We start from the raw sequence: 131,080 nt of genomic DNA, 5'->3' as shown, positions 1-131,080 counted from the left end.
TCAGCCAAGGGAAAGCAGACAGCTGGTAAGGTCAAATAAACATGGACCTTCCCAGCCTATTAATATCCCCCAGCTCCCAGCTGTAAACTTTAGCTTTGCTGGTTATTAAAAATGGGAGGACCCAAAAAGAAATGACGTGCGGTTGCAATCGGGGTAATAGTTCTTGTGGTTGATGTTAGCTATGTAATATGAGCTGGCATCAAGCCCAGGGGTTAATAATGGACAGTTGTCTATCAGACACCACCATTACTAACGCCATATTTAAAAATAACAAGACACACACACACACACACACACACACAGGAAAAAAAATATTTGAATAAAGATTCCCCCATACATTCCCTGGATTACCCATTTATTGTTAAAAAACAATCCCAGCAGCTCCGTCGTAATCCCCCCCACATCATATTTTTTTTGCTCATTTTTAATAACCAGCAAAGGCATAGCAGACAACTGAGGGCTGATATTAATAGGCTGGGAAGGTCCATGGATATTGGGCCCTTCCCAGCATAAAAAGACCAGCTCACAGCTGTGTGCTTTTCTTTGGCTGGTTATTAAACATAGGGGGGACTGCACGTCATTTTTTTTGTTCGTTTATTTATTAACAAGAACAGTAAACTACACACGCAAGGCACTGCTCCACTCCTCCACTTGGACCTCCACCTCCTGGTTCAAGATTATTATATTTCATATTTTTTTATTATATGTTATTTTAAGTAATTTCCCTATCCACATTTGTTTGCAGGGCAATCCTGCTCTTACCCCCATTTTTCTTCCTTTTTCAGCCCCCAAGCCCCCTTACTACAACCATTTTATAGCACCAAAGTTCAGGTCCCCATTGACTTATATAGGGTTTGGATTCGGGGTCAAGTTCTTGTACCAGAACTGAACTTTGGACTAAAGTTGAGACGAACCCGAACATCCACAGGTCCACTCATCCCTATTTACAACAGGACATATTTGCATGGGGTGGATGAGGTGATGCCTCTTAAAGATCGGCTAAGGAAATCAAATTAAAGGTTTTGTTCAATGGGATATTCTAGTGGTAGAGAGCTCATGCCATAGTAGCTGGACAAGCTCCAAACACTCATTTCTTACAGGTAATGTTAGACATTGACAACCCTAACAGGTTCCCCTGCTCAGGTGCCGTCTGCTACCAGTAACGTTCCACAGATAAGCTCCTGAACGGCACCTCCCCTGATCAAAATGTTTAACCTTGTGGACCTACAGTCACTACTGCTAGACCTGTAGGATGGATTGTGGCACCACTATCTGGCCGGATGGTTGAAGGATCTAGAAGAGGGAAGGGTACATTCCTGCAACACAAATGTGTTCAAAGTGCTGCCCATTGTGTTGGATTGTCAATGCAACCCTCTTCTTCCACTCTTGACACACTGATAGCAACACCGCAGAAGAAATGCTAGCACAGGCTTCCAGTATCCGTTGTTTCAGATGCTGCACATCTCGTATCTTGATGGTATGGTGTGGTATATGGGGTACAAAGATAGTGGGGCCATTCTTCATCAATGGAAACCTCAATGCCACTGGATATCTGAATTTGCTACATGATGATGTGTTGCCCTCTTTATGCACTGAAGATGGCACGTTCCCTGAGTTTTTCCAACAAGATGGTGCACCACCGCATTATGGGTGTCAGGTCCGAGCATTCCTACATGAACAGTTTCCTGGAAAGTGGATTGGTCGTCGTGGGCCAGTTGAATGGCCACCAAGGTCTCCCGATCTGACCCCCTTAGATTTTTATCTTTGGGGTCATCTGAAGGCAATTGTCTATGCTGTGAAGATACGAGATGTGCAGCATCTGAAACAACGGATACTGGAAGCCTGTGCTAGCATTTCTTCAGCGGTGTTGCTATCAGTGTGTCAAGAGTGGGGGAAGAGGGTTGCATTGACAATCCAACACAATAGGCAGCACTTTGAACACATTTTATAAGTGGTTATAAACTTGTAAAAAACTCATGAAAGATTAAAGTTATGTTAAAAGCAAGTACACCATTGTTTTTCTTATGAAATTCTCAATAAGTTTGATGTGTCACATGACCCTCTTCCCATTGAAAAAAATAAAGATGGATCTAAAATGGCCGACTTCAAAATGTCCGCCATGGTCACCACCCATCTGGAAAAGTTTCCCCCCTCCCATATACTAATGTGCCACAAACAGGAAGTTGATATCACCAACCATTCCCATTTAATTTAGGTGTATCCATATAAATGGCCCACCCTGTACTATTCCTCTGATTGTTCCACTCCTGATTTTGGCTTACAAATACTGATGTAAAATACTGAACAAATACTGAATGTGTGAATGTGGCCTAAAGGAAAATGCCGATGTCCTTGCCCAGGGTGTGCAGGTTCCACATGGAGACAGTGATCCTCCTCTCGTCTCGCTGGATAGGACAATGGAACTGGGAGCCTGTCTAGATTGGCTACTTCCCGAAAGAAGAGAGCCAGGGGTTTGCAGATGGCAGGGAAACCTGATGGCCCCGCACTCCCCCTCTAGGCTATACAGAAAGGGACCCATAAGGGAATGACAGGATACAATGTGAAATGAACAAATTAAGTAGTTAAAGTTTCTCAGTGTAAAACTGCCTGGGAATTGAAAAAATTCCCCATCCTAGCCAGAAGGTCCAAAAAAGGGTGTGCGCAAAAGAATGAAAGTAGAAGTGCGTGCAAATGTGCCAAAACACAAATGGATTTTTCCACACCCAGTGAGTTTAAGGCACTTCTGGGACACTTCTTCACCTAGAGCTCTCAAACTACTCAGGCCCGCGACTTCGGTTCTGGGAGGCCTGTGCCTCCAACCGGATTACCATATAAGCCTAACAACATATTCCCAGCGCACCACCACGTGTGCATGATGTATCATTCACCAGGGCAGCTGTGTTCAAAATTGCCTTTTCGAACAATAATACACTTGATATTACCAAAAAGCTGAGAAGCGGATGCTGTTCCTTTTGCACTCTGGAGATAAATCAGAAATGTCTGGCAGCGACTCTCCCATAGAGAACACAGGAGCGTTCAGGAAAGCAAGTGCTGCTGTGTGTGGCAGAGACTTATCTAAAGTGTATGGCGTCTATAGTGCCCCATCACATGATACACACAGCACTTTGTTGTCAGTGACAGGCTGCCAATCAATATATACTTTCCTCTGAGTTTACCAGTCAGCAGAGGTGTGGATTGCAGAAAATAAGGGCTCATTCACATGCCCCTGCAAATCGGTCTGAACTCCAACTGCATTGCATGTACTGCCAACGGCCCTCCCGATCAGAGCGTGACAGCCTCATAGAAATACATGGAGACGTCACGCTCAGGTCGGAAGACACGCTGCCAGTCTGAGCATTGTGGTCCAAGATCAGACCGATTCGCAAGGACGTCTGAATGAGCCCTTATGTGGTTGGATCTGTCCCCAGTCAGTATGATTGCTAGAGAGAGATTGCTGCTTCAGTGTGCAGCATGGGGGAAGGAAAGTGTAGAAGGTCATTACGGAGCATAAACCGCATAGACTTTTATTGTGTGTACTAAAAAGTGTTACTTCCGTAGACATTGTAGTCTATGGGCCCGATTTATCATTGCATTTTTGCTATATTTTTGATGTGAATACCTCTCAATTAGTGACTTTGTGATTTGTGACAAATCCATCAATTTGAGACTTTGTTTAAAGCTGTCTTTTGTTGTTTAGTTTTCTGATTTTTATGACAATCAGGTCTTCCAGATGTTGTCTTCCAGATGTTTTAGACAGATTAATCAAATGCAACTTTTTTTAAAGTCAGACCATTTGGCACATATGCACTCCAGCCCCCCCTCCTAGAGTGGTTTTATGTATACTAGTTATTTTAGAACAATGTTTGCACCATATTGCGAAATGCGCTATTTTTTTTGCGCTAAAATGTTGCAAAACATATGAAAGACAGAAAAAAAATAGCATTTGTATTTTCTGCATTGCTGCTTCCAATAGGTGGCGCTGTAGAGTTCAAGTCCTCTTTTTCTCTGCAAAATTCATAAAGCGAAAAATGCCATTTTGAAGGATTTGGAAAAAAAATAGCAACAAGAACCACAAGACAAAAAAAGAAAAGCCACTTGAAAAAAATGATGCGAATGATGAATTGGGGCTTGCATTTAAGCGGCCTTATACACGAGGAATAATTGCTCAAATGAGGGTTTGTTCCTATTCATTGCCTGGTGTAAAGTTGTCCGGGGATCCCAAGATGATCAATAAATCACTGATCCCATCTTTTAGGGGGACATGAAAATCTTTCTTGGTCGTTCTCTCATGTCGAAACAGCAAATGTTATGCAGCAAATAATGGAAATTGGAATTGTTTATTCCACACCCCTCCAATAATTACACCATCTACATAGCCATAATATTTGAATGATCCCTCTAGTGTATCATGCATGCCTCTGAGCTCAGATTTTATGCAGATGTGGAAAAAAACTCTGAAATTCTCTTTTGACTACTGTGTAGGAGGAGCTACAGGCTCAGCGTTTCCCATTGGCTGGTTAAAGTGACATATGCAGATTAGGACCAGAGACATCTGCGAGCTGGAGGATTATCGATCCATTTTACAAGTATAGAAGCTTCTATAGACCCATATATAATATATATATATATATATATATATATATATATATATATATATATATAATGAGTTAATGACCCATTATATGTCAGGTGTGAATGTCTCCCTAATGTTACACACAGGGTCCTATCACTCGGAGGACATTACGGCCAGGAAGAGGTTAAGACTATACTTTCAGGGATCATTTCTATAGTGTGTAAGGCTATGTACCTTCCAGTTCTTGGTCAGAAACCGGTGACTCCCCGCAGCGCACAGTGTCTGCATTGGGGGGGAATTCATAAGTCTGCAGTTACACAGAGTAACTGCAGACTTATTGATTTGGACCGGACAACCCCTTTAAGTACTTCTTTAAGATGAGGTATTTTGGTTCACTTTTTTATTGTTACTTTAAAACAGGGTTCCCCAACTCCAGTCCTCAAGGCCCACCAACAGGTCATGTTTTCAGGATTTCCTTAGTATTACACAGGTGATAATTCCATCACCTGCACAGGCAATAATTCCATCACCTGTGCAATACTAAGGAAATCCTGAAAACATGACCTGTTGGTGGGCCTTGAGGACTGGAGTTGGGGAACCCTGCTTTAAAAGATCTGTAAGATTTTTATTGTTCTTTGATGTTTCTGTATGAGAGCTTGTTTTTCTTCTAGATAAGTTCTATTTATTGGTCGTACTCTTTTTGGGTGTAAATATATCATTTGTTAGTTAAATTTTATCAACTCTTTATGGGAAGGCATAGAAAAACCAGCGATTCTACCATCGTTTGTTACATCTTAAATGTTATTCCGTTCCCCGTGCTGCACAGATGCGGTGTTATCTCCATTCTGTAGGTCATCTCAATTATGTCGAGACCAAATTTACTTCCATACTTTTCTGTGGAATATATGACTTTTTAAAGAAAACCTATCTGTGAAAAAACACAATTGACCTGCAGATATGGGGTTCATCTGCAGGTTAATAGTGTTATGAACCTACTCGGCGCCTGCAGCGAAAGTATCGCTGCCGGGAGGAAATTAAATTTATTCCTCCTGGCAGCATTTGGATTTCAGTCACCGCTCTGTGTATAGAGAGCGGTGGCCCTAAATTCGCCCCACCCCCCCACTGATTGACAGCTCACTCAGCATTAGGGCCGGCTGTCAGTCAGTGCTGGGGGCGAGGTTAAAGCCACCGCTCTCTATACACAGAGTAGTGTCTTAACCCGTGCCGCTGCAAACCCCTGTGACTGGATACCAAACACTGCCAGGAGGAATAAAGTTAATTTCTTCCCAGCAAGTGCCTGTGCCGGGCTAGTTCGGAACTCTATTAATCTGTAGATTACTGTAACCCCCATGTCTGCAGGTTAATAGCGTTTCTTCACTTGACAGGTTCCCTTTAAGAATTTTTTCTTACCCTTTTCGGGAGGTGGAATGAACATAAAACATCTATTCTGAATTATATACCTACATTTTTTAAGACACTGTGCACCCTCATGGATAATAGACATCAAGTCGATTCAATTACAAGTTAATTTAGTTTTTTATTTTACCTTTTTTGCAAAGAAAAAAACCCACTTTTTTAAGAAACATTTTATTGGTTAGTTTTTGATTATGGTGACACCCAATTTATATATCTTTATATATTTTTATGTTTTACAACTTTTGTAGCAGAAAAATCTCTTTTTACAAAAAAATCTTATTTTTCTGGATGAGGGAGGGGGATGTCATCATATTCTGAGAATTATACATTTTAATTTCTTTGTTTACAGAGCTGTATGACGGCTTGTTTTTTTGTGTGTAAAAAACTACATTTTATTGGTTCCATTTTGGGGTATATGTGACTTCTGGATCACATGTATTTTATTTTTTGATAGGCGGGGATACACATGATATGCAAGTCCGTCACTTGTTTTTCAACTCTTATTCTATTGTTTTTTTGCAGCATTCACCGTCCCGGAAAAATATTATAACTCTTCTTTATAGCAGGCATCGTTACAGATGTGGTGATACCAAATATGTTTTTTTTCTTTTTTAAATTTTTATTGTTATATTGGAATTTGGGCTTTTTTTAACTTATTTCCTTTCACTGGGATTTTTCTAAATCTTTTTCTTTACAATCCTTTGATTGCATTGATAATATACTGTAGAACTTATGTAGTACAGTGCATTATCTAAAATGTCCGTGATATGTGCCTCTGGCAGGATCTGATAGGCTGAGGGATATATCATACACAGAAGCCATTTTTAAGCCTCCGGCTGGCATGACCACCTGTCAGCACACCGTGATCGTGCTTGCAGAGGTGCTGATGGGCTGAGTGTACGCTCACACTAGCATACAGCATCTGATGATTCTCTCATGCAAGTGAATCAGATGCAATATGCGAATTACCCTCGGCTCAAACTCTGCTGTGAGCGTTAGCCGAGTGTCATCTTACTGTGATCTGATTCGCTCGCATGCGAGAATCGACTCACAGGTGTGGAGAAGATGGAGAAATTAATTTCTCCATCTCCATTGTGCGAGTTGGCATATTTTGTACGCACTCGGATGATATCTGAGTGCAATCGGATGTTTTGCACGCACCCATAGACTTGTATCGGCGCGCATGATTTAAACTGCAATTCGCAGCATGTAGCGATTTTTTTCTCATGCTGACTCTGCATGAGAAAATAAGTGCTAGTCGGCACTGCTCCATAGTATAACATTGGAGCGAGTGCTGTCTGAAGAAACATCAAATAGTACTCGTCTGAGTTATACACTTGCTACTTGCCAATGTGAGCGAACCCTAACAGGGATAAATCTTACATGCACAGGCAGTAGCAACCACGGTATGTAAAGAGTTAAATGGCTGGGATCGCACATAGCTGTGATTGTGACTCTTGTGGGATCGCACATAGCTGTGATTGTGACTCTTGTGGGATTGCACATAGCTGCGATTGTGACTCTTGTGGGATCGCACATAGCTGTGATTGTGACTCTTGTGGGATCGCACATAGCTGTGATTGTGACTCTTGTGGGATCACACATAGCTGTGATTATGGCAGTGGGAGCCCAGCTGTATGTAACAGCCAGCACCCACTGAGGATGGCACTGACACATCTCCTTCGTTTGCACCATCCTGTGCATGTACTCCATTGTGCAGTAAATAACATGACCATAAAAGAGATGTGTGAGAACAAGTATTCACCCATCTACAGAATATTTGATAACTTGTTGATCAGTTGGCGTCCAACCACTGGGACCAGTATAAATGCCCAGAACTTCTATCCCCATTAAAATGACACGGCAAAGTGTTGCTCTATTTATCCCCTATGGGGCTGCCAAGCGCTGCACTCGGCCTTTTCCTGCTGCCATATAGCAATTGATTGGAATAACATTCAGATATCTGACCTGCCGCCCCATTTTATAACGGAGAGAAAAGAGCCCTGTAGGGGATTCAATTTCTCGTTCTCCTGATTGGAGAAAGCCAGAGTAAGTGGACTTCAAGTGCGCTGCAGACTCAAGAGCGGATCATAAAACAAATTAGTTGAAGGTGGTTTATTTGTCAATGCGTTTCAGAGTCAAATCCGACTCCTTCCTCAGGACAACCACATGTGAAAGTGGCAATATAACATCCATGCATTTGATGGATATTATGTTGCCACCATAAATAATCCATTGGTAGATCCAAATCAAAACATGGAAGTGCTTTTCAATTACTATACCCGTATGATGCGGTGTCAGGAGGTGAGCCAGCATCGTAAAATGTCTTGGTTTTTTTTGTTTTTGTTTTTAAGAAAAATAAATCTAATTATACATATTTGTTATTGTCACAACTGTAACAACTTGTACTATTAAACTAGCATTCTACTTAAACTGCCTGGTGAAATGACAGAAATGTAAAACAAGTGCAAAATGACTGGCTTTTTTTGCCTTTTCACTGATGTGGCTGTATGAGGATTTGTATTATTTTCAGCACTTCTGGCCAGGGCAGGAGGCAAAAGAGAGTATACAGACAGGACAGCATAGGATTACAGCTGATCTTTTCTGTGAGGTAAAACATTGTTTTTAAACAAGCAGGGAAATGTTTTACTTCACAGAAAGAATCAGCTGTGATCCCATGCTGTAATGTCTGTATACTCTTTTGCCTCCTCCCCTGCCCAGGAGCTGTGGTATGATCAGACCATGTTCCTGCACGGTCAGACACAACCATTACACAGGGGAACATTTATAAGATTATCTCAGCACAGGGACATTTTTTTCAACACATCCAATTGTGGAACTTATTTTTATTCAAAGATCTATTGATTAAAATGTACTTTGTTAGCGGGGAACCCCCCCCCCCTTTTCTTTAACATGTGGAGTCTCCAAGATGGAATAGTCTCTGAGCAGGTTGTGGATCAGCCTGATGTAGTCTTCCATGGACATTCTCTCTCTTCACATAATGAGCTAGTGTCTGACAAGCCAAACAGTGTCCATAAACCAGTTTATAAGCCCCCAGGCCTCCCATGTGTCCTTAATAGAGTGGTCCTCAGGAGATAGAACTAGTGTTGAGCGAGTATGTTCTGTTCCGAGTACGCTCGGGCCGAGCTCCGAGTATTTATAGCTACTCGGTGATATGGTTGAATCACTCCCGTGTGCATGATTTGCAACTGTTTGACAGCTTTATTACATGTGAGGAATGTGTAAGAAATAGACATTCCTCCCATGTAATAAAGCTGTCAAACAGTTGCAAATCATGCACACAGGAGCGATTCAACCATATCACCGAGCAGCTATAAATACTCGGAGCTCGGCCCGAGCATACTCGGCGAAAGGGTTAATAGAACATACTCACTCAACACTAGACAGAATGTAAAGCACCAAGTGTTTAAGTTAATGATCCGGCGCCACCATTGAGGAAGGAGGAAGAAACAGACATGGAACTACCAAATGTTTCTCTGCTTACACAGTCCAACAAAACACAATGGAGCTCCACAGTAGGGTGGGAATATCTGAAACACCCATCCCACTTTTGTCCGACTCCTTGCACATCACAGTCCACTAGGATGTCCATATGATCTTCTGATATGTAGATTTGTAGGAGGAGCTACAGGCTTAGTGTTTCCCATTGGCTAGTTGAAGTGACATATGCAGATTAGGACCAGAGACATCTGTGATCTGGAGGATTATGGAGCCATTATACAAGTATAGACGCTTCTATAGGGTCATCATGTGTCAGGTGTGAATGTCTCCCTAATGTTACACACAGGGTCCTATCACCCAGGGGTCATCACGGGCAGAAAGAGGTTAAGACTATACTTTCAGGGATCATTTCTATAGTGTGTAACTTGAGAAAGGTGCTCTAAAATGTCCAAACTCCCCAACCACAAGGAGGAGCTGTAGTGATCTCTCCTGAGCGTGAAGTGAGCTCTCAGTTCTGCTTCATTGCAGGGGCTGATTGCTGGTGATGATCGTTCTCCTTCTCTGTTACAGAGAGGGCGGAGGGGGAGATCACAGGCTGAGTGGTTGGTTTAGTTCAGTGTTAATAATAAGTTTATGGCTACTTTTTTTTTTAATCTCTGCTGGAAGTTTATGATTAACTCTTAATCATACTCATCAGCACTATGTGCTGCAGGGATTTGCTTGTTTCTGAGCTGGGGCCAGTGGGTATGTATTAGTTCTACATACTCATATGTATATGGGATTCATAAGTCTGCAATCACAGAGTGACTGCCGACTTATGGGTTTGGACTGGGCAATCCTTTCATTTAGTTTTTCAGTGTTGAATTAAAAGAGCTGTAACATTATTCTTTTTCTGTAATGTCTAAAGGCTTGTTGTTTTGTCCTGGATGAGTTTTATTTATTGGTGGTACTTGTGAAGATCTGAGGCCGAGGGTTATAATAATCTCCTAGGCAGGTTAATGATGCAACTATTTTTTATTCCTCACGGTTTTACAACAACTCCAGGAAGATGACCCAACTACATTGCCCCCTAGTCCACAAGATCCCTTCCCCGGGCCAGGTAGTTCCACTGTCCCTGTACCAGACGATGCCCGCCATTATAGTCTGTAGTCACAGTCCATGCTCCTCCAGACGACAGATAACACACCCGAAGCCCATGTATCCAGCAGCAACAGTCCTTAAGAAAGTTCCTAAAATCCAAACAACAGATCCCTCAACCGTAGCACGGGGAACCAGCCCAGCCGGCAGCCGATCTCCAAAACTCTGTAGGCCATCCATCCATGGGCTCCAGGGCCTCAGCAATAGATCCTAGCCCCTCGCCGTCGCTCCACTAACTCTCTCACTAAACATGTGGCTTATTTTCCTTCTCCCTGAGATCAGCCCCCTGAATGGGCAGAAGTGTTCACACTCTCCCCCTAAAAGCTAACTGTCCATTGGGGAAGGTATTTTTGTCAGGTGGTGCCCATCACCTGGGACTGCAAGTGAGACCCCCTGTGGTGACGGCTCTGCTAGGTCTACTTTCCCCATCCACACAATGGGACTAGTGACTGGGAGAACAATGGCTTAAGGCCCCTGAGACACTAATGAAATTAATGGAATGATTGCTTTCTTTGATTCCCAATCTTGGGTCTGGCCTTATGTATGCATTAGATACAAGCTGCATGTCTTCCTCTGCTTACTGTCACTGAATGGGAATATTGATTCCTGAGGCTGAACTGATGAGCAAGCAAATCTTTAATAAAACACAACAATAAAATTGATGTAACCGGTGCTCCATGATGAAAAAAGTCTGCATCCCTTAAAGCTGCGGATTCCGCTCCACATTCATCGGTTCCATAGTCTTTAGAACAAGGCCAGCTCCTCACAATACTATTTTGGGGGTAAATATTTGTTAACCAAATTGTTTTGACGCTTTATGGGAAGGCGTAGAAGAAACAGTAATTCTGCTATTGTTTTTTATGCCCTAAATGTTATGCCATTCACAGCGCTACACAAATAAGGTGTTATCTCCATTCTGTAGGTCAGTACAATTATGGTTTGTTGTTTTGCTTTGCTTTGCTTATATATTATGGTGACACCAAATTTATATAGTTTTTTTTATTTTTATACATTAACTAGAAAAAAATCATTTGTTTCTGTGTCACCTTGTGTTTAACACCATTCTTTACAGAATAATGGCCCCACATAGTCCTCCATACAGTATAATGGGCCCCACATAGTCCTCCATACGGAATAATGGCCCCACATAGTCCTCCATACAGTATAATTGGCCCCACATAGTCCTCCATACAGAATAATGGCACCACATAGTGCTCTATACAGAATAATGGCTCCACATAGTGCTCCATACAGTATAATGCCCCCACGTAGTCCTTCATACAGTATAATGGCCCCACATAGTGCTCCATATAGTATAATGACCCCACGTAGTCCTCCATTCAGAATAATGGCCCTACATAATGCTCCATGCAGTATAATGGCCCCACATAGTCCTCCATACAGAATAATGGCCCCACATAGTCCTCCATACAGTATATAGGTCCCCACATAGTCTTCCATACAGAATAATGGCCCTACATAGTCCTCCATACAGAATAATGGGCCCCACATAGTCCTCCATACAGAATAATGGGCCTCACATAGTCCTCCATACAGTATAATGGGCCTCACATAGTCATCCGTACAGTATAATTGCTCCACATAGGGGTGGTGGTTCTGGTGTCGTGGGCCAAATAAAACCACCTTGCTGGCCAGATTTGACCCACAGGCCAGAGTTTGACATGTATGAGCCAAACTGTCCGTGATATGTGCCTCTGGCAGGATCTCATGGGCTGAGAGATATATCAGACACAGAAGCCAACTGTGATCGTGTTGTGGGGTGCAGATGGGCTAACAGAAAGCAATTTCTCTGTCTAACGCCTTACATGCACAGGCAGTAGCAACCATGGTATGTTAAGAATTAAATGACTGGGGTCACACACACCTGTGATTCTGGCTTTTGCAGTGAGAGCCCAGCTGTATGTAGAAGCCAGCTCTCGCTGCAGATGGCACTGGCCCATATCTTTAGCCTACTCCATCTTTGCCTGTGCATGTATAGCGTTGTGCACTAAATAACACGACCAATACGTACATGTACAGCAGGGTCAACAAAAGAGATGTGTGAGATCATGTGTTCCCCTATTCACATGATAGTTGACGACTTGTTGTTCAGTCGGGGTCCGAACCCTGGGACCCGCACAGATGGCCAGAACTTCTATCTCCGTTGGAATGGATCAGCAGTGTGGTGTTGTTATGCAGACGAAAGGAACTCCAGAAGGCCACACAGAGATGCTGGATGGTAGGTTTAAACAGCCATACTTTTATTCTCCTCCTTCCGTTCCCTTCTCCTGCCTTGTCCCCTCCTCCCCATTACATCATCGTTACTAGGCAGAAACTGAAACAAGGATAACAGCCAACCAATCACAGATGTAGTAACAACATCACATCTCTCCTCTTCTCACAAAACAAAACAACAATAGAACTGGATAACGGTTCAAAAATTCACATTAGTACACAGGGTTTTTTTTTTTTTTCTTTTTACTGCAGAACATAGTCCAAGAGGTGGGCTGGCGGTCTTCGATTTGCCCTCGCTGGATAGCGGTGAGACATCTCAGTCCCAGATGAACTTTCCGAGTCCTCTGAGGTATCCTCCCTTGGAACTGCTGAGCTCTGGGGACCCGGCAGGACGTCATCGCCATCTGCCTCGTCTGTTTCTGGGATATAGTCACAAAGTTTTTTAAAATGTGACACGTTCCTTGTGACCTGGCGACCGTGATCTTGAGCAGTGACCATGGTGCCTTTGACTTGTGTGACCTGAAAGGGTTCAGGATAGTATCGTGATGCAAACTTGTCACTAGGTCTTAGTCTTTTTACAAGGACCCAATCTCCCACCAAAACTTCCGGCGGCTTGCAACGATGACTGCTCTTATCTGCATACCTCTTCATCTTCTGTTTGGATATGGCATCCTTAGTAGCAATTGGTGTTTGAACAGGACTCAGCGGAACGCTCGGGAGTTTGACACGCATAGGCCTGTTGAACAGCGCAGTGGCGGGTGGTACCCCGGTAGTAGAATGGGGTGTAGCTCTGTACTGTCTAAGAAATCTGTGTAGCTCTTGCTGTAAATCCTTGTGCTCCATGGTAGCGATCCTCAAAGTTTTGTTGATTGACTGCATGAACCGTTCCACTTCACCATTGGCCTGAGGCCAGTAAGGAGTTATTTTCCTGTGAGTGAAACCCAGATAGGTTGCGAATGATCGAAAGGATTTTGGGGGTATGTCAAAAGTAAAAGAAAAGTCAAAGATGCTATAGGATTTTTACAGGATGAAAATGGAGAAATGGTAAGAGAGGATGTTGAGAAGGCCGAACTTTTTAATTCCTATTTTGCATCTGTTTTCTCTCAGAAAGAAAATGTAACATCAACTGATCTTCACTGTCCTTTTAAAGGAATAGAGGAATCCAAGTTATCTGTAAACAGAAAGATTGTGAGGGAATATTTAGCTAACATAAATGAGTTCAAGTCTCCAGGTCCAGATGAATTACACCCCAGAGTACTGAAGGAGATCGTAGAAGAAATTTTAGAACCACTCTCCATAATCTTTGAAAATTCTTGGAGAACAGGAGAAGTCCCAGAAGACTGGAGAAGAGCAAATGTTGTTCCTATCTTCAAAAAGGGGAAGAAGGTGGACCCAGGGAACTATAGGCCGGTGAGTCTGACTTCTATACCAGGAAAGATCTTTGAACAAATTATTAAACAACATGTATGTAAGTACATGGATAAGAATGAAGTGATTAACCAGAGTCAGCATGGGTTTGTAACTAACAAGTCATGTCAGACTAACTTAATTTCCTTCTATGACAGAATCACTGACTGGGTGGATCAGGGAAATGCTGTAGATATAGTATATCTTGACTTCAGCAAAGCATTTGACAAAGTATCTCACACCATCCTTATTGAAAAAATGACCAAGTATGCAATGGACCAGGCAACTGTTAGGTGGATTCATAACTGGCTTAGTGATCGGACTCAAAGGGTGGTTGTAAATGGCTTCACATCCAGCTGGATGAATGTCTCAAGTGGGGTACCACAGGGCTCCGTCCTGGGACCTGTATTGTTCAACATCTTTATCAATGATTTAGATGAAGGAATTGAGGGTAAACTGATTAAATTTGCTGATGACACAAAGCTAGGAGGGATAGCTAATACTAGAGAAGAGAGAGAGAGGATTCAAAAAGACCTAAATAAACTGGAGCAGTGGGCAGCAACCAACAGAATGGTTTTTAACAGGGAAAAATGCAAAGTACTACATCTGGGCAATAAAAATGAAAAAAGCATATACAGAATGGGAGGAATAGAGCTAAGCAACAGTACATGTGAAAAAGACTTAGGTATACTAATAGATCATAGACTGAACATGAGTCAACAGTGTGATGCAGCAGCAAAAAAGGCAAATACAATTCTGGGATGTATTAACAGAAGCATACAGTCTAGATCACGTGAAGTCATTATCGGTCTTTACTCCTCTTTGGTCAGACCTCATCTGGAATACTGTGTACAGTTTTGGGCACCACATTTTAAAAAAGACATAGACAAACTGGAGCAAGTTCAGAGAAGAGCGACCAGAATGGTGACTGGTCTGCAAAGCATGTCCTATGAGGAACGGTTGCAGGATTTGGGAATGTTTAGCTTGCAAAAAAGAAGACTGAGAGGAGACTTAATAGCTGTCTACAAATATGTCAAGGGCTGTCACATTGTAGAAGGATCATCTTTATTCTCATTTGCACAAGGAAAGACTAGAAGCAATGGGATGAAACTAAATGGGAGGAGACACAGATTAGATATTAGAAAAAACTTTTTGACAGTTAGGGTGATTAATGAGTGGAACAGGCTGCCACGAGAGGTGGTGAGTTCCCCTTCAATGGACGTCTTCAAACAGAGGCTGGACAGACATCTGTCTGAGATGATCTAGTGAATCCTGCTTTGAGCAGGGGGTTGGACCAGATGACCCAGGAGGTCCCTTCCAACTCTACCATTCTATGATTCTATTAAAAGGTGGTCCATTGTCGGATTTCACTGTTTCCGGTATGCCATATGCCGAGAAGATCTTGTCTAATTTTGGTATAACAGCCCTGGCAGAGGCTGTCGAAACATGTTCAATGACTGGGAACCTCGAATAGTCATCCATGACAACCAGCAGATAGGAGTGATCCGGTAAAACACAGAAGTCAACACTAACAGCAGTCCACGGGCCCTCTGGCAGGGGTGTCATTTGTAAGGGTGCGCGTCTATGGTCAATTGTAGTTGCTTGGCAAGGTATGCAAGTTTCAATAAGTGCCTCTACTTTTTTGTCTAGTCCTGGAAACCAGACTTTCTCTCTCAGTAATTGCTTTGTTTCCACCACCCCTTGATGAGCCTCGTGGGCCAGATCCAGTACTCTGCTTTGAAGCTTCTGGGGTATCACCAGCCGATTGTTACGCAACAGTAGATTTGAATCAGACACGGAGAGAGCATGTCGTGCATTAAAGAAAGCTGTCAAGTAGGTTGTTTGATCTGGTGTTTGGAGGCGGGCTTCAGCAAGAAAATTGCTCCAATTTTTAGATCGAACAGTCTCTATAACTAACTGAAGTTGGTGATCGGAATCCACCGTTTGTTGTATTTCCTCCATAGTCATGGCTTTTGGCACAGAATGTGCAACAATAAAATTGATATGTTCCTCTGCAAGGATAGTTGTTGGGATGTCGTCCTTGGTAGTTTGTGGTGTTGGGTGTCTCGAGAAGTAGTCTGCCAGATTACCAGCTCCTGCCTCGTATCTCAACCGAAACTGGTAGTTCTGTAGGCGGAGCAACCAGCGTTCAAGTCGTGGGGGAGGCTTTGAAGAATGTTTGTTGAAAAGCGGAATGAGCGGTTTGTAGTCACTTATCACTGTGAATTTATGTCCCATAAGGTACAGATGAAAATGAAGGCATCCCCATACAACCGCAAGAGCTTCCCTTTCAGTTTGTGAATAGCGTTGTTCTGTCTCTGTTAAGGCTTTGCCTGCATAGGAAATGGTAGAGACGCCTGCTTTGGACACTTGTGTGAGAATTGCACCCAGGCCCACCGGACTTGCGTCCACGATCAGCTCGGTGGACTTTAGAGGGTCAAAATAGGCCATGACGGTGTCGCCAGTTAGACTGGACTTCATGGAGTCGAATGCTGCTTGGTGTTCAGTAGTCCATGTCCAAGGAGTGTCTTTTTTTGTGAGTAGTCGCAGGGGTTCGGAGACCGTGGCCAGATCAGGTATAAATCGTCCACAGTACGTGACTAGTCCTAGAAAACTGCGAACCTCTGACACATTTTGAGGTTGGCTAGCTGACTTTATGGCAGAAATTTTCTGAGGATCTACTGAAACTCCTTGCTCAGAAAAGAGATATCCAAAGAAGCTTAATGACTTTTGGTTAAACTCACATTTTGACGGATTGACAGTTAGATTGCAGGCTTGCAGTCTCTGAAACTCTTGCTCTAAGTGACTGTCATGCTCCTCTTGGGTTGTACCATATATAAGAATGTCATCACTGACGTTTAGGACTCCTGCTATTCCAGATAGAACCTGACTGATAACGTTCTGAAATATTTCTGCCGCAGATGAGATACCAAAGTTCAACCTCTTGAATCGTCGTAAACCCACGTGGGTACTAAAAGTTGTAATGTATCTGGAATCTGGATGCAACTCAAGTTGATGATAACCTGATTTTAAATCAATTTTAGAGAATACTTTTACACCATTCAGGTCTGCGAGAATGTCATCAATAGTGGGCGTGATGTGCCTTTCTCTTTGAATAGCCAGATTGGCATGCCGCATATCCACACATAGCCGGATTTTACCAGGCTGCTTTGGTTTTGGTGCAACAACAATGGGCGATACCCAAGGGGTCGGGCCTTCAACTCGTTCAACAACATCAGACGCTTCCAGATCTTGCAGTTCTTGCTCCACAAGTTTGCGGACATGAAATGGGATGCGCCTGTGAGGTTGAACAGACGGCTGTATTGACTGGTCAATATGCAATTTTATCTGAACGTCTTTTAGCTTACCGAGACCTTTAAAGAGATTGGGGTACCTCTGCATGATGTGTTGGGCCGAAGGACACGTGACGCTATTGACCAGGTTGACCAGACCCAGAGATATAGCAGTACTGCAGCTGAGAAGCGTGTCTGCGGAGCACTCTACTACATATACAGTGTCGGTGATGGACTTCCCGTCAGCTGCAAGTTCTGACTGAAATTTGCCGCACAGGGGTAGTGCCGATGCTGAACCATAAGGAAAAATCTTTAGGCTAGTGCTTTGTAGAGCAGGTCTGTTTGGGAGTCGGCTATAGACTGCACGGCTGATGACGTTTACTGACGCCCCCGTGTCTACTAGGGCTTCCACCGGACTGCCATTTATCAGGATAAGTCGCCTTGGACTGGTAAGTGTGTGCAGTGTTTGAGATCCCTCTGCAGTTACTGAGAATAGATAAGTACTGTGAGGCTCGTCAGTAAGCTGCAGCGTTTGGACTTTTTGTGACCTGGGTTGTACTGTGGGATGAGGGGATTGTGGTTTGGATCTACACAGTTTTGCAAAATGGTTTTGTTTTCCACAATTATGGCAGGTCCCCCCTTTTGCTGGGCAGACATTCTGGTGAGGATACGACCCTCCGCAGTTGTAGCAAGTTGCCCCCTGCGTACGAGGCACAGGCGGTCTCTGTGTTAGCTTTGCTATACAAGATGGTGCTTCCGCCTCGCACTCAATGTTCTCTATGAGTTTAGCTTGTTTTTCGGCGGTATCATTTACACGTGCTGTTTCAAGCAATTTTGCTAAAGTCATGGTGGGATCTCTGAGTGCTTGTCTCCGTAATTTAGAGGAGATGCAGCCTTGTAAAATCTGCATTTGGATCTCTTTGTCGACATCTGCAAATTCACAGTAAGCTGCAAGGTGCCGTAGTCGGACATGATATTCATCAATATTTTCTGTTGCTGACTGCTTTAATTGTCTAAACTTGAAGATTTCAAATGCCGCATTTCTGTGTGGGGAGAAGTATTTTCTTAATGCTGCCTTGCTGAGCTCATAGTCTTTGTCTTCTCCAGTATTAGGCAGAGTAGTGAAGATATCATAGACTTGTTCCCCTGCATAATGTAATAGCATGGCTTTCTTCCTGGTATCATCTGATATGTTCATGGCTTGTAGGAATATATCAAAACGCTTCAGCCATTTCTCCCAACATGCTGCTAGGTTAGCTGGGGACTGATGTACATCAAAAGCAGGGAAGGCAGGTAAACAGGCCATTGTTGTAGAGCTGAAATACCTTTAGTTGATGATGAACGCTTCCTCGTTGCCAGTTGTGGTGTTGTTATGCAGACGAAAGGAACTCCAGAAGGCCACACAGAGATGCTGGATGGTAGGTTTAAACAGCCATACGTTTATTCTCCTGCTTCTGTTCCCTTCTCCTGCCTTGTCCCCTCCTCCCCATTACATCATCGTTACTAGGCAGAAACTGAAACAAGGATAACAGCCAACCAATCACAGATGTAGTAACAACATCACAAGCAGTGCCTATATTCAACTGCTGCTCCATTCATCCCCTATGGAGCTGCCAAGCACTGCGCTCGGCTTATTCCAGCAGCCTACTAATCCGGCAGAATGCTGGATCTATATTCCTGTTATAATGGAGAGACATGTTCAATCATTCCCTTATGTGGCTGCCAAGTGCTGCACTTGTTTTTTTTTTCTGGCAGCCCCAAAGAGCACGACTGGAGTGGTGGTCAGACATGCCATTCTATTTTGAAATGGGAATAAAAATGTTCTGTCGATATAAAAGTTCCTAGTGTGAATCCCAGTGGTTGGACCTAATCCTATCAATAAGTTATCATCTATGAATAGATCACTTGCTTTCACTGATGAACTCCTTTAATGTAGACCACTGGAATTGTACATCACAGTTATGGTGTACGCACAGTAGGTGTGCAGGAGCCGCCTGTACTTTACAGTTGACACTCCACCTCTAATGGTGATAATACGTGACAGTTATTTGCATATAGATGTAGCGTGGGTCCCTGGAGTCAATTATACTGGTGGCCCCCAACACCCCAGGCTGACCCTCTTCAGGGTGTTACCCATTGGCTAGTTGAAGTGACATATGCAGATTAGGGCTAGAGACATCTGTGATCTGGAGGATTATGGAGCCGTTATACAAGTATAGAAGCTTCTATAGGGTCATCATGTGTCAGGTGTGAATGTCTCCCTAATGTTACACGCAGGGTCCTATCACCTGGAGCAGCATCACGGCTAGGAAGAGGTTAAGACTATACTTTCAGGGATCATTTCTATAGTATGTAACTTGAGAAATGTGCTCTAAAGTGTCCAAACTCCCCAACCACAAGGAGGAGCTGTAGTGATCTCTCCTGAGCGTGAAGTGAGCTCTCAGTTCTGCTTCATTGCAGGGGCTGATTGCTGGTGATGATCGTTCTCCTTCTCTGTTACAGAGAGGGCGGAGGGGGAGATCACAGGCTGAGTGGTGGGATTAAGGATTTTAATAATAGTAAGTATGTGTTTGATGGTAGTTTTATCACTGTTTCTACAGTGTAGCAGTATCATTTGGCTTTGTATTCATTGTGTTTACTATGAAGTGTAATCTTAGTATATTTCTGGGTCAGTACAAATATGGGAATGGCACTTGTTAAGCCATATTATTATGTTAATGGTCTAAATAAATTGTGAATGTCATAAAAAAATAAGCTTTGGTCAGTGTCTCCATTTTCTTGAGAAAACCAGGTGGTTTCTGCTGATCACGTTTCTCCAACTCATATAATGAAAGCGTCACTGATTTTGTAGGAGTTTGGATGCTCTGTGATGCGGTGGAACCGGTCACATGTTGGTGAATTCTGCACTTTATTTCTCACATGTAGAAATAATTATAATACATCATATATTTGAAAGACTTCATTTTCCATTTTAACACTATAACACAACATAATAATTTAGATTGTGAGCCCCAATGGGGACAGAGATGATGATGTTTGTAAAGCGCTGTGGAATTAATGGCGCTATATAAGAGAGTAACATAAATAACAATAGCAACAATTGTAATCATAATAATGATGTAATAAGTATCAGCAATGACAAAGTTCTTTGAAGTCACTTCAATAAGAAGATGGAAGGTCATTAAAACTCTTCAAGACCTGCGTATATTAATGTCAATACCATACTTCTGACTTGAGATCAATATTGTGAGTAGCATAGAAAAGATTTAATGACAAAGAATTTTAGACCCATACACCTAATACATACAGCCTCAGGTAAATCAGAGGTCCCCTAGAGCTCCTCCAGTTTTGAAAAGCCCAGGGACACCGCTGCGACTCCAAACTGTGCACGCACGGCATGATGGAGTTTTATGTATAGGAACTTAGCGATATCAGGAACCCCATATCTAGCATGGAAATTCTCAAAGGTAAGCAATCAGAAGTATCTGAGAAAATATGAAAGGTGAATTTAACACCTTATCTCACCCAGAGGACCACCTCAGGCAAAGAATATAAATGTGGAAGGGGAGGATTAAACCAAAGCTGCATCCAAGGAGAAACTAGTGACTTATCCGAACCCCTTCATTTATTCTGTGATCATGTATATTTTAATCAATAGATCTTGGAATAATAAGAAGTTCCACAATTGGATGTGTTCAAAAATGTTCCTGTTCTTATATAATCTTATAAATGTGCCCCTGCTGTGTACTGTGTAATGGCTGTGTCTTACCGTACAGGGACACGGTCTGATCATACCACATCTCCTGGGCAGGGGAGGACGCAAAAGAGTATACAGACATTACCGCAGGGCATCACAGATGATTATTTCTGAAGAGATAACACATTTCCATTCCTGTTTAAAAACAATGTTTTACCTCACAGAATGAATCTGCTGCTGTCCCGTGCTGTCCTGTCCGCATACTCTTTTGCCTCCTCCCATAGCCAGGAGATGTGGTATGATCAGACCATGTTCCTGCATGGTCAGACACAGCCATTACTCAGTACACAGCAGGGGCACATTTATAAGATTATCTTTAGCACAGGAACATTTTTTAACACATCCAATTCTGGAAGTTATTATTATTCCAAGATCTATTGATTAAAATGTACACTGCTCAAAAAAATAAAGGGAACACTCAAATAACACATCCTAGATCTGAATGAATGAAATATTCTCATTGAATACTTTGTTTTGTACAAAGTTGAATGTGCTGACAACAAAATCACACAAAAATCATCAATGGAAATCAAATTTATTAACCAATGGAGGCCTGGATTTGGAGTCACCCCCAAAATTAAAGTGGAAAAACACACTACAGGCTGATCCAACTTTGATGTAATGTCCTTAAAACAAGTCAAAATGAGGCTCAGTATTGTGTGTGGCCTCCACGTGCCTGTATGACCTCCCTACAACGCCTGGGCATGCTCCTGATGAGGTTGCAGATGGTCTCATGTGGGATCTCCTCCCAGACCTGGACTAAACCATCCTCCCACTCCTGGACAGTCTGTTCTCCAACGTGACGTTGGTGGATGGAGCGAGACATGATGTTCCAGATGTGCTCAATCGGATTCAGGTCTGGGGAACGGGCGGGCCAGTCCATAGCTTCAATGCCTTCATCTTGCAGGAACTGCTGACACACTCCAGCCAAATGAGGTCTGGCATTGTCCTGCATTAGGAGGAACCCAGGGCCAACCGTACCAGCACATGGTCTCACAAGGGGTCTGAGGATCTCATCTCGGTACCTAATGGCAGTCAGGCTACCTCTGTCGAGCACATGGAGGGCTGTGCGGCCCTCCAAAGAAATGCCACCCCACACCATTACTGACCCACTGCCAAACCGGTCATGCTGAAGGATGTTGCAGGCAGCAGACCGCTCTCCACGGCGTCTCCAGACTCTGTCACGTCTGTCACATGTGCTCAGTGTGAACCTGCTTTCATCTGTGAAGAGCACAGGGCGCCAGTGGCGACTTTGCCAATCCTGGTGTTCTGTGGCAAATGTCAAGCGTCCTGCACGGTGTTGGGCTGTGAGCACAACCCCCATCTGTGGACATCGGCCCCTCATACCACCCTCATAGAGTCGGTTTCTAACCGTTTGTGCAGACACATGCACATTTGTGGCCTTCTGGAGGTCATTTTGCAGGGCTCTGGTAGTGCTCCTCCTGTTCCTCCTTGCACAAAGGCGGATGTAGTGGTCCTGCTGCTGGGTTGTTGCCCTCCTATGGCCCCCTCCTCGTCTCCTGGTGTACTGGCCTGTCTCCTGGTAGCGCCTCCAGCCTCTGGACACTACGCTGACTGACACAGCAAACCTTCTTGCCACAGCTCGCATTGATGTGCCATCCTGGATGAGCTGCACTACCTGAGCAACTTCTGTGGGTTGTAGAGTCCGTCTCATGCTACCACGAGTGGGAAAGCACAACCCACATTCAAAGTGACCAAAACATCAGCCAGAAAGCATTGGTACTGAGATGTGGTCTGTGGTCCCCACCTGCAGAACCACTCCTTTATTGAGGCTGTCTTTATAATTGCCAATAATTTCCGTCTATTGTCTATTCCACTTGCACAACAGCATGTGAAATTGATTGTCAATCAGTGTTGCTTCCTAAGTGGACAGTTTGATTTCACAGAAGTTTGATTTACTTGGAGTTATATTCTGTTGTTTAAGTGTTCCCTTTATTTTTTTGAGCAGTGTACTTTGTTAGTGGGAAAACCCCTATAATTTATTTTAGATTTTCATAGATTGTATTTTCATGGATGCTGCAGAACTGATGCTTATTTTTTTCCTTTACTTTTAACTTGGGAGAAGGGAGATGATTCAATTTTTTTTTCTTTTTAAATATTAAAACTTTGCAATTTTTTTTTTCATTTTTGAAAGTTTATCTATCTGGAAGTTGTGGATCATAATATATGTTCATTCACCCATGGCATGTGACTAGATGTGATCTTTTGATGTGTAGATTTTGTAGGAGGAGCTACAGGCTCAGGGTGTTTCCCATTGGCTGATTAAAGTGACATATGCAAATTAGGACCAGAAACATCTGTGAGCTGGAGGATTATGGAGACGTTATACAAAAATAGAAGCATCTAGTTACACTGCAGTCACGTCTCTAATCATTCCCACTATATCAGGGTTTACAGCGCAGTATTGGTATGTGTGACGTTGTGTGATGTCTCCCTAATGTTACACACAGGGTCCTATCACCCGGAGCGTCATTGCTGCGAGTGAGAAGTTAAGACTATACTTTCAGGGATCATTTCTATAGTATGTAACTTGAGAAATGTGCTCTAAAGTGTCCAAACTCCCCAACCACAAGGAGGAGCTGTAGTGATCTCTCCTGAGCGTGAAGTGAGCTCTCAGTTCTGCTTCATTGCAGGGGCTGATTGCTGGTGATGATCGTTCTTCTTCTCTGTTACAGAGAGGGTGGAGGGGGAGATCACAGGCTGAGTGGTGGGATTAAGGATTTTAATAATAGTAAGTATGTGTTTGATGGTAGTTTTATCACTGTTTCTACAGTGTAGCAGTATCATTTGGCTTTGTATTCATTGTGTTTACTATGAAGTGTAATCTTAGTATATTTCTGGGTCAGTACAAATATGGGAATGGCACTTGTTAAGCCATATTATTATGTTAATGGTCTAAATAAATTGTGAACATCATAAAAAAATAAGCTTTGGTCAGTGTCTCCATTTTCTTGAGAAAACCAGGTGGTTTCTGCTGATCACGTTTCTCCAACTCATATAATGAAAGCGTCACTGATTTTGTAGGAGTTTGGATGCTCTGTGATGCGGTGGAACCGGTCACATGTTGGTGAATTCTGCACTTTATTTCTCACATGTAGAAATAATTATAATACATCATATATTTGAAAGACTTCATTTTCCATTTTAACACTATAACACAACATAATAATTTAGATTGTGAGCCCCAATGGGGACAGAGATGATGATGTTTGTAAAGCGCTGTGGAATTAATGGCGCTATATAAGAGAGTAACATAAATAACAATAGCAACAATTGTAATCATAATAATGATGTAATAAGTATCAGCAATGACAAAGTTCTTTGAAGTCACTTCAATAAGAAGATGGAAGGTCATTAAAACTCTTCAAGACCTGCGTATATTAATGTCAATACCATACTTCTGACTTGAGATCAATATTGTGAGTAGCATAGAAAAGATTTAATGACAAAGAATTTTAGACCCATACACCTAATACATACAGCCTCAGGTAAATCAGAGGTCCCCTAGAGCTCCTCCAGTTTTGAAAAGCCCAGGGACACCGCTGCGACTCCAAACTGTGCACGCACGGCATGATGGAGTTTTATGTATAGGAACTTAGCGATATCAGGAACCCCATATCTAGCATGGAAATTCTCAAAGGTAAGCAATCAGAAGTATCTGAGAAAATATGAAAGGTGAATTTAACACCTTATCTCACCCAGAGGACCACCTCAGGCAAAGAATATAAATGTGGAAGGGGAGGATTAAACCAAAGCTGCATCCAAGGAGAAACTAGTGACTTATCCGAACCCCTTCATTTATTCTGTGATCATGTATATTTTAATCAATAGATCTTGGAATAATAAGAAGTTCCACAATTGGATGTGTTCAAAAATGTTCCTGTTCTTATATAATCTTATAAATGTGCCCCAGCTGTGTACTGTGTAATGGCTGTGTCTTACCGTACAGGGACACGGTCTGATCATACCACATCTCCTGGGCAGGGGAGGAAGCAAAAGAGTATACAGACATTACCGCAGGGGATCACAGATGATTATTTCTGAAGAGATAACACATTTCCATTCCTGTTTAAAAACAATGTTTTACCTCACAGAATGAATCTGCTGCTGTCCCGTGCTGTCCTGTCCGCATACTCTTTTGCCTCCTCCCATAGCCAGGAGATGTGGTATGATCAGACCATGTTCCTGCATGGTCAGACACAGCCATTACACAGTACACAGCAGGGGCACATTTATAAGATTATCTTTAGCACAGGAACATTTTTTAACACATCCAATTCTGGAAGTTATTATTATTCCAAGATCTATTGATTAAAATGTACACTGCTCAAAAAAATAAAGGGAACACTCAAATAACACATCCTAGATCTGAATGAATGAAATATTCTCATTGAATACTTTGTTTTGTACAAAGTTGAATGTGCTGACAACAAAATCACACAAAAATCATCAATGGAAATCAAATTTATTAACCAATGGAGGCCTGGATTTGGAGTCACCCCCAAAATTAAAGTGGAAAAACACACTACAGGCTGATCCAACTTTGATGTAATGTCCTTAAAACAAGTCAAAATGAGGCTCAGTATTGTGTGTGGCCTCCACGTGCCTGTATGACCTCCCTACAACGCCTGGGCATGCTCCTGATGAGGTTGCAGATGGTCTCATGTGGGATCTCCTCCCAGACCTGGACTAAACCATCCTCCCACTCCTGGACAGTCTGTTCTCCAACGTGACGTTGGTGGATGGAGCGAGACATGATGTTCCAGATGTGCTCAATCGGATTCAGGTCTGGGGAACGGGCGGGCCAGTCCATAGCTTCAATGCCTTCATCTTGCAGGAACTGCTGACACACTCCAGCCAAATGAGGTCTGGCATTGTCCTGCATTAGGAGGAACCCAGGGCCAACCGTACCAGCACATGGTCTCACAAGGGGTCTGAGGATCTCATCTCGGTACCTAATGGCAGTCAGGCTACCTCTGTCGAGCACATGGAGGGCTGTGCGGCCCTCCAAAGAAATGCCACCCCACACCATTACTGACCCACTGCCAAACCGGTCATGCTGAAGGATGTTGCAGGCAGCAGACCGCTCTCCACGGCGTCTCCAGACTCTGTCACGTCTGTCACATGTGCTCAGTGTGAACCTGCTTTCATCTGTGAAGAGCACAGGGCGCCAGTGGCGACTTTGCCAATCCTGGTGTTCTGTGGCAAATGTCAAGCGTCCTGCACGGTGTTGGGCTGTGAGCACAACCCCCATCTGTGGACATCGACCCCTCATACCACCCTCATAGAGTCGGTTTCTAACCGTTTGTGCAGACACATGCACATTTGTGGCCTTCTGGAGGTCATTTTGCAGGGCTCTGGTAGTGCTCCTCCTGTTCCTCCTTGCACAAAGGCGGATGTAGTGGTCCTGCTGCTGGGTTGTTGCCCTCCTATGGCCCCCTCCTCGTCTCCTGGTGTACTGGCCTGTCTCCTGGTAGCGCCTCCAGCCTCTGGACACTACGCTGACTGACACAGCAAACCTTCTTGCCACAGCTCGCATTGATGTGCCATCCTGGATGAGCTGCACTACCTGAGCAACTTCTGTGGGTTGTAGAGTCCGTCTCATGCTACCACGAGTGGGAAAGCACAACCCACATTCAAAAGTGACCAAAACATCAGCCAGAAAGCATTGGTACTGAGATGTGGTCTGTGGTCCCCACTTGCAGAACCACTCCTTTATTGAGGCTGTCTTTATAATTGCCAATAATTTCCGTCTATTGTCTATTCCACTTGCACAACAGCATGTGAAATTGATTGTCAATCAGTGTTGCTTCCTAAGTGGACAGTTTGATTTCACAGAAGTTTGATTTACTTGGAGTTATATTCTGTTGTTTAAGTGTTCCCTTTATTTTTTTGAGCAGTGTACTTTGTTAGTGGGAAAACCCCTATAATTTATTTTAGATTTTCATAGATTGTATTTTCATGGATGCTGCAGAACTGATGCTTATTTTTTTTCCTTTACTTTTAACTTGGGAGAAGGGAGATGATTCAATTTTTTTTTCTTTTTAAATATTAAAACTTTGCAATTTTTTTTTTTCATTTTTGAAAGTTTATCTATCTGGAAGTTGTGGATCATAATATATGTTCATTCACCCATGCCATGTGACTAGATGTGATCTTTTGATGTGTAGATTTTGTAGGAGGAGCTACAGGCTCAGGGTGTTTCCCATTGGCTGATTAAAGTGACATATGCAAATTAGGACCAGAAACATCTGTGAGCTGGAGGATTATGGAGACGTTATACAAAAATAGAAGCGTCTAGTTACACTGCAGTCACGTCTCTAATCATTCCCACTATATCAGGGTTTACAGCGCAGTATTGGTATGTGTCACGTTGTGTGATGTCTCCCTAATGTTACACACAGGGTCCTATCACCCGGAGCGTCATTGCTGCGAGTGAGAAGTTAAGACTATACTTTCAGGGATCATTTCTATAGTATGTAACTTGAGAAATGTGCTCTAAAGAGTCCAAACTCCCCAACCACAAGGAGGAGCTGTAGTGATCTCTCCTGAGCGTGAAGTGAGCTCTCAGTTCTGCTTCATTGCAGGAGCTGATTGCTGGTGATGATCGTACTCCTTCTCTGTTACAGAGAGGGTGGAGGTGGAGATCACAGGCTGAGTGGTGGGATTAAGGATTTTAATAATAGTAAGTATGTGTTTGATGGTAGTTTTATCACTGTTTCTACAGTGTAGCAGTATCATTTGGCTTTGTATTCATTGTGTTTACTATGAAGTGTAATCATAGTATATTTCTGGGTCAGTACAAATATGGGAATGGCACTTGTTAAGCCATATTATTATGTTAATGGTCTAAATAAATTGTGAACGTCATAAAAAAATAAGCTTTGGTCAGTGTCTCCATTTTCTTGAGAAAACCAGGTGGTTTCTGCTGATCACGTTTCTCCAACTCATATAATGAAAGCGTCACTGATTTTGTAGGAGTTTGGATGCTCTGTGATGCGGTGGAACCGGTCACATGTTGGTGAATTCTGCACTTTATTTCTCACATGTAGAAATAATTATAATACATCATATATTTGAAAGACTTCATTTTCCATTTTAACACTATAACACAACATAATAATTTAGATTGTGAGCCCCAATGGGGACAGAGATGATGATGTTTGTAAAGCGCTGTGGAATTAATGGCGCTATATAAGAGAGTAACATAAATAACAATAGCAACAATTGTAATCATAATAATGATGTAATAAGTATCAGCAATGACAAAGTTCTTTGAAGTCACTTCAATAAGAAGATGGAAGGTCATTAAAACTCTTCAAGACCTGCGTATATTAATGTCAATACCATACTTCTGACTTGAGATCAATATTGTGAGTAGCATAGAAAAGATTTAATGACAAAGAATTTTAGACCCATACACCTAATACATACAGCCTCAGGTAAATCAGAGGTCCCCTAGAGCTCCTCCAGTTTTGAAAAGCCCAGGGACACCGCTGCGACTCCAAACTGTGCACGCACGGCATGATGGAGTTTTATGTATAGGAACTTAGCGATATCAGGAACCCCATATCTAGCATGGAAATTCTCAAAGGTAAGCAATCAGAAGTATCTGAGAAAATATGAAAGGTGAATTTAACACCTTATCTCACCCAGAGGACCACCTCAGGCAAAGAATATAAATGTGGAAGGGGAGGATTAAACCAAAGCTGCATCCAAGGAGAAACTAGTGACTTATCCGAACCCCTTCATTTATTCTGTGATCATGTATATTTTAATCAATAGATCTTGGAATAATAAGAAGTTCCACAATTGGATGTGTTCAAAAATGTTCCTGTTCTTATATAATCTTATAAATGTGCCCCTGCTGTGTACTGTGTAATGGCTGTGTCTTACCGTACAGGGACACGGTCTGATCATACCACATCTCCTGGGCAGGGGAGGACGCAAAAGAGTATACAGACATTACCGCAGGGCATCACAGATGATTATTTCTGAAGAGATAACACATTTCCATTCCTGTTTAAAAACAATGTTTTACCTCACAGAATGAATCTGCTGCTGTCCCGTGCTGTCCTGTCCGCATACTCTTTTGCCTCCTCCCATAGCCAGGAGATGTGGTATGATCAGACCATGTTCCTGCATGGTCAGACACAGCCATTACTCAGTACACAGCAGGGGCACATTTATAAGATTATCTTTAGCACAGGAACATTTTTTAACACATCCAATTCTGGAAGTTATTATTATTCCAAGATCTATTGATTAAAATGTACACTGCTCAAAAAAATAAAGGGAACACTCAAATAACACATCCTAGATCTGAATGAATGAAATATTCTCATTGAATACTTTGTTTTGTACAAAGTTGAATGTGCTGACAACAAAATCACACAAAAATCATCAATGGAAATCAAATTTATTAACCAATGGAGGCCTGGATTTGGAGTCACCCCCAAAATTAAAGTGGAAAAACACACTACAGGCTGATCCAACTTTGATGTAATGTCCTTAAAACAAGTCAAAATGAGGCTCAGTATTGTGTGTGGCCTCCACGTGCCTGTATGACCTCCCTACAACGCCTGGGCATGCTCCTGATGAGGTTGCAGATGGTCTCATGTGGGATCTCCTCCCAGACCTGGACTAAACCATCCTCCCACTCCTGGACAGTCTGTTCTCCAACGTGACGTTGGTGGATGGAGCGAGACATGATGTTCCAGATGTGCTCAATCGGATTCAGGTCTGGGGAACGGGCGGGCCAGTCCATAGCTTCAATGCCTTCATCTTGCAGGAACTGCTGACACACTCCAGCCAAATGAGGTCTGGCATTGTCCTGCATTAGGAGGAACCCAGGGCCAACCGTACCAGCACATGGTCTCACAAGGGGTCTGAGGATCTCATCTCGGTACCTAATGGCAGTCAGGCTACCTCTGTCGAGCACATGGAGGGCTGTGCGGCCCTCCAAAGAAATGCCACCCCACACCATTACTGACCCACTGCCAAACCGGTCATGCTGAAGGATGTTGCAGGCAGCAGACCGCTCTCCACGGCGTCTCCAGACTCTGTCACGTCTGTCACATGTGCTCAGTGTGAACCTGCTTTCATCTGTGAAGAGCACAGGGCCCCAGTGGCGACTTTGCCAATCCTGGTGTTCTGTGGCAAATGTCAAGCGTCCTGCACGGTGTTGGGCTGTGAGCACAACCCCCATCTGTGGACATCGGCCCCTCATACCACCCTCATAGAGTCGGTTTCTAACCGTTTGTGCAGACACATGCACATTTGTGGCCTTCTGGAGGTCATTTTGCAGGGCTCTGGTAGTGCTCCTCCTGTTCCTCCTTGCACAAAGGCGGATGTAGTGGTCCTGCTGCTGGGTTGTTGCCCTCCTATGGCCCCCTCCTCGTCTCCTGGTGTACTGGCCTGTCTCCTGGTAGCGCCTCCAGCCTCTGGACACTACGCTGACTGACACAGCAAACCTTCTTGCCACAGCTCGCATTGATGTGCCATCCTGGATGAGCTGAACTACCTGAGCAACTTCTGTGGGTTGTAGAGTCCGTCTCATGCTACCACGAGTGGGAAAGCACAACCCACATTCAAAAGTGACCAAAACATCAGCCAGAAAGCATTGGTGCTGAGATGTGGTCTGTGGTCCCCACCTGCAGAACCACTCCTTTATTGAGGCTGTCTTTATAATTGCCAATAATTTCCGTCTATTGTCTATTCCACTTGCACAACAGCATGTGAAATTGATTGTCAATCAGTGTTGCTTCCTAAGTGGACAGTTTGATTTCACAGAAGTTTGATTTACTTGGAGTTATATTCTGTTGTTTAAGTGTTCCCTTTATTTTTTTGAGCAGTGTACTTTGTTAGTGGGAAAACCCCTATAATTTATTTTAGATTTTCATAGATTGTATTTTCATGGATGCTGCAGAACTGATGCTTATTTTTTTTCCTTTACTTTTAACTTGGGAGAAGGGAGATGATTCAATTTTTTTTTCTTTTTAAATATTAAAACTTTGCAATTTTTTTTTTTCATTTTTGAAAGTTTATCTATCTGGAAGTTGTGGATCATAATATATGTTCATTCACCCATGCCATGTGACTAGATGTGATCTTTTGATGTGTAGATTTTGTAGGAGGAGCTACAGGCTCAGGGTGTTTCCCATTGGCTGATTAAAGTGACATATGCAAATTAGGACCAGAAACATCTGTGAGCTGGAGGATTATGGAGACGTTATACAAAAATAGAAGCGTCTAGTTACACTGCAGTCACGTCTCTAATCATTCCCACTATATCAGGGTTTACAGCGCAGTATTGGTATGTGTCACGTTGTGTGATGTCTCCCTAATGTTACACACAGGGTCCTATCACCCGGAGCGTCATTGCTGCGAGTGAGAAGTTAAGACTATACTTTCAGGGATCATTTCTATAGTATGTAACTTGAGAAATGTGCTCTAAAGAGTCCAAACTCCCCAACCACAAGGAGGAGCTGTAGTGATCTCTCCTGAGCGTGAAGTGAGCTCTCAGTTCTGCTTCATTGCAGGAGCTGATTGCTGGTGATGATCGTTCTCCTTCTCTGTTACAGAGAGGGTGGAGGGGGAGATCACAGGCTGAGTGGTGGGATTAAGGATTTTAATAATAGTAAGTATGTGTTTGATGGTAGTTTTATCACTGTTTCTACAGTGTAGCAGTATCATTTGGCTTTGTATTCATTGTGTTTACTATGAAGTGTAATCTTAGTATATTTCTGGGTCAGTACAAATATGGGAATGGCACTTGTTAAGCCATAATATTATGTTAATGGTCTAAATGAATTGTGAACATCATAAAAAAATAAGCTTTGGTCAGTGTCTCCATTTTCTTGAGAAAACCAGGTGGTTTCTGCTGATCACGTTTCTCCAACTCATATAATGAAAGCGTCACTGATTTTGTAGGAGTTTGGATGCTCTGTGATGCGGTGGAACCGGTCACATGTTGGTGAATTCTGCACTTTATTTCTCACATGTAGAAATAATTATAATACATCATATATTTGAAAGACTTCATTTTCCATTTTAACACTATAACACAACATAATAATTTAGATTGTGAGCCCCAATGGGGACAGAGATGATGATGTTTGTAAAGCGCTGTGGAATTAATGGCGCTATATAAGAGAGTAACATAAATAACAATAGCAACAATTGTAATCATAATAATGATGTAATAAGTATCAGCAATGACAAAGTTCTTTGAAGTCACTTCAATAAGAAGATGGAAGGTCATTAAAACTCTTCAAGACCTGCGTATATTAATGTCAATACCATACTTCTGACTTGAGATCAATATTGTGAGTAGCATAGAAAAGATTTAATGACAAAGAATTTTAGACCCATACACCTAATACATACAGCCTCAGGTAAATCAGAGGTCCCCTAGAGCTCCTCCAGTTTTGAAAAGCCCAGGGACACCGCTGCGACTCCAAACTGTGCACGCACGGCATGATGGAGTTTTATGTATAGGAACTTAGCGATATCAGGAACCCCATATCTAGCATGGAAATTCTCAAAGGTAAGCAATCAGAAGTATCTGAGAAAATATGAAAGGTGAATTTAACACCTTATCTCACCCAGAGGACCACCTCAGGCAAAGAATATAAATGTGGAAGGGGAGGATTAAACCAAAGCTGCATCCAAGGAGAAACTAGTGACTTATCCGAACCCCTTCATTTATTCTGTGATCATGTATATTTTAATCAATAGATCTTGGAATAATAAGAAGTTCCACAATTGGATGTGTTCAAAAATGTTCCTGTTCTTATATAATCTTATAAATGTGCCCCAGCTGTGTACTGTGTAATGGCTGTGTCTTACCGTACAGGGACACGGTCTGATCATACCACATCTCCTGGGCAGGGGAGGAAGCAAAAGAGTATACAGACATTACCGCAGGGGATCACAGATGATTATTTCTGAAGAGATAACACATTTCCATTCCTGTTTAAAAACAATGTTTTACCTCACAGAATGAATCTGCTGCTGTCCCGTGCTGTCCTGTCCGCATACTCTTTTGCCTCCTCCCATAGCCAGGAGATGTGGTATGATCAGACCATGTTCCTGCATGGTCAGACACAGCCATTACACAGTACACAGCAGGGGCACATTTATAAGATTATCTTTAGCACAGGAACATTTTTTAACACATCCAATTCTGGAAGTTATTATTATTCCAAGATCTATTGATTAAAATGTACACTGCTCAAAAAAATAAAGGGAACACTCAAATAACACATCCTAGATCTGAATGAATGAAATATTCTCATTGAATACTTTGTTTTGTACAAAGTTGAATGTGCTGACAACAAAATCACACAAAAATCATCAATGGAAATCAAATTTATTAACCAATGGAGGCCTGGATTTGGAGTCACCCCCAAAATTAAAGTGGAAAAACACACTACAGGCTGATCCAACTTTGATGTAATGTCCTTAAAACAAGTCAAAATGAGGCTCAGTATTGTGTGTGGCCTCCACGTGCCTGTATGACCTCCCTACAACGCCTGGGCATGCTCCTGATGAGGTTGCAGATGGTCTCATGTGGGATCTCCTCCCAGACCTGGACTAAACCATCCTCCCACTCCTGGACAGTCTGTTCTCCAACGTGACGTTGGTGGATGGAGCGAGACATGATGTTCCAGATGTGCTCAATCGGAGTCAGGTCTGGGGAACGGGCGGGCCAGTCCATAGCTTCAATGCCTTCATCTTGCAGGAACTGCTGACACACTCCAGCCAAATGAGGTCTGGCATTGTCCTGCATTAGGAGGAACCCAGGGCCAACCGTACCAGCACATGGTCTCACAAGGGGTCTGAGGATCTCATCTCGGTACCTAATGGCAGTCAGGCTACCTCTGTCGAGCACATGGAGGGCTGTGCGGCCCTCCAAAGAAATGCCACCCCACACCATTACTGACCCACTGCCAAACCGGTCATGCTGAAGGATGTTGCAGGCAGCAGACCGCTCTCCACGGCGTCTCCAGACTCTGTCACGTCTGTCACATGTGCTCAGTGTGAACCTGCTTTCATCTGTGAAGAGCACAGGGCGCCAGTGGCGACTTTGCCAATCCTGGTGTTCTGTGGCAAATGTCAAGCGTCCTGCACGGTGTTGGGCTGTGAGCACAACCCCCATCTGTGGACATCGACCCCTCATACCACCCTCATAGAGTCGGTTTCTAACCGTTTGTGCAGACACATGCACATTTGTGGCCTTCTGGAGGTCATTTTGCAGGGCTCTGGTAGTGCTCCTCCTGTTCCTCCTTGCACAAAGGCGGATGTAGTGGTCCTGCTGCTGGGTTGTTGCCCTCCTATGGCCCCCTCCTCGTCTCCTGGTGTACTGGCCTGTCTCCTGGTAGCGCCTCCAGCCTCTGGACACTACGCTGACTGACACAGCAAACCTTCTTGCCACAGCTCGCATTGATGTGCCATCCTGGATGAGCTGCACTACCTGAGCAACTTCTGTGGGTTGTAGAGTCCGTCTCATGCTACCACGAGTGGGAAAGCACAACCCACATTCAAAAGTGACCAAAACATCAGCCAGAAAGCATTGGTACTGAGATGTGGTCTGTGGTCCCCACTTGCAGAACCACTCCTTTATTGAGGCTGTCTTTATAATTGCCAATAATTTCCGTCTATTGTCTATTCCACTTGCACAACAGCATGTGAAATTGATTGTCAATCAGTGTTGCTTCCTAAGTGGACAGTTTGATTTCACAGAAGTTTGATTTACTTGGAGTTATATTCTGTTGTTTAAGTGTTCCCTTTATTTTTTTGAGCAGTGTACTTTGTTAGTGGGAAAACCCCTATAATTTATTTTAGATTTTCATAGATTGTATTTTCATGGATGCTGCAGAACTGATGCTTATTTTTTTTCCTTTACTTTTAACTTGGGAGAAGGGAGATGATTCAATTTTTTTTTCTTTTTAAATATTAAAACTTTGCAATTTTTTTTTTTCATTTTTGAAAGTTTATCTATCTGGAAGTTGTGGATCATAATATATGTTCATTCACCCATGCCATGTGACTAGATGTGATCTTTTGATGTGTAGATTTTGTAGGAGGAGCTACAGGCTCAGGGTGTTTCCCATTGGCTGATTAAAGTGACATATGCAAATTAGGACCAGAAACATCTGTGAGCTGGAGGATTATGGAGACGTTATACAAAAATAGAAGCGTCTAGTTACACTGCAGTCACGTCTCTAATCATTCCCACTATATCAGGGTTTACAGCGCAGTATTGGTATGTGTGACGTTGTGTGATGTCTCCCTAATGTTACACACAGGGTCCTATCACCCGGAGCGTCATTGCTGCGAGTGAGAAGTTAAGACTATACTTTCAGGGATCATTTCTATAGTATGTAACTTGAGAAATGTGCTCTAAAGAGTCCAAACTCCCCAACCACAAGGAGGAGCTGTAGTGATCTCTCCTGAGCGTGAAGTGAGCTCTCAGTTCTGCTTCATTGCAGGAGCTGATTGCTGGTGATGATCGTACTCCTTCTCTGTTACAGAGAGGGTGGAGGTGGAGATCACAGGCTGAGTGGTGGGATTAAGGATTTTAATAATAGTAAGTATGTGTTTGATGGTAGTTTTATCACTGTTTCTACAGTGTAGCAGTATCATTTGGCTTTGTATTCATTGTGTTTACTATGAAGTGTAATCATAGTATATTTCTGGGTCAGTACAAATATGGGAATGGCACTTGTTAAGCCATATTATTATGTTAATGGTCTAAATAAATTGTGAACGTCATAAAAAAATAAGCTTTGGTCAGTGTCTCCATTTTCTTGAGAAAACCAGGTGGTTTCTGCTGATCACGTTTCTCCAACTCATATAATGAAAGCGTCACTGATTTTGTAGGAGTTTGGATGCTCTGTGATGCGGTGGAACCGGTCACATGTTGGTGAATTCTGCACTTTATTTCTCACATGTAGAAATAATTATAATACATCATATATTTGAAAGACTTCATTTTCCATTTTAACACTATAACACAACATAATAATTTAGATTGTGAGCCCCAATGGGGACAGAGATGATGATGTTTGTAAAGCGCTGTGGAATTAATGGCGCTATATAAGAGAGTAACATAAATAACAATAGCAACAATTGTAATCATAATAATGATGTAATAAGTATCAGCAATGACAAAGTTCTTTGAAGTCACTTCAATAAGAAGATGGAAGGTCATTAAAACTCTTCAAGACCTGCGTATATTAATGTCAATACCATACTTCTGACTTGAGATCAATATTGTGAGTAGCATAGAAAAGATTTAATGACAAAGAATTTTAGACCCATACACCTAATACATACAGCCTCAGGTAAATCAGAGGTCCCCTAGAGCTCCTCCAGTTTTGAAAAGCCCAGGGACACCGCTGCGACTCCAAACTGTGCACGCACGGCATGATGGAGTTTTATGTATAGGAACTTAGCGATATCAGGAACCCCATATCTAGCATGGAAATTCTCAAAGGTAAGCAATCAGAAGTATCTGAGAAAATATGAAAGGTGAATTTAACACCTTATCTCACCCAGAGGACCACCTCAGGCAAAGAATATAAATGTGGAAGGGGAGGATTAAACCAAAGCTGCATCCAAGGAGAAACTAGTGACTTATCCGAACCCCTTCATTTATTCTGTGATCATGTATATTTTAATCAATAGATCTTGGAATAATAAGAAGTTCCACAATTGGATGTGTTCAAAAATGTTCCTGTTCTTATATAATCTTATAAATGTGCCCCTGCTGTGTACTGTGTAATGGCTGTGTCTTACCGTACAGGGACACGGTCTGATCATACCACATCTCCTGGGCAGGGGAGGAAGCAAAAGAGTATACAGACATTACCGCAGGGCATCACAGATGATTATTTCTGAAGAGATAACACATTTCCATTCCTGTTTAAAAACAATGTTTTACCTCACAGAATGAATCTGCTGCTGTCCCGTGCTGTCCTGTCCGCATACTCTTTTGCCTCCTCCCATAGCCAGGAGATGTGGTATGATCAGACCATGTTCCTGCATGGTCAGACACAGCCATTACTCAGTACACAGCAGGGGCACATTTATAAGATTATCTTTAGCACAGGAACATTTTTTAACACATCCAATTCTGGAAGTTATTATTATTCCAAGATCTATTGATTAAAATGTACACTGCTCAAAAAAATAAAGGGAACACTCAAATAACACATCCTAGATCTGAATGAATGAAATATTCTCATTGAATACTTTGTTTTGTACAAAGTTGAATGTGCTGACAACAAAATCACACAAAAATCATCAATGGAAATCAAATTTATTAACCAATGGAGGCCTGGATTTGGAGTCACCCCCAAAATTAAAGTGGAAAAACACACTACAGGCTGATCCAACTTTGATGTAATGTCCTTAAAACAAGTCAAAATGAGGCTCAGTATTGTGTGTGGCCTCCACGTGCCTGTATGACCTCCCTACAACGCCTGGGCATGCTCCTGATGAGGTTGCAGATGGTCTCATGTGGGATCTCCTCCCAGACCTGGACTAAACCATCCTCCCACTCCTGGACAGTCTGTTCTCCAACGTGACGTTGGTGGATGGAGCGAGACATGATGTTCCAGATGTGCTCAATCGGATTCAGGTCTGGGGAACGGGCGGGCCAGTCCATAGCTTCAATGCCTTCATCTTGCAGGAACTGCTGACACACTCCAGCCAAATGAGGTCTGGCATTGTCCTGCATTAGGAGGAACCCAGGGCCAACCGTACCAGCACATGGTCTCACAAGGGGTCTGAGGATCTCATCTCGGTACCTAATGGCAGTCAGGCTACCTCTGTCGAGCACATGGAGGGCTGTGCGGCCCTCCAAAGAAATGCCACCCCACACCATTACTGACCCACTGCCAAACCGGTCATGCTGAAGGATGTTGCAGGCAGCAGACCGCTCTCCACGGCGTCTCCAGACTCTGTCACGTCTGTCACATGTGCTCAGTGTGAACCTGCTTTCATCTGTGAAGAGCACAGGGCGCCAGTGGCGACTTTGCCAATCCTGGTGTTCTGTGGCAAATGTCAAGCGTCCTGCACGGTGTTGGGCTGTGAGCACAACCCCCATCTGTGGACATCGGCCCCTCATACCACCCTCATAGAGTCGGTTTCTAACCGTTTGTGCAGACACATGCACATTTGTGGCCTTCTGGAGGTCATTTTGCAGGGCTCTGGTAGTGCTCCTCCTGTTCCTCCTTGCACAAAGGCGGATGTAGTGGTCCTGCTGCTGGGTTGTTGCCCTCCTATGGCCCCCTCCTCGTCTCCTGGTGTACTGGCCTGTCTCCTGGTAGCGCCTCCAGCCTCTGGACACTACGCTGACTGACACAGCAAACCTTCTTGCCACAGCTCGCATTGATGTGCCATCCTGGATGAGCTGAACTACCTGAGCAACTTCTGTGTGTTGTAGAGTCCGTCTCATGCTACCACGAGTGGGAAAGCACAACCCACATTCAAAAGTGACCAAAACATCAGCCAGAAAGCATTGGTGCTGAGATGTGGTCTGTGGTCCCCACCTGCAGAACCACTCCTTTATTGAGGCTGTCTTTATAATTGCCAATAATTTCCGTCTATTGTCTATTCCACTTGCACAACAGCATGTGAAATTGATTGTCAATCAGTGTTGCTTCCTAAGTGGACAGTTTGATTTCACAGAAGTTTGATTTACTTGGAGTTATATTCTGTTGTTTAAGTGTTCCCTTTATTTTTTTGAGCAGTGTACTTTGTTAGTGGGAAAACCCCTATAATTTATTTTAGATTTTCATAGATTGTATTTTCATGGATGCTGCAGAACTGATGCTTATTTTTTTTCCTTTACTTTTAACTTGGGAGAAGGGAGATGATTCAATTTTTTTTTCTTTTTAAATATTAAAACTTTGCAATTTTTTTTTTTCATTTTTGAAAGTTTATCTATCTGGAAGTTGTGGATCATAATATATGTTCATTCACCCATGCCATGTGACTAGATGTGATCTTTTGATGTGTAGATTTTGTAGGAGGAGCTACAGGCTCAGGGTGTTTCCCATTGGCTGATTAAAGTGACATATGCAAATTAGGACCAGAAACATCTGTGAGCTGGAGGATTATGGAGACGTTATACAAAAATAGAAGCGTCTAGTTACACTGCAGTCACGTCTCTAATCATTCCCACTATATCAGGGTTTACAGCGCAGTATTGGTATGTGTGACGTTGTGTGATGTCTCCCTAATGTTACACACAGGGTCCTATCACCCGGAGCGTCATTGCTGCGAGTGAGAAGTTAAGACTATACTTTCAGGGATCATTTCTATAGTATGTAACTTGAGAAATGTGCTCTAAAGAGTCCAAACTCCCCAACCACAAGGAGGAGCTGTAGTGATCTCTCCTGAGTGTGAAGTGAGCTCTCAGTTCTGCTTCATTGCAGGAGCTGATTGCTGGTGATGATCGTACTCCTTCTCTGTTACAGAGAGGGTGGAGGTGGAGATCACAGGCTGAGTGGTGGGATTAAGGATTTTAATAATAGTAAGTATGTGTTTGATGGTAGTTTTATCACTGTTTCTACAGTGTAGCAGTATCATTTGGCTTTGTATTCATTGTGTTTACTATGAAGTGTAATCTTAGTATATTTCTGGGTCAGTACAAATATGGGAATGGCACTTGTTAAGCCATATTATTATGTTAATGGTCTAAATAAATTGTGAACGTCATAAAAAAATAAGCTTTGGTCAGTGTCTCCATTTTCTTGAGAAAACCAGGTGGTTTCTGCTGATCACGTTTCTCCAACTCATATAATGAAAGCGTCACTGATTTTGTAGGAGTTTGGATGCTCTGTGATGCGGTGGAACCGGTCACATGTTGGTGAATTCTGCACTTTATTTCTCACATGTAGAAATAATTATAATACATCATATATTTGAAAGACTTCATTTTCCATTTTAACACTATAACACAACATAATAATTTAGATTGTGAGCCCCAATGGGGACAGAGATGATGATGTTTGTAAAGCGCTGTGGAATTAATGGCGCTATATAAGAGAGTAACATAAATAACAATAGCAACAATTGTAATCATAATAATGATGTAATAAGTATCAGCAATGACAAAGTTCTTTGAAGTCACTTCAATAAGAAGATGGAAGGTCATTAAAACTCTTCAAGACCTGCGTATATTAATGTCAATACCATACTTCTGACTTGAGATCAATATTGTGAGTAGCATAGAAAAGATTTAATGACAAAGAATTTTAGACCCATACACCTAATACATACAGCCTCAGGTAAATCAGAGGTCCCCTAGAGCTCCTCCAGTTTTGAAAAGCCCAGGGACACCGCTGCGACTCCAAACTGTGCACGCACGGCATGATGGAGTTTTATGTATAGGAACTTAGCGATATCAGGAACCCCATATCTAGCATGGAAATTCTCAAAGGTAAGCAATCAGAAGTATCTGAGAAAATATGAAAGGTGAATTTAACACCTTATCTCACCCAGAGGACCACCTCAGGCAAAGAATATAAATGTGGAAGGAGAGGATTAAACCAAAGCTGCATCCAAGGAGAAACTAGTGACTTATCCGAACCCCTTCATTTATTCTGTGATCATGTATATTTTAATCAATAGATCTTGGAATAATAAGAAGTTCCACAATTGGATGTGTTCAAAAATATTCCTGTGCTGAGATAATCTTATAAATGTGCCCCTGCTGTGTACTGTGTAATGTCTGTGTCTGACCATGCAGGAACATGGTCTGATCATACCACATCTCCTGGGCAGGGGAGGAAGCAAAAGAGTATACAGACATTACAGCACGGGATCACAGCTGATTATTTCTGAAGAGATAACACATTTCCATTCCTGTTTAAAAACAATGTTTTACCTCACAGAATGAATCTGCTGCTGTCCTGTCCGCATACTCTTTTGCCTCCTCCCATAGCCAGGAGATGTGGTATGATCAGACCATGTTCCTGCATGGTCAGACACAGCCATTACACAGTACACAGCAGGGGCACATTTATAAGATTATCTTTAGCACAGGAACATTTTTTAACACATCCAATTCTGGAAGTTATTATTATTCCAAGATCTATTGATTAAAATGTACACTGCTCAAAAAAATAAAGGGAACACTCAAATAACACATCCTAGATCTGAATGAATGAAATATTCTCATTGAATACTTTGTTTTGTACAAAGTTGAATGTGCTGACAACAAAATCACACAAAAATCATCAATGGAAATCAAATTTATTAACCAATGGAGGCCTGGATTTGGAGTCACCCCCAAAATTAAAGTGGAAAAACACACTACAGGCTGATCCAACTTTGATGTAATGTCCTTAAAACAAGTCAAAATGAGGCTCAGTATTGTGTGTGGCCTCCACGTGCCTGTATGACCTCCCTACAACGCCTGGGCATGCTCCTGATGAGGTTGCATGTGGGATCTCCTCCCAGACCTGGACTAAACCATCCTCCCACTCCTGGACAGTCTGTTCTCCAACGTGACGTTGGTGGATGGAGCGAGACATGATGTTCCAGATGTGCTCAATCGGATTCAGGTCTGGGGAACGGGCGGGCCAGTCCATAGCTTCAATGCCTTCATCTTGCAGGAACTGCCGACACACTCCAGCCAAATGAGGTCTGGCATTGTCCTGCATTAGGAGGAACCCAGGGCCAACCGTACCAGCACATGGTCTCACAAGGGGTCTGAGGATCTCATCTCGGTACCTAATGGCAGTCAGGCTACCTCTGGCGAGCACATGGAGGGCTGTGTGGCCCTCCAAAGAAATGCCACCCCACACCATTACTGACCCACTGCCAAACCGGTCATGCTGAAGGATGTTTCAGGCAGCAGACCGCTCTCCACGGCGTCTCCAGACTCTGTCACGTCTGTCACATGTGCTCAGTGTGAACCTGCTTTCATCTGTGAAGAGCACAGGGCGCCAGTGGCGACTTTGCCAATCCTGGTGTTCTGTGGCAAATGTCAAGCGTCCTGCACGGTGTTGGGCTGTGAGCACAACCCCCATCTGTGGACATCGGCCCCTCATACCACCCTCATAGAGTCGGTTTCTAACCGTTTGTGCAGACACATGCACATTTGTGGCCTTCTGGAGGTCATTTTGCAGGGCTCTGGTAGTGCTCCTCCTGTTCCTCCTTGCACAAAGGCGGATGTAGTGGTCCTGCTGCTGGGTTGTTGCCCTCCTATGGCCCCCTCCTCGTCTCCTGGTGTACTGGCCTGTCTCCTGGTAGCGCCTCCAGCCTCTGGACACTACGCTGACTGACACAGCAAACCTTCTTGCCACAGCTCGCATTGATGTGCCATCCTGGATGAGCTGCACTACCTGAGCAACTTCTGTGGGTTGTAGAGTCCGTCTCATGCTACCACGAGTGGGAAAGCACAACCCACATTCAAAAGTGACCAAAACATCAGCCAGAAAGCATTGGTACTGAGATGTGGTCTGTGGTCCCCACCTGCAGAACCACTCCTTTATTGAGGCTGTCTTTATAATTGCCAATAATTTCCGTCTATTGTCTATTCCACTTGCACAACAGCATGTGAAATTGATTGTCAATCAGTGCTGCTTCCTAAGTGGACAGTTTGATTTCACAGAAGTTTGATTTACTTGGAGTTATATTCTGTTGTTTAAGTGTTCCCTTTATTTTTTTTGAGCAGTGTACTTTGTTAGTGGGAAAACCCCTATAATTTATTTTAGATTTTCATAGATTGTATTTTCATGGATGCTGCAGAACTGATGCTTATTTTTTTTCCTTTACTTTTAACTTGGGAGAAGGGAGATGATTCAATTTTTTTTTCTTTTTAAATATTAAAACTTTGCAATTTTCTTTTTCATTTTTGAAAGTTTATCTATCTGGAAGTTGTGGATCATAATATATGTTCATTCACCCATGCCATGTGACTAGATGTGATCTTTTGATGTGTAGATTTTGTAGGAGGAGCTACAGGCTCAGGATGTTTCCCATTGGCTGATTAAAGTGACATATGCAAATTAGGACCAGAAACATCTGTGAGCTGGAGGATTATGGAGACGTTATACAAAAATAGAAGCGTCTAGTTACACTGCAGTCACGTCTCTAATCATTCCCACTATATCAGGGTTTACAGCGCAGTATTGGTATGTGTCACGTTGTGTGATGTCTCCCTAATGTTACACACAGGGTCCTATCACCCGGAGCGTCATTGCTGCAAGTGAGAAGTTAAGACTATACTTTCAGGGATCATTTCTATAGTATGTAACTTGAGAAATGTGCTCTAAAGTGTCCAAACTCCCCAACCACAAGGAGGAGCTGTAGTGATCTCTCCTGAGCGTGAAGTGAGCTCTCAGTTCTGCTTCATTGCAGGAGCTGATTGCTGGTGATGATCGTTCTCCTTCTCTGTTACAGAGAGGGTGGAGGGGGAGATCACAGGCTGAGTGGTTGGGTTTATGTAATGTAACAAAAAGAAATACTATTGTTAAAAGGAAGAGCTGCAGCATTGTCATTGTTACGAGTTTAGTTTCTACAACATTCTTTGCAGAGTTAAAAAAAAGCATTTTCCATTTTAAGGACTTTGTATGATAATGACAGAGCCTAATTTTACAATTATGATCAATGCCCGTTATTATGTGGTAATTATTTGTGACTTTATGTTAGTGGTAAATTTTGGTCAATATTATTTGCATTTATTTATGAAAATATCCAAAATTTGACAAACAAAATAGAAAATTTTGCTATTTTCAAGCTTTGAATTTTTATGCCCTTAAACCAGATGGTTATATCACACAAAATAGTTCATAAATAACATTTCCCACATGTCTTCTTTACATCAGCATCATTTTTTTAACAGATTTATTTTTTTTGATAGGAAGTTAGAAGGGTTAAAAGTTTATCAGCAATTTCCCATTTTTCTAACAAAATTTACAGAACCCATTTTTTAAGGACCAGATCACGCTTGAAGTGACTTTGAGGGGCCTATATGACTGAAAATAACCAAAAGTGACACCATTTTAAAAATTGCACCCCTCAAGATGCTCAAAAGCACATTCAAGAAGTTTATTGACCCTCCAGGTTCTACACAGGAATTAAAACAATGCGGAAGGAAAAAGTAACATTTTATTTTTTTCCACAAAAATGTTGCTTTAGCTCCAAATTTTTAATTTTCACAAGGGTAGCAGGAAAAAATGGACTATACAATTTGTTGTGCAATTTCTCCTGAGTATGCTGATACCCGATATGTGGGGAAAACTACTGTTTGGGTGCACCGCAGGGTTTGGAATGGAAGGAGCACCGTTTGACTTTTGGAGCGCAAAATTGACTGAAATACATAGCTGACCCCATGGTGCATTTGCAGAACCCCTGATGTGCCTAAAGAGTGGAAACATCCCACAAGTGACCCCATTTTGGAAACTACACCCCTCAAGGAACTTATCTAGATGTGTAGTGAGCACCTTGAACCCACGGGTGCTTCAGAGAATTTTAAAACGTTGAGTTGTGAAAGTAAAAAAATACATTTTTCCCGCAAAAATATTGCTTCAGCTCCAAATTTTTCATTTTCACAAGGGTAACACAAGAAAATGAATGATACAATTTGTTGTGCAATTTTTCCTGAGTATGCTGATATCCCATATGTGGTGGAAAACTATTTGGGCGCACGGCAGGGCTCGGAAGGAAAGAAGCGCCATTTAAATTTTGAAGTGCAAAATTGTCTGAAATAAATAACGGACGCCATATCACGTTTGCAAAGACCCTGAAGTGCCTAAACAGTGGAAACACCCCACAAGTGACCCCATTATGGAAAAGACACCCATCAAGGAACTTATTTAGAGGTATGATGAGCCTCTTGATGCTTCATCGAATTTTATAACATTGGACCATTAACAATAAAAAAGACTCTTTTCCTCAAAAATGTTGTTTTAACCCCAATTTTTTCATTTTCACAAAGGTAACAGGAGAAAATGGACCACATAATTTGTTATGCAATATTTCATGTGTATAGGGATACCCCATATGTACTCAGAAACTTGTTTGGGCACAGGGCAGGGCTTGGAAGGGAAGGAGCGCTATTTGAAATTTGGAGTGCAAAAATTGTCTGGAATAGATTGCGGACGTCATGTTACATTTGGAGACGACCGAGGTTCCAGAACAGCAGAAATCCCCACAATTGACCCCATTTTGGAAACTACACCTCTCAAAGAGTTCCTTTAGGAGTATAGTGAGCATTTTAACCCCACAGGTATTTCACAGAATTGTATAACAATGGGCTGCGAAAATAAAAAGTTACATTTTTTACACTAAAATGCTGTTTTAGCCCCAAGTTCTTAATTTTCAAAAGGGATAATATGAGAAAATGACCCCCAATGTTTGTTACGCAGTGTCTCCTGAGAACGGCAATGCCCCATATGTGGTCAAAAACTACTCTTTAGACACAGTGAAAGGACCCCAATATCTGATAAAGGAGGGGTAACGGTGCACCAAACCTATGAAGGACCTCCTTTAACCAGTTGAGTCTTTCCAGCTTTTTCTGGCACTAAGAACGCTGTGTATAAAATGCATCTATTTGGTGAGGATTACATGTGTGATTTGTCTACAGTGTATGGACTATATATACTGTGTATATATATATATATATAAAAGTATCATATTCTTTTTGGGGTTGTGGGTACGTGGTTTGACACAGAGAGCAATGAGTATTAGGCTTTGTATAGTGATAGGCTATTTATTGATTTCTAACTTTTTCCTTATATGCGTTTTCTTTATTTCTCATCACTGTTTATGGATCCCTTTTACATCATGTTTGGTGGAACCTTTATATTTCTTATTACAATCAGTGTTTGCATTATTATCTGCTTCCTCTAGTTCTGCCCCTCCTTACACGATGTGTGCAGACCTCGTCCCCCATATACCTGAGTCTTCCCTTCTGACTTTACTATTTATATATGTCTTTTGCCATTTTATTATTTTCAAGAAACCTTATTGATTATTATAGTTGGACTTATGACTCCATCTTTTCTTCAGGACTCATGTTTAGTTTTAGGAGTTTTTCCCCATATAATCAGGCTATATTGAGGTTTATGGCCTCCCAATTTTTTCTTTGTGCTACCTTATGGGTCCAGATGATATTGATTACAATATATGGTAATAAAATTAGATTTATTAACCAAAAGTGCTGCAAAAAATACAGCACAAATGTTATTCTACATTCTTTCATTGTTTTTGCAGTTTCTTATTACTTTCAATGGGTAAAAAAAGCTGCAGTGCTCAAAATTAGTCAGGAAAAACAAGCAATGGTGTGCTATGCGCATCAGAAACCTCATTGCTTTTGCTGATACTATAAAACAAAGCTGCTTTTCCGCCCAGATAAATGCACCAAAAATAATCCTGCAAATACGCTAAAAAAACCTTATTAGTATAGATGATTGATATCAGATTGATGCGGATCTGCCATCTCCACCACAGCTGCCTTCATTGCCGGCAATGGCTGCATGTCAGGGGCGGAACTACCGCCCGTGCAGCCGGTTCATTGAACGGGGGCCCCGAGGGAGAGGGGGCCCCTCCAGCCTCCAGCAGGGCCGCCATCAGGGCATGACTGCCCTGACTCCAGTATGGGGCCCGGCCGGTAGGGGCCCCCTCGGGGGCCCCCCTCTTGTGCGTCTCTCTCCGGGGCCCCATGCTATGCGCCGGGTCCGGGACATTTCAGCGCTGAGCTGCGCTGTTGCAGCAGCGCCTTGATGATTCCCCTGACTTCCGGTCATGTGACGGTGCCGTCACATGGCCGGAAGTCAGGAGAACCTGCTGTCAGCGATTTGGACGAGCGCCAGGATTCTGCAGGGATCGCATGGGGGTAAGTATAACAAGTTTTATTTTTTTTAAAATACAATTAACTAGGAGTGGAGAGATGGGAGAAGCACATGTGTGTGTGTATGTGTGTGTGGGGGGGGAGATGGGAGATGCACATGTGTGTGTGTGTGTGGGGGGGGGAGATGGGAGATGCACATGTGTGTGTGTGTGGGGGGGGAGATGGGAGATGCACATGTGTGTGTGGGGGGGAGATGGGAGATGCACATGTGTGTGGTGGGGGGGGAGATGGGAGATGCACATGTGTGTGTGTGGGGGGGGGGAGATGGGAGATGCACATGTGTGTGTGGGGGGGAGATGGGAGATGCACATGTGTGTGTGTGGGGGGGGGAGATGGGAGATGCACATGTGTGTGTGTGTGTGGGGGGGGGAGATGGGAGATGCACATGTGTGTGTGTGTGGGGGGGGGAGATGGGAGATGCACATGTGTGTGTGGGGGGGAGATGGGAGATGCACATGTGTGTGTGGGGGGGGAGATGGGAGATGCACATGTGTGTGTGTGGGGGGGGAGATGGGAGATGCACATGTGTGTGTGGGGGGGAGATGGGAGATGCACATGTGTGTGGTGGGGGGGAGATGGGAGATGCACATGTGTGTGGGGGGGGGGGAGATGGGAGATGCACATGTGGTGGAGGGGGATGAGATGGGAGATGCACATGTGGTGGAGGGGGATGAGAGAGGGGCACATGTGGTGGGGGGGGAGATGGGAGATGCACATGTGTGTGTGTGTGTGGGGGGGGGAGATGGGAGATGCACATGTGTGTGTGTGTGGGGGGGGAGATGGGAGATGCACATGTGTGTGTGTGGGGGGGGGAGATGGGAGATGCACATGTGTGTGTGGGGGGGAGATGGGAGATGCACATGTGTGTGGTGGGGGGGGAGATGGGAGATGCACATGTGTGTGGGGGGGGGGGAGATGGGAGATGCACATGTGGTGGAGGGGGATGAGATGGGAGATGCACATGTGGGGGAGGGGGATGAGAGAGGGGCACATGTGGGGGAGGGGGATGAGAGAGGGGCACATGTGGGGGAGGGGGATGAGAGAGGGGCACATGTGGGGGAGGGGGATGAGAGAGGGGCACATGTGGGGGAGGGGGATGAGAGAGGGGCACATGTGGGGGAGGGGGATGAGAGAGGGGCACATGTGGGGGAGGGGGATGAGAGAGGGGCACATGTGGGGGAGGGGGATGAGAGAGGGGCACATGTGGGGGAGGGGGATGAGAGAGGGGCACATGTGGGGGAGGGGGATGAGAGAGGGGCACATGTGGGGGAGGGGGATGAGAGAGGGGCACATAACGAATGTGGGGTGGGGGAGAGTAAATGATAAATGATGATGGGGTGGGGAGAGCACGGACATGATATAATGAATTGGGGCAGGGGGTGCATGTAAATATTGAATGCGGGGAGCAGGAAGTATAGAGTAGGGGGCGTTGCGGATGCAGGAGTGTGACTGGTAACAAATTGGCGGAAAGAGTAGAGGTTCTAATTAAATTATATATTAAGTGCCTATTTACAGTTAATGGGGGCACAGTGGTGGATTACAATTTATATTTGGAATGGTAGGTTGCCTAATAACTAACCATATATTGATGGTGGATGCACGTCTGTATTCAGCTGCGTAATGTAGAAGTTGGGGAATGTGCTCTAGATAACTGTGTTATTTTATGCAGAGACGAGTGATGGCGGTCTGTGCTGGATGAAGTAGAAAAGCGAAGATGAAGGACTTCACCTAGAGACGTCACCGGTGAGTCAGTCTATTACATGTACACTGTGTATAATGTCACTGGTGATCACTGTATTACCTGTACACTGACACTATATACAGAGCTCCTGTGTATAATGTCACTGGTGATCACTGTATTACCTGTACACTGACACTATATACAGAGCTCCTGTGTATAATTTCACTGGTGATCACTGTATTACCTGTACACTGACACTATATACAGAGCTCCTGTGTATAATGTCACTGGTGATCCCTGTATTACCTGTACACTGACACTATATACAGAGCTCCTGTGTATAATGTCACTGATGATCACTGTATTACCTGTACACTATATACAGAGCTCCTGTGTATAATGTCACTGTATTACCTGTACACTGACACTATATACAGAGCTCCTGTGTATAATTTCACTGGTGATCACTAGATTACCTGGACACTTACGTTATACATACCATGTATAGAGCTCCCGTGTATAATGACACTTATGGTAATATTAGTAATGTGGTGGTAATATTAGTAATGTAGTGGTAATATGTGGTCTGGTCATGGTGTGGCAGTTTTTCTCCCTTCTGTGTGGTATTATTCGGTCACTATGTTGTGGTAATATGTGGTCTGGTCATGGTGTGGCGGTATTCCCTGTATGTGGTATTATTGGTCATTTAAAAAAAAAATGTATATGACACATTCCCTTAAAGAAAACTAAATAAAAATATATCTAAAAAGAGTATTGGATATTTTAAGAAAATTTTAATAGGTTAGAGTAGGGCCCGCCCAGAAGAGTCTACCTTATCGTGGTGGCGGCTTTAAAAATCTTTTGGCCAAAACAAAAGCTGATGGCTATGTATGTGGCGCCGTCACATGGCCGAACGTCAGGAGAACCTGGTGGCAGCGACGTGGACGAGCGCCAGGATTCTGCAGGGATTGCATGGGGGTAAGTATAACAAGTTTTATTTTTTTTAAATACAATTAATTAACTAGGAGTGGGGGGAATCAGAGATGCACATGGGGGGGGATGAGAGATGCACATGGGGGGGGATGAGAGATGCACATGGGGGGGGGGATGAGAGATGCACATGGGGGGGATGAGAGATGCACATGGGGGGGGATGAGAGATGCACATGGGGGGGATGAGAGATGCACATGGGGGGGATGAGAGATGCACATGGGGGGGATGAGAGATGCACATGGGGGGATGAGAGATGCACATGGGGGGGATGAGAGATGCACGGGGGGTGAGAGCTGCACATGGGTGGGATGAGAGCTGCACATGGGGGGGTGAGAGATGCACATGGGGGGTTATGTTTACATAACTTTGTTGCCTTATGAAGGGCAGGGGGGGCCCCCCAAAATTTCTTGCACAGGGGCCCACTACAGTCTGTGTCCGCCCCTGCTGCATGTATCAGTAGTGGGACTTCTGCCCTGTACAGTGATCTTCTCCTGTGTGCACCACTTGTCAGCTCAGCCCTATAACATGGCACATTACCATATGCTAATTTACAGAGAACAGATGCATTATGGTCTTCCTGATCTTATACAAGTATAGAGGCTTCTAGTTACACTGAAGTCACTCTCTGATCACTCACAAAGTATCCGGGCTCACAGGGTCATTATGTGTCAGGTGTGAATGTCTCCCTAATGTTACACACAGGGTCCTATCACCCGGAGGTCATCACGGCCAGGAAGAGGTTAAGACTAGTGTTGAGCGATACCTTCCGATATCAGGAAATATCGTATCGGATTGGATCGGGCCGATACCCAAAAAGTATCGGATATCGCCGATTCCGATACCGGAAACCAATGCAAGTCAATGGGACACAAATATCGGAATGAAAATAAACCCTTTCTTTCCTTGTAGGTTAATTCTACATGAAGTAAAACAACTAAGAATAATGTAGAATGACATGAAAAGCCGGCAATTCATCAGCGGCATACACCGGTACCCGACAATTTACAACAGAAAGAATAGAGCATCACACATAGATTAGATAGATAGAAACATGTCAGTCACATATATATGAAGTACAGTGACAGTGTTGCTTACTGTACTTGTCATTTAGTGTAAAGGATTTATTAAAAAAAATATTAGTGTTTTCGTGCACCGTCTCTTTAAAAAAGCCGGCCGGCAATTCAGCAGCGGTACCCGACAATTTATAACAGAAAGAATAGAGCTTCACACATAGATTAGATAGATAGAAACATGTCAGTCACATATATATGAAGTACAGTGACAGTGTTGCTTACTGTACTTGTCATTTAGTGTAAAGGATTTATTTAAAAAAATAATAGTGTTTTCATGCACCGTCTCTTTAAGAAAGCCGGCCGGCAATTCAGCATCTGTACCCGACAATTTAGAACAGAAAGAATAGAGAATCACACATAGATTAGATAGATAGAAACATGTCAGTCACATATATATGAAGTACAGTGACAGTGTTGATTACTGTACTTGTCATTTAGTGTTAAAATAAAGGATTTATTTAAAAAAAAAATTGGCGTGGGGTTCCCCTTAATTTTAGGCTCTAGCGGAGGTTAAGCAGACAGCTGGGGCAAATGTTTGAAGCCTGGGAAGGGGGTAATACCCACGGAGCTTCCCAGGCTACTAATATCAGCCCCCAGCTGAATACCTAGCCTTTACTAGCTATTAAAATGGGGGAACCCCCCCAAAAAAATAACGTGGGGTCCCCCCTAATTTAATAGCTAGCACAGGCTAGGCAGACAGCTGGGGGCTGATATTAATAGCCCAGGAAGGGTGCCATGAATATTGGCCCCCTCCCAGGCTAGAAACACCAGCCGTCAGCCGCCCCAGAAATGGCGCATCCATAGGATGCGCCAATTCTGGCACTTAGCCTCGCTCTTCCACGCTGCCCCATGGTGGTCATGTCTAATATTGGCGTGACCCCATGAATTTTGGGCTTAGGGCCAGCTGATAATACCAAGCTGGCCTTAACCCCTTTATTACCCAGTGAGCCACCGCACCAGGGCCCTGGATGAGTTGGGTACAGCGCCAGAAGATGGCGCTTCAATGAACGCGCCATTTTCTGGGGCGGCTGCGGACTGCAATTTGCAGCGGGGGTGGCCCAGAAAGCTTGGGTCTCCCTGCGCTGCGGATTCCAGCCCCCAGCTGCATAGTTGTATCTGGCTGGACACAAAAATAGGGCGAAGCTCCACGTATTTTTTTTTTTTTAATTATTTCATGAAATTCATGAAATAATTAAGAAAAAAAGGGCTTCCCTATATTGTTGTGTCCAACCAGGTACAAATAGGCAGCTGGTGGTTGGGGGCAGCCCGTTCCTGCCTGCTGTACCTGACTGGACACAAATATAGGGCGAAGCCCCACATAATTTTTTTTTAATTATTTCATGAATTTCCTGAAATAATTAAAAAAAAATTGACGTGGGGCTTCACACTATATTTGTGTCCAGCCAGGTACAGCAGGCAGGAACGGGCTGCCCCCAACCACCAGCTGCCTATTTGTACCTGGCCAGACACAACAATATAGGGAGGCCCAAGCTTTCTGCCCCCCCCCCCCGCTGAAAATTGCAGTCCGCGGCCGCCCCGGAAAATGGCGCGTTCATAGAAGCTGGATGCTGTACCTGGCTGGCATACAAAAATATGGCGAAGCCCACGTCAAAAGTTTTGGGAAAAATTTATTAAAAAATAAATAATAATTTAGGGACTGCATCTTTATTAAGTCCTCAAATGTCATTTAGTGTTAAAATAAAGGATTTATTTTAAAAAAAAATGGCGTGGGATCCCCCATAATTTTAGTCTCTAGCGGAGGTTAAGCAGACGGCTGGGGCAGATGTTTGAAGCCTGGGAAGGGGGTAAAACCCACGGAGCTTCCCAGGCTACTAATATCAGCCCCCAGCTGAATACCTAGCCTTTACTAGCTATTAAAATGGGGGACCCCCCCCAAAAAAATGACGTGGGGTCCCCCCTATTTTAATAGCTAGCAAAGGCTAGGCAGACAGCTGGGGGCTGATATTAATAGCTCAGGAAGGGTGCCATGAATATTGGCCCCCTCCCAGGCTAGAAACACCAGCCGTCAGCCGCCCCAGAAATGGCGCATCCATAGGATGCGCCAATTCTGGCACTTAGCCTCGCTCTTCCACGCTGCCCTGGTGCGGTGGCAGGGGGTAATAGTGGTGGGGTTCATGTCAGCGCCAGCTGCCATGAAGCCCAGGTTAGTAATGATGGGTGTCTATAAGACACCCCCATTACTAACCTACAAAGTGTTAAAAAGAAAAAACACACTACACCCAGAAAAAAATAATTTATTTGAAATAAAACACCATTTTATTTAATTCTTAGTTTACTAAAAAAAAATAGTTACCTGTCCACGTTCCTGCGCTGATCTCCCATGCACAGCTGTCACATCTGGAGATGGTGACAGCTGTGCATGGCTGCTGTAAGCTCACGCTGCCGGGAACACGTCCGCTCCCGGCAGCGGGAGCCACTGACTGAGGTTACCGGAGTGCATTCAGGCAGCGCAGCTCCGGAGACCTCCTTTACGGCAGTGCTGTACCGTGGGAATTTCTCACGATACAGCAGTGCCGTAAAGCAGCTAACCGGAGCAGCGCTGCCTTAACTCTGGTGAACCCTTACGGCCCCGTCATTCTAGCGGCGGCAGCGGTTCAGAGCGGTCACATTCTATGTGGCTGCTCTGAACTGGAGATCTTCGTGGGACACTCGTGGACTGCTACGGAGGGGTAAGGATAAGGTTGTGGTTTATTATTTTATATTTTATTACAGGAGATCGATGGCTTCGGGGAATTAGGTGTCTAGGTGAGTATAGGTGTAGTTTTTTATTTTTTACTTTATTTTAGGTGACGATCGGCGGGGACAGGTAATGTATAAACTAATTTATTGTAGGTAACCACTGGCCACCAATGACATGTATCTAACATTTATTGGGGACACAGTAGGGCAATTTATATAGCAGGATCAGGCTGATGGGAACTACTGCTCCCATCGAGCTGATCCTGCTGGCACGAGTGGACGGGGGACAGACATAGGCCGATGGGAGTAGTAGTGTCACATCGGCCTATGTCTGCCTGCACGCACAGACACCCCGCACACACACCCCGCACACACACCCCGCACACACACACACCCCGCACACACACACCCCGCACACACACCCCGCACACACACACACCCCGCACACACACACCCCGCACACACTAATCATGACGGGTCTGGGAGGTGAGGCTGACCTGTGCGGCCGTGGGAAAGTTCATGTGAGTTCATGCAGTCAAGCATGAACTCACATGAACCCTCTGAGGGCACCGCGGCTACTTCAAATGAACAGCTGATCGGCATCACCTGATACCTCAGCTGTTCATTTGAAATAACCGGCGGGAAAGCGCAGCACAGAACGGGAAAGCCGGCGGTGAAGTCTTTTCACTGCCGGCTTCCCCGCCCGGGTCCTTCGCTCCTTGGTGCTGCGCTCCCCGCCCGGTCCTAATTTACGATTGGGATTGGAGGTGGCGAGGGGAGCGGAGGATCGGGGTGGGAGGCTGCGGGGAAGCAGTATGGGGCTGTGTGATTGTTTAAAAGCCGGCGGCTTTTTACCGCCCGCCGGCTTTTAAACAATCAGCAGAATTCTCCCACGCTGGGATGGCATTCTGATGACAAGCTGGATCGCAGCTGAGCGCTGCCATCCAGCTTGTCATCCTTCACAGACACTGCAGAGCGCAGGCATTATGGGAACTTCCGATTCCGGTATTCGATATTATAAAAGTATCGGAATTAAGTATCGGAATTCCGATACAGTGAATATCGGCCGATACCCGATATTTCAGTATCGGAATGCTCAACACTAGTTAAGACTATACTTTCAGGGATCATTTCTATAGTGTGTAACTTGAGAAATGTGCTCTAAAGTGTCCAAACTCCCCAACCACAAGGAGGAGCTGTAGTGATCTCTCCTGAGCGTGAAGTGAGCTCTCAGTTCTGCTTCATTGCAGGGGCTGATTGCTGGTGATGATCGTTCTCCTTCTCTGTTACAGAGAGGGTGGAGGGGGAGATCACAGGCTGAGTGGTTGTAGTGAGTGTAATGTAATAAAAGTAGAGTTTATGGGCTAATTTGTGGTGCCAATTGTTATATAACATCTTGAGAACATGGAAATATATTAGTAGAAAAGTAATAAATATAAAATTATTTTTGGGTTTTGTTTTTTAATGTGTTTGTTGTCCTGTGAAAATGAAGCGACATTGCAAAACTCCAGACTAGTAGAGTTACAGGAACATTAAATTTATTATTTTAGTGGTTTAAAAAAACTATAAACATTAAAACAATGAAAATTTGACCCGTCGCCATTTTCCAAGACCCATGACTGTCATCCATGGACTGTCTTGGAAATTGTTATTTGCTTGTTGAGCTGTAGTTTTTAATGGCGACATATTGATCACTTATTACATTTTGGTTGGAGGTGTGGTGACCAAAAAACGCCAACTTAGACGTTTCAATCGCCTTCCATTACTTTGTGCGCCCTATGAGTAAAGCAATTTTATATTTTCACAGATTGTACTTTTACAGACACAGCAAAATATGCTTGTTTTTTTTTATCTATTTTTAAAAGTAATCTGCCCGTAGTATCAACCTTCCTAAGTCATGGGAAGATATTTGTGATTCGATGTCTCACTCCCAAGAAATCCATGTTTTTCTTAATATGTAAAAGAGCGGTTAAGATCTATAGTTCGGACACTGATTTGCATGAGAGTCTGCCTCCAGAGATTATTTTAAATGATAGAGTATGTTATCAGTGTGAGACATATAGATCAGGAGAGCAGACTGTCAGTCATTACATGTCTCACATTGATAACGCATCATTTCATTTAAAATAAGCCCCTGTGGCAGATTCTCAGGGAGATCTATGTCCAGCGCATAGATCTTAACTGCTTCTTTACATATTAATAAAAACTTGGATTTCTATGGAATAAGACATTGTATCGCACATATCAAGGTATCATTTTATTCAGTTTCCTATGACCTACATGCCCATATACACAGCTTAGGAGAATTGGTCCTACTGACAGATGCCCTTCAACTTGGGAAGTGAGGGTATTGATTTGAGTTTTTTTGTTTATTTTTTTTTTTGATATCTTAATTTTTTTATTTTTATTTTACTTTATATTTAATTTTCTAGTAGCCAGGATTTGAACCTGCAATTGTTTCGTTTTCATTGACACCGTGCATGTATCATATTATGTATTAACCATGTAAAAACAGGAAAACTATTCTAAGTGCTGTGATCTGATGGAAAAAAAAACACTCTTTCGCTATTGTTTTTTGGGTTTTGTTATTATGGCATTCATTGTGTGGTCATTCCGATTATGGCAAAACCAAAGTTTTATTACATTATAGTGGTTAAAAAAAATTCTTAACTTAATAAAAAAATTGGTTAGTGTCATCATTTCCTGAGACTTGTAACTTTTACATTTTTCTGTCAATTAACTTGTGTGAGGTTTTATTGATACCATTTTAAAGGAATCCTGACAGTAGGATTTATCACCTAACTACAGCGCTGCATTTGTCATGTAATGCTGATTTCTAGCAACCCCGAAGTCGTGAGATCGCAGACGGAAGCGCTCAGCAGTCTTCAGGCCGGTGCAGTGTGACGCCATTGCTGTGGCACATAGCTCGAAGTCACTGCTGTAACTACACATTTGTGTGATTTAGGGCACAGGGAGGAGGCGAAGGAGTACTACAGAGTCTGTGACCACACCTGTTTGGCGTTATAGTAAGCTGGGCTGCTTAACACCTAGGTCCCGAGGGGTCATGCTGGAGTCATATGTTCCTGATTCATTAAGAGGCATATGCTTGATTCCAGTGACGCGTCACTTACTAAGCTGTACACTGTAGTTTCAATACAATTAGTGTTTCATCAGCAGGAGATTATCACTGCCTGACTAGGTCTCACATGCAGTCAAGTGAGGCTAATCTGTGTAACCCCGCCCCCAACACTGATTGGCAGCTGGCTGATAATGCGCAGTGTACACAGGACATTGCCAATCAGTGGTGTATGCGGGGTTATACACAGCTCAGTATTGATAGCACTGCTATATTTACAATAGGGAAAACAGGGATTCTATCCAAACTGCACCAACTCGTCCACTAAGTGATATATCGCTGGGATCAGGGTCTTTGTTCCTACATCATGCTGCTCTCAGATTACATAGCAAAAACTGCTGATATATTCCCTTTAAAGAGGAAAGGCATCGCAAATGACAGCAATAGTCACATGCAATTAAAGTCAAGTATCCTCCAACATTAACCAAGCGATTGCTGGATATATCCTCTATTAGATAAACCATGGCCCAATGGATTATTGTTTCCTGCCTAATATTCTGTAATGGTAGGTCTTTAGGCAGCAACAAATCTTTCTGTGTACACTGCTTGCTCAGTGTGGGGTCCTCATTTTACCTGGAATGGTGTTAACATACAGGTGCATCTCACAGAATTAGAATATCATCAAAAAGTTAATTTATTTCAGTTCTTCAATCCAAAAAGTGAAACTCATATATTATATAGAGTCATTACACACAGAGTGATCTATTTCAAGTGTTTATTTCAGTTAATGTTGATGATTATGGTTTACAGCCAATGAAAACACAAAAGTCATTATCTCAGTAAATTAGAATAATTAACAAAAAACACCTGCAAAAGCTTACTAAGCATTTAAAAAGGTCCCTTAGTCTGTTTCAGTAGGCTCCGCAATAATGGTGAAGACTGCTAACTTGACAGATGTCCAGAAGGCAGTCATTGACACACTCCACAAGGTCCCAGAGTTCCAATTTTCATTTGGAAATCAAGGTCCCAGAGTCTGGAGGAAGAGTGGAGAGGCCACAATCCAAGCTGCTTGAGGTCTAGTGTGAAGTTCCCACAATCAGTGATGGTTTGGGGAGCCATGTCATCTGCTGGTGTAGGTCCACTGTGTTTTATCAAGACCAAAGTCAGCGCAGGCGTCTACCAGGAAATTTTAGAGCACTTCATGCTTCCCTCTGCCGACAAGCTTTATGGAGATGGAAATTTCATTCTCCAGCAGGACTTGGCACCTGTCCACACTGCCAAAAGTACCAATACCTGGTTTACAAACAACAGCATCACTGTGCTTGATTGGCAGCAAACTCGCCTGACCTTAACCCCATAGAGAATCTATGGGATATTGTCAAGAGGAAGATGAGAGACACCAGACCCAACAATGCAGACAAGCTGAAGGCTGCTATCAAAGCAACCTGGGCTTCCATAACACCTCAGCAGTGCCACAGGCTGATCGCCTCCATGCCACGCCGCATTGATGCAGTAATTGATGCAAAAGGAGCCCCAACCAAGTATTGAGTGCATTTACTGCACATACATTTCAGTAGGCCAACATTTTGGATTTGAAAAACATTTTTCAAGCTGTAGTTATAAAGTATTCTAATTTACTGAGATAATGACTTTTATGTTTTCATTGGCTGTAAAAATAATCAACATTAACAGAAATAAACACTTGAAATAGATCACTCTGTTTGTAATGACTCTATATAATATGAGTTTCACTTTTTGTATTGAAGAACTGAAATAAATTAACTTTTTGATGATATTCTAATTTTGTGAGATGCACCTGTGCAAGCTGATGTTAATTCTGTGAGGCTTTGCTACCATCTACTGGTGAAAAGAGAGAATGCTACTGAAATGGCTATTTAATATTTCTAGCCCATATAGCGAATGATACAATGGCTATTGATATTAAATTCCTCTTTTGGAATATGAGATATCTGGGAGACATTTCAAAAAGGGGTGGCTGTAATGGATACTATTCATTCCTATCTACCTGCAGTGATGTATCTCCAGAAAAGATACCTTGTCCATTCACCCTTCCTTCAATTATATTAGTAACTTGAGTAGCATTTCTGGCTTACAAAACGCTATCACTTTTAAAGAATTACATGCTTGGGCGTGGCAGCGCCCTGGCTCCTACCCGTCTTTTCCCATTTTAGCGGAGCTGATGCAATTTGGTGTGAAAACTCAAAGTCGCAACTCCGCATTGCTCCAAAAATTGCTGAATTTGCTCCAAGGTCTCTCACCTCTACCTGATTCACCACATATACAGTACAGCTCAATTCTCATATAATATAGGGACAAATCTATTATATATCCTGTGGTCTTGCCCTAACCTGGAAGCTGTTTGGAAAGGATTTAACCCTTTCACCATTTAGCTGTATACTCCGACGACCATGGTAAAGTGGTCGTGGCTTGAATGCTGACTATTACAAGATAGGTGATATAGCACAGCATTGAATAACAGAATTCATAAAGATAATAAATGTGGTGTTACATCTGGAAAGAGGTACCGTAATTACTTAAAAGGAAACAATAACTAAAATTGAGAAACTGTGGGCACTCTGGATTGACAAAAATAAGGCATGGCTTAAAGGCGAACTTTATTAAGATCCAGCCTAGGAACTGTGTTTTATAGAATAGGGATCTAAGTTGAGTGAGGGCGAGGGCTGAATGCAACAGTTTATACCTGTCGGAATATGCAGTTGACTTGTTTTGTTCAAAGTATATTCAGAATAGAGCCTAATTATTACCTTTGGCACGTTGTCTTTTTATTACTGTGTCGTACAACATGCTTTTGTCATGTCTATACTGATTTGGATTGGGGTGGGAGGAGAAGGGGGTAAATGGGGTCGCTCTTTTATGTTTGTACTGTTTTATATTACAAAATTAACAAAAAATACCTGATTTATTAAAAAAACCCATTGAGGTTGCATGACGAACAAAGTGCTATAATTCGTTTATAGGAGTGAATCCTGTAAGCCTCATATCAGATGTCTTGTTATTGAGAAATCATCTTTTATCACTTTATATAAATGACCTCTTCCAGGCTATGGGAAGGATGGTGCCTGGAAGATAACTCTGCCTTCAGAGTTTATTTTACATGAAGGGGAGTTATCAGAGTGATATGTAATGGCCGCTCTCTGCTCTCCTGATCTCACTGCAGAGCTGTGTGTGATTATACCTGACACATCTGCAGGTTCCTCTCAGCTTCCATCTCACAGGGAGACAGGGTTACAATACAGCAGAGCTGTGAGAGCTGCAAAAAATGTGTTTACAAGCAGACAAATTTCTCCTGCTCGGTGTTATTTATTTTCACTCATATAGCACTGTCAGGCTAAGAGAGCTGTCCCTGTTATGAGCACGGACTGAAAAGCACAGACTAGACTATAAGAGCGCTGTTCCTGCATAGTAAGGCTAAGAGCGCTGTCCCTAGGTAGTAAGGCTAAGAGCGCTGTCCCCGGGTAGTTAGGCTAAGAACGCTGTCCCTAGGTAGTAAGGCTAAGAGAGCTGTCCCTGGGTAGTCAGGCTAGGAGATCTGTTCCTGGCTAGTCAGGATAAGAGAGCTGTCCCTGAGTAGTAAGGCTAAGAGCTATCCCTGGGTATTAAGGCTAAGAGCGCTGTCCCTGGGTAGTAAGGCTAAGAGAGCTGTCCCTGGGTAATAAGGCTAAGAGAGCTGTCCCTGGGTAGTTGGGCTAAGAGAGCTATCCCTGGGTAGTAAGGCTAAGAGAGCTGTGACTGGGTAGTAGGGCTAAGAGAGCTGTCCCTGGGTAGTAAGGCTAATAGAGCTGTCCCTGAGCAGTAGGGCTAAGAGAGCTGTCCCTGGGTGGTAAGGCTAAGAGAGCTGTCCCTGGGCAGTAGGGCTATAAGAGAGCTGTCCCTGTGTAGTAGGGCTAAGAGAGCTGTTCCTTGGTAGTAGGGCTATAAGAGAGCTGTCCCTGGGTAGTAAGGCTAAGAGAGCTGTCCCTGGGCAGTAGGGCTATAAGAGAGCTGTCCCTTGGTAGTAGGGCTATAAGAGAGCTGTCCCTTGGTAGTAGGGCTAAGAGAGCTGTCCCTGGGCAGTAGGGCTATAAGAGAGCTGTCCCTGTGAAGTAGGGCTAAGAGAGCTGTCCCTGGGTAGTAAGGCTAAGAGAGCTGTGCCTGGATAGTAGGGCTAAGAGAGCTGTGCCTGGATAGTAGGGCTAAGAGAGCTGTCCCTGAGTAGTAGGGCTAAGAGAGCTATCCTTGGGTAGCAAGGCTAAACGCACTGTCCTTGAGGAGTAAGGCTAAGAGAGCTGTCCCTGGGAAGTAAGGGTAAGAGAGCTGTCCCTGGGTAGTAAGGCTAAGAGAGCTATCCCTGGATAGTAAGGCTAAGAGAGCTGTCCCTGGGTTGTTGGACTAAAATAGTTGTGCCGATCCTCAGTGTCCAAGATGGGCTGCTTTCTGTAGTAAGTGCAGACTGCTCCTGCTCTAATTCAAAAATGGAACCTGGTCCTTCTGTCAGCCCGTCTGTTAAGTATTGGCTGCCCTCAGTCTGATTTAAAGATGAAACCTGGTTCTTATGCTTTTGCCACCCCTTTTCTTAAGTGCTGGCTGACTTCATCCACTAGGTTTCAAATATGGACCCTCTCCTTGTCCAGGCGCCACCAGCCTGTACTAAGTGCTGGCTGCGTCTGCTCAGATTCCAAGATACCACCAGCTTCCTGTGCTGGCTCCTCCATCCCCCGCTACTCACTGGCTGTGGACTTAGAACGCAGCCAGTACTTAGTAATTGGGTTGATGCCAGCATGAGGAGTGGATGCTATCTTAAAATTTGAGCTCCGGGGCACACCTCCACACTGCTCTATAAAAGAAACTCACAGTCGGTGTATGCAGAAAGACCAGCTCTCTGTATGGGGGAAAGTGGAGAGCCGGTCGCTCTGTGTCCTGACCTCACAGGCCACATAAAATTACATGGCAGGCCAGATTTGGCCTGCGGACCTTGAGTTTGACACCCCAGCTGTATGGGCCGTCCTGCTGAAGGTCCTGATGATATTATGACCATGTGATTGGTCACATGTATTTAAAGTAGACAGACTCTGGTTAGTGCCTCTGAATAATTTTACTGTGTAACTTATCTGCTCTTCAGTCACAAACAGCAGAGCAGTGTCTGTGTGCATACATATTATGTGTAGCAAAGTTGTGTGTGTGTGTGTGTATATGTATGTGTGTATATGTATGTGTTTTATGGTGGTAGCATAGCTGTGTTTGTATCCACTAAGGCTGTAGCAGAGCTGTGTGTGTATGTACTATGACTATGTTATAACTGAGTGAGTGTGTGCCTTATGGTTCTAGCAAAGCTGTGTCTTTACTCTGGTTGCAGTAGATCTTTGTGTGTGTTGTAGGTATGTGTGTGTGTGCGCACTATGGATGTAGTAGAGCTGTGTGACTGTACTATAGCTGTAGCAGAGCTATGTGTGTGTACTATGATTGTAATAGAGCTGTGTGTGTAAAAAATCTGTGCACGATGTCTGTGTGCATCTTTGTACTATATAGCTGAACTGTGTGCGGGTACTATAGTTATGGCAGAGATGTGTGTGTAGTATCTCTTTAAAGATATACAAGAGCGCAATAGGGTCTTATCCACGGTAAAGGGTTGGTATTTATAAGTAGAATCACCCAGCTTGCATGGTTTTGTGAGACACAGCACTTATAGAGCCTGAATACCAGATGCAGCAGCTTCCAAGAAAACAGTAGATTTAAATAGCAGCATAGGAAGCCTTTCTGCCCTCTCTGGAATATCAGGGCTGTGGAGTCGGTAAGCCAAACCTTCGACTCCAACTCCTCAATTTCCATAACTCCGACTCCCTCATACATGGCTCATGTTTAAGTGATAAATTTACTGTATCACAGATTCATCTCAGCTAAAAGTCTAGACCCTTAGATCAGGAATAGGACAGACATTTATAGGACATTTCATAACTTTCCCAAATTCTTATGAAAAATATTCTCCACAAGCTGCATTGCACTACTGTACCCAATTTATTATATATTTTAGGAGTCGGCGTTGGTCCATTTTATACCGACGCCGACTCCACCAAATAGACTCCGACTCCACGACTCCATGTCTCCGACTCCACAGCCCTCTAGAATACAACACGATTATTGGTAATAGATTTGTAGGTTTATTTGTATGGTGGTCCTGAGGGAGGAGTCAGTGGACTCTGAAATGTGTTGACAATAAACCTACTGTATTATCTCTTTAGCAGAGCTGTGTGTGTCTGTGCCCACTATGTCTGTATCACAGCTGTCTGTGTACTATTGCTTAATCAGAGCTGTGTGTGCACTATATCTGAAACACATTAGTATATGTACTATGGCTATTGCATTTTTGTGTATGTCCTATGACTGTAGCTGTGTGTGTCTGTGTGCACTATGGCTGTAGCAAAGCTATGTATCTGTACTGTATTTATAGCAGAGCTGTGTGTGTGCTTTGGCTTTAGCAAAGCTGTGATTGTACTACGGCTGCAGCAAAGCTTTGTGCATCTGTGTATTATGTAGTTGAGCTGTATTAGTTTAGTATGGGTGTTGTAGTTCTATGCGTGGTATTCCTGTAGCAGAGCTGTATAGTTGTGTGCATCTGTGTGCATTATGTCTGGCAAAGCTGTGTATCTACTATGGCCAAAGCAGCGCTGTTTGTGTGTACGATGACTGGGGCAAAGATGTGTGCTTCATTGTTCACTATATCTGTTGCAGGGAGGTGTGCGTGCGTGTTTACTATGGACGCAGCAGGAAAGAGTGTTCATATATTCCTCTTCTCTACAGGTAAAAGTCACACCTTTACCCATATGCCAGACAGGCTCAGGGTGTTTCCCATTGGCTGGTTGAAGTGACATATGCAGATTAGGACCAGAGACATCTGTGAGCTGGAGGATTATGGAGCCATTGTACAAGTATAGAAGCTTCTATAGGGTCATTGTGTGTCAGGTGTGATTGTCTCCCTAATGTTACACGCAGGGTCCTATCACCTGGAGGACATCACGGGCAGGAAGAAGTTAAGATTATACTTTCAGGGATCATTTCTATAGTATGTAACTTGAGAAATGTGCTCTAAAGTGTCCAAACTCCCCAACCACAAGGAGGAGCTGTAGTGAGCTCTCAGTTCTGCTTCATTGCAGGGGCTGATTGCTGGTGATGATTGTTCTTCTTCTCTGTTACAGAGAGGGTGGAGGGGGAGATCACAGGCTGAGTGGTTTTGTATTAATTTTTGTAATTTGGTTAAAGAAGCTTATACAGTATTTTTGATTGCTTATTTTCAGAGGCTGTTGTTCACTAAAGGTTAACTTTTTTTTCTTATTTACTATATTAAAGGGGTTGCCCACTACTTTATATGATCCACCAATGTATTCCCCCAGGGCCCAAAAGTGTTTCTCTAAATACCTTGTGGTGCCTTTTTTACCTGTGAGTGGCGCTATCACTGGCTGCTCACAGGCATCACATGACCCCCGACTGCAGCCAGCTCTGACATCCGCTGACGTCACGACAAGTTCCGGGTGCAGCCGAGGGTCCTTCCTCCGCATTCCACCGGTGGCTGCTGGGCTGCTGGGCTGCTGGGCTGCTGGGCTGCTGGGCTGTGGGCGGGGTTCCCCCGCGCATCACACCCGGCATCCACCATGCGCTCTCCCTCTCCCCATTCATTGGGAAAACGTGCGGTGAATGCTGAGTGTGACGCACGGGGTAACCCCGCCCACAGCCCAGCGTCCACCGCGGGGACTGCGTCACTGATGTCACGCCTCATTTGACGTGACATCAGCGCGGGGTCACGTAATGTCTCTGATCAGGTGTCAGGTGTGAATGTCTCCCTAATGTTACACACAGGGTCCTATCACCCGGAGGACATCACGGCTAGGAAGAGGTTAAGACTATACTTTCAGGGATCATTTCTATAGTATGTAACTTGAGAAATGTGCTCTAAAGTGTCCAAACTCCCCAACCATAAGGAGGAGCTGTAGTGATCTCTCCTGAGCGTGAAGTGAGCTCTCAGTTCTGCTTCATTGCAGGGGCTGATTGCTGGTGATGATCGTTCTTCTTCTCTGTTACAGAGAGGGTGGAGGGGGAGATCACAGGCTGAGTGGTTTTGTATTAATTTTTGTAATTTGGTTAAATAAGCTTATACAGTATTTTTGATTGCTTATTTTTAGAGGCTGCTGTTCACTAAAGATTAACTTTTTTTTCTTATTTACAATATTAAAGGGGTTGCCCACTACTTTATATGATCCACCAATGTATTCCCCCAGGGCCCAAAAGTGTTTCTCTAAATACCTTGTGGTGCCTTTTTTACCTGTGAGTGGCGCTATCACTGGCCGCTCACAGGCATCACATGACCTCCGACTGCAGCCGGCTCTGACATCTGCTGACGTCACGACAAGTTCCGGGTGCAGCCGAGGGTCCCTCCTCCGCATTCCACCGGTGGCTGCTGGGCTGCTGGGCTGCGGGGCTGTGGGCGGGGTTCCCCTGCGCGTCACACCCGGCATCCACCACGCGCTCTCCCTCTCCCCATTCATTGGGAAAACGTGCGGTGAATGCTGAGTGTGACGCACGGGGTAACCCCGCCCACAGCCCAGCGTCCACCGCGGGGACTGCGTCACTGATGTCACGCCTCATTTGACGTGACATCAGCGCGGGGTCACGTAATGTCTCTGATCGGCCAGCGATAGCGCTGCTCAGAGGCAGAAAAGTTACCACAAGCTATTTACAAAAACACTTCTGGACCCCGGGGGGATACATTGGGGGGTTCATATAAAGTAGTGGACAACTTCTTTAAGCATAACAAAACTAAATTTTTTGAAAATATAATTAAAAAAATACTGAATAAACAGATATGATTGCCTTATGAAGGGCACATCCATAGAATGCAAATATTATTATGCTCCCAGCATTCTGAGCAGCACTGTGTTACTCCGCATCCAGTACTTAGCATAGGGAGCTGTAACGCCTGGACACTGAGGTTTGGCGCAGCTCTGTTTGCTCTACCACCAGGGACAGCGCTCGTAGCTCTATTACTCAGGCACTGCTCTCTTGTCTGTTCCTTCACCTGTGTGCCAAGACCTGATCTTCTGATATGTAGATTATGTAGGAGGAGCTACAGGCTTAGTGTTTCCCATTGGTTGGTTGAAGTGACATATACAGATCAGGACCAGAGACATCTGTGATCTGGAGGATTATGGGGCCATTATACAAGTATAGACGCTTCTATAGGGTCATTAGGTGTCAGGTGTGAATGTCTCCCTAATGTTACACACAGGGTCCTATCACCCAGAGGACATCACGGCTAGGAAGAGGTTAAGACTATACTTTCAGGGATCATTTCTATAGTGTGTAACTTGAGAAATGTGCTGTAAAGTGTCCAAACTCCCCAACCACAAGGAGGCGCTGTAGTGATCTCTCCTGAGCGTGAAGTGAGCTCTCAGTTCTCATTGCAGGTGCTGATTGCTGGTGATGATCGTTCTCCTTCTCTGTTACAGAGAGGGTGGAGGGGGAGATCACAAGCTGAGGGGTGGGATTATGTGTTGTAGCAAAGAGGAGGAGCTGTGTATTTAATGGCTGTTTTGGTGATTTTTAAACTAATTCATTCATGTGACTTCATCTGGTAACATCTCTGGAACGCTTCAACATGTTACAGTGATTCTGAGATTTTTTTTTGCAACATGTTGTATTTCATGACAGTGATAAATTTATTTGATGTGACTTGCGTTTATTTGTGAACATGTATCAATTGTGGTGAGAATTTTGAAAAAAAAATCACACTTTTCAAACTTTCAATCTTTATATCCTTAAACCAATTAGTCATGCTGTACAAAATAATTAATAAATAACATTTCCCATACATCTTACATCTTACTTTACATCTGCATCATTTTTCAAAAGTTTAGCAGTAATTTCTCATTTTTTCAACAAATTTAGAAAACCTGTTACTTTAGGAACCTATTCATATTTAACCCCTTCACAACCCTGGGATTTTCCGTTTTTGCATTTTCGTTTTTTGCTCCCCTTGTTCCCAGAGCCATAACGTTTTTATTTTTTGGTCAATATGGCCGTGTGAGGGCTTATTTTTTGCGGGATAAGTTGTACTTTTGAACGACATTACTGCTTTTACCATATCGTGTAAAATTCCAAGTGCGGTGAAATTGCAAAAAAGTGCAATACCACAGATCACTCAATGCTAAAACTGACCTGCGATTCTTATTCTCCAGGTCATTACGAGTTCGTAGACACCAAACATGTATAGGTTCTTTTTTATTTAAGTGGTGAAAAAAAATTCCAAAGTTTGCTAAAAAAACCTAAAAAAAAAATGGTGCCATTTTCTGAGACCCGTAGCATCTCCATTTTTCGGGATCTGGGGCCGGGTGAGGGCTTATTTTTTGCGTGCCGAGCTGAAGTTTTTATTGATACCATTTTGGGGTAGATCCGATGTTTTGATCGCCCGTTATTGCATTTTATTGCAATGTTGCAGCGACCAAAAAACATAATTCTGCCGTTTAGAATTTTTTTCTTGTTACACCGTTTACCGATCGGATTAATTCTTATTTTATATTGATAGATCGGGCGATTCTGAGCGCGGCGATACCAAATATGAGTATGTAGGTTTTTTTTTATTATTATTATTTTATTTTGAATGGGGCGAAAGGGGGGTGATTTAAACTTTTATTTTTTTTTATTTTTTTAAAAACATTTTTTTTTCACTTCTTGCTTGCTTCTATAGTCTCCATAGGAGACTAGAAGCAGCAACTGTCCGATCACCTCTGCTACATAGAGGTGATGAGCAGATCACCTCTATGTAGCAGAAATGCCCCTGTGCTATGAGCGCCGACCACTAGGTGGTGCTCATAGCGATCAGCACATGACAACCACTGGGGTCTGCTGCAGACCCAGGGTTGTCATGCCCACGCTTCGGCGACCCGCGATCACGTGACGGGATCACCGATGGGCGGGGTAAGTGATACGCTTCCGGTTCGGCGATGTTAAATGCCCCTGTCAGAGATTGACAGCGGCATTTAACATGTTAACAGCCGCAGGTGGATCGCGATTCTACCTGCGGCTGTTGCGGGCACATGTCAGCTGTAAGAATCAGCTGACATGTGGCCGGTTCAGTGTGGGATCAGCGCCAGAGCCCGCGCTGAACACGGGGTGACAGCCTGGTGCTTACAGATACGCCACAGGCTGTAAAGTGGTTAAATGGATTGTGAGTGGCCTATATATTAGAAACTCCCCAACAGTGATACCATTTTAAAAACTGCACCCCTCAAATATTTCAAAACTGCTGTCAGGAAATTTTCTAACCCTTCATGTGCTGCACAGGAAATAATGCAAAGTGAAATGAAAAAAAAAAAAAAATTTTACCTCTAAAATGTTGCTTTAGCCCCAATTTTTTCGCTTTTGCAAGAAGTAACACTAAAACGTGGACGCCAGTTTGTTACCTACTTTATTTTGAGCGCAACGATACCCCACATGTAGTCAATAAGTTCTGTTTGCACAAACGACAGGGCTCGGAAAGGAATGAGCAATATTTGATTTTTGGAACACAAATTGGCTGAAAGAGATGGCGGGCACCATGTCACATTTGCAGGGCCCCTAAGGTGCCTAAACAGCAGAAAACCCCCACAAATTACCCCACTTTGTAAACTAGACCCCTCAAGGATTTTATTCTGGAGTATAGTGAGGTTTTTGAACTCAAAGTTACTACACATAATTTGATAACATTAGGCCGTCATGTTGAATATGTTGTCATTAGAGTGACATGACAAACAATATTTTTGTTTGGAGAAATTGGGGAATTTTAAACGTATATACATATTTTATACAGCCTTTGGCAGTGCTTTATAGAAGATTTTCAGTTTCACAATATACTTGAAAAAGTTCACAAGTTCAAGCACCCTAGGGGGATTAATAAAAAATGTAAAAACTTAAAAAATATTATATATATATACACAGTATTTTTTTTAATGTTTTGAAAAGTATAAAAAAATTCTATGTTAAAAAACACACACATATATATATATATATATATATATATATATATATATATATACACTTTTTTTAATATATTTTTTTAAGTTTTTACATTTTTAATTTATCCCCCTAGGGTGCTTGAACTTGCGATTGCTTGATTGCCTATGTAACACACTGCAATAGTTTAAGTTCACAATATTACAGGGCATTATGAAATTGACAAATTCCTATGAAACTCATCCAAAGCCTGGGCTTTATAAATGATCTAATTTGGCAGACATGGACCTTTAATTGCCCTGACAACCAATCGGTACCCCACTAACGTGCTTGTAGATGCCGATGGCCATCTGAAGTGATGGCTGCTATGTTTAAGCCTTTTAAATGCCGCTGTCAAGCTTCAGAGCGGCATTAAATAACTGATGTGATCGGCGTTAGCTCCAGTTGCTGTAATTACTGTCGGTTGTTAGCTATGTAACACAGAGACATGTGTGACATGACAAAAAAAGCTCTGGAACTTTTCTGAGATTTGCCATTGCACAACTATTTTAGAATAGTAAATTTTTTGGCTGTAAAAAATTGTCCAAATCATAGGTAATTCACACGTAAGTCGTGGTCGCATGCAACTTGTATTAAAGTCTATGGTAAGTGTGCGATTAGCGACCTTCTGCAAAATCTAACAAATCTGGAAACATGCCGCGCCGTGTCTCAGTGTGCAGATTGTGAATCAATACTATCGGAAACCATTAGATGCGATGTCGCAATGTGATCCTGCAATGTCAGTATCGAACAACATATGTGTAACCCTAGACTTATGTGGAGGTGCACAGGGGCAAAATACTGATGAACAGCCACTCACACACCTAATATTCATGAGCCGGGTGGCTACTCAGCATTAAGCTGACACATAGGAAAGGCTTCTATAGGGCGCAGGTCACACAGTTATGTGTAGTGCACCATGCCAGCTTCCAGCCTATTAGTGATGTCCATACTGGCGGATTGGATAGGCCGTCTGTCACCTTCTATGTGATCCACACAAGCACTCTTCCTCTAGTTGTACAGACAAGGGAGCCAACTTTGTGAAAACGGTCTTATTTTTCTGTCTTGTGGAATTTGCTGCATAACTGTAGCTTTTCCACAGCAAATTCTGTAACAATTTTGCCAATTTTGATTTTCCCATTGAACTCAATAAGGCAAATCTGCAACAAATTTGTGACCAATCCTTCTCAAGAATTTACTTGTCATGTACTGGAAAATCCGCACTGAAGGTCAATTTCTGCTCTAAACTTTCCCATCTGGAAGAGATTTGTCCAAGATTTACTACTTCTATATTTTGCTGCAGATTTGACGTACGATGTGTTTCTTTGCAGGCACCTTTCCTGATAGCCCCAATTCCCTGGGACAAACCCCGCTATTTGTGGCTGCATTGCTTGGACTTCGAAAAATAGCTGAATTGCTTTTAAATTCTGGATCCAATCCTAATCAGTAAGTAATTTAAGAAAAATAAAACCGTGAAAACAATCCAAATCCAACATGTTTTTTGGGTGTTGTTTTTATTATATTAATTTTGCAGTAAAAGTTACCCTGAATCCTGATTCTCCAGGTCAGTATCAAAACTTGTACTGATTTTTTTTTTTATGTAAGTGGTAGTGTTGAGCGAGCACTAAAATGCTTGGGTGCTCGAAGCTCGGGCCAAGCTCGCCGTGATACTCGGGTGCTCGACCCGAGCAACGAGCCCAATGTTAGTCTATGGAAGACTCGAGCATTTTTGCGGTGGCACCCCCGGCAGTCTTTTAAAAGCCTAACAAGTGCCCAAAACGATAGTGACAGTGCTCAAATGACATGGGGACAGCATGGGGATTGCCCCAGGAAGCATTTCTGACCCCCAGGTCACTGCTGTCAACAACGTGGTCAGAGGTATTAAGCCACTTTTACAGGCTCACAATAAAACGTTCAAAAACGAAAGTGAAACTTTTTTCCTGTGAAATATGTTAAGGAACATCCTTTCCAGGGTAAAGACTTGTGTATAAGTTAAAATAAATGACCAAAAACAAAAATACTCCTCCACACCTTCGGCTATGTTCACAAGTAGCATTTTTTAAGTGTTTTTGCACTTTTGTATTGCTTTCAACTATGACAAATGCATTCACTGTGAAATGTCATTTTAACATTTTACAACCTTATCTGGCCATGTGCTGTGTGACACATGCATAAAGTGCTGAAAAGACAAGGGAACAGCATGGGGAAGACCCCTGGAAGCATCTCTGACTCCCAGGTCACTGTCTAAAAGTGTGCCCACCATAAGTTATCCTTACCGCATCAGAAGATGCAGACTTGCAACTATCCCCATGCAAGTTCTAGTCCCAGGGCAGTGTTCAATTGTACCTCCCCCATTCCTTGCAATACAAGCTCAAGTATGCAGCCTGCCACCCACCCACCCCCAGGCTGCAATACCATACTGCTTGCTTGAACTTGAAATTGGGCCTTTTAGGCATGTGGAGGCGAAATCTGGCCACCACATCATGGCTGTGTTGGCGGCCTGGAATCCATACTCAGTCCCCAGCCGCCCGGCGGCCGGGTGTCCATACTCGGTCCCCAGCCGCCCCGCGGCCGGGTGTCCACACACGGTCCCCAGCCGCCTGGGGGCAGCCGGGTGTCCATAAACGGTCCCCAGCCGCCCATATTTGTCCTGGTGTGCCTTATACATAAGATTAAGCATGTATACCAAAACATTACCTGTGCCCTCCCCAGTGCATTTAGTGGGAAGGAGAGCCTATTCCGCTGTAGTGTGTGCATGCCAAACCCCTGTTCATGGTACATGCGAAGATGCCTCCCATCTTGCACCTGTCGTTGCAGACTTGCAACTATCCCCATTTAAGTCCTTGTCCCAGGGCAGTGTTCAATTGTACCTCTCCCATTCCTTGCAATGCAAGTGCAAGTATGCAGCCTGCCACCCACCCACCCCCAGGCTGCAATACCATACTGCTTGCTTGCTTGCACTTTAAATTGGGCCTTTTAGGCATGTGGAGGCGGAATCTGGCCACCACGCCATGGCTGTCTCGGCGGCCTGGTATCCATACTCAGTCCCCAGCCGCCTGGTGGCCGGGTGTCCCCGCTTGCTCCCCAGCCTCCAGGGGGTGGCCAGGTGTCCATACTCGGTCCCCAGCCACCCCTATTTGTCCCGGTAACCTTTCCCACACTTTTCTTAGCCTGGCCTGCTTTAGGGCAGCATTGGCCGAGCCCACCGGACTATCAGACTCCTCCGGTGGGCCCTGGCTTCTCCATCAGGGGAGTTGAGAGTGCCAAGGTGAGGAGCATGATGAGGATGATAGAAGTTAGCATCTGCTTTGTTTTGTTGTAATGCAAGCGCATGTATGTAGTAGTGGCTAGGCCTGAGGTGGTCAGCGTTTTGGCGCATATCCTACCTCCTCCGAGGATTGCTGGATGTTTTCCTCCTACTATCCAAGTTCTATGACTCCCGTTAAAACAAAGCTTCAGGTGATAAATGATGGATGAGGTAGTGGCAAAGGAGAAAGAGCAGGAGGAACAGGGACCATTCACATCAATATCAGGCCAGTCAACCAGATATGTCTTGTAGGATATGTTTCTGTAACAAAAGGAGCAGTTCGGCTACACAGTTATAGGGCATACAGTGAGTGCAATGCCTACCAAAAATTTCGAGCCACTCCAATGCCCCTTGGAAATGACATGGAGGTCAGAGGGCGTTAACTAAACCTTTTTTTCGATTTATAGCAACTGGGTCTCCCGTGCACTGTTGGCCTAAGCAGTGAATGGAAGGCTTTCCAAAAATTATGAGGAACTGCAATGCCCCTTACAAGAGCCATGTGTGGCACCCCAGGGGTTTGGTCACCACAGTAATAGAGATATTACGTCGGAGAGCAAGTGGGAGGTTTCCTGGTCAGGATCCCTTAAACATGCAACATCCTCCTGCCCCAATCCTGGGAGGGGAGAATTCTGCCCTTATAAACTGGATCTGGGGCGGGGTTGAGTGAGTCAGAGAACAGTCAGAGTCAGAGTGAGAGCAAGGGAAAGTAACAGCAAGGAGCTCTGTAGGAGCTAGGAGCTAAAGACCAGGTGCTGGAAGCTGAGCAGAGCTCGCCCTGGCAGAAGACAATAGGAACCGGACACAGGAGTCCGAAGCTGTGAGGACTTATATATCCAGCAGCAGAAACCAGCCGGCAGGGGATTTCAGGTCCTCTGGCCATAGAAGCCCGGAGGCTCAGTCACAAGCAAGGGACCAGCACCACCGTCGTGGAGCGGAGGCTAACAGAAGGCCCCAAGTCACCAGCCATACGGGTGAGCACTACACGGTACACTCAGGGACGTGGGCTACTTCTATCCGCTTACAGCAAGGTAGTCAGGAAGAGTACAGACAGACGGGGAGGCCTACAACTCCACCTGGCCAGGGGAACTCCTGCTTGCTCACAGACTGACCAGGCCTCTTATGCTAGCCAGTACTCCCGGGAGGGTCTACCTTATAATCATCAGTAAAGACCCTGAACTGCACTGCAAAGACTCTGAGTCATTCCTGCTGCGCTCGTGCACCATCACCCCCATCATCCACACTCACTGCCCTGAGGCTATACTCCTCCCGAGGGGAGTTATCCCATTCTATGCTGCGCACACAACACCAGCCTCAGCGGTCTGCCTCGCAGCGGTGGTACTCCCTGACCGCAATCCACGGGTGGCGCAGTCGGACAATTAACCTCAAAACCTAAGAAAGACTGCGACTGGTTTGACCAGCCTGAGCCACGGGACCGGGTCACCGCCACGGAGACTACAGACCCCAGAGACCCGGCACCGGGTATCCCACACACGTGTACACACGGCCCAGGGGGCACGTCACATGCAGTACAGCATATTACAAACATAAGTCCCATTATTGGGGAGTGGGTGTCCCATGGTATTTGCTTATGCTTTCCAAGCAAAAGCTGCCAAAAATTAGGACGGAGCAACTTGCAATGCCCCTTACAAGAGCCATGCAGTACAGCATATTACAAACATAAGTCCCATTATTGGGGAGTGGGTGTCCCATGGTATTTGCTTATGCTTTCCCAGCAAAAGCTGCCAAAAATTAGGACGGAGCAACTTGCAATGCCCCTTACAAGAGCCATGCAGTACAGCATATTACAAACATAAGTCCCATTATTGGGGAGTGGGTGTCCCATAGTATTTGCTTATGCTTTCCCAGCAAAAGCTGTCAAAAATTAGGACGGAGCAACTTGCAATGCCCCTTACAAGAGCCATGTAGTACAGCATATTACAAACATAAGTCCCATTATTGGGGAGTGGGTGTCCCATAGTATTTGCTTATGCTTTCACAGCAAAAGCTGCCAAAAATTAGGATGGAGCAACTTGCAATGCCCCTTACAAGAGCCATGCAGTACAGCATGTTACAAACATAAGTCCCATTATTGGGGAGTGGGTGTCCCATAGTATTTGCTTATGCTTTCCCAGCAAAAGCTGCCAAAAATTAGGACGGAGCAACTTGCAATGCCCCTTACAAGAGCCATGCAGTACAGCATATTACAAACATAAGTCCCATTATTGGGGAGTGGGTGTCCCATAGTATTTGCTTATGCTTTCCCAGCAAAAGCTGCCAAAAATTAGTACGGAGCAACTTGCAATGCCCCTTACAAGAGCCATGCAGTACAGCATATTACAAACATAAGTCCCATTATTGGGGAGTGGGTGTCCCATAGTATTTGCTTATGCTTTCCCAGCAAAAGCTGCCAAAAATTAGGACGGAGCAACTTGCAATGCCCCTTACAAGAGCCATGCAGTACAGCATATTACAAACATAAGTCCCATTATTGGGGAGTGGGTGTCCCATAGTATTTGCTTATGCTTTCCCAGCAAAAGCTGCCAAAAATTAGGATGGAGCAACTTGCAATGCCCCTTACAAGAGCCATGCAGTACAGCATATTACAAACATAAGTCCCATTATTGGGGAGTGGGTGTCCCATAGTATTTGCTTATGCCTTGCAAGCAAAAGCTGCCAAAAATAAGGACGGAGGAACTTGCAATGCTGGCACCCTGGTGGTATAGTGGTAGTGGAGGCTGAGGATAAGGAGAAGAAGATTAAACAGCCGAAACGAGGAAGCGTATACCCATGTGTGGGTGTGAAGCGGTGCATGTGAATACACCTCCCGAAATAACACAGTGGATTTGACTTTATGTTACTCTGCTGTCATTTGGTGGTGATGAGAAGTCTGGCCCAATCCAGCCCTTGTTCATTTTGATAAGGGTCAGCTTGTCAGCATTGTCAGTTGACAGGCGAGTGCGCTTATCAGTTATAATTCCCATAGCGGCACTAAAAACACGCTCCGATAACACGCTAGCGGCAGGGCAGGCCAGGACCTCCAAGGCGTGTCCAGCTTGGATACCCAATAATTAAAAGGCACAGAGGAATTACGGAGGACGCTGGTACGATCGGCAAGGTACTCCCTCACCATCTTTTGAAACTTTCCACTCCTTGTGAGAGTACCCCGCGCCTCAGGGCCTGTAAGCTGGGCGGGTGTCAGAAAACTGTCCCAGAACGTTGACAGTGTTCCCCTGCCTCTGCTGGATTGAAGTTGCATCTCTCTCGCCTGTACGCCTTGGTTGGGCAACGAACTGTGAGCTCTGCCGCTAGCGTGTTCAGATGGAAATTTTTTTAAGAGTTCTGCAGCAAGGTCCTTCTTGTATTGCCCCATTTTTGTAGACCTCTCCACCTCAGGAATAAGAGAGTGAAAGTTCTCCTTGTAGCGGGGGTCTACAAGTGTCACCAACCAGTAATGACTGTCACCCAACATTTTGACAACGCGAGGGTCACGGTTAAGGCAGCGTAACATAAAGTCAGCCATGCGTGCCAGACTGGTAACGGGCAAGATTTCCGTGTCCTCACCAAGATGACGACTGACCATGCTCTCCTCCTCCTCCTCCTCTTCCTCCTCCCCCCTGTCCTCAAGCCACCCACGCTGAACCGACGGTATGACACTTGTACAGGTACTACCGTCTACAACGCATGATAGAAGCTCCTTTTCTTCCTCCTCCTCCTCCTCCTCCTCTCCCTCATTGTCCCCCAATGCACGTTTGGATGAGATGAGGCTGGGCTGTGTGTAATCGCCCGCTACGGCTTCTTGATCCATCTCAACATACTCTGGCTGCAATGCCTCCTCTTTAATTCCCTGCAGAGAGCGTTGCAAAAGACAGACAAGTGGGATGCTGACACTAATGATGGCGTCACCGCCACTCACCATCTTGGTGGCCTCCTCAAAGTTTGTCAGGATGGTACATATGTCAGACATCCAGGTCCACTCCTGAGGTCTTATGTGTGGAGTTTGTCCTGAATATCGACGGCCTTGTTGCAGCTGGTACTCCACAACTGCTCTCTTCTGCTCACAAATCCTTTGCAACATGTGGAGGGTAGAGTTCCAACGTGTGGGGACATCACACACCAGTCGGTGTGCCGGAAGCTGAAAACGCTGCTGCAACACAGCAAGGGCGGCGGAAGCTGTAGCCGACTTGCGAAAATGGGCTGACAGGCGGCGTACTTTCACGAGCAGATCTGGCAACTCGGGGTACGATTTAAGAAACCGCTGAACCACGAGGTTAAGCACATGAGCCAGGCATGGTACGTGTGTGATCTCACCTCGCCTCAGAGCCGCCACCAGGTTACGGCCATTGTCACACACGACCATGCCGGGATGTAGGTTCAGCGGTCTCAGCCACAGATCTGCCTGCTCTTTCACAGCTGTCCACAACTCACAAGCAGTGTGAGGTTTATCACCTAAGCTTATAAGTTTCAGCACAGCCTGTTGCCGCTTGGCGGAGGCAGTACTGCAATGCTTCCAGCTTGTAACTGATGTGGTGATATCTGAGATGGAGGCTGAACATGAGGAGGAGGAGGAGGAGGAGGATGCGCAGGAGCTGTACACTGTGGGGGCAACTCTGACTGACATAGGGCCCGCAATCCTCGGTGTGGGGAGGATGTGTTCCGTCCCAAGGTCCGACTGGGTCCCTGCTTCCACTATGTTTACCCAGTGTGCCGTCAGAGAGATGTACCGTCCCTGGCCACAAGCACTTGTCCACGTGTCCGTTGTCAGGTGGACTCTCCCAGTAACTGCGTTGTTGAGGGCATGGCAGATGCTTTGGGACACGTGCTTGTGTAGTGCGGGGATGGCACACCGGGCAAAATAGTGTCGGCTGGGGACCGAGTACCGAGGGACTGCCACCGCCATAAGATTGCGGAAGGATTCCGTCTCCACCTGCCTAAAAGGCAGCATTTCCAACGCAAGCAGTCGTGAAATGTGCGAATTTAGGACTGTGGCCTGTGGGGCATTAGCTGCGAATCTCCACTTTCGTTCAAAGGTCTGGGATATGGACAATTGAACGCTGCGGTGGGACGTGGACGTTGATGCTGTTTCTTGAGAAACTGCCATAACAAGTGAAGACTGAGAGGAGGGGGCATCTTTACATGCAGTATGGACAGGGGATTGCCTTGCACACACAACAGGGGGTTCTATTGCACGCACAACAGTGGAAGAAGCAGTGGTGACACCCGCTGACACTGGTCGTGGACCCTGGGTTTCGCCCCACAAAGTCGGGTGCTTTGCTGCCATGTGCCTGATCATGCTGGTGGTGGTCAGGCTGGTAGTTTTGTCACCCCTGCTGATGCTGGCATGGCAGGTGGAACATATGGCCTTTTTGGGGTTATCAGCAGAGTCTTTAAAAAAATTCCAGACTCTGGAAGACCTACCGCTTGTACTGGCAACGTCCCTCGTGTTGGTGTTACGGGGAACGGTTGCCTGCCTTCTGTCTGTGGCCATCACACTGCTTCTTCCTGCCTGTTGGGGTACTCTGCCTCCCTCCCCCTGTGTGCTGCTGGCCTCACTCTGCATGTCCTCCTTCCATGTTGGGTCAGTTACTAGATCATCCACCACCTCCTCCTCTTCCACTTGCGCACCACGATCCTCCTCCTCACTTCCTGGCAATTGTGTCTCGTCATTGTCCACCTCTTGTGACAGATTGCCAACGTCGACTTCCTGTGGCCGTGGCTGTTCAAATATTTGGGCATCGCAACATGGGATCTCCTCTTCCACCACTTCAAGCGTATCAGGCGAGGGGCCCAAATATGGAAATGGACCAGTGAACAGCTCTTCAGAGTGTCCAAGTGTGGGATCACTTGCTGTCTGACGACACTCGGCATGGTGGGAGGAAGGAGCATCAGGGTGAGGAGGAGTATGCGGTCGAGACTCACGGCTACTAAGAGTTGACCGTGTGGAAGACAGACCGGAGGTGGTGGTGTCCAGGTAACTGGAGGTATTATCTGCTATCCAATTAATAACCTGTTCACACTGATCAGTTCTCAATACTGGTGTTGTTCTGTGCTTCCCTAGTAATTCGGTCAAGAAGTGGGAGCGAGAAGATGTGGCTGTTGGTTGTGGCACATTTTCACCTTGGCCACGGCCCCGTCCTCTGCACGAACCATCACCAGAACGTCCACTTCCACGTCCCTTGCCACGCGCCTTGCCCATTGTAAATGAAGTAAAATAGCTTACACTTGCACTATCAATGGAGAAAGGGTAATAAAGAGTAGATTAGAACCGTGGAAGAGGAAAACCACAGTTATTGTTTACTGGGGTATACCACACTTTTTTAAATAGAGATATTTGCGGCTGAACAGTGAGCGACACACTCAAACTGCTTTTTTTTAGATACCAAAGGCCCAAAACTGGATAGTACAGCGATTTGACCCGTGGAACTGCGAAACCACACTGGGCTGTTGGGCCTACACAAGACTATTTTCAACAGATATATTTTTGTGTCACAACAGTCAGGAGACACTACTGTTTTTCTTTACGGAAAAAACTACCAAAAGCTGAATAATAGAGATTTTTTACCGTGGGATGGCAAAACCACAGTTATTGTTTACTGGGGTATACCACACTTTTTTAAATAGAGATATTTGCTGCTGAACAGTGAGCGACACATTCAAACTGCTTTTTTTTTAGATACCAAAGGCCCAAAACTGGATAGTACAGCGATTTGACCCGTGGAACTGCGAAACCACACTGGGATGTCGGGCCTACACAAGACTATTTTCAACAGATATATTTTTGTGTCACAATAGTCAGGAGACACTACTGTTTTTCTTTACGGAAAAAAATTCCAAAAGCTGAATAATAGAGATTTTTTACCGTGGGATGGCAAAACCACAGTTATTGTTTACTGGGGTATACCACACTTTTTTAAATAGAGATATTTGCGGCTGAACAGTGAGTGACACACTCAAACTGCTTTTTTTTTAGATACCAAAGGCCCAAGACTGGATAGTACAGCGATTTGACCCGTGGAACTGCGAAACCACACTGGGATGTCGGGCCTACACAAGACTATATTCAACAGATATATTTTTGTGTCACAACAGTCAGGAGACACTACTGTTTTTCTTTACGGAAAAAACTACCAAAAGCTGAATAATAGAGATTTTTTACCGTGGGATGGCAAAACCACAGTTATTGTTTACTGGGGTATACCACACTTTTTTAAATAGAGATATTTGCGGCTGAACAGTGAGCAACACACTCAAACTGCTTTTTTTTTAGATACTAAAGGCCCAAAACTGGATAGTACAGCGATTTGACCCGTGGAACTGCGAAACCACCCTGGGATGTCGGGCCTACACAAGACTATTTTCAACAGATATATTTTTGTGTCACAACAGTCAGGAGACACTACTGTTTTTCTTTACGGAAAAAACTACCAAAAGCTGAATAATAGAGATTTTTTACCGTGGGATGGCAAAACCACAGTTTTTGTTTACTGGGGTATACCACACTTTTTTAAATAGAGATATTTGCAGCTGAACAGTGAGCGACACACTCAAACTGCTTTTTTTTTTAGATACCAAAGGCCCAAAACTGGATAGTACAGCGATTTGACCCGTGGAACTGCGAAACCACACTGGGATGTCGGGCCTACACAAGACTATTTTCAACAGATATATTTTTGTGTCACAACAGTCAGGAGACACTACTGTTTTTCTTTACGTAAAAAACTACCAAAAGCTGAATAATAGAGATTTTTTACCGTGGGATGGCAAAACCACAGTTATTGTTTACTGGGGTATACCACACTTTTTTAAATAGAGATATTTGCGGCTGAACAGTGAGCGACACACTCAAACTGCTTTTTTTTTAGATACCAAAGGCCCAAAACTGGATAGTACAGCGATTTGACCCGTGGAACTGCGAAACCACACTGGGATGTCGGGCCTACACAAGACTATTTTCAACAGATATATTTTTGTGTCACAACAGTCAGGAGACACTGCTGTTTTTCTTTACGGAAAAAACTACCAAAAGCTGAATAATAGAGATTTTTTACCGTGGGATGGCAAAACCACAGTTATTGTATAGTGGGGTATACCACACTTTTTTAAATAGAGATATTTGCGGCTGAACAGTGAGCGACACACTCAAACTGTTTTTTTTTTTTAGATACAAATGGCCCAAAATGGATAATACAGAGGTTTGAACTGTGGAAGTGCAAAACAACACTTCTGTTTCTCTAGCCTACACCAGACTATTTTCAACAGTTATATTTGTGTCTGAAAAATCAGAGACACGCTTTTTTTTTGGGGGGGGGGGAGGGGGGACACCAAAAGGTTAATAAGACGGGTATTTGTACAGTGTGAAGGAGGAAAAAAAAAGGAGGATTTAGATGAAAAAAAAAGTATTTTTCCTGGCCCCCGACACCTGGTGCTAAGTCCAGCAATTTCAGCAACAGGAGCACACAGGACTGTAATGCAGCTTTTGCTGGTATAACCACTGTGTCTCCTATACAGCCTGCCTGCCTGGTATCTGGGATGGATATTAGTCCTGAAAAGGACTGTTTGTTTGTTCTGGCAGCCTTTACAGACCCTACACTAACTATTTCGCAGTTTATATCTCTCCCTAAATCAGCAGCGCTGTCCCTACACTGTCTAATCCGGAGCGACTGTGTCCAAGATGGCGGCGCCCCGTTTTAAATACTCGAGGTGACGCTGTGCGGCCAGCCAATCACTGTAATGCCCACAACCAACATGGCTGCAGCATTACAGTGACTAGCTGGCAATCCCTGCATGTTCATTGGCTCTGTAAAGAGCGCCAAACATGCAGGGCGGAGACCCGAGCTCCCGCCCGAGTAACCCGGAAATGCTCGGTGCTCGCCGAACATCCCGAGTAGCGTGATGCTCGGGCGAGTACCGAGCAGTGTCGAGCATGTTCGCTCAACACTAGTAAGTGGAGATAAAAATCTGAAATTGAAAAAAAAAAATTTGGGGGGGGGGGGGTTTCTGTCGCTGGTTTCTGAGACCCATAACATTTTTCTTTTTTGGTTGATTGAGCTGAGTGAAAGCTTGTTTTTACACGGCCAGCTGATGGTTTTATTGATACCATTTTAAGCTGTATGCAACATTTTGATCTGTTTTTATTACATTTTATTTTAGAGAGGAGGTGTGAACGAAAAACAGTGTATTACGATCGGGTTATTTCTCATTATAATTTGATAAATCAGACTTTTATGAACACGTTGATGCCAAATTTTTATATATTTTTTATTTTATATTTTTTTCTATAGATTTATAATATACCACTAGAGAATGTATAACTGATGGAGAAAGGTTGAACTTGATGGACCCATGTGTTTTTTCAACCTAATAAATTGTGAAACTATTTAACATTGACATTGCTCCGATATGTGCCCTAATATGTATATCACAACTTTATTTTGTATAGAGCCGTATCGGTCCTTGAACCATCTAATTTATCTGATTATATACCTGCAGTTTGATACAGCATGTTCCACCAGATTCTACACTCTCCCAACAGTGTTAAACCCAGCAGAAAATGTCATGGAATTAGGGAAATCACATGATCAATAAACAGTATAATAATATATAAATGATGAAATATGGAAACAAAATTTTCAAAACATTTTGATTTATTCATTAATTATCGAGTATGATCTCTGCACGCAGAGTATTTACACATCTTGGCATGCTATGAGGTTATTAATAGTTGTCTGAGGAATGATCTGCCAGGGTAAATGCACTTAAATTATCAAGATCCGCTGCTGGCAGCCACCTTTGCAATTGTTGACGAATGACATACCAGATGTGCTTGATTCTACAACTTTTCCTTCTTGATGTTACAATTTCAATGTTGAGGAGTGTGTGTAGAAAGACGTGTTTCTCCTCTGACACATAGTCAGAGAATATCTGGCCATATGACGCCATGCAATACTCTGCTGTGTGATCTAAAGTGAGAAATAAATGTGTTCACTGATGATGATCCATGCCTAAACAAAAATGTGTAAACTTGCTTCCAAAATGTAAAAGTACAATTGGTTTAAAAATTGTATGACATTGCTTCTTTTGTATGTTTGCAGCCGTTCCTTAGATTGGAGCACTCCGGTCCACGCTGCAGCATTTTCTTGTGACCTGTGGATTATGAGTAGGCTTATTGATGCAGGAGGGGACTTGCGACTTCATGATCAGAAATCCAAAACACCATATGACTGGGCGCTCATGGCTGGGAAGGATGAAAGTGCTAAGGTTAATCAAATGAATGTTTGGGCCATGTAGGGATTGCAAACTATTTGAGATTGTTAGTACGTTAGTATGTATCAAAAGGGGTCAAAGAAAGGCGAACCCAAGAACTGCCGACAGGTGGGCATCCACAGCTCATTGACTCTGATGGGGAGCAAAAGCTAGCCCTTTTGGTCTAGCCTTTGAATTGTTGAAATAGTTAATAGTGGCTTTAATAGAAGGTGCCAGGACATACCGTTTACTATATATAGGGTAGGGCTAGACAAACTTATGTACAAGTAGGAAAATCCATTTATATTCAGATGTCAGTGATGTCGGTGATATCTCTTGCACATAAGAAACGGACCAAGTTTCATCAGTTTTTTGGATCAAATATTCATTAGTACTGGTCCATGTGTCACTTTTTACTATAAAAGATTTAGTGGTTTTTTTATGTGTATAAGAAGTGTTCTCAAGCTTATCAAATATAAATGAAAATCTGACAGTACCCGTATGGCATCCGCCTGATGGCGATTTTTTTTTCCACAGACCGATAGGCCTATGTTGGCAAGTTTGATCTGTGACTCAGATGAAAATTGGACATGTTGCCACGTTTTGTTGCTGAAATACACGTGACACATGAATAGCTCCATAGATTATAATGGGTTCCTAATAGTGTTGAGCGAGTATGTTCTATTAACCCTTTCGGCAAGTATGCTCGGGCCGAGCTTCGAGTATTTACAGCTGCTCGGTGATATGGTTGAATCGCTCCCGTGTGCATGATTTCAACTGTTTGACAGCTTTACTACATGTGAGGAATGTGTAAGAAATAGACATTCCTTACATGTAATAAAGCTGTCAAACAGTTGCAAATCATGCACACTGGAGCGATTCAACCATATCAGCGAGCAACTGTAAATACTCGGAGCTCGGCCTGAGCATACTCGGACAGAACATACTCGCTCAACCCTAGTACCTATACAACCTGACAAATACGTTGATACAACTTGTACATAAAGAACTGACGTCTGAATGAGCCATAACAGATGCCTTCTCTTAGAGTGTGATGGAAAATAATGGTGGAAATTGTAGGACAAGATGCTGCAGCATGTCCTGTAACTCAGAGATTTCACCTATTTCCACGGATGAAAACACCAATACTCAATAAAGGCTTAAAAATTGCGGATTACATAAAAAAGGATACACATAGATACACCATGTTACATTGGTTTGTAGTTTTAGATTTTCAATATGTGAACCACTATCATTTATATCAGAAAAAAATGTATTGCCACCTGAAATATCTGTCAGTAAAAGATGTTTTCCTATCTGGACAAATCAAATCTGGATACTAGGGCATATGGCAAAAAATGTTCATGATAGGAAAGCACCTTTAATATTTCGGACTCTGGGATTTAATCGATTGTTGTGGGTGGGGGGTGCAGCATCAGACTTTTTGTGCTTAACCTGACACATTGCAGGCTTGAGCTGTCCAAATACAGCACTGATTAGGATGCAGACCAGTTCACGTTTATTTCTATTCGTGGAAATGCCAATATATAATTCACCTTTTTCCTGTCTAATTTCAGATGATTGAATTTATTGGTCGCTGTACTGTTCGCATGCAGGCTTTAATTCATCTTTATCCTTTGAAGCCCACGAAGATTGATTCATCCCAAGACCTTATTAATAATTCACCATTAATTGATCTGTTTTTACCCAGGTATGTTACTCATAGATATTATACTGGAATGAACGGGATTTTTATTCCCTTACCTACATTTTATGTACTGGTACATCCAATGTCAGCGCCCTGTTTTGATGCGGGTTCAGGAGCTGAGCCCACTTCTTTCCCAGCAGAGGATCGTTGTGTTATTCAGCCATCATCCACCACTAACAGCCGCTGGAGGAGCTGAGCTCCACTTGTGGCTGTTAACCTGTTATAGAGACTTTGTCATCACAGAATGACTGTTCAAAACAAATACAGGCACATGGTGCACAAGGGCACAGACAGACATTTAAAGAAGTTGTCCACTACTTTTACATTGATGGCCTGTCCTTAGGATAGGGCATCAATGTCTGATCGGCCGGGGTCTTATACCCGGCACCCCCGCTGATCAGCTGTTATTGGTGGCGGCAGCCACCGGCCGGAAGTACTTACTTGCGGAGCTGGCTGTCTACTTGTAGTGGCTGGGGCTTGTTACTGCACATCGGCCTCCTATTCAAAGCAATAGGAGGTGGATGTGTCTATCATCGTTTCCCCCCACTCTGCTGTCTTGGCCCCTGATTCATCAAGACCAGTGATTTTCACGCCAGAGGTGCCCGAATGGTGTGTTTCCATGCGCCACGCCAGAAATGTAACTCCAGTCAGAGAACGAAGCAGTTTGCCATGAATTAGGCTAGTCATGGCATCACACCCTTGCCGCGCCCCATCCTGCCCCAGCTCTGCCTATTTTGGCAGTGAAACTCGCATGAAAACGCGAAAAATCGCAAAATGTCTGAGCTGCTCCGACTTGCGCTAAAAATGTACAACATTTTAAAGCAATTTACCCCAGAATTCTGTCAAAATCGTCTCGATGAATCGGCCTCTGGGAGTTTTGGCTGCAGCAGTGATGTTACAGCTCACAGCACCGCTGCAGCCAATCACTGAGCTCAGCAGCTCATACTTTCAATATCAGCAGAGTGCTGAGCTCATTGCTTGACTGCAGCGGTGCTGTCCATGTGATTTCACTGCTACTGCTAAAACACGGAGACTGTAGCAGCGGTGGAGAGCTGTACAAAGGGAGGGTGAGTAATATCTGTCTTTGTTATTTTACAGCACTGGAATCGTTTAGGTTCACCTTTTGTAAAAGTGGAAAAAAAACTTTTAAGTACATGTTTTTTAGGCCGGGGTCACATGAGCTTATAACACGGTTGAGTGCTAAGCGATAAAACCTCGCATAGCACTCAGACCAGTATTATTTTATGGGGCTGCTCACATCTGTGATTATTTTCTCATGCTGATTTGGCATGCTGCGAATGCCAGCGAGACTTGGCTCACTCTCATCCATACAAGTCTATGGGTGCATGTGAAACATCTGATTGCACTCGGGTGTCATCCCAGTGCAGTCTGATTTACGCCGAGACAGGCAATGGGAGATGGAGAAATTACTTTCTCCGCTTCCTCCGCACCTAGGCTGTGATTCTCTCATGTGAGAAGATTGGAGCACAGAGCACTGACACTCGACGCAGAGCTGGAGCCGAGTGTCATTAGTATATCGCATCCGATGCTCTCACGTCAGATACTATACGCTCATCTGACTCCAGCCTTAGAATGGCAGTCAGTGACATGTGGAATATAAGGTTATAAGCTTGCATGCACTTACCACTATGTATATTTGGATCAGTTTGAACAAAAAAAGGCAGAAGAAAAGATCTAAGATTTAAAGGGAACCTGTCATGTCCCCATTGCTTTGTTAGTGAACGACCTGACCTATAAAAGTATCCCACTAGTTAACCCCTTTAGTGAACACGGTAAAAAAATAAAATAAAAAACAAAGCAAAAACGATGCTTTATCATACCGCCAAACGAAAAATGGAATAAAACGTGATCAAAAAGACGAATGGAAATAAAAATGTCCCGCAAAAAACAAGCCCCCATACAACTCTTTCAGCCGAAAAATAAAAAAGTTATAGCTCTCAGAGTAAAGCGATGCAAAAAAAATTTTTTTTTCTATAAAATAACTTTTATTGTGTAAAAGCGCCAAAACATAAAAAAAAGATATAAAAGTGGTACCGCTGTAAACGCTGACCTGAAGAATAAAGCTGTCTTATCAATTTTACCACATGCGGAATGGCATAAAAAAAAACAACAAAAAAAAAACAATTCCTGAATTGATGGTTTTTGTTTATTCTGCCTCCCAAAAATCAGAATAGAAAGCGATGAAAAATGTCACGTGCCTGAAAATGGCACCAATAAAAACGTCAACTCGTTTCGCAAAAAACAAGCCATCACATGACTCTGTCTGCTGAAATATGGAGAAATTATAGCTCTCAAAATATGGCGATGCAAAAACTAGTCTTTGCAAAAAAAAGTGTGCTTTAGTGTGTGACAGCTGTCAATCATTAAAACCCGATATGAATCTGGTATTGCTGTAATCGCATCTACCCGAAGAATAAATTCGTCTAATCACTTATACCGCATGAGGAAAGACGTAAAAAATAAACTCTAGGGTTAGGGTTGTGCTAGGGCTTGGGTTGTGCTAGGGTTAAGGTTAGGGTTGTGCTAGGGTTAGGGTTGTGTTGGGGTTGAGAATTTTTCAAAAGTAAAGAAAAAAAAAATGATGATATGGGGACTAGTGTTGAGCACAAGCGCTTGCTACTTGAGTTTGCATTGGGTGCTCAGGTATGCACCGAGTATCGCGGGTGCTGGAGTGACATGCTCGAGTCTCCACCCCATATGCTTCGCGGCCAAAAAAGCCTGCCATGCACGAAGTGATCCCCGCATGTTTTGTTTTGGGAGTCTAACAACCGTGAAACATGCGGGGCTGGGACTCAAGAATGTCACTTGAGCACCCGTGATACATGGTGCATACCCAAGTACCCGATGCAAACTCAAGTAGTGAGCACTTGCTCTCAAGACTAATGACAACTTATTCAATTTGATGACCTAATGTTATCAATTTTTGTGTCATACCTCTGCGTTCAAAATGTTTACTATACCCCTTGATAAAATCCTTGAAGGGTCTAGTTTCCAAAATGGGGTCACTTGAGGGGGGTTTCCACTATTTAGGCACACCAGGGGGCTCTCCAAACGCGACACAGCGTCCACTCTCAATTCCAGCCAATTTTGCGTTCAAAAAGTCACACAGTGCTCCTTCCCTTCTGAACCCTGCCGTGCGTCCAAACAGTGTATTTTCCCTAGATATGGGGTATCGCGTACTCAGAAGAAATTGCTTAAAAGTTTTTGGGTCCATTTTCTCATCTTACCTTTGTGAAAGTAAAAAAATTGGGGCTAAAACATTGTTTTTATGGAAAAAGTTTGATTTTTTTATTTTCACAGCTCCATGTTATAAAATCCTGTGAAGCACCTGGGGGTTCAGGGTGCTCACCACAGATCTAGATAAGTTCCCTGAGGGGTCTAGTTTCCAAAATGGTGTCAATTGTGGGGGGTTTCCACTGTTAGGCACATCAGGGGCTCTCCAAATGCAACATGTGTCCGCTAATTATTCAAGCAAATTTTACATTTAAAAAGTCAAATGGCGCTCCTTCCCCTCCGAACCCTGCCAGCAGCTGATGTCAATGTGTAAGGAGGACATGACGTCACTGCCATGGGCTCCCACACGCCGAGATCAGCTACTGAAATAGTCACTGCTCTCCACGCCGGGACTACGGGAGTGGAGAGCTATTAATATTCATGCTCTTTAATAGAGGACACTGTGTTACCTGCAGCCGCCGACTTCTTGCAGCTGCAGGGCGATCACGTGTGCCCGTTGTTAAAGAGAATGAATATTCATTGCTCTCCACACCCATGGGAGTGGGGAGCAGTGAATATTCATTCTCTTTAACATGTGATTGCCCTGCAGCTGCTGGAGCCGGCACCTATGGCTAACAGTGTGTCTGCTTTTAAAGAAAATTAATATTCATTGCTGTCCACTTCTATAGTCCTGGCGTGGAGAGCAGTGAATATTCATTTTTTTAACAAGCGGGCACACTGTTCCACAGCAACAGCAGCTGGCTCCTGCCTCCTGTGACATGCTCCTCTGCCGCTCCCCTTCCCCCCCATCCACAGCCACAACCATAAGGTACATACGGACTATAACACGCACCCCCCACTTTCCTCCAAAATTTTGGAGGAAAAAAAGTGCGTCTTATAGTCAGAAAAATACGGTACATATACCGAATCTGTCAAAAAAAGCCCTGCAGTCTGTATAGAGTTCCATCTGTTTTTTTTGTGAGATATATCCGACTGTGCAGAAATGTGGTGAGAGCATAACCTTTCTTAATGTATCATTCTGGTATTATTAGTGATGTAACTTTGTAATTTTTACGTTTACTGAAATCATTTGTTTTCTCCATTCACCCAGAACTGCTAACAGATTACACTCTAAACCCATTAAATATGAGAATCTATCAGTAAAGAAAACATGCTGCTTTGGCTACGGACAGGTATGATTGAAAATGAGAAGGGTTATGTATGTTTATCCACAAGGGTCGAGAACATTAGCTTCTTGCCATATAGTGTATTGCGTGATCCCCTCCTAATCCCCTTCCTTATATTAATTCTTTTGAAATATCAAACTCATTGAGCACAATATAGTGTACAAAAGCATTGGTACCACTGTCTGTATAGAACTCACTGAGCTCAATGTAGTGTACAAAAGCATCGGTACCACTGTCTGTATAGAACTCACTGAGCTCAATATAGTGTACAAAAGCATTGGTACCACTGTCTGTATAGAACTCACTGAGCTCAATATAGTGTACAAAAGCATCGGTACCACTGTCTGTATAGAACTCACTGAGCTCAATATAGTGTACAAAAGCATCGGTACCACTGTCTGTATAGAACTCACTGAGCTCAATATAGTGTACAAAAGCATTGGTACCACTGTCTGTATAGAACTCACTGAGCTCAATATAGTGTACAAAAGCATCGGTACCACTGTCTGTATAGAACTCATTGAGCACAATGTAGTGTACAAAAGTATCGGCACCACTGTCTTTATAGCACTCACTGAGCACTATGTAGTGTACAAAAGCATTGCTACCGCTGGTGCTTATGTTGGACCTGGCGATCACATGATCACTGGGTTCCTGCTAGTAGAGCAGAACTGCTGATTAATAGCTGACCTACAGGTGCTTCTCACAAAATTAGAATATCATCAAAAAATTAATTTATTTCAGTTCTTCAATACAAATAGTGAAATGCATATGTTTTATAGAGTCATTACAAACAGAGTGATCTATTTCAAGTGTTTATTTCTGTTAATGTTGATGATTATGGCTTACAGCCAATGAGAACACAAAAGTCATTATGTCGGTAAATTAGAATAATTAACAAAAAATACCTGCAAAGGCTTCCTAAGCGTTTACAAAGGTCCCTTAGTCTGTTTCAGTGGGCTCCACAATCATGGGGAAGACTGCTGACTTGACAGATGTCCAGAAGGGTTAGCGTTAGGGTTACTAGGGTTAGCGTTAGGGTTAACATTTAGGGTTAGCGTTAGGGTTAACATTTAGGGTTAGGGTTACTAGGCTTAACGTTAGGGTTAGTGTTACAGTTTAAAAAAAAAAAAAAAAAAAAATATTAGTGTTAGATTAGGTTTAGGACTAGCAGCGTTAGATTAAGTTTAGTTTTTTTGTTAGGCAGGTGAATAAAATCGAGCAATGGCCCGCAGAACTTTTAGCGCGGAGCAGGGGTACGCCCTGCTTTGCTCCTGCAGTGAAACAGAATCTGCCTCTGAAGCAGCACAGTTTTCGAACAGTGACGACTCCTCTTCCTCCACAGGATCCCACAGCCCGATGGTAGCGGAGTCGGTCGTCACTGCTGAAGCTTCAGAGGCAGGACCAAGTACCGCAGTCCCCCCACCGCTGTGGTATCATGACAGTTCATTTTCTTCTCAAATTCCCCCTTTCTTAGCAGCCCCTGGAATAAAATTAAACATCACTAAATTTAAACCTTTGAATTTTTCCAAATTTTCATTACCCCTGAAGTTCTACAATTGATTGTCCATCAATCTATATGCCCAGCAGTATATCTCCCAAAAGCCCACATCCTTCCATTCCTGTTCCTGGATCCCCACAAATGACCCTAAAATAAAAAATTTTTGGGGCGTTTCCCTGAACATGGGATTAGTAAAAAAACGCACACTCCGCTCCTACTGGGCAACAAAATCCGTCCACAGTACCCCTGTATTTGCAGCTGTCATGTCCCGAGCCCACTACGAATCCCTGATGAGATTTTTCCATTTCAGTCACAATTCCCAAGCCCACCCCAAGAACTGACCCAAACTACAATCAGCTGGACAAATTGAGACCCCTAATTTCCCTCCTACAACATTCGTTTCTAAATTCCTACACCCCAGAACAAAATGTGGCACTGGACAAGTCCCTGATGAGTTACATGGGCCGTCTATCCTTCCGACAATTCATCCCCTCCAAGCGCGCCAAATACGGCGTCAAATTGTACAAGATGTGAGAGAGCTCATCAATGTACACATCCACCTTCATGATATATGAAGGTAGGGACCACCAAATTAGCCCCCCCAAACTGTCCCCAGACAATTGGCATCCCAGGGAAAATTGTGTGGAAGCTAATGACGCCCTTCGTCCATCAAGGGTACCACGTGTGTACGGACAACTACTACACTAGCATTCCCCTCTACCAATCCTTCCACGCTGCAAATACAGGGGCCTGTGTGGGACAATCAGGAAAAACAGAGGGGGATTTCCGTCACAGTTGGTGTCCAGACTTTTGGAGAAGGGGGCGTCATTTTCACTTGCAAGCGACCAACTTCTTGCAGTGAAGTGGCGTGACAGGAAGGACGTCTACATGCTTACCACGCTGCATGAGGACACCACTTTGACGGTCAGAGACGGAACAAGGAGAAACCGGTCTGGTCACCGACTATAACAAACATATGGGAGGCGTTGACTTGTCGGACCAGGTGCTTCAACCATATCTGGTGAAGCGGAAGACCAGGGCCTGGTACAAAAAGGTGGCAATCTACCTTATTCAGATTGCCACTTACAATAGCTTTGTCCTCTATTAAAAAAAACAAGGACCACTCACATTTCTCCAATATCAGGAGAAAATTGTGGAGTGCCTCATTTTTGAATCAACGGTACAGGAGGAAGCCTTCGAGTCCGAGGATGTCCGGAGATTGGCAGAGTGCCATTTTCTTTGCCCTGTCCCTGCCAATCCCACCAAAAAGTATCCCCAAAAAACAATGTCGAATTTGCAGTAAGCACGGTAGAAGAAGTGATTCCCGATACTATTTCCCCACATGCCCATCCCAACCAGGCCTTTGTATCTACCCCTGTTTTGAGACTTATCACACATCTTACCATTATTCGGTTGTTGTTTTTTTCAAAAAATTTAGATTTTCTGTTTAGTGGGCCCCATTAGAGTAATTTTTATGGAACAAGTAATGAAGAGAATATTTTCATCAGTAAATCACATTTTACCCCATTTCATAATTAATTCCAGGACTTGATCAATCACATACCAAACTACTAATCAGACAAATTCTCGTCCACATGCCCACGTCTGTGTACCCCAGAATGTGGACCCCACAAATGTTCTTGAAAATAGTCAGGTCATCTGACAATTCCAGCACAATTCAAACTTGTGTTGCATCAACTGCATAAAAAATGCTGGTATCACATTACAGGGTATAATTTATAAAAAATACATTTATGGGGAATTTCTGTTGCTTTTGGACCACACAGGCTCTGCAAATATAACAATTTATTCCAAATAAAGCCAAATTTGTGTTCCAAAAATCAAATATCGCTCCTTCCGCTCCAAGCCCTGCCGTTTGTCCAAACAGAACCTTTTGACTACATATGGGGAATCGCCGCGCTCGTAAGAAAGTGGGTAACAAATTGTGGGGTCCACTTTTTGGTGTTACCTCTGGTAAAAGTGAGAAATTTGTGGCTAATGCAAGATTTTTGTGAAAAAAATGAACTTTTCAACATGATGATTTAATGTTATCAAATTCTGTGTCATACCTGTGGGCTCAAAATCCTCACTATACCCCTGGATAAAATCCTTGAGGGGTCTAGTTTCCAAAATGGGGTCACTTGTAGAGAGTTTCCACTGTTTAGGCACTTTACAGGCCCTGCAAATGGGACATGATGCCCGTCGTCTCTTTCAGCCAAATTTGTGTCCCAAAATTCAAATATTGCTCCTTCCGCTCCGAGCCCTGCCATTTGTCCAAACAGAACTTTTTGACAACATGTGGGGTATTGCCACGTTCATAAGAAAGTGGGTAACAATTGCGGGGTCCATTTTCTCTTGTTACCCTTGTGAAAATAAAAAAGTTTGGGTCTGAAGTAAATTTTTTGGAAAAAAAGTTAAATGTTCATCTTTTCCTTCCACATTGCTTCAGTTCCTGTGAAGCACGTGAAGGGTTAATAAACTTCTTGAATGTGGTTTTGAGCACCTTGAGGGGTGCAGTTTTTAGAATGGTGTCACTTTTGGGTATTTTCTGTCATATAGACCCCTCAAAGTGACTTCAAATATGATGTGGTCCCTAAAAAAATAGTTTTGTAAATTTTGTTGAAAACAAATTTTGTTCCTAAAAAAAAAATTGGTTCCAAAATTGTTCTGATGTAAAGTAAACATGTGGGAAATGTTATTTATTAACTATTTTGTGTGACATATCTCTATGATTTTAATTTCTGTTTTTTTCACAAAATAATGCAAGTCATATCGATGAAATGTTACCACTATCATGAAGTACAATATGTCACGAAAAAACAATCTCAGAATCAGGGGGATCCGTTGAAGTATTCCAGAGTAATTACCTCATAAAGTGACACTGGTCAGAATTGTAAAAATTGGCCTGGTCATTAAGGGGTTAAAAGAAGCTCACAAGACTGAACACATGGGCAACAAGTCATTTTTACGTTGCTTCATACGTTGATTCTTTTTGCCTTTTTTACAGCTTTTCCAGGTGGAATCTGCCTGAATAAGACGTTGTGCACATCCCCTTAGATACATGTGAATTTGATGGATTTTGGCTGTCAGTAAATCACTACTACCAGGAATGATTAATCTGATGTAGCATATGTGGCAGCTTTTTAATAAGTTGCATTATTTGCACTATTTTTAACTATGCATTTACTTCAAATAGTTTTGACAACTTTGGTAAATGTCGTCCAATGTGTCTTGAGTTACAGTAACAAGTTTTTTCTTCTGACTTTCAGTTTTGTGTGAGAGATAATGGACAAGGTGGATTTTTGTTAACTTTCCCTTTCATTGAAGAAAAAAACCTTGTACGGGAAGACAGCAAGCCGACCTTCTCCTTTGCTGCTGGACCGTATATGACCATGACAAAGTAAGACTATTACATATTCCATAGTAGGCCGGTCTCACACATCCATGAGACATGAACTGTTCTGCCATTGGAAGGCCTGGCAGTGTATGGGTGACGAGTCACAGCGGATGGTATGGGTCTTTCCTATCTGAGCTCGGTTCATGTACATTGACCATGTGAAATTGACCTTAAAGTTGCCGTCATTTAAGGGGAATCTGTCAACAGGTTTTTGCTATAAAATCCGAAAGCAGCATACGATAAGGAAAAAAATTGTGATTTCTGCAATGTATCAGTTACTGGACTGCTTGGTGTAGATGTAGCAGAGCTAAGACTTCTGCTCTTTATATAACACCACGCGCACAACTGACTGGCAGCTTCCTGTGCACACTGTGCATAGTCAGTAAGCTGCTAATCAGTGGTGGGGGCGGGGTTACACAGATTAGCCTGACTGCTCTGCACCAGACATGTAGTCAGGGAGTGATAACTTCCTGCTGATAAAACACTGATTGTATTGAAACTACAACACACAGCCTAATAAGTGACACATCCATGGAATCAGGGTCTCTGCTCCTACATTATGCTGCTCTCAGATTAGATAACAAAAACCTGCTGACAGATGCTCTTTAAAGTTATTCTCTGTTCATAGGATAGATAATAACTTGCTAATTGCTGGGAGTTTCAAAAGAAAGGAGCTATGCATCCCAATATCTGTATCTCCAGATCTGCAGAGCTCCATCTTGATTGAGCAAAGCTTCACCTGCTCTACCTCTTCTCCATTTATTGTCTATGGGACTGCTGGAGAAAGCCAAGTACTGCGCTCAGCAGAGCTATGTTCTCGGGATCCATTATCGTGGTCTCGAGATCACTGGGGATCTACAAGCTTTTGTTTTGTATGCAGATGCTCCAGATACATAGAAGGATGCTCGGTCTCATATACATAAAGTGTCAGGGTTGCTGATAACTACAAATAGGATTGCAGCTTCCATTTTGTTCAGAGGAGAAGTAATCTGATTGGATGCTGCAGAAAGCGTGGGTGCTATTTGGCTGCATTCATGTTTATGCAGCGACTAGTTGTACGATAATCAGGATACTTTCTATTAATATGTATCATTAGTTCTCATGAATCCTGATGGATGGCAGCCTGGTGCTTCTGTTAGGGGGTATAGGAGAAGATGTGACAAAACACAGCCATCTACAGTTTTCTATATAGCATGTGGTCATAACTCCCCTTTTGTATGCCCCCTAATCTTCTATATCCAAGAATTGCCGATGAAGTTAGTATTTTTCTGCCCTGTTTAGTCAATGTAATCGTAAACTATTTCAAATGTTTTCTGTGTTAATTAAACTTTCATTGATTGTCATTTCCAAAACTTCTTCTCAATTCTTGCAGTTTGCTGTGGGGAAGTACAGAAGTTACAGTTAAGGGGTTAAGTGACATGGCGGATAACAAATGCTTTGCTGACCTTTTAATAGCAGAAGAGGAGAATTTGAGGTTAGCAATCCCTTTTCCCTTAGTAAAAATTTAAAGTGTTCTTCTAACTTTAAAGTAACTTTTACTGTATTATGGGCTATGGTGACATCTGCACTGAAGGTTCTGAGCCACCTAAGCAGAGAACTGCATGGTGTACCCTGATGACAGCGATATGTCACTTACCGGGCTGCTTGCTGTAGTTTTTATAAAATCACTGTTTTGTCAACAGGAGTTTATTACTAGAGGACTAATAAAACTGCTGCCATGTTGTCTTCTCTATTTGTGAGCTCTGTGTAACCTCGCCTCCACACCACTGATTGGCCGATTTCTGCCTATGCACAGTGTACACAGGAAGCTGCCAATCAAAGGTGTGGGTGGGGTTATGCAGAGCTCAGCATTAAGAGAAATCAGTGATTTTATCAAAACTACGGCAAGCAGCCCAGTAAGTGATACATTGCTGTAATCAGGGTCTCTGCCCCTACATCATGCTGTTTTCAGATGGGGGTAGCAAAAAACCTGGTAATTAGTTGCTTTTAAAGTGAATGTTTCAATTTCCATAAAAAAGGACGATATACTGCAAAAATAATTTTACATTTGGCTTTATATCATCAATGTGAGATCGTGGTGGGGTCAGACACTTGGCACTGCCATGATCATCTGAATGTAATCAATGTACAGAGAGGAACAGCCCATTGTACACTGATTAGTAGCCACCGCTATGTACTGCACTTTATTTCCCATTCACTTGAATAATCTAACAAACAAATATTTCTTCAAAATGTTATCAACCATACTGTGAAAGTATAGAATTATTTAAAAAATACAAAAAACAATGCCAGAATTGCTATTCATCCTGCCCCACAAAAGATGGAAATAAAAAGCCATCCAAAAGTCTTATGCACCCAAAAATGCACCCAAAGTCCTCACACAACTGTGCATAGGAACAAATAAAAAGTAATGGGTCTTAGCATATGGTGACCAAAAAAATAAAGATTTAAAAAAAAATTGTTTTTCTTTTTTTGTGTAAAAGTTATAATACACGAAAAAGCAATATAAATTTTGTAGTGTCCTTATCATATTAACCTGCAGTAATAAGTTCACTTCAATTTTACTGAATGGTGAACTGTGTTTAGAAAAAAAAATTATATCATTTTTTTTTCATTCCGTTTGACAAAAAGTGTAATAAAAAGTGATGAAAAGCTGTACATACTACAAAATGGTGCCACGGAAACCTACTTCTTGCCACAAAAAAAAGCCCTTATACAGAAAATGGAAAAGTTACAAGTATCAGAATATGGAAGCACAAAAATGAAATCTGCCAACTATATTTATTGTACCATAGTAATAAAACATCCATGAACTATATAACTAATTCAAATGATCCACAGAGAAACAATGGATATTGGAAGCCTGTGCTAGCATTTCTTCTGCGGTGTTGCTATCAGTGTGTCAAGAGTGGGAGAAGAGGGTTGCATTGACAATCCAACACAATGGGTAGCACTTTGAACCCATTTTATAAGTGGTCATAAACTTGTAAAAAACTCATGAAAGAATAAAGTTACGTTAAAACCAAGCACACCATTGTTTTTCTTATGAAATTCTCAATAAGTTTGATGTGTCACATGACCCTCTTCCCATTGAAAAAAATAAAGTTGGATCCAAAATGGCCGACTTCAAAATGGCCGCCATGGTCACCACCCATCTGGAAAGTTTTCCCCCTCCCATATACTAATGTGTCACAGACAGGAAGTTGATATCACCAACCATTCCCATTTAATTTAGGTGTATCCATATAAATAGCCCACCCTGTATATATATATATATATATACTTATATATTAATATGTGCAATAATAATATTGTTTTTATTTCTCCCTATAAAAAAGTAATAAAAGTTAGGTAATAAATTGGTAATAAATTGTATGTACCCCTGAATGCTGCCATTGATGAATGCAACTTATCCTGCAAAAAACCCTCTCATACAGCTGCGTTGACGGAAAAATACCAATACGATGGTTCCTGGAATGAGATGATGGAAAAAAAAAGTTGTTTGATTAGGTCGAATTAGGCCCCATCATTAAGGGGTTAAGCAGAGTACACGAATGTAAAATTGGTTCTTACTTTGGTTAACACTGTTAGATGCTGCAAACCTGTTGTAAAAGTGGATTAGGGAAATAGTGTGACTTGTGTCCAGGCCGGCCTGACGTTCTTCTATTTCACAGCTACCTGCAGCATCCTCTTATTCTTCAGCTGTTAGCGCTCTCTACATCACCTTCACTGGAGAGGAAACAACTGGTGTTTGAGCGGGTCACAATTGGCTCCTTCTACAACATTTTACATGAAAGGGTAAATTCAAGATATGTGTAATGTATATGCAGAATACACTATTCCTATGTTTCTATTACTGGTAAAGCAGCCTTAAATGGGTTTTCCCACAAACAAAAGTACATTTTATTTAATAGATCTTGGAATAATAATAATTTCCACAATTGGATGTGTTTAAAAAAATGTCCCTGTGCTGAGATAATCTTATAAATGTGCCCCTGCTGTGTACTGTGTAATGGCTGTGTCTGACCGTGCAGGAACATGGTCTGATCATACCACATCTCCTGGGCAGGGGTGGAAGCAAAAGAGTATACAGACAGGACAGCAGGAGGTCACAGCTGATTATTTCTTTGAAATAAAACATTGTTTGAAAACAGCCAGTGAAACGTTTTACTTCACAGAAAGAATCAGCTGTGATCCCGTGCTGTAATGTCTGTATACTCTTTTGCTTCCTCCCCTACCCAGGAGATGTGGTATGATCAGACCATGTTCCTGTACGGTCAGACACAACCATTACACAGGGGAACATTTATAAGATTATCTCAGCACAGGAACATTTTATTTACACACATCCAATTGTGAAACTTATTATCATTCCAAGATCTATTGATTAAAAGCAACTTTTGTTAGTGGGAAAACCACTTTAAATGCAAAGCATGCAGGCCCAGACTGGGATGGAAATTCAGCCCTGGCATTTCAAAGCAGCAAGGCCCATGCAGCTCCCCACACTCACTTTCCCAGATGGGGGTCTATGTTACAAATATGACTGTGCGTTAATATCATCTGATACATAAACATTGTAAATATGTAGGTATACACTAGCCAAATGCCAGAAACAGGCTATAGTAGATCAACCACTAGGACACTCCTACACATATACTGTACATGGAGACAAAGTCCATTTATATAAAGATATCAAAATGTATTGAAATAGAGTACAGGCAAAATTACATAACATATAATCAAAAAGAGCAAGAAACACCGGTGTTTGAAACTGCTGGACCACTATAGTATAATGAGCGCGGGGGAGTATATACCCTAGAGTTATTTTAGGAAAAGTACTGAATGTAAAGTCCTGCTGATCCACACAGGAATACGATGGGTAAAGTGTTTTTCCCTATTATGATTGTTCCTTCCTTCACCTTATTTTGTAGCCTGCTGCATACATGCTGATACATGCTACCTTGTTAGATATAACCTGATATATGTTGGATCCGTGTGTTTATCTTACAGATATGTCTGATCTGGACTATTTCTGGATGCAGACTTTTTGCTCATGCACTCTATTTACGTCTTGAATTCTCAGTAGGTTTGTAAATGATTATTATGCATGATTGCGATAGAAATTGCTATATGATAGCCAAGTTGAGGTGCATTGTCATTAGTGAGACTCAGCTTTAATGTATTATTGATATGAGTAACCTGTACTGTCATCTGCGTTGTGAGCTACAATATTTACATTCAGTACTTTTTCTAAAGTAGCTCTAGGGTATACACTCCCCCGCGCTCATTATACTATAGTGGTCCAGCAGTTTCAAATATCTGTGATTCTTGCTCTTTTTGATTATATGTTACAGTTGTGCTCAAAAGTTTACATACTCCGGCAGTATTTTTGCTTTCTTGGCCTTGTTTCAGAGAATATGAATGATGACAAAAAAACTTTTTTTCCACTCATGGTTATAGGTTGGGTGAAGCCATTTATTGTCAAACTACTGTGTTTTCTCTTTTTAAATCTTAATGACAACCAAAAACATCCAAATGACCCTGATCAAAAGTTCACATACCCCAGTTCTTAATACCGTGTATTGCCCCCTCTAACATCAATGACAGCTTGAAGTCTTTTGTGGTAGTTGTAGAAGAGGTTCTTTATTTTCTCAGATGGTAAAGCTGCCCATTCTTCTTGGCAAAAAGCCTCCAGTTCCTGTAAATTCCTGGGCTGTCTAGCATGAACTGCGTGCTTGAGATCTCCCCAGAGTGGCTCAATGATATTGAGGTCAGGAGACTGAGATGGCCACTCCAGAACCTTCACTTTGTTCTGCTGTAGCCAATGACAGGTCGACTTGGCCTTGTGTTTTGGATCGTTGTCATGTTGGAACATCCAAGTACGTCCCATGCACAGTTTCCGGGCTGATGAGCGCAAATTTGCCTCCAGTATTTGCTGATAACGTGCTGCATTCATCTTTCCCTCAACTTTTACCAAGTTTCCTGTGCCTTTGTAGCTCACACATCCCCAAAACATCAGCGATTCACCTCCGTGCTTTACTATAGGAATGGTGTTCCTTTCATCATAGGCCTTGTTGACCTCGTTAAATGTAATGTTTATGGTTGTGGCCAAAAAGTTCAATTTTAGTCTCATCACTCCAAATTACCTTGTTCCAGATGTTTTGAGGCTTGTCTCTGTGCTGCTTGGCATATTGTAGGTGAGATACTTTGTGGCATTTGCGCAGTAATGGCTTTCTTCTGGTGACTCGACCATGCAGCCCATTTTTCTTCAAGTGCCTCCTTATTGTGCATCTTGAAACAGCCATACCGCTAGTTTTCAGAGAGTCCTGAATTTCAGCTGATGTTATCTGTGGATTTTTCTTTGCATCCCGAACAATTTTCCTGGCAGTTGTGGCCGAAATTTTTGTTGGTCTACCTGACCGTGGTTTGGTTTTTACAGAGCCCCTGATTTTCCATTTGTCAATCACAGTTTGAACGCTGCTGACTGGCATTATCAATTCCTTGGATATCTTTTTGTATCCCTTTCCTGTGTTATACAGTTCAACTACCTTTTCCCATAGATCCGTTGACAATTCTTTTGCTTTCCCCATGATTCACAATCCACAAACGTCAGTGGCTGGATGAAAGATGCAAGAGTCTGTCTGGATCCCAGAAACTCACTCAGTTTTTATGCACACACACTGATTACGAGCAAACAGGCCCCAGGTGAGGATGTTACCTTTAGTAGCCATTCAAACCCATTTGTGTCAAATTCTGTGCATGTTATCAGGCCAAAATCACCAGGGTATGTGAACTTTGATCAGGGTCATTTGGATGTTTTTGGTTGTCATTAAGATTTAAAAAGAGAAAACACAGTAGTTTGACAATAAATGGCTTCACCCAACCAATAACCGTGAGTGGAGAAAAAGTTTTTTTTTATCATTCATATTCTCTGTAACAAGGCCAAGAAAGGAAAAATTCTATTGGGGTATGTAAACTTTTGAGCACAACTGTATGTAATTTCACCTTTACTGTATCTCAATAAATTTTTATATAAATGGACTTTGACTCCGTGTATCTTGTAAGATGTACAAATTTAAATGGGCTGATAATCAAAGAACTAGGATTCATAGGAAAACATGTTCCTGACTATTAGCTCATCTAACCAGGCTGGCAATCCCCCAGACAAACAAGCAAAATGCTCTTTTATCTGGTGAAATTATTTTTAAGCTGGCTTAAAATTATTACCCTCGGGAGCACATTCTCCTGTGTAATCAGGACATGTACTGCTGATAACATATATTTTATGTGCTCAGAACGATCGTATTAATGATTGTTCTGTGTGCCTAGAATTTTGATCTGCCTGTCAAAACAGGATATTAAATGACTACCTGTAGCCAATTGGCGGTCATTTAATGGTCACAGTCGACTTATGAAAATGAGACCTAAGAGACCAATCAGATTGATCTGAAATTGTGCAGATATCTGTACATGTAAATGCACTCCTAGTCTCAGCTTCATAAAGACTGTCCAGTTTCCAAAATGTAGGTCCCCAAGGCAGCAGCTAATCAGTCTTGGAAACTACAACTTTAGGGAAATCATGGTAAAAATATTTACTTTCTCCCCTAGTGCAAGTACATGGAAAGCAAAATAATATAAAGCTATGTTCACCTTGATGCTAAGAATTTTGTTTTTCTGTTTCATTATTGGAGCAGTAAAACAGAATTCATAGCTGTTTCAGCCCCATCTTGGGGGACAACATGGTTCCTATAAATTAAAATGCATTCATCGGGTGTCTGAGATTTTACCAGGAAAAATAGTGTACCTGCAGCATTATTTTTTCCTGCTGTGACGGGGGTTTATAACAGAGCTTACAGAGACAGAGCTGTACGGCGACCATACCCCCAGTGTACTCCAGAGCCGAGCGCAACCTGAGGATGTTAGATTTAAAGGGAATTTACACTAGTTTTTCAATGACTAGAGGGTAGGGGTCCTTATAAAAGAAAAATCAAACGTTACTTACCCACTCAATCCACCCCCCCCACTCCAGTGTAGTCGCTCTGAATTGATGATGTCCTGACCCCCAGTCACCTGATCTTGTTGCAATTCAAGTGGCCAAATCACTGGTGGTTAAGCACTTTAGTCCACTCTAAGGCCCCGGCCCCACTATCCGATCTCAGTGAGAGAGCAGAGGAGAAACACTGTAACAAGAGCTGTCAGCCTTGCCACAGTAAAAGTGAAAAAAAAAAAATAAATAAAAAAGAAAGTAAGAGTTAGGGTTAGTCAGTCCTGTCAGATCTGTCAGTCCTGTCAAATCAGTCAGTCAGTCCTGTCAGATCAGTCAGTCCTGTCAGATCTGTCAGATCAGTCAGTCCTGTCAGATCAGTCAGTCAGTCAGTCCTGTCAGATCAGTCAGTCCTGCCAGATCTGTCAGTCAGTCAGTCCTGTCAGATCTGCCAGTCAGTCAGTCCTGTCAGATCAGTCAGTCAGTCAGTCCTGTCAGATCAGTCAGATCTGTCAGTCAGTCCTGTCAGATCTGTCAGTCAGTCAGTCCTGTCAGATCAGTCAGTCAGTCCTGTCAGATCAGTCAGTCCTGTCAGTCAGTCAGTCCTGTCAGATCAGTCAGTCAGTCAGTCCTGTCAGATCAGTCAGTCAGTCAGTCCTGTCAGATCAGTCAGTCCTGTCAGATCTGTCAGTCAGTCAGTCCTGTCAGATCTGTCAGTCAGTCAGTCCTGTCAGATCAGTCAGTCAGTCAGTCCTGTCAGATCAGTCAGATCTGTGAGTCAGTCAGTCCTGTCAGATCTGTCAGTCAGTCAGTCCTGTCAGATCAGTCAGTCCTGTCAGTCAGTCAGTCCTGTCAGATCAGTCCAGTCAGTCAGTCCTGTCAGATCTGTCAGTCAGTCAGTCCTGTCAGATCAGTCAGTCCTGTCAGTCAGTCCTGTCAGATCAGTCCTGTCAGATCAGTCAGTCAGTCCTGTCAGATCAGTCAGTCCTGTCAGGTCAGTCAGTCCGGTCAGTCCAGTCCCGTCAGTCCAGTCCGGTCCCGTCCTTTCAGTCCGGTCCGTTCAGTCCGGTCCGTTCAGTCCAGTCAAAAAATATAAAAATAAAATGGCCCGTCAGACTTATACCGCAGAGGAGGTGTATGCCCTGCTATGTTCTGACACTGATGACAGTGCAATCTCAGATGGAGATATGAATTTTGAGGGCTTTAGTAGCGGCGACACTGAGAGCTCAGAAATGAGCAGTGATTCTGTTCCATCCTCAAGCCCAAGGACCAGTACAGCAATAGGGGCAAATAGCGCTACTGGAGAAACGTCTCCAAATCAGGGAACACTGCCCAGTACAAGCGCTGTCCCTGCTACTAGTGAATTGGCGCACGCCAGTGTACAAGGGGCTTTGCCACATGATCTAGCATTTCCCAGATGGGAGGCTTCGGATTTGGCTGCTCCATTCAGCCCTGATTTCAACGCCATTCCTGGTATAAATGTGGAGATGGAAGATTTTGGACCAATTCATTTTTTTAATTTGTTTTTTACAGACAGCTTGCTAGAGCACATTGTCGTGCAAACAAATTTATATGCATCCCAATTCATAAGCCAGAATCCCCGATCTTACTATGCTAGGGCAAATTTATGGACACCAACTAATGTCGCGGAAATAAAAAAATTTTTAGGACTTACATTTGCCATGGGGCTTGTTAAAAAACCGAGCATTCGATCCTACTGGTCCAACCACCCTGTTCAAGCCACCCCTATGTTTTCAGTCGTTCTGCCTAGGACCCGTTATGAAATGCTCATGCGGTTTTGGCATTTTAACGACAATAGTCAATGCCTGCCCAGAAATGCCCCAGAACATGACAGGTTATATAAAATTAGACCCATCATTGAAAATTTGTCAGAAAAATTCTTAAGCCTCTACACCCCAACACAAAATATTTCTATAGATGAGTCCCTTGTAAAATTCAAAGGAAGACTGCACCTCAAGCAATTTATCCCATCTAAAAGGGCAAGATTTGGAATAAAGCTCTATAAAATGTGCGAAAGTTCAACCGGATACACATCCGCTTTTCGCATATATGAGGGGAAAGATAGCCAACTAAACCCACCAGGATGCCCTACTTATCTGGGGACATCTGGAAAAATTGTTTGGGAGCTGATAAGTCCATTTTTTCAAAAAGGCTACAATCTATATGTGGACAATTATTACACCAGCATACCCCTATTTAAAAGTCTGGTTGAACACAACATCGGGGCTTGTGGGACCATCCGTAAAAACCGTCAGGGGTTTCCACAACCATTGGTCAACCAAACGTTTCAAAAGGGGCAGTCAGGGGCTGTACGCAACGGAGAGCTGCTTGCCCTGAAATATAGGGATAAGAGGGATATTTTTGTCCTCAGCTCGATCCACACAGATGCCACAAGGGCCACTGTAGAACTAGGATCCACCACTCCGAAGCAAAAACCTGTGTCAGTCATTGACTACAACAAACACATGGGGGGTGTGGACCTTGCAGACCAGGTTCTACAGCCATACCAGGTATCAAGAAAGTCCTATACCTGGTATAAAAAGTTGGTTATTTATTTGTTTCAGGTGGCCACATACAATTCTTTTGTGTTGTACAAAAAAGCAGGAAATTCAGATCCTTTTCTTGATTATCAAGAAAAGGTAATTGAAAATCTTGTCTTTCAAAGTGTTAGCCCCGCTCATCCATTAGAATCTGAGGATGTGAAAAGACTCACTGAGCGACATTTTATTGCACTTATTCCAGTAACGGAAACAAGAAGGAACCCCCAGAAAAGATGTCGTGTATGTACTAAGAGAGGAATGAGGCGTGATACCCGCTACTATTGCCCACAATGCCCATCATTGCCAGCCTTATGCGTCACTGACTGCTTTAAAATCTACCACACAGAACCACGTTTTTAAACTGTAAAAATGTATCCCAATTTGTCATTCAAACATTTGGTTCATTTAGTGAATGACATATTCGAGTAGAGCTCACTTAATTTCCAGGGGGAGGTTCTCCAGAATCTAAACCTTCCATTGCGTGCTTGTTTCTGGAAATCATCCATTGAGTTAAAATGGTCACTAAACCCATAGATGAATTCCCAGAGGGGTTTCATTTCCAAAATGGGGTCACTTCAGGGGGGATTCTTTAGCTCTGGTACTCTGAAAAGTGCCAGAACAGCATAATCCCCCCTGAAGTGACCCCATTATAGAAATGACACCTCTGTGGGAATTCATCTATGGGTTTAGTGACCATTTACCTATCTACTTATTTTCCCACCACTAGATTAATTTATACAGAGGAGTAGATTGTAAAATTCGGTCACTTGTTGGGGGTTTCCTCTGTTTAGGCACCTCAGGGGCTCTCTAAATGCAACATGGCGTCCGCTATCCATTCCAGTCAAATTTCCATTCCAAAAGTCAAATGGCGCTCCTTACCTTCCGAGCCATGCCGTGCGCCCAAACAGTGGTTTTGCACCACATATGGGGTATCAGCGTGCTCAGGAGAAATTGCACAACACAATTTGGGGTCCATTTTTCTGGCTGCCCTTGTGAAAATTAAAAATTTGAGGCTAAAGTAGCAGTTTTGTGAAAAAAAGTTAAATGTTCATTGTTTACCTCCACATTCCAAAAATTCCTGTGAAGCACCTGAAGGGTTAATAAAGTTGTTGAATGTGGTTTTGAGCACCTTGAGGGGGTGCAGTTTTTAGAATGGTGTCACTTTTTTTGTAAATTTTGTTGTAAAAATGAGAAATCGCTGGTCAACTTTTAACCCTTATAGCTTCCTAACAAAAAAAAATTTTGGTTCCAAAATTGTGCTGATGTAAAGTAAACATGTGGGAAATGTTATTTATTAACTATTTTGTGTGACATATCTCTCTGATTTAAGGGCATGAAAATACAAAGTTTGAAAATTGCAAAATTTTCTAAATTTTCGCCAAATTTCTGATTTTTTCACAAATAAACGCAAGTGATATCGAAGAAATTTTACCACAATCATGAAGTACAATATGTCACGAAAAAACAGTCTCAGAATCAGGGGGATCCGTTGAAGCGTTCCAGAGTAATTACCTCATAAAGTGACAGTGGTCAGAATTGAAAAAATTGGCCCGGTCAGGAAGGCAAAAACAGGCTCTGGTGCGAAGTGGTTAATGTTAATATTTTCTGCAATTTCAGCGCTTCGAATTCCCAATATTGCACCATGGAACAATCGTCCACATACTTCTTCAGATGATTGAGGCTCTCGCATTCCTTCACTGGCGGGGATTCATCCATCGCTCTTTCTCTTCACATGCCATTCAGATGGTATCACCAGGCAGAGCCAAGATAAGCAACTTTGAATACATGGTAGAAAGGTACAGAATATTTCTTAAACTTATATATTTTCATTTTTAGATGTTTTTTTTTGTAGTACAGATATAAAGTCTGCCTTTGCTTTGTTTATTCTCCAGCTTTTTGGTGTTTTTATTTCTTTGTCAGAAATAAAAGCTTAAAGGGGTATTCCCATCTCCGACATTCTATATAATATTAGTAAATACCTCCAATTAGAAATGTAGTATAGTTCTTCAGATTCGCTATGTCGCTTACCCCATGCAGGGCATTTCAGTAGCCTAGGTGTCCATGGTTATGACTACTAAGAGCTGTTTAACTAACTGTCAATATATGAGCGGTTGTAAATATGGATACTTAAGCTACTGTAATTCCCTGCACATGGGGTAAGCGACATGGCGAATCAGAAGAACTATTCTACATTTCCATTGGAGGTATTTGCTAATATTATTATTACACCTACTACTTATTGGGATATGATCTTGGAGATGGGAATACCACTTTAACATACAGTATATTAAAACACCACTCCAATGTTTTTTTTTTTATTTCAGTGCTGCAGTGGTGCCACCAATGTCTGTTCCATATCCCTAGTAATATACTTATCAGCCGTTGTTTTCTGCTTTTCCCGGCTTCGCTCATGTCCCACTCCACCATTGTGACCGGAGCACCTGACTGACCGGAAGTCAGAGGTAACGGTCACAAGATCTGAATGTATTCTATGAGAGCTTCGTTGTGGCTTCATTCTGGCTCTCATAGACGTACATTGAGAAGTGACTTCAGGCAAACACTGGAGCCATGCAGCAGGTCTCAAACAGCAGAAGATGACTAGAACAGCACAGAGAACAGAAGATGAAGATGGCTGATAACTATATTACTAGAAGCAGGGAACTTACATTAGTGACTCCACTCCAGCAGTGAAATAAAAAAGAAAAAAACGCTGGAATGGTGCTTTTACATTAAAGGTGACTTGTAAGGCTATCCCGTTCATCTGATTAGTCCTGTCTAGATCCAATTATACTGTGGATGACATTAAAAAAATAGCACAGTGCAGCGCTCAGAATTATTTACTGGAGGTCGCTGATGTTCTGCACAAGACCAGAGGGTGTCACTTCTGAAATGAGAACATCTGCTCTGCTGTAGTTCTTACATTTTATTAGTAACTGGATTTGCATTTTACAAATATAATAGTATTTGCAAAAATAATTATAAGGCTGCTAACCCTTTTAAGCGGTTTTTACCCAGGCGATGAATGGCAGACTGATTATTTGCACGAACGTTCCTTCCTGATCTTTGCCCAGTGTAAACATTCCCAGCGTTCAAAAGACACATAAAAAGTAATAGTTTGTCATCGATTGCATGTTTTATTCATGCCTCGTGTGCTCTGCATTCATGTTCTATTGATTGCTATTTGTTGTAGGCAGTTATTCTGCCCCTCTAAAAGGATCTTTAACCAATGAACTCTTAAGACATTTTCTAACACCCATATCTATCTTCTAGCAAAGATAACAAAAAGTGTGATGGTATCATTCATTTTCCAATACCTAAACAATTGTACTGCTGGTCCTCTCCCGAGATTGTTGCAGGAAGAACTGGTACTATAAAGTCTGATCTTTACAGTTTTTGTGCAGTGATGCAGGAAAGTTTAACAGGTACATTGATTTATGTTCGTTTTTTCCTTTAGGTTTTTAAAGCGGATCTGTCAACACATTTCACAATACAACCTGCTTACATTACTAAATAGATGTCTTAGACCTCATAAGGATGATGGTTTTATTGTGAAAATCCACAGCAGAATGTCTGGATAATCCTTTCTGAAAGTTTATCTCATTCTCGACCTGCCTAGCCAGATTAACAGCTCCTCAGTGTCCCTCCTGCTGCTGAGTTCTCACACTGCTCAGTACAAGCTGCAGCTGCACTGAGCTCAGCAGCTGTGCCCATGTCAAACACACAAGCTGCTGAGCTCAGTGATTGGCTGCAGCGATGATGTGTGTTGTAGCTGTGATGTCATTGCTGCAGCCAATAAACAGTAACCGGAGTAATGGCAGAGAGGTAATCAGAAGTAACACATGTTCTACATGGGCTGCCCAAGCACTATTTCAGGATACCATTAGTATTCTCTCTAAAAATCACTTGACACAATCAGTTATCTACAATGAGTATTTCATGGGTTTTTGACTGCATATTTTCGCTGTGCAAAAAACACAGCAAAGGGAATGTGAAGTATAGAAATCTCACACCCACTGTGTTCTTTTTTTTACACAACGTAAACTGAGCTGCGGTGCGAGTTTCAAATCCACAACATGTCAATTTCTCTTACAAATACCTTGAGTTTTATGCTTGGATTTTCCCCACAGAATTTCATTAGACGCAGAAAATCCACAGGTAAAAAGTAAAGTGCTTTTTCACTGCAGAAACACACTAAAACACATGCAGTCAGCACATGACTGTATCAAGAAAGTTTTGTCAAAGCCAAATAACAGGTAACAAGTATCAATAGCAAAGCAGCTTTATATAAAACATGACATAGTAAAAATAGAGAAAAACTGCAGAAAAACATGATAAAAACACTTCAAAAAAACCAATGAAATAAACTGGAGTAACCTAATGTACCTAATAGGTGCAGAAATGCTGCACCATCAAAAACTCAACAAATACTCATCGTGGGAACGTAACGTAAGACCTCATGCACATGAGCGTATAATTCTGTCTAATGCTATCTGATTTTTTATTGGAATAACCCATGTTATTCAATGAGGCAGTGCAGATGACCGAATCTGTCTGTGAAAAAAAATCGCAGCATGCTCCGATTTGAAACTGGATGAGACTCGCCCATTCAAATCTATGGGTTAGAGAAAAAAAATCGCATGCCAAAGTATAGCATTGGATTTTATGGATACATTGCAATTCTGTAACATGGGAAATTGTAAATAACCCTGTAAATGGTTAATAGCTGCTGCTGTAAAAAAAAACAGATTGTACACCGATTATGAGAAAAAAAAATCATCCCACTTTTCTGGATGAAAATCGCACTAAATTTTTATACCTTTGTGTGACCCAAGCCTAATGGTGAGAATAATATCTTTCCAGTGCATTTGATTTCTTTTTTCATTCATCTAGTAACATTATTTTTATTTTATAGACTCTCTACCATGGAATGGGTTAGATGGTGAGGCAGTTAAGCATGCCATGGCGTCAGGACATTATCTGGGTGTTGATCCTGGTCTTTCTGAACCATTTTATTCTATAATCAGCACTGGGATTCAGGCAAGACCTGAGGAGCGGACAACACATCTTCAGGATATTGGATATTTACTGAAGAATGATATTAAGGTAGCCTGAAATCATTATTTTAATAACTTTTTGTTGACTGTATTTTATTTTATATTAACAGACTATAGAGCGTACATGTAAACACTTTAAAAGCTTGTCCAAAGCTTACTTTGTGTTCTATTTTTCATTTTTCTATGAAAAAAAAACATATTTGCAGTTAATTTTTATTTAAAAAAATCTTTATTCACATAGTTCCTCCTCCTCTGACCAGTTGTCACATAGTCAGTGATCGTACTCAGTTTTGAACTGTAGAAATACAATGTCAGATCTATAGTATATTGATGCTACATAAAAAAAACAATTGCAATTCTTTTATTAAAGGGGTTTTCCCACGAACAAAGTTAATTTTAATCAATACTTCAATAAATAGATCTTTGAAAAATAATAATTTCCACAATTGGATGTGTTTAAAAAAATGTTCCTGTGCTGAGATAATCTTATAAATGTGCCCCTGCTGTGTACTGTGTAATGGTTGTGTCTGACCGTGTATGGAACACGGTCTGATCATATCACATCTCCTGGGCAGGAGAGGAAACAAAAGAGTATACAGACATTACAGAATGGGATCACAGCTGATTCTTTCTGTGAGGCAAAACATTGATGAAAAACAGAATCAGCTGTGATCCCCTGCTGTCCTGTCTGTATACTCTTTTGCTTCCTCCTCTGCCTAGGAGCTGTGATATGAGCAGAACATGTTCTAGCAAGATGAGATACAGCCATTACACAGCACACAGCAGGGACACATTTATAAGGATATCTCAGCACAGGAAAATTATTTTAAACATACCCAATTCTAGAACTTATTATTATTCCAAGATCTATTAATTAAAATGTACTTCTGTTCGTAGGAAAACCCCTTGAGGGTATGTGCCCACGATGCGTTTTTCAAGCATTTTTTCTGCGGAATTTTCCGCAGCGTAAACGCTTGGGAAACGCATGGTAAGCCTTCTGCCATGGTCCCCTATGCAATTCCGCACTTTCAATGCCCATGCTGCGCTCAAAAATCCGCAGCATGTCCATTAATTTTGCGGAAGTGCTGCATTTTCGCCGCCATTGACTTGCATTAGAATGCGCCAATTCCGCAAGACTGCATCTGTACTTGCGTAATTGGCGTGTTCTAATGTGCGGATGGTACCCGAGTGTGGAGAAGAGAAGACTCTCCTCCACACCCAGGTACCATAGAAGCTGTAAAAAAAAGAATAAAATAAAAAATAAAGATTATATTCACCTTCCGACGGCCCCCGGTCTCCTTCCCTGTGCTTGCAGGCAGGACTGAAGGACCTGCGCTGACGTCACAGTCATGTGACCGCAGGTCTTTCAGTGCAGTGTCCCGCGATCAGCTGGCAGCCAGGAAGGAGCGCAGCAACACACGCCGGGCCATCGGAAGGTAAGTATAGGTTTATTTTTTTATTTTTTGACATTCTTTGGGGTCACACTATATAAATCCATGCCGTTTGCATGGATTTATATAGTGTGACCTAGTTGTCAAGCACTTTCCAAGTGATGCTAAAATCGCTTTGAAAGCGCTTGTCAATCCGCATGCGGAAACGCATATGAATCCGCATGTATTCCGCAGGAAAAACACATGTACAATCCGCATGCGTTTTTTCTGCCAGGGAGATGCAGAAATGCTGCAGAAATTTTCTGCTTCATTTCTGCATCGTGGGCACATAGCCTTAAATTGTAAAGTTATATCATTATTAGTGTCATGGCCACATTTGGTAAATTGAAAAAAAAAAAACTTAATCCTTCACATCTCCCTCTATAAATGTGCATACATAGATAACTGTCTGTCACTGAATAGGACAGCCCACTTGACTGCTAATTTAAAAATAAGCAGGGATTGCAATGAATAAAAAAAAAAAAAAAAAAAAAAAAGTTTTTCACAATCTTTTCCCCCGAACCTTGATCTGTTTATCTCTTCTCACTCTATGCTTTGCTACTTATAGATATGACTGCCTGCTAAACATTACGCGTCCCCTCAAACTCATTCCCGACATATAATGTACCAGTACGTCATGGCAATTATGTGGGCACAAGAGCTGTGCCCGCACGATCACAGCCGGGAGCTCAGCATAAGTGATAGCCAAGCTCTAGCTGTCACAGCCAGGGCTGGTGCCCACACTGACCCTAGCTGTTTAACCATCTAAATGCCATGATTACAGCATTTAGTAGGCTTGGAGAGGGAGGGGGCTCCCTCTCCCACCCGATTGGCACTCTGCCAGGAGCATGATCTAAAATGCACTTCCAGTGCGATCATGTTAAATGCCGCTGTCAGAGATTGACAATGGCATTTAACATGTTAACAGCTGCGGGTGGATCGAGATTCCACCTGCGGCTGTTAGGGGCACATGACAGCTTATCAAATCAGCTATCATGTGCCTGAAAAGATATGGACTCAGCGCCGGAGCCCGCATCAAAGGGAGGGAGGCAACCTATGACGTACCTATACATCAAAGGGAGGGAGGTGACCTATGGCGTACCTATACTTCATAGGTCATAAAAGGGGTTAAAAAAATCTAAATGTGGTATTGCTGTAATCGTACTGACAAGAAGAATAAAGCTGTCTTATCACTTACGATATTACGAACAGAGTAAAACAATAAAAAAAAAATCCTGAATTGCTGTTTTCTGTTAATTCTGCTTCCAAAAAGTAGAAAAGAAACCGGTCAAAAAATAGCATGTGCCCAAAAATGGTACCAATAAAAACTCCAACTCACCCCGCAAAAAACAAGCCCCCAAATGATTCTGTCTGCAAAAAAACAAAAAACTTTAGCCTTCAAAATATGCTGATGCAAAAAAACTTTATTTAGTAAAAAAGCATCTTTCTGTGTTCCAAATTATTATGCAAATAATGTTTTCTCAGATTTTCCCAAATTACCTATATGAATTGCAGTCATTGTAATTTTCCAGTCAAATAACTATTAGAGTACAACTGAAAGGTTTTTGTACAAACTGCCTATGATAACAGTATATTTTAAAAAAAAAAAAAAAAAACTCAAACTGCACTCAAAATGCATGTTCCAAATTATTATGCACAGCAGAGTTTTCAACCTTTTCATTTTAATAAAGAACAAAAAAATGGTCATTTTTGAAATTATAAGCATTAGCAGGTTATTACAAACTGAAATCAAACAGTTTTCAACTCATAAACTTTATTCTAGGTGATGTTACATTTGCACATAGGACCCCTTGTTCAAAAGGAGCTTCTGAACTCTCTCATTCATTGAATTTGTCAGGTTTTGGATGGTTTCTGCTTTAATTGTTTTGCATGAGGTCAGAATACCCTCACAGAGCTGTTGCTTAGATGTGAACTGCCTCCCGCCATCATAGACACTCCTTTTGATGATGCTCCAGAGGTTCTCAATGGAGTTGAGGTCAGGGGAGCATGGGTGCCACACCATAAGTTTGTCCCCTTTTATGCCCATAGCAGCCAGAGATGAAAATGATCTTGCTGCGGAATGCTCGGTTCTTCTTGAACCATGGCAGGAAGTGCTGTTTGGGAAGCTCAACATACATTATGGAGTTCATCTTTACCCCTTCAGGGATCCTAAAAGGGCCGACAATCTCTCTCCCCATGATTCCAGCCCAAAACATTACTCCACCTCCTCCTTGTTAGCGCCGTAGCCGTGTTTGCATGGGGTGTCCATCAACCAGCCATCCTCCACTCCATCCATCTGGACCATCGAGATCATTTCATGCATGATAATGTCCCGTCTCATGCTGCACATAACACATCTGCATCTCTGGCTGCTATGGGCATAAAAGGGGACAAACTTATGGTGTGGCACCCATGCTCCCCTGACCTCAACCCCATTGAGAACCTCTGGAGCATCATCAAAAGGAGTGTCTATGATGGCGGGAGGCAGTTCACATCTAAGCAACAGCTCTGGGAGAGTATTCTGTCCTCATGCAAAACAATTAAAGCAGAAACCATCCAAAACCTGACAAATTCAATGGACGAGAGAGTTCAGAAGCTCCTTTCGAACAAGGGGTCCTATGTGCAAATGTAACATCACCTAGAATAAAGTTTTGAGTTGAAAACTGTTTGATTTCAGTTTGTAATAACCTGCTAATGCTTATAATTTCAAAAATGACCATTTTTTGGTTCTTTATTAAAATGAAAAGGTTGAAAACTCTGCTGTGCATAATAATTTGGAACATGCACTTTGAGTGCAGTTTGAGTTTTTTATTTTTTTAAAAATATACTGTTATCATAGGCAGTTTGTACAAAAACCTTTCAATTGTACTCTAATAGTTATTTGACTGGAAAATTACAATGACTGCAATTCATATACAGTACAGACCAAAAGTTTGGACACACCTTCTCATTTAAAGATTTTTCTATATTTTCATGACTATGAAAATTGTACATTCACACTGAAGGCATCAAAACTATGAATTAACACATGTGGAATTATATACTTAACAAAAAAGTGTGAAACAACTGAAAATATGTCTTATATTATAGGTTCTTCAAAGTAGCCACCTTTTGCTTTGATGACTGCTTTGCACACTCTTGGCATTCTCTTGATGAGCATCAAGAGGTAGTCACCGGAAATGGTTTTCACTTCACAGGTGTGCCCTGTCAGGTTTAATAAGTGGGATTTCTTGCCTTATAAATGGGGTTGGGACCATCAGTTGTGTTGTGCAGAAGTCTGGTAGATACACAGCTGATAGTCCTACTGAATAGACTGTTAGAATTTGTATTATGGCAAGAAAAAAGCAGCTATGTAAAGAAAAAAGAGGGGCCATCATTACTTTAACAAATGAAGGTCAGTCAGTCTGAAAAATTGGGCAAACTTTGAAAGTGTCCCCAAGTGCAGTTGCAAAAACCATCAAGCGCTACAAAGAAACTGGCTCACATGAGGACCGCCCCAGGAAAGGAAGACCAAGAGTCACCTCTGCTTCTGAGGATAAGTTTATCTGAGTCACTAGCCTCAAAAATCGCAGGTTAACAGCAGCTCAGATTAGAGATCAGGTCAATGCCACACAGAGTTCTAGCAGCAGACACATCTCTTCAACAACTGTTAAGAGGAGACTTTGTGCAGCAGGCCTTCATGGTAAAATAGCTGCTAGGAAACCACTGCTAAGGACAGGTGTAGCACCCTGAGGATTCGGCTGCTACAGGAGTATTGCACCTCAACCCAGAGGTGTGATATTCCACTCCCGGGTAAGGATGGAGTGTGGAACTGAGCTCAGATAGACTGCATGCACTACATACATCCCATTCCAGAGGAGCAGGCCGACGGCACTCCCACTTAGAAATGTGCAGGTGCGACCGAGCCTGTTCCTGGCTGGAGTGGGAGGGGGGAGGAACATCCCATGTAGTGTAGGGGCAGATAGGGGGAGCAGTCTGGGTAGTGGTAGGAGCTCATTGGGTGCTGGTCACCTGAGCTCACACATAGAGGGATATATAAGGAGGGCACCAACTTAGAATCAGGGTCAGGTCAGTCAGTCAGCTGCAGAGGACAAGTCAGATGCAGAGAGCAGGAAACAGCAGCCCTGGAGAGAGAGAAAGTGGAGTGAAGAAAGACCCAGAGGGGGACAAAGAAGGGACCCAAGAACCCAAATAAGAACACCGGGTGAGGAGTCAGCAGAAGGGTACCGGAACCCAAGCTGGTGGGGGCAAAGACATTCCCCAGCCAGAGACCGGAGACCGTGGGCAGTGTCTGTCACGGTCACCCACTACATTCACCCTGAAGGCACACCACAGGAAGGGTCAGGGAACCTAAGGCCAAAGGTTGCCCAACAGAAGGCCCGAGGGAGCTGGACTTAGGTGAATCACTGGTGGGGACGGCTGAAGTAAGGACAGAGGGAGAGCTCAGGGCCACGCTCCGGACTTGTTTGGGGGTTGGCCGGATCCAGGACCTGGTGGACGCAGCACGGCTCGGGAGGTCACTTGGAGCTAGAGTGACCAGGAACATCTGCAGTAAGTAAAGACCCTTAACTGCACTACCCGAGTCTGTCATCATTACCGGCTGCACCGCACCACCACAACCCCCATCCTCTGCGCCTGTCCCCTCTGAGGCTATACCCCTCCCGTTGGGGGTTATCCCACCAAGCTGCGCATCCACCATCAGCCTCAGCGGACCCTGCTGCAGCGGCGGCCACAGTGACCGCATCACAACGGGTGGCGTAGTCGACACAACGAACTTTAATAACATCAGTAAAGACTGCCACATAACACTGAGCTTGACGCCCTGGGCACGGGACCGGGTCACAGCCGCTCGGAGACTACAACCCCCCATCTGATCCGGTGCCGGGTATTCCCCTCAAAAAGGAATATGTCCCAGGGGGCGCGTCAACTTTGGCGTAGTCGGCAGGATTACGTGCCCGCAACACCCGGGTACTGCGTGCCTGAAGAAAAGTGCAAGTTTACCTCAGAAAGAAGACTCCTGCCGGTTCCGGAGGGTCCACGCCATCGGACTCCATCACCAGTCGTTTCCCGCCGATTGTCCGCCATTTCCAGCTTGTTCCCGCCATCTGCAGAGTTTCCCGCCACTGGGAAGCGATTCCCGCCAAAACCGCAGATTTCCCGCCTTGGAAGAGCAGCGGACGCCATTATGGGCGTGCCAAAGGAGGGCAAGAGGCCACCTCCCATCGTGGGCCGGGACAGAAAATGGCGCCAAAAGTGGAAACCGCCCCCACCAACAGAGACTGTGATGCTGGAGGTGTCAGTCAGCGTGAAAGAACTACCCCTGGAGCTGACAGTCACCGAGTTGCCCCGGGACCGCCCTCGAAGTGGGAGGAGACGAAAGAGAAGAGAAAAGATGGGTGTCGCTTGGAGCAGTCTAGAACGAGCGCACCCGGAGGCAAGGTGTCCAGAGCAAGAGCACCCGGAGTCGAGGAGAGAAAGAGTAGACCCGGGAATGGAGCGGCAGCAGAGCAGCACCGGCCCGCTGGCCAGGAGCCTGCAGAAGGAAGAAGGAGGAGAGCAGAGCAGCACCGGCCCGCTGGCCAGGAGCCTGCCGGAAGCAGAGCAGAGCAGCACCGACCCGATGGTCAGGAGCCTGCTGGAGTCAACAACCCCGCTAGGCTTAGCGGAGATCCTGGCGCAGCTTCCCCGAGATCGGGAGTGCGCGCGGAGTGCCCTGGAGGGCCTCGCGGGAAGGATGGCCCGAGTGCAGAGGGAGATCCTGGCGGAGTGGGGCCGGGAGATGGCCCAGCAAGCTGGAATCCGTCCACGGAACCCGCTCCCTTGGAAGAAGACACCGACTACCTCTGCGGATGACGCGGGAGGACCCAAGGCCGGAGACGGCGCAGAAGAGGGAGCGAGACGTATGGCAGCAGGTAAGGGGGACGCCTATACCCCATACCGGAAGACCACCCACCTGCCCCAGCTCCCCGTCGCAGAGCCCGAAAGTTCCCCTGCCGTACCCGAGACCGCCATGACACCGCCACCGACTAGGCCCCGACCGGAAGCCGCCGTCGCGACCCCAGTGACGTCACGCGTCGTGACCCGGAGCGTGGCGCAGGAAGAAGAGCCTCCGGCCTGGTCACAGGGCCTAGCGTTTCCGGGCGCCGCATCCAAAGCAGAGCCATCTACCTCCGCGGAGCCTCCGGCCTGGTCGCAAGGCCAGGTAACCCAGGGCGCCGCCGTCCTAACGGTGCCCTTCACCTTCCAGGTGCCCCAGGCCTGGCCGCAAGGCCTGGGCAACCCGGGCGCCATCACCACCGCGCCCGCGCCCGCAATACCAAGGGTGCCAAGTCTGGGAGAGGACCCCTTCAGCCAGCTAGCGTGGCCGGACGGGCGGCCTTTCATCTGGCCCAAAGAATTCTTGGAACTGGAGCGACAAAAGAAGTTAGGTCCCCTGTGTGAGCCCCTGATCCCGGCTCCAAAGCCCGTGACTCGGGTCTCGCCTCCACTCGAGGAAGCCCAGTTCGTGTGGGACCCCACGGGAGAAGATTTGATGGGGTTCACCGGAGAGACTCGGGCAGCTGCAGCAGAGCGTACCGAGTGTTGCCGTCAACAGCTGGCAGAGTTCAAGAGAGAGCGGGAGGAGAGGCGGGCCAGAGAGCAATGGGCCCGGACCCGCAGCGCGGAGCAAAAGAGTCGGACCAGAAGGGACCCCTATGCAGCAGATCGTCCCCGTACCATCGGGACGGTAATAAAGTTTAATGCGCAGCATGGGTGGGGCTTCATAAAGGACCGGAACACCATGGGTGACGTCTTCGTTACCCGACGGGATGTCGAGTCTCACCTGCCAGAGGGTCACAAAGGCCGTGACCTCTACGTCGGTGACGAGGTAACGTTCACCCGGCACAAGTGTGCCAAGGGACCTTACGCCCTCCACGTGCATCGCCTGACAGAGGAGGAGTTGCGGTGTAGGGAGGAGGAGCCAGAAGACCCGGACGGGTTCAAGGCTAGAAGGTACTATGACTGAGATAGTACAAAGGAGATGTAAATAGTTACCCGTCGGGGTACCCAAGTAACCGTGGCTGCTTTAAAGTTTAGTCCCCGTTGGGACCAGTGAACAGTTTAACCCGTGTGTCCCCTACCCAAACCAGGCTGAGGACTGTGAGCAGCCATCCCATTCCCTTTATTTGGCCGGGGACTGAGAACGGCCAAAACTTCCCTGTACATAGTTGCGCTTCCTAAGGCGCCCCCTACTGGTTTTATGAGAAACTGCTTATCAAAAGACTGTCGCACTTTACCTGGTCACGAGTTGCACGGTGACCAGAGGAGGAAGAAAGAAAGAGACGACGAGAATGTTATAATGATGTTTATATGAAAAAGTTATATATATATAATATTTTATATGTTTTATATGTTTATAAAAATTTGTATGTTTTGGTGTTTTTGTCTTTGCAGCCCGAGGACGTGCTGTGATTTACCAGGGGGGAATGTAGCACCCTGAGGATTCGGCTGCTACAGGAGTATTGCACCTCAACCCAGAGGTGTGATATTCCACTCCCGGGTAAGGATGGAGTGTGGAACTGAGCTCAGATAGACTGCATGCACTACATACATCCCATTCCAGAGGAGCAGGCCGACGGCACTCCCACTTAGAAATGTGCAGGTGCGACCGAGCCTGTTCCTGGCTGGAGTGGGAGGGGGGAGGAACATCCCATGTAGTGTAGGGGCAGATAGGGGGAGCAGTCTGGGTAGTGGTAGGAGCTCATTGGGTGCTGGTCACCTGAGCTCACACATAGAGGGATATATAAGGAGGGCACCAACTTAGAATCAGGGTCAGGTCAGTCAGTCAGCTGCAGAGGACAAGTCAGATGCAGAGAGCAGGAAACAGCAGCCCTGGAGAGAGAGAAAGTGGAGTGAAGAAAGACCCAGAGGGGGACAAAGAAGGGACCCAAGAACCCAAATAAGAACACCGGGTGAGGAGTCAGCAGAAGGGTACCGGAACCCAAGCTGGTGGGGGCAAAGACATTCCCCAGCCAGAGACCGGAGACCGTGGGCAGTGTCTGTCACGGTCACCCACTACATTCACCCTGAAGGCACACCACAGGAAGGGTCAGGGAACCTAAGGCCAAAGGTTGCCCAACAGAAGGCCCGAGGGAGCTGGACTTAGGTGAATCACTGGTGGGGACGGCTGAAGTAAGGACAGAGGGAGAGCTCAGGGCCACGCTCCGGACTTGTTTGGGGGTTGGCCGGATCCAGGACCTGGTGGACGCAGCACGGCTCGGGAGGTCACTTGGAGCTAGAGTGACCAGGAACATCTGCAGTAAGTAAAGACCCTTAACTGCACTACCCGAGTCTGTCATCATTACCGGCTGCACCGCACCACCACAACCCCCATCCTCTGCGCCTGTCCCCTCTGAGGCTATACCCCTCCCGTTGGGGGTTATCCCACCAAGCTGCGCATCCACCATCAGCCTCAGCGGACCCTGCTGCAGCGGCGGCCACAGTGACCGCATCACAACGGGTGGCGTAGTCGACACAACGAACTTTAATAACATCAGTAAAGACTGCCACATAACACTGAGCTTGACGCCCTGGGCACGGGACCGGGTCACAGCCGCTCGGAGACTACAACCCCCCATCTGATCCGGTGCCGGGTATTCCCCTCAAAAAGGAATATGTCCCAGGGGGCGCGTCACAGGCAACAAGCAGAAGAGACTTGTTTGGGCTAAAGAACCCAAGGAATGGACATTAGACCAGTGGAAATCTGTGCTTTGGTCTGATGAGTCCAAATTTGAGATCTTTGGTTCCAACCACCGTGTCTTTGTGCGATGCAGAAAAGGTGAACGGATGGACTCTACATGCCTGGTTCCCACCGTGAAGCATGGAGGAGGAGGTGTGATGGTGTGGGGGTGCTTTGCTGGTGATACTGTTGGGGATTTATTCAAAATTGAAGGCATACTGATCCAGCATGGCTACCACAGCATCTTGCAGTGGCATGCTATTCCATCCGGTTTGCGTTTAGTTGGACCATCATTTATTTTTCAACAGGACAATGACCCCAAACACACCTCCAGGGTGTGTAAGGGCTATTTGACCAAGAGGGAGAGTGATGGGGTGCTACGCCAGATGACCTGGCCTCCACAGTCACCAGACCTGAACCCAATCGAGATGGTTTGGGGTGAGCTGGACCGCAGAGTGAAGGCAAAGGGGCCAACAAGTGCTAAGCATCTGTGGGAACTCCTTCAAGATTGTTGGAAGACCATTTCCGGTGACTACCTCTTGAAGCTCATCAAGAGAATGCCAAGAGTGTGCAAAGCAGTCATCAAAGCAAAAGGTGGCTACTTTGAAGAACCTAGAATATAAGATATATTTCCAGTTGTTTCACACTTTTTTGTTAAGTATATAATTCCACATGTGTTAATTCATAGTTTTGATGCCTTCAGTGTGAATGTACAATTTTCAGAGTCATGAAAATACAGAAAAATCTTTAAAGAGAAGGTGTGTCCAAACTTTTGGTCTGTACTGTAGGTAATTTGGGAAAATCTGAGAAAATATTATTTGTATAATAATTTGGAACACAGTGTAGTAGCAAAATCTAAAAACACTATATAAATCTGGTATCACTGTAATCATAGTGACCTGAAGAATAAAGCCGTCTTATCACTTATACCACATGGTGAATGGCATAAAGAAATAAATAAAACCAATTCTTGACCTGCTGTTGATTTGTTCATTCTGCCTCCCAAAGATTGCAGTATGGCTCGGCTCACATTTATCCTGTGCTCTACGTTGAACGCTTATACCGGGGTTTCCGTGTAAATCTCTGAAATATGTGATTCAGACAAAACCCCCAATGGAAAATTCCCTATAATGAGGCAGATGGAGTCACTTTAAACTCCCGTCTAGCCTATGATTCATCAGTTTCCATATTTTTACGCGTCTTTTTAGGCATGCACAAATGTGCAGTTAACCAAAGTTTTGTGCGCCTTTGAAAAGACGGATATCAGTGAACAGAGGCCAGACATAGTCCAGAGTAACTCTGCTGCCTCATTATAGTGAATGGATCCCTCGTGGGTTTCAACAGAATCACGTATTTTGTAGATTTTGAGTTGAAACCACGATATAAGGGCTCAGTGTAGAGCGCAGGATAAATGTGATCCCAAATGTTCGTACTCAAAATGCTACCAATAAAAGATTTAACTCAACCCACAATAAAACAAGTCCCTACTCAGGTTCTTCATCTGTTAACGGAATTATAGGGGGCTTCCATGTTAATGGTAGCACGAAGGGTCTAGAAAAGTGCATTTAGCATTATTGTAGCGATGAGAGCCCGCTTAATTTACAGGATCCATGTCTCAAGAAACACGAGCTGGACACAATGTATGGGCGCTACAATGTACTGGGCTCTCATCGCTACAATAATGCCAAAAATGTGGACGCTAGCTGCAGTTTCTGCACACTGTGGGGCTCATTTGGATTTGGGAGCGCAGAATTCTCTGGATTTCTTTTGGGGGGGTCGAGGAGTCATAGCTCTTTTCCATAGCCTTTGTGCTACCACCAAAATGGGGTCACTTGAGGGATGTTTCTGCTCTTCTAGCACTTAGGGGCTCTGCAAATTAAGTATGCAAACTATTCTAGGAAGTCAATTAGCGCTCCTTTCCTCCCAAGTCTCGCCATGTGGCCAAACACTACTGTACAGCCACAGTTCAGGAGAAATTGTGAAGCAAATTATGGGGCCTTTTTTACCTAATTCCCCTTGTGAAATCTGGAAATCTAGGGCTATAACAACATTTTAATAGTAAAAATGTAATTATTTTTCTTCACCGCCCAATAGTATAACATTTTGTGATATACCTGTGGTGTCAATATGCTCACTGCACCCACTAGATGAATTCAATGAAGGGTGCAGTTTGCAAAATGACGGTCACTTATGAGGGGATTCTGCTGTTTCGGCACCTCAGTGGCTCTGCCATTGTGACATGGCACCCGCAAACAATTCTAGCAAAATCTGAATTCCTTCCCTTCTGACCTTTGCACTTTGCCTCAAAAGTAGTTTTCGACCATATATGGGGTATTGGCATACTCAGGAGACATTGTGTAACAAATTTTAACTTCCATTTTCTCCTATTACCTCTTTTGAAAATTACAAATTTGGGGCCAAAGCAACATTTTAGCTTGAAAAATGGTAATCTGTCATTTTCATAGCCCAATGTTATATAATTTTGTGCATCGCCTGAGGGTTAAAAATGCTCACTACACCTCTAGACAAATTTCCTGAGAGGTGTAGTTTCCAAAATGGGTTCACTTGTGGGGGGTTTCTGCTGTTTTGGCATGTCAGAGGCTCTTCAAATGTGACATGGCGCCAGCAATCTGTTCCAGCCAAAATGGCGCTCCATTATTCAAGTAGTGCTCCTTCCCTTCCGAGCCATGCCGTGTGGCTAAACAGAGGGTTGCGATCATATATGTGGTATTGTCCTACTCAGGAGAAATTGCACAACAAATTGTGCTGTCCAATTTCTCCAGCTACTCTTATGAAAATGAAATTTTTGGGGCTAAAGCAACATTTTTGAGGATAAAACAGAATTTTCATTTTCACAGCCCAATGTTATATAATTCCGTGAATCACCTGTGGGTTCAAGATGGTCCCTGCACCCCTAGGTGATTTCTTTGAGGGGTGTAGTTTCCAAAATGGGGTCACTTGTGGGGATTTCTGCTGTTTTGGCTTTTCATGGGCTCTTCAAATGCTACACAGCATCCGCAATCTCTTCCAGCCAAAATTGTGCTCCAAAATTCAATGGCGCTCTTTCCCTTCCAGCCAAAATTGAGCTCCAAAATTCAAGTGATGCTCCTTCCCTTCCGAGCCCTGCTGTGCGCCCAAACAGTAATTTTCCACCACATATGTAGTAGCTAAAGCAACATTTTTGTTAAAAAAAACTTAATTTTTCATTTTCCCATTCCAATGTTTTAAAGTTCTGTGAAGAATCTGTGTGTTCTAGGTGCTCACAATACTCAGAAATAAATTCCTTGAGGTGTAGTTTCCAAAATGGGGTCACTTGTGTGAGGTTTCTACTGTTTTGGCATGTCAGGAGCTCTTCAAATGTGACATGGTGTCCGCAATCTACTCCAGCCAAAATGACACTCCAAAATTCAAGTTATGCTCCTTCTCTTCTGAGCTCTGCCGGAGCATCCTTCTCTTCCGAGCTACTCTGGTGAAAATGAAAAATTTGGGGCTAAAGCAACATTTTTAATGATGGCCCACTAGAGAATTCTGTGAGCCACGCCCCCTTGTAAAGGCAAAAAAATTGCACTAAATAAAGCTTCACATACCTCTGAAACCAGGTGGTGGTTTTAAAAAAATGGACTACTCAGAGGAGAAGCCAGAATAAAATAAGAGCAGAAACTGCCCACTTTTGACCTAGTGTCAGGTTCTCTTTACATTATTACAGTAGTAAAATCTATCCATGGCACTTCTAATTTGCTGTGGACTATAACTATAGTTATGCAAAATAAAGTTTCTTAGGATATAACATAAATGTATCATAGGTGGAGGTCTCACTTCTATGACCCCACTTATCTGAACAAGTGTCCCCTGATCAGTGGCGTAACTAGAGTCCGATGGGCCCTGGTGCAAGATTTGGACTGCCCCCCCCCCTTTCCTGGTATATATATATATATATATATATATATATATATATATATATATACACAGTTGAAACCAGAAGTTTACATACACTATATAAAAAGACACATATGCATGTTTTTCTCAATATCTGACATGAAATCAGAATAAACCCTTCCCGTTTTAGGTCAATTAAGATTATCATAATTTTTAATACTTGTCAAATGCCAGAATAATGAGAGAGAGAAAGAGAATGTTTTAAGGCATTTTTATTACTTACTGCAAAGTCAAAAGTTTACATACGTACATTTCATTAGTATTTGGTACCATTGCCCTTAAACTGAATGAGTTGGGTCAAACGTTTGGGATATCCTTCCGTAAGCCTCTCACAATAGTTGGTCGTAATTTGGGCCCATTCCCCCCTATCAAACCTGGGGTAAGTGATCCAGGTTTGTAAGTCGCCTTGCACGCACCTGCCTTTTCAGCTTTGCCCATAAATTTGCACCCTGACTTCAGCGTGCGAACGACGGGAGTGCATGACGTCACTGCCATTTGTCCCCAGTTACATGCACGCCGACGTCAGCTTCTGTCATTTGATTGGCCTGCAGTGTGCATTGCCGTGCACGGACCCGATGAGTCTCTGTGCCGCAATACACTTCAGCTGAATGTGCATCCTAGGATGCACATCCAGTTGAAGTTTGCCCTGGGGTCCACAGGCCCCTCACCCGCACAGGTCTGGTCGCAGTCATGACCTCTGTGACTGGGCTCGTTATGTCCATGGCCGTGATCCCAATTCAGCTAGGTGTAAAGGCTGCATTCAGCTGCAGAGTTCAAAAGAGTGTGAGCCACACAAGCTTACATCTATGGGAATTGAAAGAGCCAGGCAAGCTTTCCCATTGACTTTCTAGTGAGAACAGTATTTCTAAAAACATTACCTTGGAGATACTGAGCTTGAACTTCATAGTTAAAGTTGCCATGTTATCCTAGAATATGACTAACTAAATACTTTGCTACAAAGAAACTAATCTGAGCAGCACCTCCTAACAGGATGAAGCAAATGTGAACAGGTGCGAGCTGCAGTGACTGTATAAATGCCAAAGAGTGTAGTAGTAGCACTCTGCATAACATTGAGTATATGATTATTAAATTGCATTACTGCTATATATACTATATTTATAAAATTGAGGTACTTGAAGCAGAAATTAGCCAATTCATGTGTGCCCACCAGCCATGACAAGGCGACCTTTCATGATGGGTATCTACTCAGAGTTACCTCTCCTGGAACAAGACCTGCAAATTTAAAGGTCATATAGCATCCAGCTCTAGTTGTTAATAGCCATAAACTGATGGGAGGAGGTTGTTGTCATTTTTGTTATTTTATAGTATACATTTTCAGGTAGTGACTGCCTCCGTATTAGGTTGAACTCTCCTCCCATCAGTCAAAGGTCTCATTCAGGCGTCACTGATTTTTCTAGTTTGCTAAAAAATTGTAAGCTTCATCTGTGTTTTTGATTAGATTTCCATAGGATTTTCATCAGCGTGTCAGTTTTTACCATCAGCAGTTTTTCTCATATGCAAAAAAAACCTGATGGAGGTTTCTCAAGGTTCTCTTAGCAAACAGTGAAAATCAGACAGCGCACTCACATTGCTCACATTGGTTTGATCCGTGACTTGGATCAAAATCGGTTATGTCTCCATGATTTGGTGTGGATCATTCAGTCTGCAAAGATACATGAATATATGAACAACCTCATAGACCATAATGGGGATGAGTTCTATACATTGAGGCTGCGTGCCCACGTTGCGTATTACAAGCGTATATGCTGCGGAATTTCCGCAGCGTAAACGCTTGTGAAACGCATGTATATCCGCACCCCATGGTCCCCAATGGCATTCCGCAATGTCAATGCCCATGCTGCGGATTTTTCCGCAGCGTATATGCTGCGGTCAAAAATCCGCAGCATGTTCATTAATTTTGCGTTTCCGCATGCGGATGGTACCCAAGTCTGGAGGAGAGGAGACTCTCATCCAGACCTGGGTACCAAAGAACCTGTAAAAAAAAGAATAAAATAAAGTTTATACTTATCTTCTGATGTCTTCCCAGTGTTTTCCCGCCGTCGCGAGGTGTGTGAAGGACCTGCCACGTCATTGAGTCATGTGACCCATCACATGACTCAATGACATCACCGAAGGTCCTGCTCACAACAGCGTGAGCCGCTCAAGACTCCGGACGGGGCACAGAATGCATCGGTAGGTGAGTATAAACTTTATTTTCTTATTTTTTACCATTCTGATTCTTTTTTTTTAACTATTACTTGGTCCCACTATATAAATCCATGCCGGTTGCAATGATTTATATAGTGTGACCAAGTTGTCAAGCACTTTTCCAAGTGATGCTTGGAGAAGTGCTTGATAACCCGCATGCGGAAATGCATGCAAAGACGCCTCACATACGCTTCTACCTGGCGGGAAAACTGCATGTAAAATCCGCATGCGATTTTCCCTCCAGGGAGAAGCGTAAAAAATATGCTTCAGGTCCGCAACGTTGGCACATAGCCTAAGAGTAGAATTCGTATATGAAAAACTGATGTCTAAATGAGCCCTACCGTTATTCTTAGAGCTTTATGCTACCTACCTCTTATAGACTAGGTTCCAATCAACAAAGGGATGACTTGTGGCTGGTGGGCACACCCGAATTGGCCAATTTGAGCACTATCTGAATTTTATAGTCTAGTATTGTCTATGTAGCAGTAATGCAGTTTAAAATTCATATATTCGGTGTATGCATATCGCAGCGTACACAGTTTTCTGCTGCACCCCTTTGTACCCAAACAGTATCAATTTTGCTGAAGAAAGGTGTTAAGCTAGCAGTTATTTACTGTACATACACAGGGCTCCACACTGAGTGGGATGGAATATGTGGAATTACTTGTAGCCTTAGGCTTTGTTCACACTTTTTTTTTTTGCAGCCATAACCTGCTCTCTTGGCTGTAAAAACGCTGCATTCAAAGTCCTTTTTTTGGCATTTTTGTGACATTTTTCATGGTGTGTTCACTGTGTTTTTTTTCTTGTGGATTACATGTGTGCTTTTTCTACAGTACATTATTAATATTATTTTATTATTATTTATTATTATAGCGCCTTTAATTCCGTGACACTTTACATGCAAAAAATTACAAAAAATGTAGCAAAAATATACAATTACAATAATCTTGAACAATACAAGTCAGCGACTGGTACAGGAGGAGCAAGGACCCTGCCCACGAGGGCTCACAATCTACAAGGCATTTTTCACCTTCTCATTGTTTTCTGTGGGTGATAAACACTGCAACATCACAGACATAAGTGACCTGCTGCAGATTTCATGAGTGGATGAGATTTCTGAAACCTGATAGCTTTTGCTGCTAATGTAAAAACCCGATTTTAATTTGCATTAAAAAAAAATGCAGTAAAAAACGCAGCATGTGAACATAGCCTTGAATTGTATTTATCATACAATAAATAACATTTACTTTGTTTGTAGTGCACTTTTACTTTTTATTACCCTATTGATTTTACCTGCAGCATTCTCTGGACAAACTTCCATGTCTCAAACATGCAGCTGTGATCACAGAGGCAGAAAGAGATGTGAAAGTGCAACATACAGAACAGGACGCTCCACCAGGCATGAAAGTGCAACATACAGAACAGGACGCTCCACCAGGCATGTACTGCTTATAAGAATTTCTTTTTAATTATTATTTGAGCATAATGATTGAAAGACTCAGAAGAGTGATGGCTATGACATAGGATTATTTAGTAATATTCAGGGCTCAGTCAGACGGTTGTAAAAATCGGACTGAGATCTGACTGCAATGCATGGACTGGCTGCAGCTCTCCTGACAGCTTCATATATTTCTATTCAGCTGTCACGCTCAGTTTGGGAAAACCGAGGCCAGTCCATGCATTGCAGTCCAATCTTGGTCTGATTTATAGGGCCGTCTGACTGTACTCTCAGGGTGAAGTCACCCATCAGTGCATAGGAAAAGTAACGGAGCGTTTGTTAGAACTACAGCTAAGCATCAGTTATAGTCTTCTGATACTAAACAGCGTCTTCTTTCTTTTTTGATTTGCTCAGACACATTGGAGGAAACTACAGATGTATTCCATAAAGGAACAACTATTTCTAGTTACAATTCAGGTACAGCCGTTTCCTCCTCGGAGTCACTGCCCGAAACCTTATGCTGCCTGGTAGAACAAGCCGATGAAATGAATGCCCGCCTAGGCCAAAACATGGTGGGGGATCTCTGTCTACAAAATGTTGGAAGATCGTCCATTTCTTTATCAATAATCAGTGATTCTGAGACAGGAACAAGTTCTGACCCAGAGGATGAAGATGTATATGGCAGGAACTTGGAAACAAATGAAAGCTGGCACTCTGAGTTACAGGCACTAAATAACAGACTCGGTTCTATCCAGAGATATAACAAATCCACTCTTGACAATCTGCTACACATTCAGACAGTTTTGCGAGTGCACAATGTGGTACTTAATGGCAAAGAGGAATCAAAACAATCCCAAGATGTCTGTGGGCAAGAAAATGAATTTCCTCACAATGGTGCAGATGAGACTGATCACGGGCTTCCACTTTTCAAGAGTAAACCATATGCTGGATGGTCTGCTCGAGGCCCCCCGCTTTTTTATGTACCTCCTGAATGTGCTTCATACTCCAGAGCTGACATGATGTCAGATACAAGGGAAATACAGAGCAAAAGTGTTGATGACGCAGCGAAAAAAGCCCCAAAGAAGAAGGAATGGTGTGCTGATCTTGGTGCGTTTACAGGGAAGACTCTTGGGAAATTATCTGCTGGGCAGGTAATAGCTGCTAAATGATATGTTTTACACATATTAAAATCAGTAAGGGATAAAAGTTTCCTTTTTCTCATTTATTTCACTGTTAGACCACATTCAGATGGTGCACATAATTTCAGCTGATCCTACACAACATCTGAAGGCCAAAGCTTGATGGTCCATAGATCATAATTGGCAGAATTGATTTAACAATTTCTTTAATCTAATTCAGTTATGCCCTCTGATGGGCAGTGAATGACTTCACTCTTGCCAGGAGCCTGAACTTTACATCATACTGAATATTGTCATTCATCTGTCACACAGTAAGGTGTTTCTATGTATTATGCAGTCCAAGTGACAAGAATACAGCTGCTTGCAAAGGGTTAATCTGCTAGGATGAATTGGAGGAGGACTGCACAGCTCTTCTGTCCACAGCAATATGGCTGCTAGTGTAGGTGACCAGACTAGTCTATCAGCTTTCTCCAATTGAAGAACATTACTTATGGTTAGTAAATTCTTGTATTCCTCATAAAATACCATTAATGGACATCTTTAGTTAGAACTCTCCATTAATTGCTCCTCTGTTATTCCTCCTGGAAATGGGTGATTGGATTGACAAGTGGATGTTACCAGATGAGAAGGGGGTGTGTCACTACACATTGTCCAATCAGTGCTCAGAGTATCCGACTATAGAGGGACACACCCACATCTAGCTGTTAAATTATTAATACATATTCATGAGCAATAACTGAGGAAAAGGACAACATAGAGTTATAAGAAAAGATGCTCCAGAATTGATATTTCATGGAGACTATAAGTATCTGTAAAATGGACAGTGGTGACTGGTCCTCTTATTTAAAGGGGTTGTCCACTCTGGATTTTTTTTTACTTAAATGTATGCATTTGGGGCAAAATTCAAGAAAGAGGAAGAAATCGGCACATCCGTCCAACAATGCATAAAACTGTAACAAACTTTATTGGAAATTTGTTAAAAACAATAAATAAAACCTGATGCGTTTCTGGCATCTAAGTGCTCTTAGTCATAGGATATGACATGGAATCATGAGTGTACTATTTAAGCAACTTTAAGTCACAAGAGAGAAAAAACATCATTATTCAAATGAAACATGGGTGTTTGCTGCTGGTCATGTGTACATTTTATATATTCACGTAGATGAAGCTTAATGTCTGTCCGCTATTTGTCTGTCTGACTGTCTGTCCACAATGTCTGTCCGCTATTTCATCCTTCCTCTCTGCTAGATTTCTAAAACTTAACATGGACAAAACAGAATTCATCATCTTTCCCCCACCTCACTCAGCCCTACAACAGATCTATCAATTAAAGTCAATGGCTGTCCACTCTCCCCAGTCCCCCAAGCTCGCTGTCTTGGGGTAACCCTGGACTCTGATCTTTCCTTCAAACCTCATATCCAAGCCCTTTCCACTTCCTGCTATCTCCAACTCAAAAATATCTCCCGGATCCGCACATTCCTCAACCATGAATCTGCAAAAACACTAGTGCACGCCCTCATCATCTCCCGCCTCGACTACTGCAACCTCCTGCTCTGCTGCCTCCCTTCTACCACCCCTCCAATGTATCCTAAACTCCGCTGCCCGACTAATCCACCTGTCCCCCCGCTATTACCCGGCCTCTCCTCTCTGTCAGTCTCTTCACTGGCTCCCCATTGCCCAGAGACTCCAGTTCAAAATCCTAACCATGGCATATAAAGTCATTCACAACCTGTCTCCTCCATATACCTCCGACCTAGTCTCCCGTTACATACCTGCACGCAACCTCCGATCCTCACAAGATCTCCTTCTCTACTCCCCTCTAATCTCCTCCTCCCACAATCGCATACAAGATTTCTCCCATGCATCCCCCTACTCTGGAACTCTCTACCCCAACACATCAGACTCTCGTCGAAAGTGGAAACCTTCAAAAAGAGCCTGAAGACCCACCTCTTCCGACAAGCCTACAACCTGCAGTAACCACCACTCCACCATACTGCTGCACGACCAGCTCTACCCTCACCTACTGTATCCTCACCCATTCCTTGTAGACTGTGAGCCCTCGCCGGCAGGGTCCTCGCTCCTCCTGTACCAGTTGCTGACATCTATTGTCTAACATTATTGTACTTGTTTTTTATTATGTATATCTCTTTTCACATGTAAAGCTCCATGGAATAAATGGCGCTATAATAATAAATAATAATAATTCACGTAGATGGAGCTTAATTTCAAAGTGCACACGACCAGAAGGCATAACGAAGGGGACATTTCAAAATACTATCTGGTTAAATATTAGAGGTGTTCATATACAGTAATGCATATTTAACACAAATAAATACATTTACGGATTTAAAGCTATCAAAAAAACAAAACAATTCAACTTTTGATTTATGTACCAGAGCCATCCAAAATCAACATTTTCCACATGAAGCTCTCACTAGCTAAAATATCAATACAATATCATCTAGATCACTATAGTTCATATTCATCCAATTTGAAACAATTCATGATAGCTTTGGATAATCTATTTTTTTAGGTTTCATTCTAATTTTTTTGTACAAATAGAAGGCGCCCCGATGGGCTCAAAGTTTTCCCCTTCTTTAGCTATCCTGTACATGGCGTCATGGGAGGAACAATTTATATTTACTAACAGCAATCTTTTTTTTGGCCGCTATGTGGATGATCTCTTCATAGTATGGACAGGGGACATCTCTATTATTTCACAGTTCCTCCAGTACATCAATACCAATAATTTCAATCTGCAATTTTCAGCTGATAAACCAAACACTAAGGTTTCCTTTTTAGACCTTATGCTTACAGGTATAGCAACTACCAGCAGCAAACACCTGTGTGTCATTTGAATTACGTTGTTTTTTATTTATATTGTGATTGGCTTAACGTTGCTTAAATAGTACACCCATGATTCCGTGTTATATCCTATGACTAAGGGCGCTTAGACGCCAGAAACTCGTCATGTTTTATCTATTCTTGGAATCCATGTTTTTATAGAATCTCCAATAAAGTTTCTTACATTTTTTATACATCATTGGATGGATGTGCCGATTAATTCCTCTTTCTTAAATTTTGGCTTAAATTCTCCCGCCACACAGATTTCAACTTCCAATATTGGACTCAAGCAACGTGGTGAGCTCATAATCCGCCTCCCTAATATGTATTTGGGGCTTAAAATCATTTTGGCTACTGGCTTTTATTAAAATATTTGCACCCGTGGTCATAAATCCGCTGAGACGAGCTTAGAAAAAGACAGATAAAAGAGTTACATACTCTCCCATCAGAACAGCAGA

At 43.4% G+C, this 131,080-nt stretch overlaps 11 non-coding genes and 1 pseudogene across 11 annotated transcripts; all 12 read left to right on the top strand.

The window, feature by feature from the left end:
- The first annotated feature begins 9,837 nt into the window (after positions 1-9,837).
- On the top strand, positions 9,838-10,055 carry LOC141253191 (small nucleolar RNA U3). Its single transcript, XR_012314291.1, has one exon. It is a non-coding gene; the product is annotated as a small nucleolar RNA U3 (small nucleolar RNA).
- A 9,786-nt stretch (positions 10,056-19,841) lies between these two features.
- Positions 19,842-20,059, top strand: LOC141256204 (small nucleolar RNA U3). Its single transcript, XR_012317170.1, has one exon. It is a non-coding gene; the product is annotated as a small nucleolar RNA U3 (small nucleolar RNA).
- A 3,733-nt stretch (positions 20,060-23,792) lies between these two features.
- LOC141253169 (small nucleolar RNA U3) lies at positions 23,793-24,010 on the top strand. The gene has a single exon (XR_012314269.1). It is a non-coding gene; the product is annotated as a small nucleolar RNA U3 (small nucleolar RNA).
- Positions 24,011-27,746: 3,736 nt separating this feature from the next.
- Positions 27,747-27,964, top strand: LOC141253250 (small nucleolar RNA U3). Its single transcript, XR_012314346.1, has one exon. It is a non-coding gene; the product is annotated as a small nucleolar RNA U3 (small nucleolar RNA).
- Positions 27,965-31,700: 3,736 nt separating this feature from the next.
- Positions 31,701-31,918, top strand: LOC141255973 (small nucleolar RNA U3). Its single transcript, XR_012316948.1, has one exon. It is a non-coding gene; the product is annotated as a small nucleolar RNA U3 (small nucleolar RNA).
- Positions 31,919-35,654: 3,736 nt separating this feature from the next.
- Positions 35,655-35,872, top strand: LOC141253238 (small nucleolar RNA U3). The gene has a single exon (XR_012314335.1). It is a non-coding gene; the product is annotated as a small nucleolar RNA U3 (small nucleolar RNA).
- A 3,736-nt stretch (positions 35,873-39,608) lies between these two features.
- On the top strand, positions 39,609-39,826 carry LOC141253410 (small nucleolar RNA U3). Its single transcript, XR_012314501.1, has one exon. It is a non-coding gene; the product is annotated as a small nucleolar RNA U3 (small nucleolar RNA).
- A 3,716-nt stretch (positions 39,827-43,542) lies between these two features.
- LOC141256088 (small nucleolar RNA U3) lies at positions 43,543-43,760 on the top strand. The gene has a single exon (XR_012317059.1). It is a non-coding gene; the product is annotated as a small nucleolar RNA U3 (small nucleolar RNA).
- A 10,972-nt stretch (positions 43,761-54,732) lies between these two features.
- LOC141256436 (small nucleolar RNA U3) lies at positions 54,733-54,950 on the top strand. Its single transcript, XR_012317397.1, has one exon. It is a non-coding gene; the product is annotated as a small nucleolar RNA U3 (small nucleolar RNA).
- Positions 54,951-63,748: 8,798 nt separating this feature from the next.
- LOC141253592 (small nucleolar RNA U3) lies at positions 63,749-63,945 on the top strand (annotated as a pseudogene).
- A 664-nt stretch (positions 63,946-64,609) lies between these two features.
- Positions 64,610-64,827, top strand: LOC141253180 (small nucleolar RNA U3). The gene has a single exon (XR_012314280.1). It is a non-coding gene; the product is annotated as a small nucleolar RNA U3 (small nucleolar RNA).
- A 1,208-nt stretch (positions 64,828-66,035) lies between these two features.
- On the top strand, positions 66,036-66,249 carry LOC141253569 (small nucleolar RNA U3). Its single transcript, XR_012314655.1, has one exon. It is a non-coding gene; the product is annotated as a small nucleolar RNA U3 (small nucleolar RNA).
- Positions 66,250-131,080: the final 64,831 nt, after the last annotated feature.

The sequence above is a fragment of the Phyllobates terribilis genome, unplaced genomic scaffold, assembly GCF_046119375.1.
Source record: "Phyllobates terribilis strain yellow unplaced genomic scaffold, ASM4611937v1 Scaffold_2__4_contigs__length_985480577, whole genome shotgun sequence".
Lineage (NCBI taxonomy): Eukaryota > Metazoa > Chordata > Amphibia > Anura > Dendrobatidae > Phyllobates > Phyllobates terribilis.
The sequence above is the reverse complement of the archived record's forward strand: the minus strand, read 5'-3'. Positions and strand labels throughout refer to the sequence as shown.